This window comes from Bombina bombina, chromosome 4 (genome assembly GCF_027579735.1).
Source record: "Bombina bombina isolate aBomBom1 chromosome 4, aBomBom1.pri, whole genome shotgun sequence".
Classification (NCBI taxonomy): domain Eukaryota; kingdom Metazoa; phylum Chordata; class Amphibia; order Anura; family Bombinatoridae; genus Bombina; species Bombina bombina.
The window spans coordinates 842,966,270-843,110,448 of record NC_069502.1 but is presented as its reverse complement, the minus strand read 5'-3'; the positions used below and the strand labels follow the sequence as shown (position 1 = coordinate 843,110,448).

The following is a 144,179-nucleotide window of genomic DNA, read 5'->3' as shown; positions in this document are numbered from 1 at the left end:
GTTGAATGCTATGTGAAGTGTGAAAGCATCTTATTTGAGTGTTATGACTATAAAATGTGTCTGTTGTACACTATTTGATATATAGTGAAGTATCTATTTTGTGACATTGTTTAAGACAATGATAAATTAATAGAATGCTTTCATAGTGTGAACAAATCGCATAATATAAGATGAAGTAGTGTTTACTAAACTCTGTGATAAATAAAACTCTTCTTATAAGTCTTTCAAATCTATTAGAAACCGTATTCATACAGTAGTGAATAATGTTAGTTCATCATTAAACTACATATAAATAAAACCAATGATACTATAAAGTACAGTATTCATAACTGTACATAGAATAATCGAGAAGTATATAACTGTTATGTTAAATGACTATATAATTTGACTATAGGATAACTAGTGCCATCATACGACTATAGGATAACTAGTGCCATCATACGATGTAAGTTACAAAAAATAGTGAATGTGAATCCTAAGTGAAGTATCTAATATTATTATCCTATAATCATGTTTATGTGTTTAATGCACATATTGCTAATCAACAGAGCACATGGTATAACCCCATCCTCCTAGATATTATTTGACTAGAAAACTACTTATAGTGATCAGGGATATATCTTGAAATCTATACTCTGTTAAATATTCGTCATGTAATAGAATCATTCTAAGATTATAAGACAGAAGATATTTACCTAAATATTGGCTCTATAATAAGTGGCTATAATAGAAGTGTGTGAAAAAGGTTATATATAGACTAAGGCCAGATGGCCTTTACTATTGAATATCAAGGGAGATCAGGAGTGAGAAGGAAAATTCTATAACAGACTATGTGCATGTGTCCAATACTGAAGTACATTCACAAAAAGAGGCATATGAGGGTAACACGTCTCTAGACGGTAACAATCTTTCACCCTCAACATCTAGTAGATACTATGGCCCATATTTATCAAGCTCCATACGGAGCTTGAAGGGCTGTGTTTCTGGCGAGTCTTCAGACTTGCCAGAAACACAAGTTATGAAGCAGTGGTCTAAAGACCGCTGCTCCATAACCCTGTCCACCTGCTCTGAGCAGGCGGACAGGAATCGCCGTAAATCAACCCGATCGAGTACGATCGGGTTGATTGACACCTCCCTGCTGGCTGTGAGTCAGCAGGGGGCGGCGTTGCACCAGCAGCTCTTGTGAGCTGCTGGTGCAATGTTAAATGTGGAGAGCGCAAGACCAATGATAAATAGAGGCCAATAGCTGTAGAAATTGAACAAGTACAAAAGAAACTAAGCAATTTCAAAGAACATGAAGACTATTGTGAAGGTATATGTAAAGATTAATACATACATATATATATATATATATATATATATATATATATATATATATATATATATATATAATTATATATTTGACTAACCAATTCCAAATGATTCATTCAGAAAAATTTACTTGAAACTCATGTCCCATTCTCCCACATTCAGTATGCAAAGTTGTTTTAAACATCCAAATGAGGACAATAAAACATTTGGTCTATTGAACTTAAAACAATCACTTAAAGGAATTTGGAAAAGTGATTTTGAGAAAGAACAGTGATTGTAGCTTGAGATAGGATAAAAACTATTGAGCCATTTCCAAACATCCCTTACCCCATACAGTGAGTGGGGACGGGGTGTCTTTGAGGCCTAATGAGATGGAAATTAGCTTGCTGGAATCTCAAAGGTACATATATGGGCTTCCTGCCTGCTAAAGAATCGTTCTATCTGGGAAGGGATCTGAGGATACAGGCATATTAAGGAAATTATGGCTTTTGACAGCTGCCTGTTAAGTGACCCCCTGTGAGCTATAGACACATGTTACAAGGTCATTTTGAGCTGAAAATACTAAATACAAGATTGCCTGCATAGAAATTAATGTGTATATATATATATATATATATTTATTTTTTTTTTTTTTTTTTGAAAGCATAAAATGTCTTAGCCTCTGTGTTTTTAAGAATATAAATAGATATGTGTGGACCTAAAAAGAAATGATTAATAACACTTACTTTTATTTCAGATCTAAATAGACAAGATTCATACATCCAGGATTTATTAGAAATATGAAATATAGTATTTTCATGTTGGAATACAGTGCAGTACTGAATATAGGCTATATTTGTATATAAATGCCAGGATATTGATAACATTTTTAATAGATTTTAAGCTAATAATTAGCAGTATAATTACTTTAATATAATGTTAAAGACACATGATGTTTCATATCAAAATAATCAGAAAAATTATATGATACTACCCCATCTACAATTAATATTGTAATTTATTAATGCAATGTTATAGTATTGTTTAATATAATCATTATATGGGAAATATTGTAAAATGTTTAGAAATGATTAAATGTATTGCTGTGTTTGTCTGCTGCCCCCCGATGGCTAGAATCCAGTATGACAGTTAAGGGACTTAATTGTTAAAAGATGCGTTTCCATAGCGACAATATATACTGAACCAATGGGGAGCGATCCCCAAAAGTATCCAATGAGAAGGAAAAAGCACCGTGGGCATGAACGAAAAAGGTAATCAATGATTAGATAAAAGGAATGGCAATGCAAACAAAGGGACATTTTTTTTGTAACTTGCTGAGACTGGTGATTGATATTGGAGGCTATACTTGGGAGCACTTTCACTTCAGCAAGAAACTGGAAACTTACCCTTGATCTATGCGATAACTTTCCTTCAAATTAGATGATCTAAAGACCCCTACGAATTGGTTCAAATTGGTGAAGTATAATTGTTCTAATTTTTAATATTTGAAACAAAGGTTATTGGTAGAAACATAGTCAATGTATAGTAAAGAGATTTAAAGGAGCACTCAGTATTTTAACTGTGTTCATAGTCCTATATAAAAGTTAAGTTTGTCTCTTGCATGCTAAATAATTCATCTGTGCAAAATATAGAATATATATATATATATACATCTTAGAATTGGTTTTAATTATAAGTAAATAAGAATCTGTTCCAGTTTAAATAAATAGACATTTAAGTAACTGTTCACATTAAGAATATAGGTACTTTTAGTGTCCTAATTAGAATTGTATTAGAATCAATTACAGCTAAATAGCTGAGCATATATATATTGTCCTATTGTTTACTAAGCACTGTTAAAAATTGTATCAGTCTAAATGTTCAGTGGTTTATACTTTAATCTCATTGTGTTAATTGAATGAAAGGCTGCTGTGAGTAAGGCTAATTTTAAGGGTAGACTTTTATGAATTTTTCATAGCATATTTGAATAGTTTTTAAACGCGTATAATATTGACTCATATTCTGATTCTTACATATATATATATATTTCAATGTGTTCATAGATATTTACTAATAATAAAGAATTCAGGTATTTATATTAATTTTATTGTCTTAGTATATGCATATTTGATTGTGGGTTCAGTTTAAAGAAAGATTGTTAAATATATTCAGTTATAACCCTGCCATATACTCACACATTGTTTGGAAAGTACTGCTAAGATTCTTATAAATTTACTGACACTATCATAGGCTAAATAGTGCCCCAATTAAAGCCACAGATAGCTTCCAAAAAGAAATGATAGAAAAGAAAAACACTAAAATGGTTAGGAATGAGGAAGATTACGCTAATGGGAAGGTATATACTTACAACAAAAACCCTAATAATGAGATTAAAGACAATTCTGAAAATAAGTGGGTCACAATACCATCACAGAATAGAAAACCATTCCATAACAACAATAGGCAGGCACACACAACAGCTAGACATGGACCACAATTTATCATTCTAATTGGAGACAGAATACGAATACTAATCAACATCCACATAACACATCCAATAATAACAATTGGAGATGGAGAAATAGTTCTCCACAACAAACACATTGGGGGAATAATAGAGATCAATATTCAGCTAGAGGATAAAATAGTCACCATTATGATAATGGAAATAAAGGTAGAACTCATCAGAATCACCATAAACAATCTCTCCATAACTATGGAAACAATGGGACACATAATCAAATTGAGAGTCGTAATTATAAAATTCCCACACATAACAGATATGAGCCACTCATAAAACAAGATCCGAATCATATACCTTCTGTTCAATATCAAGAACAAACTAATTATAGAGAGGAAATGCCTTCTACATCAGGGAATGCTAATAATCATTTTTTAGGGGATAGACCCCTAGCCCCTTTATGGAACAGAACCAGACCCCCTCCCCCTCCTTCAAACAGCAAAAAAGGATCATTTTTCAAATGAGGGAAAACCCTAAAAAAACTGAATTATTGAAACTAAAAGAGGGGATTTTTAATCTTTCTACAAATGAATTAACGAATGATGAAATTAGAATCTTGGGCAGGGGCCTATCATACTGTCCTCCAAATGAACCTAATCTGTTTAATTTGTTTGTGGATTTGATTGCTTTCACTAGAAAGCTTAATCTACAAAGATATTTTGCATCAAAACATCTAAAGAAAAACAGATTAGAAGGTACTCCCATATTATTAGACACAATGGACCCGAAAAGGTTAGAATATATACCATACACCCAAACATGACATATCCAATGAGTTATTTGAGCAAGTTCTACATACCGACTTACACCCCCTTCCTCTTTTAATCCCCTAAGGATGAATGTTCCTATGTGGATCTATTTTAGCAGTTAGTTATGGAGGATTTTAAAAAAAGCAGTGGTAAATGGGAAACATAACCAAAAGAAATTATGGCCTAATGAACAAAAGGCCCTTAAAACCCTTATGAATGATACAAGCTTGGTTATCCGCCCGGCGGATAAGGGAGGGGGGATTGTGTTACAAAAACAGAATTTATGTTTACCTGATAAATTACTTTCTCCAACGGTGTGTCCGGTCCACGGCGTCATCCTTACTTGTGGGATATTCTCCTCCCCAACAGGAAATGGCAAAGAGCCCAGCAAAGCTGGTCACATGATCCCTCCTAGGCTCCGCCTACCCCAGTCATTCGACCGACGTTAAGGAGGAATATTTGCATAGGAGAAACCATATGATACCGTGGTGACTGTAGTTAAAGAAAATAAATTATCAGACCTGATTAAAAAACCAGGGCGGGCCGTGGACCGGACACACCGTTGGAGAAAGTAATTTATCAGGTAAACATAAATTCTGTTTTCTCCAACATAGGTGTGTCCGGTCCACAGCGTCATCCTTACTTGTGGGAACCAATACCAAAGCTTTAGGACACGGATGATGGGAGGGAGCAAATCAGGTCACCTAGATGGAAGGCACCACGGCTTGCAAAACCTTTCTCCCAAAAATAGCCTCAGAAGAAGCAAAAGTATCAAACTTGTAAAATTTGGTAAAAGTGTGCAGTGAAGACCAAGTCGCTGCCCTACATATCTGATCAACAGAAGCCTCGTTCTTGAAGGCCCATGTGGAAGCCACAGCCCTAGTGGAATGAGCTGTGATTCTTTCGGGAGGCTGCCGTCCGGCAGTCTCGTAAGCCAATCTGATGATGCTTTTAATCCAAAAAGAGAGAGAGGTAGAAGTTGCTTTTTGACCTCTCCTTTTACCGGAATAAACAACAAACAAGGAAGATGTTTGTCTAAAATCCTTTGTAGCGTCTAAATAGAATTTTAGAGCGCGAACAACATCCAAATTGTGCAACAAACGTTCCTTCTTTGAAACTGGTTTCGGACACAGAGAAGGTACGATAATCTCCTGGTTAATGTTTTTGTTAGAAACAACTTTTGGAAGAAAACCAGGTTTAGTACGTAAAACCTCCTTATCTGCATGGAACACCAGATAAGGAGGAGAACACTGCAGAGCAGATAATTCTGAAACTCTTCTAGCAGAAGAAATTGCAACCAAAAACAAAACTTTCCAAGATAATAACTTAATATCAACGGAATGTAAGGGTTCAAACGGAACCCCCTGAAGAACTGAAAGAACTAAGTTGAGACTCCAAGGAGGAGTCAAAGGTTTGTAAACAGGCTTGATTCTAACCAGAGCCTGAACAAAGGCTTGAACATCTGGCACAGCTGCCAGCTTTTTGTGAAGTAACACAGACAAGGCAGAAATCTGTCCCTTCAGGGAACTTGCAGATAATCCTTTTTCCAATCCTTCTTGAAGGAAGGATAGAATCTTAGGAATCTTAACCTTGTCCCAAGGGAATCCTTTAGATTCACACCAACAGATATATTTTTTCCAAATTTTGTGGTAAATCTTTCTAGTTACAGGCTTTCTGGCCTGAACAAGAGTATCGATAACAGAATCTGAGAACCCTCGCTTCGATAAGATCAAGCGTTCAATCTCCAAGCAGTCAGCTGGAGTGAGACCAGATTCGGATGTTCGAACGGACCTTGAACAAGAAGGTCTCGTCTCAAAGGTAGCTTCCATGGTGGAGCCGATGACATATTCACCAGATCTGCATACCAAGTCCTGCGTGGCCACGCAGGAGCTATCAAGATCACCGACGCCCTCTCCTGATTGATCCTGGCTACCAGCCTGGGGATGAGAGGAAACGGCGGGAATACATAAGCTAGTTTGAAGGTCCAAGGTGCTACTAGTGCATCCACTAGAGCCGCCTTGGGATCCCTGGATCTGGACCCGTAGCAAGGAACTTTGAAGTTCTGACGAGAGGCCATCAGATCCATGTCTGGAATGCCCCACAGTTGAGTGATTTGGGCAAAGATTTCCGGATGGAGTTCCCACTCCCCCGCATGCAATGTCTGACGACTCAGAAAATCCGCTTCCCAATTTTCCACTCCTGGGATGTGGATTGCAGACAGGTGGCAGGAGTGAGACTCCGCCCATTGAATGATTTTGGTCACTTCTTCCATCGCCAGGGAACTCCTTGTTCCCCCCTGATGGTTGATGTACGCAACAGTTGTCATGTTGTCTGATTGAAACCGTATGAACTTGGCCCTCGCTAGCTGAGGCCAAGCCTTGAGAGCATTGAATATCGCTCTCAGTTCCAGAATATTTATCGGTAGAAGAGATTCTTCCCGAGACCAAAGACCCTGAGCTTTCAGGGATCCCCAGACCGCGCCCCAGCCCATCAGACTGGCGTCGGTCGTGACAATGACCCACTCTGGTCTGCGGAAGGTCATCCCTTGTGACAGGTTGTCCAGGGACAGCCGCCAACGGAGTGAGTCTCTGGTCCTCTGATTTACTTGTATCCTCGGAGACAAGTCTGTATAGTCCCCATTCCACTGACTGAGCATGCACAGTTGTAATGGTCTTAGATGAATGCGCGCAAAAGGAACTATGTCCATTGCCGCTACCATCAAACCTACCACTTCGATGCACTGCGCTATGGAAGGAAGAGGAACGGAATGAAGTATCCGACAAGAGTCTAGAAGTTTTGTTTTTCTGGCCTCTGTCAGAAAAATCCTCATTTCTAAGGAGTCTATTATCGTTCCCAAGAAGGGAACCCTTGTTGACGGAGATAGAGAACTCTTTTCCACGTTCACTTTCCATCCGTGAGATCTGAGAAAGGCCAGGACGATGTCCGTGTGAGCCTTTGCTTGAGGAAGGGACGACGCTTGAATCAGGATGTCGTCCAAGTAAGGTACTACAGCAATGCCCCTTGGTCTTAGCACAGCTAGAAGGGACCCTAGTACCTTTGTGAAAATCCTTGGAGCAGTGGCTAATCCGAAAGGAAGCGCCACGAACTGGTAATGCTTGTCCAGGAATGCGAACCTTAGGAACCGATGATGTTCCTTGTGGATAGGAATATGTAGATACGCATCCTTTAAATCCACCGTGGTCATGAATTGACCTTCCTGGATGGAAGGAAGAATTGTTCGAATGGTTTCCATTTTGAACGATGGAACCTTGAGAAACTTGTTTAAGATCTTGAGATCTAAGATTGGTCTGAACGTTCCCTCTTTTTTGGGAACTATGAACAGATTGGAGTAGAACCCCATCCCTTGTTCTCCTAATGGAACAGGATGAATCACTCCCATTTTTAACAGGTCTTCTACACAATGTAAGAATGCCTGTCTTTTTATGTGGTCTGAAGACAACTGAGACCTGTGGAACCTCCCCCTTGGGGGAAGCCCCTTGAATTCCAGAAGATAACCTTGGGAGACTATTTCTAGTGTCCAAGGATCCAGAACATCTCTTGCCCAAGCCTGAGCGAAGAGAGAGAGTCTGCCCCCCACCAGATCCGGTCCCGGATCGGGGGCCAACATTTCATGCTGTCTTGGTAGCAGTGGCAGGTTTCTTGGCCTGCTTTCCCTTGTTCCAGCCTTGCATTGGTCTCCAAGCTTGCTTGGCTTGAGAAGTATTACCCTCTTGCTTAGAGGACGTAGCACTTTGGGCTGGTCCGTTTCTACGAAAGGGACGAAAATTAGGTTTATTTTTGGCCTTGAAAGGCCGATCCTGAGGAAGGGCGTGGCCCTTACCCCCAGTGATATCAGAGATAATCTCTTTCAAGTCAGGGCCAAACAGCGTTTTCCCCTTGAAAGGAATGTTAAGTAGCTTGTTCTTGGAAGACGCATCAGCTGACCAAGATTTCAACCAAAGCGCTCTGCGCGCCACAATAGCAAACCCAGAATTCTTAGCCGCTAACCTAGCCAATTGCAAAGTGGCGTCTAGGGTGAAAGAATTAGCCAATTTGAGAGCATTGATTCTGTCCATAATCTCCTCATAAGGAGGAGAATCACTATCGACCGCCTTTACCAGCTCATCGAACCAGAAACATGCGGCTGTAGCGACAGGGACAATGCATGAAATTGGTTGTAGAAGGTAACCCTGCTGAACAAACATCTTTTTAAGTAAACCTTCTAATTTTTTATCCATAGGATCTTTGAAAGCACAACTATCTTCTATGGGTATAGTGGTGCGTTTGTTTAAAGTGGAAACCGCTCCCTCGACCTTGGGGACTGTCTGCCATAAGTCCTTTCTGGGGTCGACCATAGGAAACAATTTTTTAAATATGGGGGGAGGGACGAAAGGAATACCGGGCCTTTCCCATTCTTTATTTACAATGTCCGCCACCCGCTTGGGTATAGGAAAAGCTTCTGGGAGCCCCGGGACCTCTAGGAACTTGTCCATTTTACATAGCTTCTCTGGGATGACCAAATTGTCACAATCATCCAGAGTGGATAATACCTCCTTAAGCAGAGCGCGGAGATGTTCCAACTTAAATTTAAACGTAATCACATCAGGTTCAGCTTGTTGAGAAATGTTCCCTGAATCTGTAATTTCTCCCTCAGACAAAACCTCCCTGGCCCCATCAGACTGGTTTAGGGGCCCTTCAGAACCATTATTATCAGCGTCGTCATGCTCTTCAGTATCTAAAACAGAGCAGTCGCGCTTACGCTGATAAGTGTGCATTTTGGCTAAAATGTTTTTGACAGAATTATCCATTACAGCCGTTAATTGTTGCATAGTAAGGAGTATTGGCGCGCTAGATGTACTAGGGGCCTCCTGAGTGGGCAAGACTCGTGTAGACGAAGGAGGGAATGATGCAGTACCATGCTTACTCCCCTCACTTGAGGAATCATCTTGGGCATCATTGTCATTGTCACATAAATCACATTTATTTAAATGAGAAGGAACTCTGGCTTCCCCACATTCAGAACACAGTCTATCTGGTAGTTCAGACATGTTAAACAGGCATAAACTTGATAACAAAGTACAAAAAACGTTTTAAAATAAAACCGTTACTGTCACTTTAAATTTTAAACTGAACACACTTTATTACTGCAATTGCGAAAAAATATGAAGGAATTGTTCAAAATTCACCAAAATTTCACCACAGTGTCTTAAAGCCTTAAAAGTATTGCACACCAAATTTGGAAGCTTTAACCCTTAAAATAACGGAACCGGAGCCGTTTTTAACTTTAACCCCTTTACAGTCCCTGGTATCTGCTTTGCTGAGACCCAACCAAGCCCAAAGGGGAATACGATACCAAATGACGCCTTCAGAAAGTCTTTTCTATGTATCAGAGCTCCTCACACATGCGACTGCATGTCATGCCTCTCAAAAACAAGTGCGCAACACCGGCGCGAAAATGAGGCTCTGCCTATGATTTGGGAAAGCCCCTAAAGAATAAGGTGTCTAAAATAGTGCCTGCCGATATAATCTTATCAAAATACCCAGATTAAATGATTCCTCAAGGCTAAATATGTGTTAATAATGAATCGATTTAGCCCAGAAAAAGTCTACAGTCTTAATAAGCCCTTGTGAAGCCCTTATTTACTATCTTAATAAACATGGCTTACCGGATCCCATAGGGAAAATGACAGCTTCCAGCATTACATCGTCTTGTTAGAATGTGTCATACCTCAAGCAGCAAGAGACTGCTCACTGTTCCCCCAACTGAAGTTAATTCCTCTCAACAGTCCTGTGTGGAACAGCCATGGATTTTAGTAACGGTTGCTAAAATCATTTTCCTCATACAAACAGAAATCTTCATCTCTTTTCTGTTTCTGAGTAAATAGTACATACCAGCACTATTTTAAAATAACAAACTCTTGATTGAATAATAAAAACTACAGTTAAACACTAAAAAACTCTAAGCCATCTCCGTGGAGATGTTGCCTGTACAACGGCAAAGAGAATGACTGGGGTAGGCGGAGCCTAGGAGGGATCATGTGACCAGCTTTGCTGGGCTCTTTGCCATTTCCTGTTGGGGAGGAGAATATCCCACAAGTAAGGATGACGCCGTGGACCGGACACACCTATGTTGGAGAAATTATAATTACTATATACTGGAGGCCAAACGAATAGTACTAGATCATGAATATTATTAAAAACTTACAAATGATCCCACTGTAGCTTATAGTAAGATTCTTAAAACAATTATCCTACAAGGTTTTGATAATGGGATACTAAACAAAAAAGAGAAAGCATATTTACTCCCCGATCACCCTAGTGTCCACTTTTACTATCACTTGCCTAAGATCTACAAAGATCGACTTAAACCGCCTGGGCATACCATCATAGCAGGGATTAATAGTTTGACAGATCGGTTGTCGGAGTATATTGACTTTTATTTGCAAAAATATGTTGTCAATCTTCCATCATATATACGTGACATTAAAGATCTGTTGAATAAACTCTCTGAGTTTCATAAAAAAAAAATATATATGGCTATCATGTGATGTAGGTGCACTGTACTCTAATATAGATCATAGACTGGGCCTAGAAGCAATCAATACTTATCTGGAGAGTGATATTTATTTACCTTCCTCTCAACAGAATTTCATATTAGATTTGATATAATTTATTTTGTCACATAATTATTTCCAATTTTTGGATGACTTTTTTTCTGCAAATTAAAGGGAGGGCCATGGGCACCAGGTTCGCTCCCAGTTTTGTAAATAGCTTAAATTCAAACGACATGGGTCTAACTTTTACGTCTACTATTCAAACAGAGAAAATAGAATTTCTTGACGTGTACTTGGAATGGAATTTGGATGGTAGTTTTTTTGTCATCACCATTCTTTAAGAGTGTAGACAGTAATACGTTTCTGCATTTCTCAAGTAATCATCTAAATGGTTGGAAAACCAATATACCATATAGCCAGTTTAGGCGAATCAGAAGAAATTGGGGAACTATAGAATTATATGATACTCAATCAACCATTTTAATAAATAGATTCAGAGAAAAAGGCTACCCTATGAATCTTATCATAGATGGGTACACCAAAGCAAGAAATATTGATAGAGGGTCTATTCTGCAACAAGCCCCTAAGTGTAAGACCATTAACCAGAAAAATATATCACAAAGTACAGCTTTCATTACCCAGTACAATCCAGGGCACAAAATCATAAGGGAGGTTTTGAATAAGCACTGGCCCATTGTATTAAGGGACCCATAGCTGAAAGGAAACCTTGAATTCAATCTGAAAATGGTATTTAGGCGTGCTCCCACTTTGAAACAAAAATTGGCTCCTAGCAAAATAGTAGTTTCTAAAAGGAATACACGTAATACATTACCTTTGAAAGCCATCAAAAACACAAATAATCTAGGAGTCTAAATGTAACAAAAAGAGGTGGCAGATTTGTAAATCCTTAACTCATGGCAGCAATTCTGTCACAAGTCACAATTGGAGAAACTTTTGAGATTAAAACTCAAATGGATTGTGGTTCTGACTATGTTATATATATATTCTCACGTGAATGTGGAATACAATATTTAGGGCGCACATGTAGGAAGATAAGGACTAGATGGAGTGAACACAATAGGAATCTAAGAATTTGTTCATTGAAACACAGTGTCTCAAGACATAGTGTCTTAAAAGATGGTAAAAGTAATACCTTTGTGATCCCTCCTTTAGAGAACATTTCATGCTCTTATAGGGGTAATAGATATAATTGTTTACGCCAGAGGTAATTGATTTCATTTTTATGTATATTGTGCACCTCCATCAAAAAGGGTTTGTAGGTTACTGGTTTTATGAGGGTTGGTTTATGTCACGGATACCAGGCTGCAAGGGTTAAACCCCTACCCCCTATATCTTCTGGCCAGGCATTACAGCCGATATTAAGGAATACTGTAAATCCTGTGAGGTTTGCCAGAAGGTAGGAAAGACGGGAGATCATACGAAAGCCCCCATCCATCCCCTGCCCATTATTGATGAACCCTTTAGCCGAGTAACAGTAGAAATTGTGGGGCCATTAGCTCGGCCCAGCCCCTCAGGGAAGAAATACATCCTTACAGTGGTGGACTATGCCACCCGATACCCAGAGGCAATCCCCTTGGCCAATATCCACAAACGAATAACTCCAGCAGCACACCAAGGGTTAACAATTTCTAAACCTTTTATTGTACCAGGAGGAAAAACAGCATGACGTTTCGGGCTCAAATGTCCTTAATCATATGACTTTTTTACAACACACACCTTACTTAAATACCTGTCACCACAGGTGTACCTAATGTAATACAATTTCATCATATATCTAACTTATAGCTCTAAACGCCACCTAGTGGTCAGGTTAGAAATATGTTAACAACTAGTGGTGTGTACACTGACCAACAGCGAGATTTCTTGATACATTTATTAAATATCATCATATACTGCAATTATTTCCTATTCGAAGACAATTTTTACATGCAAGTAAAGGGAACTGCTATGGGGTCCAATGTCACCCCAACCTATGCAAACTTATTTATGTCTGCATTTGAAGAAAAATTTGTATATCAAAATGAGATGTTTCTTCTATATGGCGCCACCTGGTGGCATTATATAGATGACGTCTTCGGTATTTGGTCTGGCGACATTGGATCCCTACTTAAATTTGTTGACACTTTAAATAGTGCCACGAGACACATTAAATTTACCCTTACTTGGGACAAGCATTCAATACATTTTCTTGATACTTTGGTATACAAGGAAGGGGGGACGCTTATGACAGATATATACAGAAAGAGCACAGACAAGAATAGTCTATTACATTATACAAGTGCACATCCATCTGCTCTTATTAAGTCCCTTCCTAGAAGTCAAATGACTAGAGTTAAAAGAATTGTCTCAGATGAAAAACTTGTTGATAAAACATTGGAAGAGATGGGCATAAAAAATTTAGTGACAGAGGCTATCCAATTAACCTGATAAAGGGTGAGATCTTGAGAGCTAAAAGTGTAACACAGACCAATGTGAGTAAAGATAATGATAAGAAAGAAAGGATAATTTTTGTATCAGAATACAATAACCAGAGTGCAGAAATTCAAAAAATCATTAAAAAACACTGGTTTATGTTAATGTCATCCAGGTGTACATGCTTTTAACAATGGCCCTATGTCTGCATTTAGGAAGGGTTCTAGTATTAAGGATAGACTTGTGAGGGCTGATATTGGTAGTAAAAAACCAAAACAAAGTTATATTTCAAGTAAAAAGCTGGGTTGCTATCCCTGTTTGGGTTGTGCAAATTGCAATAACATGGTTAAAGGTCCCACTTTTGCACATCCATTCACTGGTAACGTTTATAAGATGAATGGCTTTTTCACGTGCAATACAGGATATGCAATTTACCTAATTAAGTGTCCATGTGGGTGGATCTACATTGGCGAGACCACCCAACAGGTGAGAGATAGGATCATACAACACAAGTCAAATATAAGGTGTAAGGATCTTAATGCTCCAGTCTCTAATCATTTTTTGACTTCTGGTCATTCCATTGCACAACTTAAATTTCAAATTATAGATCATGTCCCTGTCCCAAGGAGAGGTGGTGACAGGGAGTTGATCTTAAAAAAAGAGAGAATCTATGTGGATATATAGATTGGATTGTTTATATCCGAAAGGTATGAATCGTGAGATAGATTTTAATATTTTTCTATAATTTGATCTTTTCCAGATTCTGCTAAACCTTTTCTAGATAAAATTGCTGCGAAGAATTCCTTCTCCCTAGACTTGTAACTATTTATTAATTTACTTGTTTGATGCCAAAATGCAAATATGTAACACTGTTAGACTTTTTAGTAAGATGTAACTTTATAACCTGACCACTAGGTGGCGTTTAGAGCTATAAGTTAGGTATATGATGAAATTGTATTAGATTAGGTACACCTGTGGTGACAGGTATTTAAGTAAGGTGTGTGTTGTAAAAAAGTCATATGATTAAGGGCATTTGAGCCCGAAACGTCATGCTGTTTTTCCTCCAGGTACAATAAATGGTTTGGAAATTGTTAACCCTTGGTGTGCTGCTGGAGTTATTCGTTTGTGGTTTGTGTTGGAGCCTTGAAGCAGGGGCTCTTCCAGCTTGCACTAATATTACCACTGGCTAATTCCCCTTGACCCTGAGTCCATCCCCAAGTCTGCCTTCATCACTCCCTTCGGCTTATACCAGTTTAAGGTCATGCAGTTTGGAATGAAGAATGCCCCAGCCACTTTCCAAAGAATGGTAGACCGCCTGTTAGATGGCCTCCAGGACTATGCCTGTGCATACCTGGATGAATCGCTATCTATAGCGAGACCTGGGAGGACCATCTGGTCCACCTAGGTGTCGTCTTAGATCGTCTTCGAGTCATCGGCATAACCTTGAAGCCAGATAAGTGTACCATTGGGCGCTCGGAGGTTAAATACTTGGACCACTGAGTCGGCTGTGGTAAGCAGCGACCCAAACCGGCCAAAGTCGAGGCAGTGGCTAACTGGCCCACCCCCAGGACCAAAACCCTGGGCTCCTCAGAGCAACCACAATCCCTGGAAGCTTTGGTTTGCTTGTCTGGTGTTTGACCAGGAAAACCTTCCTAGGCTGGCCGGGCCCCTGGAATTCCCGGTCGGCTGCCTCACCACGGACACCCGCCTAGCCCCTCTCAGGCTGCCCGGGCTCCTGGAACTCCCGGTCGGCCACAGGACACCCACTAACTTTACCCCTGGTTGCTCCAGCAACCATGTGCCTCAGAGCTCCGCTCTTTTGGGGATTAGTAGCTCCTAGGGAGGACAAGAGATGGGGGAATTACCGGAGGGGAGCTGCTTTGGGAACCGGGGGTTTTGGACACCCCTACCCCCATAACTTCAACGGGCTGTATCTCTGGTTCCCAATAACGAATCATTTTTGGACTGCGGCATCTGGGGACCGAGAGCTTTCAAATGACACCCTGGAAGTGCCACTGCTCCCCCAGGATCACCCCAAAACCGTCACCAATGTGTCCTGGGATTCTATGGGACTATGGTTGCTATGGAGGCGCCAGTCAGTCTGGAGGGACGGGAATGGCGGGAAAACTGTGGCAGCACCTCCCGGTTATAGTAATTTTTGTGTAGGTTATACACTGCTCTGATAAACTTACCTTGCCTTAAGAAGCTCATGTAGTAAAGGGGAGCCTATATATATATATATATATATATATATATATATATATATATATATACAAACACACTGAATGGAGATACAGGCACTGTTAGGCAGGATCAACCAGGTAATGAAAATTATGTATGTAGAATTTACATTACCTGGTTGGTCCTGCCTAACAGTGCCTATATCAATTTAAAAAAAAAATTATTATTATTCAGAATCACTTTTATAATTTTCGCTTCTCCATGTAGATGTATGGCTTTAGGTTGTGTTGTGTTAGCTTGCTGGGCACAAAGCATGTGTACCTCTTGCTTTTAGACTCATCTGAGGCATCCCCTGTGGTTTTTCTTTTAGACAGCATAGATGTGTAAGTCTGTGCATACAGACTATATATATATATTATTTGTCTTTAGGTTTGAACATGCTGATTGTATATCTTGGGCGGGTAGATCTCCCTGTATTTGTTTTTTAATTATTTTTTCTCTTTCTTATTGGGTATAACATGAGTTGTTCATGTCTTCACTTATCATTTATTATCTCCCTCTGGGTTGTTCCTGGTGGACACCACGAAGTTTGGTTACACATAGACTCATACTCTGTTTTGTTACCTATACTGGATTGGCGTACCTCTATTAATAAAAAATTGCACGCACGCTAATTAGGTCTTGTCACGCAACATGGTACTTTGGTAATGCTTGAAGGTTTCAACTTGTTACCCAGCGGGGCTGTTTACATAACCTGTTCTGTATCGGTTTGTCTTGTTCGGCATGGGCTTGATAGTTTGTCTGGTTTTACATAACTGAATAGTGGTACTGGCTATTACTGTCTGTCCCTTTTGGTAAATTGCAGAATTCTTCTAATATTGTTTTTAACCATTTATGTATAGGTAGGTGATGGGTGGTTTTGTTGTTTGTCCACTTTTAGGTATTCACTATAGTAGTTTTTTTGTTTTTGTTTTGTGTTTATTTTCAGATTATATATGTCCTGATGAAGGCCTGAATGAGGGCCGAAACGTTGACCATGTTCTGTTGATATTTTCAATAAAGGAATAATTGGGTTTATATACAAATCCTGAGAGTGCCCTTTTCTGCATGGATTTATATATATATATATATATATATATATATATATATATATATATATATATATATACATATACACACACACTGAATGGAGATACAGGCACTGTTAGGCAGGATCAACCAGGTAATGAAAATTATGTATGTATAATTTCCGTTACCTGGTTGGTCCTGCCTAACAGTGCTTGTATCCATTTTTTTTTAATTATTATTATTCAGAATCACTTTTTTTTTTTTTTTTTTTATTTATTTTTATTGAGGTCATACAACATCAAACATAAACAAGTTTACAGGATGATAATGGACATTGGCACATGTCTCAATAAAGATATGAATAGTAAACAAAGCCCATAATTTACATCTAACATACAGAGAAGATAAACCGTTCCAAAAATAAGCTTGTATGGTTATAGATATATAAACAAGTCCTGTGTATTGGAATGCTGACCTCTTTTATAACTATGACATTATTTCCCAGACCACTCGAAAACATCTCATGGACATGTATAGAAAAATATGGGGAAAAAATAAAAAAAACTTAGGAATATTATTGTATAGTTCAGTACTGTCATAGAGGGCGGTAAAGGATAGGGGATATCCCCAGCCGCTATATTACACTGTAAAGAATAATAAGGAAATTTTCTAGGGAATCTATGTTCCTATGTTTACTTAGTAAACTAACCCCAAAAGGGGGGGGGGGGGTGGAGCCGAAGTGATAATAAATCTGAATCCATAACATCGGCATTATATAATATGGTATTAACTCACTACCGTATAGATACAATTCTTTAACTCTATGGTTAAGAGAGACACGCTAATCACAGCCATTATTAAGGCTATGAGCTAGGTATTCATATGAGCTGAGAGCTGTTTGTGGCAAATACGTAGGCATGCTATAAAGTTTCCCAACTGGGGAAGCCATATCTATGATAATGTTCAGATAGAGAAAACTCTCTCCATTCTACTATTATTTGTCTTCATGAAAGTGGCCTAGGAGACTTTAGGGGGATTGTGTACACAGTATGTCCTAAAGTAAACAAGATTGGCAGGTTCTATCAGTATGATATAGATAATGAACTTATAGGGGTACACTAACCGCGTGGCTCTAACTTAGTGCCATCAGTCACACTAATGTATACGTTGGGGTAAGTAATCTTGACTATAAAATGGTATAGATTACTATGTTAAAACTCACTAGGAGATATAGTCTCTACCAACAGACAGAGTTCAAGGATTTGACTAGCCATGTAGGTCAAACAAAAAGCAAGTGGCTAAGATATATAGAAACATACAATGCACAAAATACAGGATAACATTTCCAATGAGATATATAACTCAAAGAGTATCTATGTCCACAAACAACCCTAATGAGAATTCTAGTGTTTGTACAAACCCAAAGCATATTAGAATATAGAGAAAGAGCAAAAACACCCTTATATCTAAACTTGCAAGTTACTATCTAACAGCAGCCCATATATTTGTCTCAGAACATTTAAATAGCTACAGGTAAATACAGCAGTTCTCAGTAAAAGTGTAGTAAAATCTGTGTATGTATAGTCAGAATTATAGCCCTGACCCAGGAGCATGGGCCCTATGCCCCAGGGCCAAGGGCAGAATGTGCAGCTCCCTAGTCTATAGTATAAAAATATGACCAGTATATAAAAAATAAGGTGCTGAGAAATACATATATATAATGGAACAGTACATCTTATGCCTAAGGACTACTAGAGTAGTGTGCACAAAATTGGCAATGAATTTTAGTAATAAACGCCTAGAGACTAAAATAATACCCAGTAGACATTCTTAAGTAATATATATATACATGGAGACAGGCAGAGCTATAGTAAAATTACCACACTCAGTATATGTAGCCTAGCGCAGGGTGAACGTGTCACAATAACCACAAGATCAATTTAAATAAAACATTTCAGTGTAGCCAGAACTTTGTGCATATACATTTAGAAATGAACACAAAGATATACTAAATATATAATGCTGCATACCTAGAGAATGAAAATGTGCTTCGGATGAGAATAGGAACAATATAGTCTGATACTCGCTATCAAATGTTGGGCTATATAAACATCTATATTCTTTTCTATTTTTCCTCTTAATAAGGGAACATAGTATAATGATATAAAAAATATAAGAGGCTTTACCTTATGTTATTAAGAGACCCTTAGTTTATAACTAGCAAGCCACCTCTAAATTGTAAATGTTCCATATCAAGTGACATGCAGCGATTAGAAAATGTTAAACATTAACAGCAGGCATATGCATATATGTATGAGACACATTAACTGTAAAACTAGCAGACCCAAGTTAATATATATACAGAAAAGTCTCAGTAGGAGTGTCAGAGTCTGTGGACCTGCTATGTGAATTATATAGATATGTTCTATTCCAAGGCGAAGTAGGTTAATTTGTCAGCTTGTCAGCTTATCCAAAGGGATTACGGACAGCTTGTGAAACAGTAGAAAAAGTTCTTCTAGTCGACCTGAGACCAGTCTATGGCAGCTATAACACAATAAGCTGCAACTTACGGTCTCCAAGCGAGAAGCTCCTAGCCAACTCCTTTTTTAAATGTGTGTCCCCCTCCAGGCTTGTAAAACTGTTCGTTCAGGGGACTTTCCTGGTATGTGCTTAAACTTATCAGATGGTAAGCCTCCAGCCGTTGTAAAGACATATTCCATATAGCTGCTAGTGGAAGATGTGCAATCCTCTTGATATCGTCCTTCACCACTCGCCTCCTTCTCAGATCCATAGAGTCTCCTGTCGCCAACCGCAATGTATCAATGTAGGGCGGCACTGGTGGCATTATCTTGCCGTATGAGCTCTGCGGCAATTCCGATATAGGAAGCTGGTCAGACCCATCCCCAGGGCCTAAGTGCCTTTCCACCGACTCCATAGCAGCACGTATGAGAGATGGCATCTCAGAGTCGTGGGAACAACTCTGAAGGATCCCTCCAGGTATTTCTAGTGGTTTAGATGGATCGCCCTGAGCTAAGGATGTCCAGCGGGAGACACCGACTCCACTATAGGGAGACATAGCAGTTGTCCGTGAGATTGCCTCCTCAGGCTGGGCTAGCTGTATCGCGGGGGCTGTCAGAGTAGTGCTGTTTAGTTGAAGCTCTGAAGCATATATCGGTGACTCAGCAGCCCCACTGCCCATACGTTCAAACTGAGAGGTGATCTCTGTTATTAGGGTCTGTTCAATTTTCTGCAGACAAAGTTCGAGCGCATGACGCACTTTCGCTCCCCATGTACAAATCTCCGCCATCTTGGTAATGCTGTCCGTTGTGTCCAGTTTCTGTTTTTAGTGTGCAGCCAAACTTAGACAGGTTGCAGTCAGTTTATCCACTCCTTTAAGCTGCATAGATCATGTAGTCTCACAAAATGCGGTGTTATACCGCCTCAGTGTCAAAAACTTAGGGTAAATAACTTAGAAAAGCTAACCTAGAGAGAGGAGCTTCATGAAGACGCGTCCTGTCTTTTCAAAGGCTAGCTCCGCCCCCTATTCAGAATCACTTTTATAATTAAGGCCACTGTTGTGATTCATGATATACTTGTGCTAAATACATTTTTACTTCTATTTACTTCATCCAATGGCTGAGAGGGAAAGGGGAAATCATATGGTCTTGTGATCTGTTGGTCAGCACACCTGCTGTAACACCTATACGTGCAATTATAAGGCTTTATTTTCTCATAAAAAAGGGTGGAGAAGCAATGTAACCTTACATCAAAGTGTGCAATGGAAAATAAATTTGTTCTTTAATACCCCTTTTTTTTAATCAGATTAATCAAAAAAATATTCGACCAACTAATCGAGTATAAGAAAAATTGTTAGTTGCAGCCCTATACTTCAGTATTGGAAACATCCACATAGTCTGTTGATGAATGTTTCTTCTCACTCCTGATCTCCCTTGATATCCAATAGTAATGGCCATCTGGCCTTAGTCTATATATAGTCATATATAGTCTTTTTCACACACTTCTATTATAGCCACTTAATATAGAGCCATTATTTAGGTAAATATCTTTTGTCTTACAATCTTAGAACTATTCTGTTACATGAGGAATATTTAACAGAGTATAGATTTCGAGTTATATCCCTGATCACTATAAGTAGTTTTCTAGTCAAAGAATATCTAGGAGGATGGGGTTATACCATGTACTCTGTTGATTAGCAATATGTGCATTAAACACATAAACATGATTATAGGATAATATTAGGTACTTCACTTAGGGTTTATGTAACAGAAGCTTCCGTTACTTTTGTACTTGGAGAGGACTGCAGGCCAGCCTCCTCCCCACCGACTACGGACCCTGGAACTTAAGGGGATTCTATGATTTGGGAGGCGGGTGTCAAGGGTACATTTGGAGTACTTTTACCCTGGATTCAGGTTTACCCCGTTTCCATGAATTCACAGAGACTCTAAGAACTGAAGGGCCTTGAAGATTCCTGTGTTTTGTTGTAATATAATGTGACAGCCCAATCCAGCATTGTCTGCTGCAAACCCCCCCCCCCCGACTCAGAATGTTTGAGCTAATTGAAACCTCCTGTTCTAATGCTGGGACCTCCTGTTGTTATCCAGTCTAGGTGTGAAGTGTCTTTCTGTTATTGTGTGAGTCATCCATTGTCCTTTTGTAAGTCAGGATGTGATTAGAATCTTGTTTAACTAACCATTGTCTGATGTTTGTCTCATTGTATAATATTTGTTTCTATTGATTATGTAGTAACTACCTCCATTTGTTGGAAATGTATAAAAGCTGTGTTTTCTGTGTAATAAAGCAGTTCCTATTTTGACCCTCAAGCATTCAGTCTTGGCTAATGTTCTTGGGGGTAGCTATAACAACTAGCAATGGCTGTTATTCTGATAGTGGCAGGAATCCAGTGGAGGTTCATGGGTTGGCGTTTGGTGGGAGGAAGCTGACTTTAGCGGGTATACCCAGTCTGGGATACAGAGACCCGCTACAATTGGCTGGCAGCGGTGGGATCTGCTTCCTCCTTACGGAGCAGTTCCAAACTACCAGTGGGACCTCGATGGAAATGGAGGTTGAATTCCAGTGGAGATTGCAGGCAGCGCTGGCCCAGTTTGATGGCAAGAGGGCAAACTGGCCTAGAAGGATATGGTTAGATGGAAACTCTGGAACGAGGCTCTCCAGTTCGAACAGGACTACCAGGGGAAGTCCCTTCCTACTCCAGAGCAGCAATACTGGCTCCAGATGGATCTATAAATGCTGTTCCTTGGAAAGAACCCCCCGGGAGGAATGAATGGCCGAATTGGACGGGTTGGTCCAGACAGAGATGGAGGTGGATGAAGGGTACCGGGCACTGCGGTGGTATGTGACCCAGGTGTGTCCGGAGATGGAGACGGATTATCCTACAGAGAGCTATGACTACGGCGGCTAAGGATTGCTATTTGAAAGTCTTATACAGGACCCCCACTGCGGGAGTACGGCAGAGTGGCGTCAGGAGGACATACTGGAACACAGAGAGCTGAGGCTGAACCTTAGAGAAGTACCGGGACTGAGAGACAATCTTTATTACCTAGCTGCCCACGAGTGGGAGCTAGAAAAGGCATATAAAAGGCTGTTAGATCTCGTTCAGCAGCATGCCTCAGAGTCTGAAGAGGGCTATGGTGCAGCGATCAAGAATTTATTGGACTTTTCCTCCGAGGAGTGGCAACCAGTAATGAGCTACCATGAGCTGCTAGACCACGATTAGCAGCCTGGCCCTGAGCTTGCCACACCAGTAGAAGCGCTGGCAACAGGGCAGGGCACCAATGGCCTCTGTCCAGCACATGTGATGTCTCTGGAGTCCCAGAGAGAGGAGGTAGTCGATTTCTCTACACAGCCACAGGCTCCAGAGATTGATAATTTAATAGACTTTTCCTCTGAGGAAGGACAGACCGGTGAGTCTCCAGCAGAAGAGGAGGCCACAGGGCAGAGCACCCCTGGCCTCAGCCCAGCACTTGCAGCAGCTCCGGGAAACCAGGGAGAGGAGGTAGCCGACCTCTCTCCACAGCAGCAGAGTCAGTTCCAGGAAGAGTAGGTAATTGACCTCTCTCCCCAGCGGCAGTGCGGTTTTCAGGGAGAGGATGCAGCCGACCTCTCTCCCAGCAGCAGAGTCGGTTCCAGGAAGAGGAGGTAGCTGACCTATCTCCCCCCAGCGGCAGAGTGGTTTCCAGGGAGAGGAGGTAGCTGACCTCTTTCCCCAAAAACAGAGTGGTTTCCAGGGAGAGGAGGTAGCTGACCTCTCTCCCCAGCGGCAGAGCGGTTTCCAGGGAGAGGAGGTAGCCGATCTCTCTCCCCAGTGGCAGAGCGGTTCCAGGGAGAGGAGGTAGCCAACCTCTCTCCACAGATGCAGAACCAGTTCCAGGGAGAAGAGGTAGCCTTCCTTTCTCCCCAGAGGCAGAGCGGTTTCCAGGGAGAGGAGGTAGCCAGCCTCTCTACCCAGCAACAAAGCAGGTCCCAGGGAGAGGAGGTAGTCGACCTCTCTCCCCAACAGCTTAGCATGTTCCAGGAAGAAGAGGTCAGCATTCTCACTCCCCAGTGGCAGTGGCCAAAAATAAAAATGGAAGAAAGTTTAGGCTGGGCCATCCGACCAGTGGGAGGTCTGGTACCTGGTTAGTGGGAGGTCTGGTACCTGGTTAGTCTAACCCAGGGGGGGAGAAATGTAACGGAAGCTTCCGTTACTTTTGTACTTGGAGAGGACTGCAGGCCAGCCGACTATGGACCCTGGATCTTAAGGGGATTCTATGATTTGGGAGGCGGGTGTCAAGGGTACATTTGGAGTACTTTTACCCTGGATTCAGGTTTACACCGTTTCCATGAATTCCCAGAGACTCTAAGAACTGAAGGGCCTTGAAGATTCCTGTTTTGTTGTAATATAAGGTGACAGCCCAATCCAGCATTGTCAGCTGCAAACCCCCCCCCCCCCCCCGACTCAGAAAGTTTGAGCTAATTGAAACCTCCTGCTCTAATGCTGGGACCCCCTGTTGTTATCTAGTCTAGGTGTGAAGTGTCTTTCTGTTAATTTGTGAGTCATCCATTGTCTTTTTGTAAGTCAGGATGTGATTAGAATCTTGTTTAACTAACCATTGTCTGTTTGTCTCATTGCATAATATTTGTTTCTATTGATTATGTAGTAACTACTCCCATTTGTAGGAAATGTATAAAAACATAATTTATGTAAGAACTTACCTGATAAATTCATTTCTTTCATATTAGCAAGAGTCCATGAGCTAGTGACGTATGGGATATACATTCCTACCAGGAGGGGCAAAGTTTCCCAAACCTCAAAATGCTTATAAATACACCCCTCACCACACCCACAATTCAGTTTAACGAATAGCCAAGAAGTGGGGTGATAAAAAAGTGCGAAAGCATATAAAATAAGGAATTGGAATAATTGTGCTTTATACAAAATCATAACCACCACAAAAAAAGGGCGGGCCTCATGGACTCTTGCTAATATGAAAGAAATGAATTTATCAGGTAAGTTCTTACATAAATTATGTTTTCTTTCATGTAATTAGCAAGAGTCCATGAGCTAGTGACGTATGGGATAATGACTACCCAAGATGTGGATCTTTCCACACAAGAGTCACTAGAGAGGGAGGGATAAAATAAAGACAGCCAATTCCTGCTGAAAATAATCCACACCCAAAATAAAGTTTAACGAAAAACATAAGCAGAAGATTCAAACTGAAACCGCTGCCTGAAGTACTTTTCTACCAAAAACTGCTTCAGAAGAAGAAAATACATCAAAATGGTAGAATTTAGTAAAAGTATGCAAAGAGGACCAAGTTGCTGCTTTGCAAATCTGGTCAACCGAAGCTTCATTCCTAAACGCCCAGGAAGTAGAAACTGACCTAGTAGAATGAGCTGTAATTCTCTGAGGCGGAGTTTTACCCGACTCAACATAGGCAAGATGAATTAAAGATTTCAACCAAGATGCCAAAGAAATGGCAGAAGCTTTCTGGCCTTTTCTAGAACCGGAAAAGATAACAAATAGACTAGAAGTCTTACGGAAAGATTTCGTAGCTTCAACATAATATTTCAAAGCTCTAACAACATCCAAAGAATGCAACGATTTCTCCTTAGAATTCTTAGGATTAGGACATAATGAAGGAACCACAATTTCTCTACTAATGTTGTTGGAATTCACAACTTTAGGTAAAAATTCAAAAGAAGTTCGCAACACCACCTTATCCTGATGAAAAATCAGAAAAGGAGACTCACAAGAAAGAGCAGATAATTCAGAAACTCTTCTGGCAGAAGAGATGGCCAAAAGGAACAAAACTTTCCAAGAAAGTAATTTAATGTCCAATGAATGCATAGGTTCAAACGGAGGAGCTTGAAGAGCTCCCAGAACCAAATTCAAACTCCAAGGAGGAGAAATTGACTTAATGACAGGTTTTATACGAACCAAAGCTTGTACAAAACAATGAATATCAGGAAGAATAGCAATCTTTCTGTGAAAAAGAACAGAAAAAGCAGAGATTTGTCCTTTCAAAGAACTTGCGGACAAACCCTTATCTAAACCATCCTGAAGAAACTGTAAAATTCTCGGTATTCTAAAAGAATGCCAAGAAAAATGATGAGAAAGACACCAAGAAATATAAGTCTTCCAGACTCTATAATATATCTCTCGAGATACAGATTTACGAGCCTGTAACATAGTATTAATCACAGAGTCAGAGAAACCTCTTTGACCAAGAATCAAGCGTTCAATCTCCATACCTTTAAATTTAAGGATTTCAGATCCTGATGGAAAAAAGGACCTTGTGACAGAAGGTCTGGTCTTAACGGAAGAGTCCACGGTTGGCAAGAGGCCATCCGGACAAGATCCGCATACCAAAACCTGTGAGGCCATGCCGGAGCTACCAGCAGAACAAACGAGCATTCCTTCAGAATCTTGGAGATTACTCTTGGAAGAAGAACTAGAGGCGGAAAGATATAGGCAGGATGATACTTCCAAGGAAGTGATAATGCATCCACTGCCTCCGCCTGAGGATCCCGGGATCTGGACAGATACCTGGGAAGTTTCTTGTTTAGATGGGACGCCATCAGATCTATTTCTGGAAGTTCCCACATTTGAACAATCTGAAGAAATACCTCTGGGTGAAGAGACCATTCGCCCGGATGCAACGTTTGGCGACTGAGATAATCCGCTTCCCAATTGTCTATACCTGGGATATGAACCGCAGAGATTAGACAGGAGCTGGATTCCGCCCAAACCAAAATTCGAGATACTTCTTTCATAGCCAGAGGACTGTGAGTCCCTCCTTGATGATTGATGTATGCCACAGTTGTGACATTGTCTGTCTGAAAACAAATGAACGATTCTCTCTTCAGAAGAGGCCAAAACTGAAGAGCTCTGAAAATTGCACGGAGTTCCAAAATATTGATCGGTAATCTCACCTCCTGAGATTCCCAAACTCCTTGTGCCGTCAGAGATCCCCACACAGCTCCCCAACCTGTGAGACTTGCATCTGTTGAAATTACAGTCCAGGTCGGAAGCACAAAAGAAGCCCCCTGAATTAAACGATGGTGATCTGTCCACCATGTTAGAGAGTGTCGAACAATTGGTTTTAAAGATATTGATTGAGATATCTTCGTGTAATCCTAGCACCATTGCTTCAGCATACAGAGCTGAAGAGGTCGCATGTGAAAACGAGCAAAGGGGATCGCGTCCGATGCAGCAGTCATAAGACCTAGAATTTCCATGCATAAGGCTACCGAAGGGAATGATTGTGACTGAAGGTTTCGACAAGCTGCAATCAATTTTAGACGTCTCTTGTCTGTTAAAGACAGAGTCATGGACACTGAATCCATCTGGAAACCCAGAAAGGTTACCCTTGTCTGAGGAATCAAAGAACTTTTTGGTAAATTGATCCTCCAACCATGATCTTGAAGAAACAACACAAGTCGATTCGTATGAGATTCTGCTAAATGAAAAGACTGAGCAAGTACCAAGATATCGTCCAAATAAGGAAATACCACAATACCCTGTTCTCTGATTACAGACAGAAGGGCACCGAGAACCTTTGTAAAAATTCTTGGAGCTGTAGCTAGGCCAAACGGCAGAGCCACAAACTGGTAATGCTTGTCCAGAAAAGAGAATCTCAGGAACTGATAATGATCTGGATGAATCGGAATATGCAGATATGCATCCTGTAAATCTATTGTGGACATATAATTCCCTTGCTGAACAAAAGGCAAGATAGTCCTTACAGTTACCATCTTGAACGTTGGTATCCTTACATAACGATTCAATATTTTTAGATCCAGAACTGGTCTGAAGGAATTCTCCTTCTTTGGTACAATGAAGAGATTTGAATAAAACCCCATCCCCTGTTCCGGAACTGGAACTGGCATAATTACTCCAGTCAACTCTAGATCTGAAACACATTTCAGAAATGCTTGAGCTTTTACTGGATTTACTGGGACACGGGAGGTCTCATCTTGAAACCAATTCTGTACCCTTCTGAAACAATGCTCTGAATCCAAAGATTGTGAACAGAATTGATCCAAATTTCCTTGAAAAAACGTAACCTGCCCCCTACCAGCTGAGCTGGAATGAGGGCCGCACCTTCATGTGGACTTAGAAGCAGGCTTTGCCTTTCTAGCTGGCTTGGATTTATTCCAGACTGGAGATGGTTTCCAAACTGAAACTGCTCCTGAGGATGAAGGATCAGGCTTTTGTTCTTTGTTGAAACGAAAGGAACGAAAACGATTATTAGCCCTGCTTTTACCTTTAGATTTTTTATCCTGTGGTAAAAAAGTTCCTTTCCCACCAGTAACAGTTGAAATAATGGAATCCAACTGAGAACCAAATAATTTGTTACCCTGGAAAGAAATAGAAAGTAAAGTTGATTTAGAAGCCATATCAGCATTCCAAGTTTTAAGCCATAAAGCTCTTCTAGCTAAAATAGCTAGAGACATAAACCTGACATCAACTCTGATAATATCAAAAATGGCATCACAGATAAAATTATTAGCATGCTGAAGAAGAATAATAATATCATGAGAATCACGATGTGTTACTTGTTGCGCTAAAGTTTCCAACCAAAAAGTTGAAGCTGCAGCAACATCAGCCAAAGATATAGCAGGTCTAAGAAGATTACCTGAACACAGATAAGCTTTTCTTAGAAAGGATTCAATTTTCCTATCTAGAGGATCCTTAAACGAAGTACCATCTGACGTAGGAATAGTAGTACGTTTAGCAAGGGTAGAAATAGCCCCATCAACTTTAGGGATTTTGTCCCAAAATTCTAATCTGTCAGACGGCACAGGATATAAATGCTTAAAACGTTTAGAAGGAGTAAATGAATTACCCAATTTATCCCATTCTTTGGAAATTACTGCAGAAATAGCATTAGGAACAGGAAAAAACTTCTGGAATAACCACAGGAGCTTTAAATACCTTATCCAAACGTTTAGAATTAGTATCAAGAGGACCAGAATCCTCTATTTCTAAAGCAATTAGTACTTCTTTAAGTAAAGAACGAATAAATTCCATTTTAAATAAATATGAAGATTTATCAGCATCAACCTCTGAGACAGAATCCTCTGAACCAGAGGAGTCATCAGAATCAGAATGATGATGTTCATTTAAAAATTCATCTGTAGGGAGAGAAGTTTTAAAAGATTTTTTACGTTTACTAGAAGGAGAAATAACAGACATAGCCTTCTTTATGGATTCAGAAACAAAATCTCTTATATTATCAGGAACATTCTGCACCTTAGATGTTGAAGGAACTGCAACAGGCAATGGTACTTTACTAAAGGAAATATTATCTGCTTTAACAAGTTTGTCATGACAATCAATACAAACAACAGCTGGAGGAATAGCTACCAAAAGTTTACAGCAGATACACTTAGCTTTGGTAGATTCAGCACTAGACAGCGATTTTCCTGTAGTATCTTCTGACTCAGATGCAACGTGAGACATCTTGCAATATGTAAGAGAAAAAACAACATATATATAAAGCAAAATTGATCAAATTCCTTAAATGACAGTTTCAGGAATGGGAAAAAATGCCAAAGAACAAGCTTCTAGCAACTAGAAGCAATGAAAAATGAGATTTAAATAATGTGGAGACAAAAGCGACGCCCATATTTTTTCACGCCAAATAAGACGCCCACATTATTTGGCGCCTAAATGCTTTTGGCGCCAAACAATGACGCCACATCCGGAACGCCGACATTTTTGCGCGAAATAACGTCAAAAAATGACGCAACTTCCGGCGACACGTATGACGCCGAAAACGGAAATAGAATTTTTGCGCCAAAAAAGTCCGCGCCAAGAATGACGCAATAAAATGAAGCATTTTCAGCCCCCGCGAGCCTAACAGCCCACAGGGAAGAGTCAAATTTTTGAAGGTAAGAAAAAATGATTAAATCAAATGCATTATCCCAAATATGAAACTGACTGTCTGAAAATAAGGAAAGTTGAACATTCTGAGTCAAGGCAAATAAATGTTTGAATACATATATTTAGAACTTTATAAACAAAGTGCCCAACCATAGCTTAGAGTGTCACAGAAAATAAGATTTACTTACCCCAGGACACTCATCTACATGTTTGTAGAAAGCCAAACCAGTACTGAAACGAGAATCAGCAGAGGTAATGGTATATATAAGAGTATATCGTCGATCTGAAAAGGGAGGTAAGAGATGAATCTCTACGACCGATAACAGAGAACCTATGAAATAGACCCCGTAGAAGGAGATCACTGCATTCAAATAGGCAATACTCTCCTCACATCCCTCTGACATTCACTGCACGCTGAGAGGAAAACCGGGCTCCAACTTGCTGCGGAGCGCATATCAACGTAGAATCTAGCACAAACTTACTTCACCACCTCCATCGGAGGCAAAGTTTGTAAAACTGAATTGTGGGTGTGGTGAGGGGTGTATTTATAGGCATTTTGAGGTTTGGGAAACTTTGCCCCTCCTGGTAGGAATGTATATCCCATACGTCACTAGCTCATGGACTCTTGCTAATTACATGAAAGAAATCTTGTTTAACTAACCATTGTCTGTTTGTCTCATTGTATAATATTTGTTTCTATTGATTATGTAGTAACTACTCCCATTTGTAGGAAATGTATAAAAGCTGTGTTTTCTGTGCAATAAAGCAGTTCCTATTTTGACCCTCAAGCATTCAGTCTTGGCTAATGTTCTTGGGGGTAGCTATAACAACAAGCAGCGGCCGTTATTCTAATAGCGGCAGGTATCCAGTGGAGGTTCATGGGTTGGCATTTGGTGGGAGGAAGCTGACTTTAGCGGGTATACCCAGTCTGGGTACAGAGACCTGCTACAGTTTACATTCACTATTTTTTGTAACTTACATCGTATGATGGAACTAGTTATCCTATAGTCATATTAAATAGTAACTTTACATATCTATTAATTTTTTCCACTTATTTTATTTTATTGAAGTTATATACTTCTCGATTATTATATGTACAGTTATGAATACTGTACTTTATAGTATCACTGGTTTTATTTATATGTAGTTTAATGATAAACTAATATTATTCACTATTGTATGAATACGGTTTCTAATAGATTTGAAAGGCTTATAAGAAGTTTTATTTATTACATAGAGTTTAGTAAACACTACTTCATCTTATATTATGCGATTTATTCACACTACAAAAGCATTCTATTAATTTATCATTGTCTTAAACAATGTCAAAAAATAGATACTTCACTATATATCTCATAGTGTACAACAGACACATTTTATATAGAAAATCAAATAGCTGATAAGTAGCACCAGGCAAACGAAAATGATAAAACTTAGCTTTTATTTCATCTTGCAGCCGTATGCATCGAAACAATGCTAAAATCCATACATCACATCAGAAAACACAAGTTTCTAATTCTAATCTGTCAGACGGCACAGGATATAAATGCTTAAAACGTTTAGAAGGAGTAAATGAATTACCCAATTTATCCCATTCTTTGGAAATTACTGCAGAAATAGCATTAGGAACAGGAAAAACTTCTGGAATAACCACAGGAGCTTTAAATACCTTATCCAAACGTTTAGAATTAGTATCAAGAGGACCAGAATCCTCTATTTCTAAAGCAATTAGTACTTCTTTAAGTAAAGAACGAATAAATTCCATTTTAAATAAATATGAAGATTTATCAGCATCAACCTCTGAGACAGAATCCTCTGAACCAGAGGAGTCATCAGAATCAGAATGATGATGTTCATTTAAAAATTCATCTGTAGGGAGAGAAGTTTTAAAAGATTTTTTACGTTTACTAGAAGGAGAAATAACAGACATAGCCTTCTTTATGGATTCAGAAACAAAATCTCTTATATTATCAGGAACATTCTGCACCTTAGATGTTGAAGGAACTGCAACAGGCAATGGTACTTTACTAAAGGAAATATTATCTGCTTTAACAAGTTTGTCATGACAATCAATACAAACAACAGCTGGAGGAATAGCTACCAAAAGTTTACAGCAGATACACTTAGCTTTGGTAGATTCAGCACTAGACAGCGATTTTCCTGTAGTATCTTCTGACTCAGATGCAACGTGAGACATCTTGCAATATGTAAGAGAAAAAACAACATATATATAAAGCAAAATTGATCAAATTCCTTAAATGACAGTTTCAGGAATGGGAAAAAATGCCAAAGAACAAGCTTCTAGCAACTAGAAGCAATGAAAAATGAGATTTAAATAATGTGGAGACAAAAGCGACGCCCATATTTTTTCACGCCAAATAAGACGCCCACATTATTTGGCGCCTAAATGCTTTTGGCGCCAAACAATGACGCCACATCCGGAACGCCGACATTTTTGCGCGAAATAACGTCAAAAAATGACGCAACTTCCGGCGACACGTATGACGCCGAAAACGGAAATAGAATTTTTGCGCCAAAAAAGTCCGCGCCAAGAATGACGCAATAAAATGAAGCATTTTCAGCCCCCGCGAGCCTAACAGCCCACAGGGAAGAGTCAAATTTTTGAAGGTAAGAAAAAATGATTAAATCAAATGCATTATCCCAAATATGAAACTGACTGTCTGAAAATAAGGAAAGTTGAACATTCTGAGTCAAGGCAAATAAATGTTTGAATACATATATTTAGAACTTTATAAACAAAGTGCCCAACCATAGCTTAGAGTGTCACAGAAAATAAGATTTACTTACCCCAGGACACTCATCTACATGTTTGTAGAAAGCCAAACCAGTACTGAAACGAGAATCAGCAGAGGTAATGGTATATATAAGAGTATATCGTCGATCTGAAAAGGGAGGTAAGAGATGAATCTCTACGACCGATAACAGAGAACCTATGAAATAGACCCCGTAGAAGGAGATCACTGCATTCAAATAGGCAATACTCTCCTCACATCCCTCTGACATTCACTGCACGCTGAGAGGAAAACCGGGCTCCAACTTGCTGCGGAGCGCATATCAACGTAGAATCTAGCACAAACTTACTTCACCACCTCCATCGGAGGCAAAGTTTGTAAAACTGAATTGTGGGTGTGGTGAGGGGTGTATTTATAGGCATTTTGAGGTTTGGGAAACTTTGCCCCTCCTGGTAGGAATGTATATCCCATACGTCACTAGCTCATGGACTCTTGCTAATTACATGAAAGAAATCTTGTTTAACTAACCATTGTCTGTTTGTCTCATTGTATAATATTTGTTTCTATTGATTATGTAGTAACTACTCCCATTTGTAGGAAATGTATAAAAGCTGTGTTTTCTGTGCAATAAAGCAGTTCCTATTTTGACCCTCAAGCATTCAGTCTTGGCTAATGTTCTTGGGGGTAGCTATAACAACAAGCAGCGGCCGTTATTCTAATAGCGGCAGGTATCCAGTGGAGGTTCATGGGTTGGCATTTGGTGGGAGGAAGCTGACTTTAGCGGGTATACCCAGTCTGGGTACAGAGACCTGCTACAGTTTACATTCACTATTTTTTGTAACTTACATCGTATGATGGAACTAGTTATCCTATAGTCATATTAAATAGTAACTTTACATATCTATTAATTTTTTCCACTTATTTTATTTTATTGAAGTTATATACTTCTCGATTATTATATGTACAGTTATGAATACTGTACTTTATAGTATCACTGGTTTTATTTATATGTAGTTTAATGATAAACTAATATTATTCACTATTGTATGAATACGGTTTCTAATAGATTTGAAAGGCTTATAAGAAGTTTTATTTATTACATAGAGTTTAGTAAACACTACTTCATCTTATATTATGCGATTTATTCACACTACAAAAGCATTCTATTAATTTATCATTGTCTTAAACAATGTCAAAAAATAGATACTTCACTATATATCTCATAGTGTACAACAGACACATTTTATATAGAAAATCAAATAGCTGATAAGTAGCACCAGGCAAACGAAAATGATAAAACTTAGCTTTTATTTCATCTTGCAGCCGTATGCATCGAAACAATGCTAAAATCCATACATCACATCAGAAAACACAAGTAGCTTTCCTGTTTACGCATTTCAGCGTTTGCCGTACTCATAGCATTACCTGGATGCAAGGACTAATGACTGTAAAAATCTGCTTCCCTGTTGTCCACTCCTGGAATATGAAGAGCAGAAATTTGACAACTGAATTCTGCCTAGGAAGGAATTAGTGATACATCTCTCATGGCTAGGGAACTGTGAGCGGCCCCTTGATAACGGACACATGCTACTGCTGACATTGTCTGTCTGAAAAACAGAGATAAGACTCCCTTTTAAACAGAGGCCAACTATGAAGGGCACTGTAAATTGGATATAGTTCTAAAACATTTGTAGATAACCTCGCCTTGCAAGACCAAACTCCTTGCACTCTCTAAGATGCCCAGAACAGCCTACCAACCTGTAAGATTTGCATCTGTAGCAACCAAAAACCAAGTAGGATGAAAAAAGGAAGTCCCCTGCATAAAAAGCTGATGATTCAGCCACAAAAAGAGACTGGTTTGTTGATAAATCTAGATGAGTCATTTAAGATAGCTGAATATGATTCCTGCACCATTGTCAAAACATAAAAAACTAGTGATGCCTCTTGTGGAAACAAGCAAATGGAATACGATCTGAAGCCATAATCATAAGACCTAACACCTCCATGCAAAGAGCAACTGAGGGAAAAGAAAGAGACTGAAAGTTTAGATACATCAACACAAAATCCCAGCTCCGAAGACTCCAACTACGATTTCAAATATTAAAGCAGTTCATCTTTATTAAGGTGTTAAAAGCAGAAAGGAACCCTGTAAATCCAGCAAAAAACCGAACAGGGTTATAGGAGGACCTTAGCCCACCAACATCATACTTGTTTTGTGCCCACAGGCACTTGTTCACTGATCAGATTATCAAAACGCATATGATGCGGGTGGGCTAAGGTCCTCCTATTACTCTGTTCGTTTTTACCTGGATTTATAGTGGTCCTTTCTTCTTTTAATGCCTTAATAAAGACGAGTCTTCAGTGCCGGGATTTTGTGTTGATGTTTTTGCATTTGGCCTATCCAGGGGCTCATCTGTGTGCACGTAACCGACACTCTCACCATGTATGTGTCTACACGGAAGAACTGAAGAAAACAGAGAAACCCAGTACAAAATATCAGCAATGGACACCAGCGTTCATCAAAAGTTCAGAACCTTCAAATATGTGCAATAAACTGTAAAAGGTTAATACTCCTCAGCCACAACGGAGGCCACCCGTAGGTGTTTTGGTCACTCACCGGATCACAATGAATTCACAGGGGTTTATTCACCTTTGCCGTTGCAGTATCCATGTCAGGGCTACAGCCGTGTGTGAAGCCGTTCTCAGCTGCGAACAAGGCGGGAATACCTCTCACTCGCCTCAACTTGTTCCAGCTCTCAATTCCCTTACGGCTTACTTACGGCTTACCCCTCCGGCAGAACAGTCAAGAAAGACCCGCCTCTCCGACGTCACCTCCTGCTGCTCGCTTTCCAAGATCGAAAATTGCACAATATGCTCCAAAGTATACACACTTGCAGCAGACGGATAGTCGGATACTGGATAGGTAGCAGCTCTCAAAAAAAGACGGATTCCAACTATTCCATTAAAACAACTTTCCTTTATTGTTTCACAGGTTAAAACCAATTCTAGAAACACAGCAATATAAGACTGGTGAAGAGAGGCCTGTCAGTGCTGTGCCCTCTTCACCAGTCTCATATTGCTGTGTTTCTGGAATTGGTTTTAACCTGTGAAACAATAAAGGAAAGTTGTTTTAATGGAATAGTTGGAATCCGTCTTTTTTTGAGAGCTACACGGAAGAATGCCACAGTTTGGTTTGGAAAGCGTGAGTCGGCTGGAGCATCCTGCCCTTGTGTTTTCATTTGAAAGTTTAGATAGGTGGACACTAATGTCATCCTCTATAGATATGTTAAGTAAAGTCTTATGGAAACTGAATCTATCCCCCACCCACAGAAAAATAATCTTTTTCTGAGGAACCAGCGGACTCTTTGGAAAATTGATTTTCAAACCATGTTGTTGAATGAATAACAATCTGCTGGTGTAAAATTCTGCTAAATGAAAAAATGGAGCTTGAACCAAGATACCATCCAGGTAAGGAAACACTGCAATACCCTGAGCAATAACCTGATCACAGACTTCAACAATAGTAACTGCTGCTCTAAAAAGATAATCTGCTTGCTAAAAAGCCCTCCTAGGGAAGGATTCTAACTTCCTAGCTAAAGGGTGTTTAAAGGAAGAACTGTTTAGCCAGAGCAGAAATGGCCCCATCTACTTTTGGAATGGTTTTCTAAAGCTCAACATTAGAAGCTGGTAAAGGATACATTTTCTTAAACCTTGCAGAAGGATTAAAAGGATTACCTGGTTTAGATCAATCTCTGGAAATAATCTCAGAGACCGCATCAGGAATAGGAAATACATCTGGGGATTTAACCATAGGTATAAAAACAGTATTTAAATTATTAACAGGCTTATCCCCATCTACTTTAGGATCTTTAACCTCTAAAGTAAGCAAAATATATTTTAAAATGAATATGCTCAATTTTAAACAAATAAGACTATGTTTCAGATTTATGATCAGAGGTAGACCCCTGATAATCAGAAACAATCTCTCCCTCTGAGGACACAGCAGCGTCATGACTAGAAACATTGCCCTCAGCAGGCTTTGAACTAATAGAAGGTAAACTCTGAACTGACCATTTATGCTTACATAAAGAAGGCATGGCTGACAACATTTCAGACACAGTAAACTGATTAAAATCCTTGACTCCAGGAGCGAAAACAGTAGGATTCCCCAGTAAGGAGCAGAACAAGCAGTAACACCTTTAGATGCAAGAGAGGCACTAGATTAGAATGCATTCAAATATGAAAACATTTATTGTATACATTTGACAAAGGTAAAACCTCAGCTTGTTTACAATACAAGCATTTAACACTGGTAGGAAAGTCAGAAGGCACCATAACTGCAGGAAACTAATACTGAAGTTAAGTGCAGAAAAAAAACATGTAGCTAAATGTTAATATCCTCATTAAAAGAGCACTCGAAGGGAAACTCTGAAAGAAACTCTTAAAAACATACAAATTAAAAAAACGATTAAAGCAGAAATGCATTAACACCTACTATCTAGATAGCATCCTTATGAGAGGAAGAGTGTGTCAATCTGGTATTATATAAATAAAAAAGATTGACAAAACATATGCTATCATGCCAATGCACGCAGGCCTGAAAGCCGACGTATATCAAAAACTTGGCACATGTTTAAAAATATATGTACGTGAAACGCCCGTAAGCTTTAAGCAAAATGTACATGAGCGAAAACGACGCTAAATAGCAAAACATACAGGGGGGCGGAGCCGATGGCTGAGCTGTGCAGACGTGTGGAGACAGAGCTCTGCTGCATCTAAGAGCTAAAATACAAATTCTCTGCCTAAACATAAGCGGTTTTGCCCATAGACATCTTGGGCTACTTGAGGGGAACATTTAGAGAGTTTTTCCGGCCAAATTGACCACAGCTGCGAGAGATCGTGGTGGGCCTGAAGGGAGTACCGGAGGCTCCTCTAGGAAACACAGCGGCTGCGGCCTATACCGGAACTCGCGACTGGCCGATTCTGAACCTCAAACAGTACAAAACTGTAAGTTTATTTAACCGGAGGTGCCATTACACTGCTAGACCTCCTTCAGACATAGAGCAGGCGATCATTAACCCCTAATCCGAACCTAAAGTGAGAGGGCCTAGAGGAAACCCACGTGGCAGGCTGGGAATATTACTCTGCCCTGGTTCTTGCAAGGAGAAATTTAGCCTCAGTGTCTTTACTTTTCCTCAACACACTATAAGACATTTGGAGGTCACTTATACAGTTTAGGTGACATAGAGTGCGGTGTGCTACTTTTTTTTTAGTGTGGGCCTGAAGTTTACAATTGTGTGGAAAGAGAAACAATACTATTGCCTGTCTTCATCTTTCTCCCTGCATGTAGGCCTAGGCAAACCTTCTGCAGTTCTAGCACAACGGCCCTGAAGAGCTGACTATAATATTTGTTTACTCATCTCTCCAATCTCTGCAATTTCTATTACAACTATCTCCATTGAGACTTTACATGACACCCACCAATAAAATGCAGGGGTAGGGGGTTAGTGGCCAGATGCACTCCCTGAGCTAGTTGTTTACACTGAGCTACAAACTGAGATCCAGTAACTGAGCTTATACCTTTATTTGCCCCCATTCCCACTACCTCCTTTGGGTAAATATAAAGACTAACTAATCCTGCCAGCAATGTCTCAGGTCCTCAAGAACAAAAATAAGACATCAACCAGGTCTAAAAACTCTGTTGCTGATCATTTCAAACCTAAGGATTCAACTGCTACTAGGGGCCCTGCATCGCCTCACTCATGTCAAGAGGGTTCTGATAGTACTAACTCCCCCGTATTCCAACAACAGGAGGAAGAAATGGAACTTACAACTAGGTCAGATATAGTTGATACTCTAACTAAGAGGTTAAATGACCTGCAGGATAATCTGACATCTACCATTAAATCCTCAGTTGCAGACCTTAAAAAAAGACCTCACGGAAATGGGAGAGAGGACCGAAGCACTCGAGCGCAAGCAGGAGGACTTGGCGATTGAGCAGCAGAATATAATTGCCCACTCTCATAACCTTGCAGATTATGTCTCAGAAATAGAACAGAAGGTGGCGGACCTAGAGGATAGGTCGCGCCGCAATAATGTCAGATTTAGAGGCATCGCTGAGGAGATCCTGCAGGCCGACTTAGAGACATTTGTCAAGAAATTCTGTGTCTCATTAGCACCCCCCTCAGATCCGAATGATATGCTAATTGACAGAGTCCATAGGATTCCCAGGGGCAGGAATGCTCCCAAAGACAAGTCCAGAGATGTAATTGCAAGGTTCCACTTCTTTACTTACAAAGAGCAACTCATGAGGGCAGCTTTTTCCAAACCTCAACTTCCCGAGCATCTGAGACAGATTCAAGTATTTCCAGATTTATCACAGTTCACCCTTCAGAAGAGGAGCACCTTTCGCCAGCTTACCCAATCCCTCCGCTCAAGAGGCTTAAAGTACAGATGGGGTTATCCAACTAAACTCATCATCCACCGAGAGGGATCTCTGGTTACAGTGGACTCCCCAGCGATAGGCGAAGATCTTTTGAAAAAATGGGATCAAGCGGACAATCATGCTGCCCATTGTAAGGCAGCTGAACTCCCTGTAAGGGGATTGATGTATAATAAGATCTCAACTGCAGAAGTACCAGTGATTTAGAATGTAAATGGTTAAATTTGGTTTGAGTCCTTTTTAGGTTAGTAGGACTATTTGGTTACAGGAGAGAGATAGTAAATCCTGTATAGAGTCTTTGAAGATACTAAATTATCAGCTAGGTAAATTGTATGGATATGTGACAACCAGTAATCAATTAGTGCAAAGTCTGTTTGTTCATTTAGAAGTCAAGTCAAATCTTAGGTGTCTATCTTCCCCCTCTTAGCTTGACACGATGGCACAGTGAAGATTTTATGTATTTTAATAGTTTACTCACAGTAACCTTGTACAGGATTCGAATTCAATTCTGCTGTGCTGAATGTGGGGAGAGCGAGTTCAAGCAGCCTGCTGCAGCGTCGGCTGTGTGAAGAGCCGCGGTGACGTCACCGAATGGAGGTGTGTGGCTGAGCACCAATCAGGTGCGAGGAAAAGCGGCAGCTCGATGCGAACAAACAAACAGGCTGAAAGTTATTCCTTTGTTTGGCGGTGTTTACCGCAAGATTGAAATGATTGCTGGTAGATTCTTCCAGAGAGGTGAGTTGTTTAAGTTGACTTCCTGGAAGTAGAAAGTTTGTTGCTTCCCAGAAACTCACAAGCTGATAGGTATAACTGAACGGTCAGCTATTTCTGGATTAGTCCTTTAGATTTTAGTTGATAGCTGGATGCAACTATAAGAATTATCTTATCTTACAGTATTGAAGCTCCAAGGTAAAAGTATCCGTAGTCAATTAGAGGTTTAGAATCAGGTTGTCTGAACTAGGTTCTGCACAACTTGCAAGATTAATTGACAAGGATCCAAGGTGGATTGTGGGAATTTATTAGAGATTCCTTAAAGGGACAGAGATTTCTTAAAGGAATATTCCAAAGTGGAAAATAAACATAACAGATCCCCCCGTCAAAGGTGCTGCACCGCAGCAACAGGTCCAGGCCTGTCAGGATGATTACGATGGAATGCAGTAAGCAGTCGAGGAGCATTGATGTTATCGACCGGCTCCCAGGAATCCTCTTCAGGACCGTAACCTTTCCATCAAATTAAATATTGAAGATGTCCATGGAACAATCTGGAATCACAAATAGTTTGGATCTCGTAGACATCTTCTGCCACAGGTGCTGGAATGGAGTATGTAGAGGAGGATTGACTTCTAGTTGGAGTATACGGTTTCACCAGGGACACATGGAAAGTCGGATGGATTCTATATTCTTGAGGTAAATCCAGAGTGAGAGCATTTTCATTAACTATACGGGATATCCGAAAAGGTCCAATGAAAAGTTGAGAAAACTTCTTACATGGAGTGTTTCATTTTAAATTCTTAGTTGAAAGCCATACTTTATCACCAACTGAGTATTTTGGAGGGGTTCTTCTTTTAGCATCATAGTACCTTTTTTGTTTCAATTGTGCTTCCTTAATGTTTTCTTTCAAATAGGTGAATGACTCTACAATTGTATTAGTGATATCGTCAACCAGAGGTGAATTTTTGTTTAATTCTGGATATACATGAAAAGAAGGATGGTACCCATAATTGGAGAAAAATGGGGTAGATTTAGTGGAAGCATTGAATGAATTGTTATAAGCGTATTCAGCTGTTGCAATGTTATCATACCATTGGTCCTGATGGAAAGAGCAGTAACATCTGATATACTGTTCGAGCCATTGGTTGACTCTTTCTGTTTGCCCATTTGTTTGGGGATGAAAAGCGGTGCTGAAGCATTGTTCAATGTGTAGCACTTTACATATAGCTTTCCAGAACTTGGAAGTGAACTGGGATCCCCTATCTGTGATGATGATGGAAGGTAGCCCATGTAGTCTAACTACGTTTTGTAGGAACAACTCTGCTGTTTCAGCAGCGGTCGGTAACTTCCTGTAGGGGATAAAATGAGCCATCTTTGTTAGGAGATCAACGACGACAAGAACAGTGGTACAGTTGCTAGATCTAGGAAGATCGACAATGTAGTCCATACCAACAGTTTGCCAAGGACGATCTGGTATGTGTAGAGGTTTTAACAAACCGTATGGTTTACACCTTTCAGGTTTTAGTATGGTACACGTTTCACAAGTGTTTACATAGTCTTTTACTGTTGACTCGATATTGGGCCACCAATAATTCCTTTTTAGCAATTCCAAAGTTCTCTGCACTCCAGGATGTCCAGCAAGAGGTGCTTCATGATGATGATATAAAATTTTGTCTCTAAATGAAGGAGGTATGAAGAGTTTATCTTTATAGTAGAATAGTGAATCATCTTTTTCTGTGAGTTTCTCCTTTGGGAAGGAAAGATCTTGCTGTTGAGAATCTCGGAAAAAACTGTATGGGGTCAACATAGCACAGAAATTATCTGGTGTAAGTATTGCCCTGGGGGGATTTTCTACTGAATTTTGGTTAAGTCTTCTGGAGAGGGCATCTGCCTTTCCATTTTTCGATCCTGGTCGGTATGTGATATGGAAATTAAACCGTGTGAAATAAAGACTCCAACGAAGTTGGCGAGCAGAGAGGGTTTTGCTTGACTGAAGATATTCTAAATTCCGATGATCCGTATAAATGAGTATGGGAATCTTAGTTCCTTCAAGGAGATGTCGCCAGTGTTCAAAGGATTTCCTTATCACGAGAAGTTCCTTATCCCCAATGGAATAGTTTAGTTCAGGCGGAGTCATTAACCTGGAGAAGAAAGCTACCGGATGTATGGGATCTGCAGGTGATTTTCTTTGGGAAAGTATGGCTCCTAAAGCGTAATTAGAGGCATCTACCTCAAGGATATATTGCAAGGAGGGATTAGGAAATTGCAGTATTGGTGCTGAGGTAAATGAGGTCTTAAGGAAATCAAAAGCTTCTTGTGCCTTGGTATTCCAAATAAATGGAGAACGAGATCCAGTGAGAGAACTAAGGGGTTTAGCAATGGCAGAGAACCCTTTAATGAATTTCAGGTAGAAATTGGCAAATCCCAGATATCGTTGCACATCTTTTGTAGAAGTAGGTACAGGCCAATTCTTTATTGCATCTACCTTGTCTTCTTCCATTCTGATACCTGCAGATGATATATGATATCCTAAGAAAGAGATCTCTGAGGCGTGGAACAAACACTTTTCGGGTTTAGCAAATAGTTGGTGTGTACGAAGTCTTCCCAACACCCAACGAACATGTTTCTGGTGTTCCTCAAGATTGTCTGAGTAAATCAGGATATCATCCAAGTAAACCACCATGCACACGTCCAGCAAATCATGGAAGATGTCATTGATGAAGTGCTGGAACGTGGCTGGGGCATTACATAACCCGAAAGGCATTACAAGGTATTCATATAAGCCGTAGCGTGTTCTGAAGGCAGTGAGCCACTCATCACCTTCTCGGATCCTGACGAGGTTATATGCACCTCTTAAGTCCAGTTTGGTGTAGATTTTTGCTTGACTGAGACGTTCGACTAATTCCGGTATTAATGGTAATGGATACCTATTTTTTACTGTTATTTTGTTCAGAAGACGATAATCTATGATGGGTCTCAAAGAGTTGTCTTTGTTTCTGACAAAGAAGATGCCAGCTCCAGCTGAGGAGGTGGAAGGTCTAATAAAACCTTTTTTTAGGTTGTCATCAATATATGACTTTAGATGTTCAAGTTCAGGGTTAGACAGCGGATAGTGTCTCCGCTTCCTTCTTGCTGAACACATCTGCATAATCTTGATATGCATCAGGTAAAATAAATTCTGACATATGTAATATCTTTTGAGAGGGAAAACAGGATTTCTGACAGAATGACGATTCAAAATGCACTTGGAGATCACCCCAATCTATCCTTGGATTATGTTTTTGTAGCCAAGAAAGCCCTAAAACTATGGGGAACATAGGAGATGGTATGATGTCAAAAACAATAAATTCAGTATGACCTGAAACAGTGGTTATCTTGATAGGTATGGTGTGGTGTGTAATAGGACCAGTATTAATCAAAGTCCCATCAATAACACGTATTGACACAAGAATTGCTTTCAAACATAAAGGAATTTTATTTTTCTTAGCCAAATCAATATCCAGAAAATTTGAATAAGCTCCGGAATCCACTATAGCTTCAGTTGGTAGTATTTGATGATCCCACTGTAAGGAGAGAAATAACGTACAGTAAGCTGAGTTAGAAATTTTATTGATGAAATAGTTATGAGTAGTGGGGGACTTACTGTTCTTCTGACGGTGAAGGATGGGACATTCTTTCACTGAATGGTTTGATGATGCACAATACATGCAGAGATTGGCTCTCTTCCTACGCATCCGTTCTTCTGGTTGCAGAGGACCCTTCGTAAATCCTATATCCATAGGTACAGGGATATCTCTAGATTCTCTAGAAGTTGAGGTAGTATTAGAAGATGGGTAGGTCTTGGATGGTGGTTCTGAATGTGTTCGTTCAGCTCTCCTCTCTCTAAGACGTCTATCAATATGTATAGATAGGTCTATCAATCCCTCTAAAGTTCTGGGGAGATCAGCCCGTGCTAACTCATCTTTCAGAGGATCGCTTAATCCCAATCTGTATTGATTGCGTAATGATATGTCACTCCATTCGGAATCTTTAGCATAGAGTCTGAATTCCGTGAGATATTCCTCTACAGGTCTACGACTCTGTTTTAGGGAGCGCATACTGGTTTCAGCTGAAAGCTGTTTTTGGGTATCATCATAAAGTATTCCCATTTGAGAGAAAAAATCTGTGAGTGAACCAAGAATAGGATCTTCATTCTCAAAGAATACATCTGCCCATTTACGGGGTTCCCCCCTAAGAAAAGAGATTACAGTCATAACTTTTATCCTTTCATTATGGTAAGTCTTAGGTCTCATTTGGAATAGAAGATTGCAGGCATTCTTAAATTGTCTGTACGCTGATCGCTGTCCGGAGAAAACATCAGGGAGAGAAACTTGTGGTTCTGAGCTATTATCTCTAAGCATAGTGGATAGTGATTCATTCCTAATTTGTAGTTCTCTAACACCTTGAGTGAGTTGATCAACACGCTGTGTTAAATTGTACACCACTGTTGGTATATCTGCTGGATCCATGGTATGGTCAATTAATATGTAAGGCAGCTGAACTCCCTGTAAGGGGATTGATGTATAATAAGATCTCAACTGCAGAAGTACCAGTGATTTAGAATGTAAATGGTTAAATTTGGTTTGAGTCCTTTTTAGGTTAGTAGGACTATTTGGTTACAGGAGAGAGATAGTAAATCCTGTATAGAGTTTGAAGATACTAAATTATCAGCTAGGTAAATTGTATGGATATGTGACAACCAGTAATCAATTAGTGCAAAGTCTGTTTGTTCATTTAGAAGTCAAGTCAAATCTTAGGTGTCTATCTTCCCCCTCTTAGCTTGACACGATGGCACAGTGAAGATTTTATGTATTTTAATAGTTTACTCACAGTAACCTTGTACAGGATTCGAATTCAATTCCGCTGTGCTGAATGTGGGGAGAGCGAGTTCAAGCAGCCTGCTGCAGCATCGGCTGTGTGAAGAGCCGCGGTGACGTCACCGAATGGAGGTGTGTGGCTGAGCACCAATCAGGTGCGAGGAAAAGCGGACCAATGGAACCCCCTTCCTCAACGCCTTCAGTCCAGTAAAAGGAATTCAGCTTCCAGGGACTCCTCTCCAGATTAATCTGATAAGTATCTACCCTAACTGTTGCACTTTGTTGCGTATGTTTTTCTTTTTCCAGGACTGTTTCAGTGACGATCCTTTTGGCAATTGCTTCCCTGGAAGCCATTTTGCAACACCTGTTGCAAAATCATTTTTGTATATTGTCCACTTATGCTGTGGGAGACTTCGAGAAAGACTGTATTTTCTTGGTTTACTCTTTATATTTTTTCATTTTGTGCACAGTTTTTAGTAGAGCGCTATAATGTACTGTTCTCAAATTTGTTTATGCAATGAGTATATTGTATGTTTTTCTGTATAATACTACTGACTCACAGTGGATAAACCTTTGACTTGCTTTCCTTGCCAGTTTTTACAGCATATGCCAACTGGGCTCCTATTTTGGTGGCTATAATTTCCTCGAGAGAGGAGTTAAAATTCTGGCTCTGAATGTAACCCACTGGGGACCCATTGTGTGAGTTCTGAGATATGCCTGTTTACTGTTAGCTTTTTGTTTATCAAAGCTGCTCAAATTTCTCAGATCAATTTAAATTGTAATTCATATGCCCCACTGTCACAGTCATTCTCCTTTGTCTATAATTTTTGGATAGATGTGGTTTTGGCTCTGCTTTTGGATCTAGATACAGCGACATGCGGCCTTATATTTGGCCCCTCTGGCTTGCTATGCCTCATAAGTGATGTTGTTGTGTCTGGCTTTGGGGTGGACCCAATAGCTAGATGCTGCTGAGATTATGCACTACCTAGATACTCACTTTTTGTTACACTTACCATACTAGATTACCTTAGAATATCCACTGTGAAGCCTTAGTAGCCTAAGTATTAACATAGATATCTGCTCTGCACCGGGAACCTATAGTTCTGCCCATATATTTTTACCCATACTACAAAGTCCCGGTTCTGAGTCACTTGCTCTACTTATTTATGGTTAATATGCTTACTCAATGTTTAAACAGTACTTATAAGTTGGTCTCAGGTTTGTTCATGTAATGTTTTAAATGTTTTACTTGTCAGATTGTTGATAGGCAATCTTAAAACCTATGTTTTGGTTCCCTTGCCGGAGTGGATGGTGCCTATAGCCTGGTGTTTAATTGATGGAAGGCTATCAACCCTGGCTTTGAGACCAAACCATCTGAGTATTATGTTTCTAGATTTTTGTTGTTCAAATGTACTTTTGTTCATTCTTATCTTATCTTTTAGAGATAAGGTTCAAAGTCATTTTTCTTGTATGTACTAGGTCACCTTCAGACCCCTCAGGGATACTTAGCTTTGTGGCAACTGCAAGATCATATTTCCTTTCCAGGTCATGCCCTATTTCAGGCCAATTAACTGCCACTAACCATACCACTGTTTAGCACTTATGTTCTTACCACTAAATGTTACCTACTTGACACTGACTTTCAATTTAGATTCAGCATAGACACATAGGTTCTTTAAGCAAGTATATGACCACACTTAGGATACTTCCCTTGGTCTCCCACAACACCCTGTCAAAATTAAAAGATTCCCCGTCCCCCTAACCCTCCCCACTGGATCTCACTTATTTACCATTTAAGGGAGGGCATTGGCTCTTCTCCTTTAGTTACACCTAATACATTATCTATAAACACATATAAACTAATATTTGTTCTCAATTCTCTGTCTGCACATTATCTGTTATCCCATCTCAAGGCCTTTTCTTTTTATTCCATCTGGCCTCGTTTACCCCCCTCAATAATACTTAAGTTTACAGACGTAAACTTGTGGATCAATTAGAATCCCTACGTTTCTTAGAATACTGCTACTTTTTAGTACATCTGAACCCTAAGAATCCATACATCATATTTTCTTACACTTTCAATTTCCTTTTCTATATGCTCCTTCTACTTTAGTCTTTTCACTCTCTTCCCTCACGTTTTCCTATTTGACTTTTTTTCCTCTTCCTTTCTTTCCTCTTTTTCTCTCCTCTATATCTTACTGCCTGTTCTTTCCTAAATCTTGCTACAAATTCTAACTTGATGTCTTTTACCTATTAAATTTGTTAGGGACTACTTGATCTTACATTAGTTCTTAACGGTAGATTGAGACATTAGGAACATACATTGCTAAAGATTCTTGTGATATCCCCCAACTAATTTTGTTAAACTAGAATTCATTTTGGAACACAACTTAAGGGATTTCACCCTATTTCTTGAGATATCTCTCTCTGACCCTGGTGTAAGAATGAGAGTAACCTAAAAGTTGGCAATTGATCCTATGTCAAAGTCTTGTACTAGTTTTGTATTATGAATACCCTTGTATTTTACATTTGAGAATTGTTTAAAGTTTGTTTCTATGCTGATTGTTTTACTTGCATTCTCTTTGTATTGAGTTATGCTTAATAAAGCTTTTGAAAATTAAAAAAAAAAAAAAAAAATAGCAAAACATACAGTACTTAACATTAGGTTCCCTACTAATGGAGAAAACCAATAGGAAGCCAAAACCAGAACTGAAACATAACAGCAGAGGATCTGGATTAGGAGTATATTGACAAACCAACAGGAAGAGGCAAATAACAAATCACTGCAACAGCTGTGGAAAGGCTTATGACTAAATCCAAATAGGTGAAAAATATGCCACTACCTATACTCCAAATACATCCCCCCAAAAATCACTGTACTCTGAACAGGAAATGGGCCATAACTCAATCTGAGAACCCATCGCACTGAAGAATAGAATGGATTGTGGACTCTCACCACCTGTATGAAAAATTATATTTTTATTGCAATTTTAATACACAAGATTATTTAACCCTTTGAGTGCTAAGCACTTTCCCACTTGGGTGCTAATATTTTCTAAGGTTTTTTTAATTTATTTAATTTTTGAAAAAACATGTTTTAACTTTTTTATTGTTTTTACAGACCCCCAAGACTTACACTGTTGGAAAGGTTAGGCGATTCCCTTTCCAACAGTGGGTCTTGGGGGTCTGTAGCTGCTTAGATGCCTGATATACAGGCTTCTAAGCAGCATGCCCCCTCCTCCTATACTTAACATTGTTAAGTATAAAGTTGCATGGTGATGTCATCACGTTATTGCGCGTGACATCACCGTGCATCACATGAAGCCCCATCGATGCCTGTGACTCTACAGGCAATGATCGCCGGGGTAGGAGCTGTTAGGAGCCCTCAGATCACCCTCAAGGTGGGAGAGTGCTCATGACGGCTCTGAGCCGTCATTAGCACCAGAGTGAGAAACTCTGTGACATCATTAGCACTCAAAGGGTTAAAGTTTTTTCTTAAATACATTTATAAATATATAAGTTCCTCTTTCTAAAATAAACAGAAATAGACAATATTTTGTAATTTTTTAATAAAAATTAGCAATTGGAAATCAAAAGAAAAAAATGTTTTTGTTATCATTCAGCACATTACATATTATGCATTGAAGGGGGGGGGGGGGGCTATCCTAAACCAGACATGGGCTTTTGGAAGGCTCATGCACTTTTGATGTTAAAATAGGGGTCTGCTTTCACTCCTATTTTAATTTTCTGATGCCCAATGAGTTGTAACTACTGAGCAAAACATTTCCCACATTCAGAACACAGAAGAATAATTTTCACAAAATCTCTAACAGACCACTATTCTAATATTAGCACAAATTCTCTCCTGTATGAATTTTTTTGATGAGTAATAAAAATTCCTTTGCTGGCAAAACATTTTCTACATTTCGATCATGAAAATGCTTTGTTTCCTGTATGAATTTTCTGATGTCTACAAAACTTGATTTGTCAGTAAAACACTTGCCACATAAAGAACATGAAAATGCTTTTTCTCTCCTGTATGATTTTTTTTGATGAACAATAAGGTAAGACTGCCAATTAGACTTGATTTCAGAACAAAACAGTTCCCACATTTAGAACATGAAAATGCTTTCTCTCCTGTATGAATTTTCTGATGTCTATTGAGACTTGATTGATCAGTGAAACATTAAGAACATGAAAATGCTTTCTCTCCTTGATGAATGTTCTGATGTCTAATAAGAGTTGTTTTCTCAGTAAAACACTTCCCACATTCAGAACATGAAAATGCTTTCTCTCCTGTATGAATTTTGTGATGTCTAATAAGATGTGTTTTTTGAGCAAACAATTTCCCACATTCAGAACACGAAAATGCTTTCTCTCCTGTATGAATTTTCTGATGTCTAGTAAGAGTTGCTGCCTGAGTGAAACACTTCCCACATTCAGAACATGAAAATCCTTTTGCTCCTGTATGAGTTTTCTGATGGACAACAAGATGAGGCTTCTGAGTAAAACACTTCCCACATTCAGTACATGAAAATGCTTTCTCTCCTGTATGAATTTTCTGATGGCTAATAAGAGTGGCTGCCTGAGTGAAACACTTCCCACATTCAGAACATGAAAATGCTTTCTCTCCTGTATGAATTTTCTGATGTCTCATAAGAGTTGTTTCCTGAGTAAAACAATTCCCACATTCAGAACATGAAAATGCTTTCTCTCCTGTATGAATTTTCTGATGGACAATAAGATGCGTTTTCAGAGCAAACCCTTTCCCACATTCAGAACATAAAAATGCTTTCTCTCCTGTATGAATTTTTTGATGTCTCATAAGAGTTGTTTCCTGAGTAAAACACTTCCCACATTCAGAACATGACAATGCTTTCTCTCCTGTATGAATTTTCTGATGTCTAATAAGATGTGTTTCCTGAGTAAAACACTTCCCACATTCAGAACATGACAATGCTTTCTCTCCTGTATGAATTTTCTGATGTCTAATAAGATGTGTTTTTCGAGCAAACCATTTCCCACATTCAGAACATGAAAATGCTTTCTCTCCTGTATGAATTTTCTGATGTCGAATAAGAGTTGTTTGCTGAGTAAAACACTTCCCACATTCAGAACATGACAATGCTTTCTCTCCTGTATGAATTTTCTGATGGTTAATAAGAGTTGATTTCTCAATAAAACACTTCCCACATTCAGAACATGAAAATGCTCTCTCTCCTGTATGAATTTTCAGATGTCTAATAAGATGTGTTTTTCGGACAAACCATTTTCCACATTCAGAACATGAAAATACTTTCTCTCCTGTATGATTTTTCTGATGCCTTAAAAGATTTGATTTCCTGGTAAAAGAATTCCCCACGTTGCTGCTTTGATTTTGAAGACTGAAACAAGTATCTGTATTTTCACCTGTTAAGAAGAAATACAATGGAATTAATTATATACATATATTTTGAGAAAAATGCAACAGTTATGAGCATAAGGGGCAGACTATGACCCCCAACACCTTAGCTTAATGCTAATGCTTAAGGGCAATTTACTAGCCCTTATAGAATATTTATATATATATATATATATATATATATATATATATTTTTATCAAACATTAAAATAATCATGTAACAAATATATTTTTAGATGATGGCAGATCCAAATATTGTACAGATGTAGCAAAACACATAAGAATAATTTTCACAAAATCTCTAACAGACCACTATTCTAATATTAGCACAAAAAATCAACCAAACACTATATAAAACACCTTTTTTATTTTCCCTACCTTAGTTTTACTAAATGTGTTTAAAAACAAAATGTATGCTTACCTGATAAATTATTTCCTTTATTGGCAGTGAGAGTCCTCAAATTAATTCAGTACTGTGGGGAATACAACAGCTGGCCACCAGGAGACGGCAAAGACACCCCAGCCAAAGCTATAAAGTATCCCTCCCACTTTGCCTACCTACCCAGTAATTTAAGCTGAGAAGGAAAAGCAAAGATACACACTAGGGGATAGTGGTGCCAGAAGAAAAATAACTGCTGCTGCATACTAAAACAGCGGGGCAGGTTCGTGGACTCTCACTGCCAAGAAAGAAAATAATTTATGAGGTAAGCATAAATGTTTTATTTCTAATGAAAGTTAAGAGTCCACAAATTAATTAATTACTGTTGGGAAACCAACATGAAGATAGAACCACATCTACATTGTGTAATAAACACTCCTAAGAAGAATTAGGACAAAAAGAAGGTACTTCATTCTCCTGATTGATATTGCACAAAGATACCTTAGGTAAAAAAAACAAACCAACAACTTCGTAAGCAAAACCGCCTTATCCACATGAAAGATAAGATAAGGGAGTCACACTAACGTAGTCAATAGAATGCATAGACTCAAATGGAGACTACTGAATAACAAGAAAGAGGCTTCAAGGGGGAGCAACAGGTTTAAACACAGGCCTAATTCTAGCAAGAGCCTAAACATCTGGTAGATCAGCCAACCTGTTATGTAGCAAAACAGAAAGAGCAGAGATTTGCCCCTTAAGGGAACTGGCTGACAAGCCATTTTCCAAACCTTCTTGGAGAAACAACAGAATACGAGAGACCCTAACCTTATGCCAGGGAAAATCTCACTCCTCACGCCAAGAGAGAGAAGTATGCCAAACCTTTTGGTAAATACATCTAGTACCCGGTTACGGGCCTGAATCAAAGTGTCGATAACCCTGTTAGAGAAGCCTCTCTTAGACAGACCTAAGCGTTCAATCTCCATGCAGTCAGCCTCAGAGAATCTAGAGTTTTTTAAGGATAAGGACCTTGATGGAGAAGGTCCACTTGCTGAGGTAACCTCCAAGGAGGAGCAGATGATATCTTCACAAGGTCTGCAAACCAAGTCCTGCGAGGACAAGCCAGAGCAATTGGAATCACTGATGCACTCTCCTGTTTGATGCGAGCGATCACTTGAGGAAGGAGGGCAATCAGCGGAAACAGATAAATTAGATAGAAGTTCCAAGGAACCGCTAACGCCTTTACCACTTCCATACATTGGGCCACTGAGGGTCGACCAGTGGACTGTAATGAACAGTATGAAGACAAGAGCTTGGCTCGACGTTGATCTGTCAAAAAGATTTTCATGGAGATCGAGTCTATAACTGTTCCCAGAAAACACATCCTGGTATTTGGAACAAGCTAGCTCTTGCCAGATTTATCTTCCACCCATAGGACCAAAAGAGATACAAAAGTGTGTCCGTGGGAGGGCATGCTAAAGGAAAAGATGGAGCTTAACAAAGATAAGGTAAGGTGCCGCACCGATAGCTTGCTCTCTGGCCAGCGCTAAAAGAGCTCCCAAGGCCTTCATAAAAATCCTTGGGGTAGTAGATAGTCCAAAGGGCAGAGCTATGAACTGATAATGTTTGTACAGAAAGGCAAATTGAAGGAACTGATGATGATCCTTGTGGATCGGAACATGCAGGTATGCTCCTTCAAGTCTATAGTGGTTATGAATTGACCCTCCTGGACTAACAGAAGGATGGGTCTGAAAGTTTCCATCTTGAAGTAGGGCACTATTAGAAATTTGTTGAGACACTTTAAATCTAGAATGGGGTAAAAAGTTCCCTCCTTCTTGGAAACTACAAAGAGACTGGAATAGAACCCCAGACCTCTTTCTGAGGGAGGAACTGGGATGATCCCCATAGATGCTAGATCCTTTATGCAAAATAAGAAAACTGCTCTCTTTTCTGGCTTGGAAGAGAGTCTTGATAGAATAAATCTGCCTCTTGCAGGGCAAAATTGAAAACCTATCCTGTATCCCTGAGAGGCCACTTCCAAGATGCAGGAGTCTTGGACATCCTGAAAGCAAGTGTCACAAAAAAATAAAGACTGCCCACTACATGATCCAATGCCAGATTGGAGGCCCCCCACTGATGCAGACTTGTTGTCAGAGGAAGGCTTCTTGGACTGCTTGTTCTTGTTCCAAAAATTGGCTTGGTTTCTAGGTACCCTTAGGAGGGTCCACCTTGGAAGAGGCTGAGGATCACTGTCCCTTGAAAGAGCGAAAGGAATGAAAATTGCCCGACTGGTGAACCTTAACTCTGGATTTCTTGTCTTGGGGAAGGAAGGTACCATTCCCTCTAGTCAATGTGGAAATTAATTAATCCAGACCAGAACCAAATAAAGACTTCTCCTGGAATGCCAAGAAAAGGAGTCTAGACTTAGACACCATGTTTGCAGACCACAACTTTAACCATAGGGCTTTCCGGGAGAGGAATGTGAACTCAGAAGAATAGCAATATGGCGAATGGAATGCATAATATCATCACAAATGAAGGAATTGGCTGTTTTAAAGGCCTTAATCTGATACTGAATATCCTCCAATGAAGTCTCTACTAGAACCATATCGGATAAAGCGTCACACCAAAAGGTAGTGTCCCCAGCAACGCCACAATACTAGCTGCCGGTTGAAAAAGACCCATTTGATTAAACATACTCAAGTAACCCTCCATCTTTATGTCCATAGGGTCTCTAAAGGAATAGTTGTTATCTTAGACAAGGTGGAGATAGTGCCGTCCACCTTGGGAATAGAACTCCATAACTCTAGATGAGATTTCGGGACACCAGAACTAAACTATTAGCATGTCTGTCCCCGGTGCTGAGACCAGAGTGACTCACCACCTCCCAGGACCAATGTACAGTTGTGCTCATAAGTTTACAAACCTTGGCAGAATTTATGATTTCTTGGCCATTTTTCAGAGACTATGAATGATAACACAAAAAATGTTCTTTCACTCATGGTTAGTGTTTGGCTGAAGCCCTTTATTATCAATCAACTGTGTTTACTCTTTTTAAATAATAAAGACAACAGAAACTACCCAAATGACCCTGAACAAAAGTTTACATGCCCCAATTCTTAATACCGTGTATTGCCCCCTTTAACATCAATGACAGCTTAAAGTCTTTTGTGGTATTTGTGGATGAGGCTCTTTATCTTCTCAGATGGTAAAGCTGCCTATTCTTCCTGGCAAAAAGCCTCCAGTTCCTGTAAATTCCTGGGCTATCTTGCATGAACTGCACATTTGAGATCTCCTCAAAGTGGCTCAATGATATTGAGGTCAGGAGACTGAGATGGCCACTCCAGAACCTTCACTTTATTCTTCTCTAGCCAATGACAGGTCGACTTGGCCTTGTGTTTAGGATCATTGTCATGTTGGAATGTCCAAGTACGTCCCACGCGCAGCTTCCGGGCTGATGAATGCAAATTTTCCTCCAGTATTTTTTGATAACATACTACATTCATCTTGCCATCAATTTTGACCAAATTTCATGTGCCTTTGTAGCTCACACATCCCCAAAACATCAGCAATCCACCTCCGTGTCCTCTCCAAAATGTAGTGTTTATGGTTGTGCCCAAAAAGCTCTCATCACTCCAAATTACTTTGTGCCAGAAGGTTTGAGGCTTGTCTCTGTGCTGTTTGGCGTATTGTAAGTGGGATACTTTGTGGCATTTGCGAAGTAATGGCTTTATTCTGGTGACTTGACCATGCAGCCCATCTTTCTTCAAGTGCCTCCTTATTGTGCATCTTGAAACAGCCACACCTCATGTTTTCAGAGAATCCTGTATTTCACCTGAAGTTATTTGTGGGGTTTTCTTTGCATCCTGAACAATTTCCTGGCAGTTGTGGCTAAACTGTGGATTGGTTTCAACAGAACCCCTCATTTTCCATATCTTGATTATAGTTTGAACACTGCTGATTGGCATTCTCAATTCCTTGGATATCTTTTTATATCCCTTTCCTGTTTTATACAGTTCAACTACCTTTTCCCGCAGATCCTTTGACAATTCTTTTGCTTTTTCCATAACTCAGAATCCAGAAATGTCAGTGCAGCACTGGATGAAAGATGCAAGGGTCTGTCAGGAGTCCAGAAACTCATTGACATTTTATACACACACACTAATTACAAGCAAACAGATCACAGGTGAGGATGGTTACCTTTACTAGCCTATCAAATCCCTTTGTGTCAACTAGTGTGCATGTTATCAGGCCAAAATCACCAGGGTATGTAAACTTTTGATCAGGGTCATTTGGGTAGTTTCTGTTGTCATTATGATTTAAAAAGAGTAAACACAGTTGATTCATATTCTCTGAAAAATGGCCAAGAAATCATAAATACTGTCAGGGTATGTAAACTTATGAGCACAACTGTAGGAATGAATCCAATTTTGTAAGGAGAAATGCGAAAAAGCGTGCAAATATGCGCTGCACAGAGCCGCTCCAAGCGGAGAACAAAAGCCCCATTATACCAAGTCCCATTGAGAAATAATGAAAATAAAGTCCTAGATAACTACCCCCCTGATGATCAGCCTCAAAAACATATGCCTGCAAAGTTGCGGCCAAAACTGGAGCACAGCCTGTTAAGAAAGCTGTTGCTAGCGTTTATAAACCCTGCTAGAGGGAATTCCCTGAACCGCAACTATATCCCACTCAGAGATATATAATTATAATAATATAATACAATCTAAAGGGGGCGCTTGTAAAAAAGTAAAACTGCTTAATAGTTGGCAGTAAACAGTATGTCTGATACAATGTATAATATACAAATAAACATATTAAGTATACATACAGATTTTACAAAGAAATGTCCCAAGTGAACAAAATATACTTCTTGGATATAGGAGAATCCTCCTTAAAATAAATTTTCGTATGTTGGCTGCCTCCTCCTCACCGATTGATCCAGGTTAAAGCTGTAGAATTTAAAGAAGAACAGAAAGGCGCCTCATGTGCAGGATCATTAAACACAAATATAAACTCGATATAATATAGGCCAAATGGGTACTCACATATTAATAGAGCACACCAATTTGCTAGTAGGTGAAGGCTGTAGAATTATCGGGTCTAACAGCTCACCCACAGCTGGAATTTTCAGTGTGCTGTAAGGGATATAAAGCATAGATAGAAGGCACTACATGTACAGATCAATCAGAGTATAACCATATATTTTGCTAATGTCAAATGGGTACTCACATATTCACCAAGCACACCAATGTGCTGGTAGATATAGACTGACAGATTTATAGCAGGTGTGTCAGCTAACCCCACTGTGGTTCTCCCAATGAGCAGGATCCAGGTGCAGGGAAGTGCCAATAATGGTACTCCAATAGGAACTCAATAATCACAGGCAGGTAAGGTCTTTCCACTCAATTTGGATTTTTGTAAAATATGGTATTTATTAAAAAGGTTTAAAAACAAATACAAAAGTGGAATAAGGGTATCCAAATGTCCCCCTATACATGCAACGCGTTTCTCTGCGCTATAAGGGCGTTTCCTCAGGCATAGTATACACCTTACCAATACAACTGCTTTATATAGCTCCTACCCAACTCAAATGAACCATATCCTCCCTTTTAGGGGGCATGTTCTCTAATTGATTAGTTGCATACACCTGCATATTCAGGCTCTACACTCAGATTCTACCCATATGACCATTAAAGCTGTATGCCCTATCTTACATCACATATATGGAGCAGCAATCTTAATAAGCAACATATATCCTATACCCACAAATTGTAACAGAAAATAAATATACATTTCATTTCATTATACATCTCTAAAATAACACACATATATATATATATATATATATATATATAAACATTTCATTTTATATTGCATCTCATCAATAATGATTTTCACAGTTACCTAGTTGATATAATACACAATTTTGTCTCAAAATGATTTACATTTCATCTTTCATTGAATACATTCTTATCTCACAAATATCCTCACTCTGTCTTACAATAATTGATGATGTCTTATCCTTTTATAAATACTTATTCCATCTATATATAAGACTCAATACATAGATATAGGGGGTGTAATATTTTTTTCTTGGTGTTAATAAAGACAATTGGCATGTCAATCTACTTTTCCCATCTGTTATTATTTTTATTAATATTGTCCACGATCATTTTTGTGAAAAAAGCCCCTTAGCTATCTTATCTACGTGAATCCTACCTTTATTGTTTTATTTAGTTGCGCTGTGCACCTACTAGCACATTGGTGTGCTCTATTAATTTGTGAGTACCCATTTGGCCTATAATTATATCGAGTTCATATTTGTGTTTGATGATCCTGCACATGAGGTACCCCTCTGTTCTTCTTTAAATTCTATATATATAATTATAAACCTCATAGAGACCCCTATTATGAGGGATGTTAGTGCCACACTGCACCATAAAATAGCCCCAGAGCACTAAATATCTCCCTCTCTGATAGGAGACAAGCAGGCCCTTAACAGTAAAAAGGGGACTTACCCTCAGAGGTCTTCTGCTGTAGATCAGACACAGCCTTCCAGGTCTGATAGCTTCCATTCACCATCTGACAGGGACCTGAGGATAAAGGAAAGCAGTGCAACAAACACTGGATGCCTGGAGAAGCGTTAGCATGAAGTACTGGAAGGAGGCATGGGAAGCTTCCCAGCGACATCCAGTGGCTAACTTTCACCAAAACTCTTACTAAGAGAATTACTAGACATAACTCAATCCTTTCTTGCAGGAAACAATCCATTAAGGAAAATGTTGTAGATCAATATTCTTCACAGCACTTTCTTTGCCTACCTCCAGTAGACAAGGCAAAGAATCACTGGGGAGGGGTAAGTGGGAGGGATATTTATAGATTTGGCTGGAGTGTTTTTGCCTCCTCCTGGTGGCCAAGTGTTGTATTACCAACAGTAATGAATGAATTTGTCGACTCTCACTGCTATTAGAAAGAAATATAATCTGTTTTGCTTTGTTTATTTAAAACCCTTTAAATAGCTACCCCAGCATAACAAAGTTTTCAAGTCTATTTAAATGATCATTTATCACATATCTTTCATTATCTAGTGACAAATAATTATTTTAAAATACAAAAGATAGGATTTATTTTATCTATTAAAAACTTTAAATATGTTTACCTTGTTAATAAAAGATTTATAGACAAATTCTGTTAATCAAATTTTAAGATGCCAAATATTTTCTGTAATGCTTACATCATAACACAAAATTGACTTTAAAAAATATAAAAATTTAGACCAAAATTGAAAACTATTTGAAAAATACTAGATATGAGCCCAGATTACAAGTGGAGCACTAATTGTACTGCGGGGTGCAATATCACTGGACCATGCTAAAATAAGTGCACAAATTAATACTACAAGTTCACAGTAAAACATAAATTATGCTTACCTGATAATTTTATTTCCATCGTGGGGAGTAGAATCCACGGCTTCATTCATTACTTTTGGGAATTAAAAACCTGGCCATCAGGAGGAGGCAAAGTTACCCCAGCCAAAGGTTTAAATACCTCCCCCACTCCTCTCATCTCCCAGCCATTCTGCAGAGGGAACAAGGAACAGTAGGAGAAATATCAGGGTATAAATGGTGCCGGTAGAAAAATTAAATTTAGGTTCGCCCACTGGAGTTATGGGCGGGAGCCGTGGACTCTCCTCCCCACGATGGAAATAAAATTATCAGGTAAGCATAATTTATGTATTCCATCTAAAGGGGAGGAGAGTCCACGGCTTCATTCATTACTTTTGGGAAACATGTACACAAGCTTTAAAGGACAATGAATGAAACCGGGAGGGTAAAAGGCGGACCCCTAATCTGAGGGTACCACAGCTTGTAGAACCTTTCTCCCAAAAACAGCTTCCGCCGAAGCAAAAATGTCAAATTTGTAAAACTTTGTAAAAGTGTGTAAGGAGGACCAAGTAGCCTCCGTACAAATCTGCTCCATAGAGGCCTCATTCTTGAAGGCCCAAGACAAAGCCACAGCTCTAGTGGAATTATGTCCTGCTGTCTCATAGGCCAGGCGGATCAAGCTCCTCAGCCAAAAAGACAAAGAAGTAGCAGAGTCCCTCTGCCCTTTGCGCTTCCCTGAATACACCACAAAAAGAGATGTAGATTGTCTGAAATCCTTTGTAGCCTGACGATAGAACTTTAAGGCATGAACCACATCCAGATTATGAAGTAACCTCTCCTTAGACGAAGAAGGGTTAGGACACAAAGAAGGAATGACTATTTCCTGATTGATGTTACGGTTAGACACCACCTTGGGGAGAAACCCCAAACTAGTGCGGAGAACAGCCTTATCCGCATGAAAAAACAGATAAGGAGGCTCATGTTGCAAGGCCATCAGCTCAGATACTCTGCTTGCCGATGCAATAGCCAACAGGAAGAGAACCATCCAGGACAGCATCTTAATGTCGAGAGAATGCATAGGCTCAAACGGAACCTTCTGCAAAACCCTAAGGACCAAGTTTCAGCTCCATAGAGGAGCAGACAGGCCTGATTTTAGACAGAGCCTGTACAAAAGATTGAATGTCAGGGAGCTCAGCGAGTTTCCTGTGCAACAGAACTGATAAAGCCAAAATATGTCCCTTTAAGGAACTAGCGGCAAGTCCCATCTCCAAACCATCTTGAAGAAAGGACAGAATCCTGGATACCTTCACCTTGTGCCAAGGATATCCATGTCTTTCACACCAGCACAAGTATGTCCTCCACACCTTATGGTAGATGCAATGAGTGACTGGCTTCTTTGCCTTAACTAGAGTGTCAATCAGAAAACCCTCTTTTGGCTAAGACTAAGCGTTCAATCTCCACGCAGTCAGCCGCAGAGAATCAATATTTTGGTGATGAAAGGGACCCTGTTCCAGCAGATCCCTGCGACAGGGTAACCTCCACGGCGGAGAGAATGACATCCCCACCAGATCTGCAAACCACGTCCTCCGTGGCCATGAAGGAGCAATCAGAATGGTTGACGTTCTCTCCTGTTTTGTCTGCTGAGAAAGTCCGCTTCCCAGTTGCCAACACCTGGAATGTGAATAACTGAGAGCGAGCAGCTGTGGGACTCCGCCCACTCCAAGATTCAAGACACCTCCCTCATTGCTAGGGAGCTCCTTGTACCCCCATGATGGTTGATGTTAGTCACTGAGGTAATGTTGTTGGTCTGGAACCTTATGAAGTTGAACAACCCCAGAGGAGGCCATGCCTTCAGAGAATTGTAGTTCAAGGATATTTATAGGAAGGAGCAACTCCTCCCGAGACCATTTTCCTTTTGCCATCCTGGCACCCCAAAAAGCTCCCCATCTGTGGTCACAATCTCCCAGGACGGTCTCAACAAGGATGTCCCCATGGACAGTTGCTCACACAGGGATTCACACCAATATATTGCAGTTCTGGCAACTGCGGCTACGGCCGCTGCAGGCTGAAAAACAAACCCTGTGTGCTTAAATGGGCTCCTTAAACGACGAACTATCCTTGAGGGGAATAGTTGTCCGCTTCGCAAGCGAGGATATAGTACCATCCACCTTAGGGATGGTCCCCCACATCTCAAGCTGAGATTCCGGAACGGGGAATAGTTTCTTAAATGAATAAGAAGGGGAAAAGGAAGAACCTAATCGCTTCCATTTATTCTTAATAATGTTAGCCATCTTAACAGGAACCGGGAAGGTCTGAGGCACCACCCTGTCCTTGTATACCTTATCAAGCTTAGGACTCCTCCGGAAGCTTCGGCTCCAGAACCTCCAGAGTAGCAAGCACCTGCTTCAGTAAAAAGTGCAAATTCTCTATCTTAAACCTAAAGCCAGGCTCCTCCGCAGACAGAGGTTTAGATGACACAGACTCCGACCCAGAAGGGGCCTCCTCCAAAGAGTCGGAGTGGGCCTCATCGTCATATAACGCCTCAGAAGTTTCCATAGGCGTAAACAAACCCTGGGCCGGGCCGCCATGATACTCCCTACGCTTGCGCTTAGCAGAACGTGGTAAGGCATGGATCACTTTCGATACCGCCATTTGGAGTTGATCCGCAAAATCTGATGGCCAATTAATCTCTCCCGTAGGAGTAATGGTTGGACCCTGGGGCGCAGCATGTGCAATAGGAGATGAATGCAGAGAACGCACCTCACGGGACGGAGAACCCTCAGAGGTGGACGGCTCAGTAGTACTAGACATCTTTTTACTTTTAGAAGTCGCAACTTTATCAAGGCATGTGGAACATAGTGTAGCAGGCTGATCTGCTTGAACTTCCTCACAATAAACACAAGCATGAGACTTTGTTAAAGAGGGAGTACCCTCTAACGCATCAGAGTCCTCCATAGCTTGCGCTTTTAAAGTTTATCTAAAATTAGCCTAAGTTTTATTCATCATTTTTTATATATGTTATTATATAACTTAGATTACTACCTTATAAGTAGCAGCTGTCAACTATTTTTCCTCCGCCCGCCATTTTGCAATACTTGATTGACACTCGACATATATAGTGTCTTCCAATTATCGTTTTCCCCCCGGGGTGGTCAGCCGATCTACTACTATGTCACACGAGTACTGAATGCAAGCGTCCAATTTCAATCGGCTTACCTCCTCACTGTGCTCGTTCATGAGACGCACATGCTCCGTGCGACTTATCCTCCAATTCTGCAGAAAACAGCAGCTTACAAATCGATCGTGGTCCAAGTGAGCAAATCAAAGAAATCGAGTGAGAAAAAGGGGTTCCACAAACAATATTGTACGCCTGCAATCTCTGACACTATAGTACTCAATGAATATTTTGGATCATTGAATACTATGTATCGGGTGAAAGTTGAGCATATGAAATTATATTTGTGCACGCGCAATCAGCCGATGTAGAGAGCGGGTGGGACAGCTCTCTAAGATGAAACACACAAACACAGAAGTAGCAGCTAGGAGGAGTCTGCAAGGAAACGGTAGACAAAATAAAATTTTTATATCACCAAAAAAAAAGCTTGAACCGTTAAAAAAAGTTAGCGACTGCATTGTACTAATACTGAAGAATTAATTGGGCTTTTCAAATGGCACAAAACTTTACCTTTACTTTAATAAACAGGCACCTTTCTAACCCCCAATGGCCGGGGCACTCACCACCTCCTAGGACCCGGCTACAGAAACCGTTTTGTCTCCTACGCCACAGATCTACAAGGAAGTGGAGATAGCCCCACCCGGTCACATGGTATGTCTTGCAGGACCGCCCCTGCATTAAGGAGAAAATGCGCCAAAAACGGCCACGCAAATACTCCCGAAAGTGAACCTGACAGTTCCACACATTGCCAGAGCCTCATCCCGCACATTACGCAGCCATGACACAATAAACAATATTATGTATAAACCCCCCCTGTTCAATAATCCTCTTACCAGGAATATTAACCCTTGATTCTATAAGATAAAAGGTGCCACACTGTGACCCTGTCTTCTGCGTAATCATCATGTATATAAAAAATTAAACAATCTTACCAGAATCTATGCCATGGAACAGGAACACGGCCCTTCAAGTGTGACAGGTAGTAGCCTCGCTCCTGACATAGACTTGAATGCAGAAAGCAGGCAGCGAAACTTGTCAATGCGGATTGCGTATGGAGCTGTTAATATGAGTTGGGATGGTTTTGCAGAAAGACTCTCCCTGCATCTCCGTAATCTAACTTTCACCCATGCTCTTACTGAGAGGTTGACAGGACTACTTAAAACTCCAGTCCCATCTCGAAGAGTACTACCCTCCATAAGAGACTACTCGTAATCTTCTGACACTTCTCTGCCAACATCCTGTGACGAGAGGCAAAGAATGGCTGGGGGATGAGGGAAGTGGGGGAGGTAATTTAAGCCTTTGGCTGTGGTGTCTTTGCCTCCTCCTTGTGGCCAGGTTCTGAATTCCCAAAAGTAATGAATGCAGCTGTGGACTCTCCCCGTTTAAAAGAAAATTAGGTTTTCCAAAAAATGAAATACAAATTATTTTATGTATCTAATTATATGCTTAGGCTGTAATAAGCAATATACAGGGAAACTAAACGTGACCTACTTCATAGACTACTTAAATATATAAGAGCAATAGAAGATCCTGATTCTAAGATTCCCATTGTCAGACATTTACATTTAAAGGTTCAGGAAATAGAGGCCATTCCTAGGCAGGTCAGACGGGGGGAAACAGAGACAGAAATGTAGAAGAAAGAGAAGGTCTTTTTCTTTCTAATGACACAGTGAGTCCACGGAGGAGGCAAAGAGCACCACAGGAAACTGTTAAGTATCACTTCCCTTCCCACAACCCCCAGTTATTCTCTTTGCCTACGTTAAAAGCAAGGAGGTGGTAAAGTTTAGGTGTCTAGAAGATTCTTCAATCAAGATTTTATTATTTTAAAGCAGAGCCAGTTTGTTCTGTTTCTTCCTGGGGTTTAGCCGTAGCCCATCTCAGTCTCTTCAGTAGTGAAGTAGTGGCTTTTAAGCAATTGGGAACTTGTGGGGTATAATCCTCACTGCGCCTCCCAAATAATTGTTGCTGCCCTAACTTGAAAGCCTGAGTAAGATTATTCAGTATTTCTTCTTTTTCACAGATCCATGTGAGGGAGAATGCCTCTCAAATCTAGTGAGCTGTCCTGCTGCCAGACGGCCAGATGCAGGTAAATGCCTTTTTGTCTTCTAAGGAGGGAGATGGTGCACTTTATAGACTACTGCAAATTTTTATGGGGACAAGGTCCACTCAGCCTTTCATCCTTCTGAGGTTGGTAAAATGTGTACCATTAATTTGGGTAACAATAATACCTGTAATGGCGCCGCCTCCTTCTACAATGTTTTGTACATGTATTTTTTTGTTTTTCTGGCGATCATGCGACCCAGCTCCTTCTCAGGCTGAGAACGGAGCGGCAGGCTTGTAGACAGTCTTAGACTATTATGGTAGAATGAGTATCTACAGCTGTGTTTATCGCTCATGAGTAACATAAATGCTCCAATAATATTTATGTTTTTGTTAAACTTTGCCAGCAGTCTTAAAGGGACACTCAGGTTTTATTAAATTTTCATGATTCAGGTACAGCATGTCATTTTAAACAACTTTCCAATTTACTTCCATTAAAAAATGTGCACATTCTTTTATATTTACACTTTTTTGAGTCACCAGCTCCTACTGAGCATGTGCAAGAACTCAGACTATACGTATATGCATTTGTGATTGGCTGATTGCTATCACATGGTACAGGGGGAGTGGAAATATACATAACTTTGAAATGTGTTAGAAAAGAATCTACTACTCATTTGAAATTCAGAGTAAATGCTATTGTATTGTCTTGTTATCTTGCATTTGTTGATTATGCAAATCTACTGTGTTTAATGATCCTTCAAGTGGAGACTTCTATATTTGGAAGTCTTTTTAATTCTTGTCCCTATAAGTCATGGTTTTATGAAGGGAAAAGAGGATTGGGCTGTTTTTGAATGTTACAGGAGTAAAGGAATTCCTCTATGTACATACAATCAATTATAAGTTTTTTTATCATTAAAGAATTTTCTTTCATGTTTATGCTACAGGAGAACAGAGATCTGTCCCTATATAAATATGTTATCCTGTTATTCTCCATACACTTAAAGCGACAGTGTAAGAGAATCTGAAGATGATTTTAAGCTAGCCTCATATCTCAGAGGGTGATGCTGTCTAGGCAATGCCACAGCTCTCTCCTCAAACGTCCCAGGCTTTTAGGGCATCACATGCAGTGTCCTGCGGTTCCTCTCAATCTCCTGGAGGAGTTTTTTGCTTGCAGAATTGCTGTCCAGGTATCTTTTGTGGTATCAGTGGCTTTTTCTGTTTTTCCTATACTTAAGGGAATTTGCAAAAGGAACATTAGAAATTTCAGATAGATTTCTGTCCTTCCTACCACTACACAAATTGCCCTCCTTCTTAAGCTAAAGAGGAGGATGTGTCGGTAGCCCCTGAATTTTTTATAGAAATGGCCAGATTACTAGTCTTGCGCTATCAGCTGTGCGGTGCTAACGAGCAGTTTCTATCACCGCTCACTTTCCTACTTTCTTTGTTATTACAGGTTTTTACAAACCCGGCGTTAAAAGGCAAGAAGTGATCATTCTTCTTTGTTTTACACAGTAAAGTACACACATCAATACAAGTGTAACACCATCAGAGATCAGGGGATGCCTTGCAAGAGGCAAACTAAAGGAGATAAAACACCTTCCTCTAAGACTCTTAATCAGTATCTTATACCTAAGGGTTCATTTACCCCAAACAGAGAAGAATCTACAGATTCAGTAGCCCCTGGAGCAGAAACAGGAGAAATGGAAGCACCAGACTTAAGCTCCTTTATAACAAAAAAAGACATAACTCATTTGTCTTCTAAGGATGATATTAAAGTTGTGCTTCATGAAATGAGGACCCTCTTTGGTGATCTGCGAAAAGATCTAGGGGCTATGGAGAAGAGAGTTGTGACATTAGAAACAAATCATACTGCTTTAACCACTGAAGTTCAAACCAACACTGCTGGAATACAGGACTTAGACAACAGGGTCTATCTGCTTTCTGAAAAGCTCGAAGACCTAGAAAATAGGACCCGCCGAAATAATCTCAGAATAAGGGGAGTAGCGGAGTCCATATTTCCCCCAGCAATTGAAGGTTATCTTCAGGCCCTATTTAGAGTAATCAAAGAGAACCCCTCTGGTGAAGATATCCAAATAGAAAGGGCTCATAGAGCCTTGAGACCTAGACCCCCTCCTAAAGCCCCACCACGGGATATAATTGTTAAATTTCTTAAATACAAAGATAAAGAAGACCTCCTGCGCTGTGCAAGAGCAAAGCACCCAATTATGCATGCAGGGGAGGAGATACAGCTTTACACAGACCTCTCTCCCACCACTCTCCAGAAAAGAAGGGAACTGTCCAATGTTACTACTACCCTGAAGTTACACAAAATACAATACAGATGGGGGTTCCCGGTCTCGCTGATAGCCTCAAACAACAACAAAACAGCTATTTATAGACCTGGGTCTGACCTTAATCTATTTTATACAGAACTCTCAATACCAAATACCCCTGACAGAAGTCTCCCTCTGAATCACGACAAAAACACCTCAGCATCTTCATCTTCTTTAAGAGACTCCTCAACACCAGGTTGACTCTCCTCACAAGTTCTACAGAGACTGTCTTAGCATCGACCATGAAGGAGAGATTGCCCTCCAGCTCCCTATATTTTTCATGACTACTGGACAACCCCTGAACTTGCCTCATCAACGCTTCTCTATCACTAACTGACCCGAGATGATGCCGCCCAGGCCTTGACTTAATACATCATCTGACTTTTGAACATAAAGGAATGAAGAGGGGTGAAATGTATATATTTACCCCTCCACCCTATGCTGTATCCTTTTGGTTTTGATGCTCTTTTCTTTAAGCCCTCAACGGCAGAATGTTCTAACCTGTTCTAAGTTTATTTTTGTTTGTACTGCACTGTTGAGTGAAAAGTTTTGAAATATGTTTTGTGTACCTTTCTCTTCTATTTTCAGGTTCCTAATATAAAGAAGGAGCAAAAGAGGTTTATGTACAGCAAAATAGTTGTACAAACACATGCTGTTTAACACTGTTAGAGATGTTATTTACATTGTTATGTTTGTTGTTGTGTATACATCTGCTAAAACATGTTTATTTTTAACACTCCCCTAATAACTGACGCATAGCGGAGGCTTTCCTCCTCTCTCTGATGGGGGGATACTAAGAAGGGGTGAGTTGCCCTTTCATCAGGCAATTACCCTCACTTTCTAACACCTAGAGCCCCACCCCCTCTCTTACCATAACAAATACTTGTGCCCTTTAGTACTGGTACCCCTTAAGGGGACTCCCCACTCTGAATTTAGATAATATAAAGATACATATTCATAATGTCAATGTTGCCTAGGGAGTAGCGGAAAGTCACTAAGCGCAAACTAGGTATCCCCTGATTCCTCTCCCCCTTATTACCCCCTGACCCCCCTTCCCCGTTCTGCTACCCCTCCCCCCCCCATCCATGCCATCGACCATAATCGCTTATTTCTTTAAGCTATCCACAAATTCGGCTATGAAGACAATACCCCATTTTTGTAACCCTTTCGCAGGCAAAGGGTGCTAGCTCCTCTCTTGGAGCTCTATCTTTCTGTTCTCTTTAACCCCCTTAGTTTGTTCTCTTTTCTTGTACCCTAAGGCTCTCAATAATTAACAACTGTTCGAAGGCTTCTGTCTAATACCTCTTGTATTATTCTTCTTACTCTTTTTACTTTCCCTCTCTTCCTTTTTACTCTAATTTTTTTTTTTTTTTCTCTCTCCTCCTCCCCCTTCCACTATGCAGCACAGTAGATTTGGTGAGCATTCTCTTCGACTAAGCTCAATAAACGCTAAGGGCCTTAACAGCCCGGGTAAACGCTCGATTGCTCTCCGAGAACTGAATAAATTAAAAAGCCAAATCATTTTATTACAGGAAACACATTTTCAAAGAGGCAGAGAACCGAATTGGGTCCCTAAACACTTCCCCACAACCATCTTTGCCTCAGGTCCTGAAAAAAAAAATGGAGTGGGAATTCTTATTCATAAAACTCTCCCCATACAAATCACCCATCTAACCAAAGACCCAAAAGGGCGATTTCTCCTCCTGGTGGGCACCATACATGGACAACCCCTCACTATCCTAAATGTATATGCACCTAACACTGCTCAGGATAAATTCTTAAAACAAGTTTTGAACCTCCTACTAGACCATGCTAAGGGGGTGGTTTTCCTAGCCGGGGATTTCAACCTTAGCGTAAATCCACTTGTGGACACCTCAAAGGGAACCACTAGTATACCTAGCTTAGCTCTAAGAAAAGTCAGATCTGCCCTAACCACACATGCCTTACACGACATCTGGAGAATTCTGCACCCTACTGATAGGGATTATACCTTCTTCTCTGCACCCCACAACTGCTATTCACGAATTGACTACATTATGACTGACTCTATTGGCCTTTCCCTCACCACGCACTGTGAAATAGGTAATATCACATGGTCTGATCATGCCCCAGTTACCTGTTCCATCCTTTGGCCCAACCTCCCAGTAATTAGTAAAACTTGGAGACTTGACGATTCCCTTCTACATGACCCGATTATTCTAAGCGAGGCAGAGAGGACCCTTTCTGAAAACTTCTCGCTCAATGCGGGCACGGCCTCATCCCCTGCATGTGAATGGGAAGCACACAAATCAGTAATCCGCGGGTTATTCATCAAACAAAGTATTAGACTATCTAAGCAAGCCAAAACTTATCACACAAACTTATTAGAAAAGATTAGATCCCTAGAGGAAACACATAAACAAGAACCCGCTAACGACACCTGTAGACAAGAGCTGATTTTCACAATAGAACTTAAACAATATCTTATAAAACAACATCAACGAATGGCTTTACGCATGAAACAATACTTCTATGAAGGAGGTAATAAGCCGGGTAAAGTGTTAGCGAGAACCCTTCGGAGGAGACAATTAGCCTCATATATCCAATTTCTACACACCACAGAGGGTAAAATAGTACATAGTAGCAAACTCATAGCTTCTACATTTAGGGACTACTACAAGGCACTATACAATATAGATAACACTACCTCGTCACCTCAGCCTAATTTGGTCGAGAGCCCCCTTAGGGAACACATGGATAACTTTTTCTCTAATCTCAACCTCCCCACTTTGTCGGACAGTGAGAGGGAACATCTAGCATCCACTATCACATTAGAGGAACTCCAGCAGGCCTTAAAAGACACTCCATCGGGCAAAAGCCCAGGACCAGACGGGTTCACTCCTAGATATTATAAGACATTTGATACCCTACTGTTCCCCCACATGCTGCAATTATTTAATAATTTACATAAAGACCCATATCTTTCTACATCTCTTCTAGAAGCCCATATTACAGTCATTCCTAAGCCTGGCAAGGCAGCTACCCGCCCCGAAAACTTTAGACCCATATCACTTATAAACTCAGATGTAAAATTATTAGCTAAGATACTCGCCAATCGATTAAATAAATATCTGCCTAGGTTGATTGCCACCGACCAAGTTGGCTTTGTCCCGGGAAGAGAAGCCCGGGATAACACCATAAAAATTCTGCATCTTATTAATCATGCGAAGAAGACAAATACACTCTTGGTCCTTCTGGCGACCGATGCGGAGAAGGCCTTCGACCGGGTTCGGTGGTCTTTTCTGCAAAGGTCTATGCAAGAAATGGGCTTTCCTGAGCCTTTTTTAAAAATGATAATGGCACTGTACTCTCATCCCAATGCTAGAGTCAGAGCTAACGGTGTCCTATTGGACTCGTTTGACATACAAAACGGTACTAGACAGGGCTGCCCCCTCTCCTCTTTGCCATCTCCATGGAGACACTGGCGCAGAGGATCAGAAATAACACTGAGATCAGGGGTATGGCGCTGGGAGGACAGGAACACAAACAAGCCCTTTACGCGGATGATGCGTTGTTCACTTTGACTGAGGCCGACACATCTGTCCCTGCATTACTTAGGGAATTGAGCAATTATAGTAGGGCCTCCAATTTTCAATTAAACCTTTCCAAATCTGAACTCCTCAACATAAATTCTAATCCCAACTCCATCAGTCATCTTAGTAGCACTTATAATATTCCTATAGCGCGACACAAATTAAAATACTTGGGGATCTTTCTCTCCAACAACACGTCTGACTTAGTCAAACTCAATTACAACGTCCTAAAAAATGACATTGTCCGCGACCTGTCGTCTTGGAAAAGCAAAAAGTTGTCATGGCTAGGGAGAATTGGGGTGCTCAAAATGAACATCCTGCCCCGAATATTATATCTTCTTCAGGCTCTCCCCATCTCACTTCCAGAGGGCTACATCCTACAACTACAAAAAATACTTGAACAGTACGTATGGGATGGGGCTAGACCCAGAATCCCTAGGAAAACTATGTATCTTCCGAGGGATGAGGGAGGCTTGGGGGTGCCCTGTCTGGAAAGATATAAACAAGCAATTTCGTTACAACACATGGTAGAGTGGGCTCACAACCCTGGAGATAAAGCATGGATCAACATAGATAGACAAGTACTTAAGTTAAACAATATCGCTACACTGGGGTGGACACCACCTCAACTTAGACCCAAGCTAATTAATGACTATCTCATCACAGCAAATGCACTATCAGACTGGGACAGAACAATAGCCACGACCACACACATTTCTTCCAGGAACGCCCCACTCACACCCATTATAGAACACACTGACCTCCCATTTTGCAATCTGGGTTTTACCAAAATACAACCATATAGCCTACGAACGGGTACGATGACCTTTGTTACGATAGAGGGGAAACTTAAAACACACACCGACTTGGCAGAGACACATGGGGCAATTTTCTCCTCATGGCTTCACTACCATCAATTGATTCATTTTATATCACACCACAAACACAAGGGAGAGTTTGGCAGAAAATTAACACCCTTTGAGGAACTTTGCGTTTCGCAAACGAGTCCCACCCACTTGATATCTAAAATCTATAAAATCCTTAGTAGCCCTGATTCACTAAACCTACCTTCCTACACGTACTCGTGGAAGAAGGAGTTAAATTGCACCTTAGAGGATGAATCCTGGCGTCAAGCATTCTGACTGACCAAAAAATCCTCAGTCTCGGCAGTGATACAAGAAATCCATATAAAACTCCTGTGTAGATGGTATCTAACCCCGTCCCGATTGCACAAGATATACCCCTCACTTAATAACACCTGCTGGAGGGGCTGTGGAGAGGAGGGTTCGCTCCTCCATATTTGGTGGACTTGCCCTAAACTCGGAGACTTCTGGCGGGAAGTTATGTCAGAGATGTCCGTAATATTGGGTACACAGGTCCCTCATGACCCAAACACCTTACTGTTTCTATCCCTTCCAAAGACGCCTGGTGTGGGTAAACACCCTCTTTTACTGATTATGCTCACCGCAGCTAAGAAGCTTATTCCAAAATTCTGGAAAACCAAGACTATCCCAAACTTGGAGGTTTGGAGGTTGGCTGTTGTTGACCTCCTCTCCTTGGAAAGATATCACTACTTAAAAACACACCACCTAGAGGTTCACGAAACGATGTTGGCCCTGTGGAACAAACAGATTTAATTAGAACTCCTGAACAGTGTGCCTTCCACGAGGCACTAGTGAAATGCTCCCTCAACCTTCCTCCCCTCCCCCCCCCCCCCCCCCCTTTTTTTTTTTTTTCTCCCTCTCCTCCCCTTTCTACTTTTTCTTGCTCTTTCTCTTTCTATCCATCTCTTACTCTGGCCTAGAGATGTTTCTTCCAATCTAAAGACTAATACATAAGCTTGTTTAAATTTTATTGAAAAACTTAGCGCAATATGAGAGAAATTGTTATAATTGGTTCTCCCATGTCTGGATTATACTCCCTTCTCTCTTTTAGATATCTTATTGAACGGACAACTATGTTTGCATATCTATAAACAGGGCGACATTCAGCCCAAAGGTCATGTATAACTTTCAGTATGACTTCGTACCTGTATTATTTAAACTGAATCGTATATTTTTTGTTGTCTTTTTTGAATACCTCAATAAAAATTTAAAATAATAAAAAAAAAAAAACTAAGGCAGCTTGTCAGTAGATCAGTACCTCTGATGAAGAAGGCTGACGAAAGTCACCCAGGCCTTTGAAACGCGTAAGGATCTTACTGAATGCCTAATTATACTGGATCCCAGCTGACTTGATTGTATGCCACAGTTCTTTGGTGTTTTGATGAAAATTTACCTCATTTATTGAGGTCTCCTTTGTGAGTAATTTTTCACTGTTTGTGTTTTTAAGTTTTAATAAACGTTATCACACTAAAAAAAAAAAAAAGGCAAGAAGTGAGCGTTGAGCAAAATTGTGCTCCATACTGCACTTCAATACCAGCGCTGCTTAAGTGAGCGGTGAGCTGGTCGTACATGCTTGTGCACGATTTCCCCATAGGAATTAACGGGGAGAGCCGGCTGAGAAAAAGTCTAACACTTGCAAAAAAGCAGCGTAAAGCTCAGTAACGCAGCCCCATTGATTCCTATGGGGAAACACATTTTATGTCTACACCTAACACCCTAACATGAACCCCGAGTCTAAAAACCCCTAATCTTACACTTATTAACCCCTAATCTGCCGCCCCGACACCGTCGCCACCTACATTATATTTATTAACCCCTAATCTGTTGCCCCCAACATCGCCGACACCTACATTATATTTATTAACCCCTAATCTCCCCCAATGTTGCTGCAACTAAACTACACTTATTAACCCCTAATCTGCCGCCCCCAACGTCGCTGCCACTATAATAAACATATTAACCCCTAAACCGCCGCACTTCCACCTCGCAAACATTCGTTAAATATTATTAACCCCTAATCTGCCGCCCCCAACGTCGCCACCACTATACTAAATGTATTAACCCCTAAACCTAAGTCTAACCCTAACACCTCCTAACTTAAATATAATTAAAATAAATCTAAATAAAAATTAATATTATTACCTAAATAATTCCTATTTAAAACTAAATACTTACCTGTAAAATAAACCCTAAGATAGCTACAATATAACTAATAATTACATTGTAGCTATCTTAGGGTTTATTTTTATTTTACAGGCAAGTTTGTATTTATTTTAACTAGGTAGAATAGTTACTAAATAGTTATTAACTATTTAATAACTACCTAGCTAAAATTAATACAAATTTACCTGTAAAATAAAACCTAACCTTAGTTACACTAACACCTAACACTACACTACAATTAAATAACTTACCTAAATTAAAAACAATTAAATAAATTACATACAATTAGCTAAAGTACAAAAACAAACAAACACTAAATTACAGAAAATAAAAAACAAATTACAAGATATTTAAACTAATTACAACTAATCTAATAGCCCTATCAAAATAACCCCCCCCCCAATAAAAAAAAACCCTAGCCTAAACTAAACTATCAATAGCCCTTAAGAGGGCCTTTTGCGGGACATTGCCCCAAAGTAATCAGCTCTTTTACCTGTAAAAAAAAATACAAACAACCCCCCCAACAGTAAAACGCACCACCCACACAACCAACCCCCCAAATAAAATACGAACTAAAAAAACCTAAGCTCCCCATTGCCCTGAAAAGGGCATTTGGATGGGCATTGCCCTTAAAAGGGCAGTTAGCTCTATTGCAGGCCCAAACCCTAACCTAAAAATAAAACCCATCCAATACACCCTTAAAAAAAACTAACACTAACCCCCTGAAGATCGACTTACAGTTCTGAAGACCGGACATCCATCCTCAAGGAAGCGGCAGAAGTCTTCTTCCAACCGGGCTGAAGTCCTCAACGAAGCCGGGAGAAGTCTTCATCCAAGCGGGGCGAAGTGGTCCTCCAGACGGGCAGAAGTCTTCATCCAGACGGCATCTTCTATCTTCATCCATCCGACGTGTAGAGGGTCCATCTTCAAGATGTCCGACGCGGAGCATCCTCTTCATCCGGAGTCTTCTTACTGAATGAATGTACCTTTAAGTGACGTCATCCAAGATGGCGTCCCTTAGATTCCGATTGGCTGATAGAATTTTATCAGCCAATCGGAAATAAGGTAGAAAAAAACCTATTGGCTGATGCAATCAGCCAATAGGATTGAAGTTCAATCCTATTGGCTGATCCAATCAGCCAATAGGATTGAGCTTGCATTCTATTGGCTGTTCCAATCACTTCTCCTGGCTTGGATGAAGACTTTTCCCGGCTTCGTTGAGGACTTCGGCCCGGTTGAATGAAGACTTCTGCCGCTTCCTTGAGGATGGATGTCCAGTCTTCAGAACTGTAAGTCGATCTTCAGGGGGTTAGTGTTAGGTTTTTGTAAGGGTGTATTGGGTGGGTTTATTTTTTAGGTTAGGGATTTGGGCTGCAATAGAGCTAAATGCCCTTTTAAGGGCAATGCCCATCCAAATGCCCTTTTCAGGGCAATGGGAAGCTTAGGTTTATTTAGATAGGATTTTATTTGGGGGGTTGGTTGTGTGGGTGGTGGGTTTTACTGTTGTGGGGTTGTTTGTATTCTTTTTTTTACAGGTAAAAGAGCTGATTACTTTGGGGCAATGCTCCGCAAAAGGCCCTTTTAAGGGCTATTGATAGTTTAGTTTAGGCTAGGTTTTTTTTTATTTTGGGGGGGCTTTTTTAATTTTGATAGGGGTATTAGATTAGGTGTAATTAGTTTAAAGATCTGTAATTTGTTTTTATTTTCTGTAATTTAGTGTTTTTTTTGTAATTTAGCTAATTTAATTTATTTAATTGTATTTAATTGTATTTAATTTATTTGATTGTAGTGTAGTGTTAGGTGTTATTGTAACTTAGGTTAGGTTTTATTTTACAGGTACTTTTGTATTTATTTTAGCTAGGTAGTTATTAAATAGTTAATAACTATTTAGTAACTATTCTACCTAGTTAAAATAAATACAAACTTGCCTGTAAAATAAAAATAAACCCTAAGATAGCTACAATGTAACTATTAGTTATATTGTAGCTATCTTACGGCTAGATTTAGAGTTTTGTCGGTAACGACCCGAAAAGCTAACGCTGGCTTTTTTCTGGCCGCACCTTTTAAATAACTCTGGTATTGAGAGTCCACAGAATGGCTGTGTTAGGCTCCAAAAAAGGAGCGTAGAGCATATTTAACGCAACTTCAACTCTCGATACCAGAGTTGCTTACGCAAGCGGCCAGCTTCAAAAACGTGCTCGTGCACGATTCCCCCATAGGAAACAATGGGGCTGTTTGAGCTGAAAAAAAACCTAACACCTGCAAAAAAGTCGCGTTCAGCTCCTAACGCAGCCCCATTGTTTGCTATGGGGAAACACTTCCTACGTCTGCACCTAACACCCTAACATGTACCCCGAGTCTAAACACCCCTAACCTTACACTTATTAACCCCTAATCTGCCGCCCCCGCTATCGCTGACCCCTGCATATTATTTTTAACCCCTAATCTGCCGCTCCGTAAACCGCTGCTACTTACATTATCCCTATGTACCCCTAATCTGCTGCCCCTAACACCGCCGACCCCTATATTATATTTATTAACCCCTAATCTGCCCCCCACAACGTCGCCTCCACCTGCCTACACTTATTAACCCCTAATCTGCCGAGCGGATCTCACCGCTACTATAATAAAGTTATTAACCCCTAATCCGCCTCACTAACCCTATAATAAATAGTATTAACCCCTAATCTGCCCTCCCTAACATCACCAACACCTAACTTCAAGTATTAACCCCTAATCTGCCGACAGGAGCTCACCGCTATTCTAATAAATGTATTAACCCCTAAAGCTAAGTCTAACCCTAACACTAACACCCCCCTAAATTAAATATAATTTAAATCGGATCGGATCAGCCAATCGGATTGAACTTGATTCTGATTGGCTGATTCCATCAGCCAATCAGAATTTTCCTACCTTAATTCTGATTGGCTGATAGAATCCTATCAGCCAATCGGAATTCGAGGGACGCCATCTTGGATGACGTCCCTTAAAGGAACCGTCATTCGTCGGGAAGTCGTCGTCGGAAGAAGATGGGTCCGCGGTGGAGGTCTTCAAGATGGAGCCGGTCCTCATCGGATGAAGATAGAAGATGCCGCTTGGAAGAAGATGGTTGCCGGTCCGGATCTACTCTTCTTCCCGGATAGGATGAAGACTTTGGAGCCTCTTCTGGACTTCTTCAGCCGTCGGATGATGGATGTCTAGCCCCCGCTTGGGCTTAGATGAAGATTTCAGAGCCTGGAACGATCGGTCATACCTGGCATGGTGAAGACAAGGTAGGAAGATCTTCAGGGGCTTAGTGTTAGGTTTATTTAAGGGGGGTTTGGGTTAGATTAGGGGTATGTGGGTGGTGGGTTGTAATGTTGGGGGGGTATTGTATGTTTTTTTTTACAGGCAAAAGAGCTGAATTCTTTGAGGCATGCCCCGCAAAGGGCCCTGTTCAGGGCTGGTAAGGTAAAAGAGCTTTGAACTTTAGTAATTTAGAATAGGGTAGGGCATTTTTTTATTTTGGGGGTCTTTGCTATTTTATTAGGGGGCTTAGAGTAGGTGTAATTAGTTTAAAATTGTTGTAATATTTTTCTGATGTTTGTAAATATTTTTTTATTTTTTGTAACTTAGTTCTTTTTTATTTTTTGTACTTTAGTTAGTTTATTTCATTGTATTTATTTGTAGATATTGTATTTAATTAATTTATTGATAGTGTAGTGTTAGGTTTAATTGTAACTTAGGTTAGGATTTATTTTACAGGTAATTTTGTAATTATTTTAACTATTTTAGCTATTAAATAGTTCTTAACTATTTAATAGCTATTGTACCTGGTTAAAATAATTACAAAGTTGCCTGTAAAATAAATATTAATCCTAAAATAGATATAATATAATTATAATTTATATTGTAGCTATATTAGGATTTATTTTACAGGTAAGTATTTAGCTTTAAATAGGAATAATTTATTTAATAAGAGTTAATTTATTTCGTTAGATTTAAATTATATTTAACTTAGGGGGGTGTTAGTGTTAGGGTTAGACTTAGCTTTAGGGGTTAATCCATTTATTAGAATAGCGGTGAGATCCGCTCGGCAGATTAGGGGTTAATAAGTGTAGGCAGGTGGAGGCGACGTTGAGAGGGGCAGGTTAGGGGTTAATAAATATAATATAGGGGTCGGCGGTGTTAGGGGCAGCAGATTAGGGGTACATAGCTATAATGTAGCTGGCGGCAGCGTGCGGACGGCAGATTAGGGGTTAATAAGTGTAGGTAGCTGGCGGCGACGTTGAGGGGGGCAGGTTAGGGATTAATAAATATAATATAGGGGTCGGCGGTGTTAGGGGCAGCAGATTAGGGGTACATAAGGATAACGTAGGTGGCGGTTTAATTTAATCGAGTGGCGGCGATGTGGGGGGACCTCGGTTTAGGGGTACATAGGTAGTTTATGGGTGTTAGTGTACTTTAGAGCACAGTAGTTAAGAGCTTTATGAACCGGCGTTAGCACAGAAAGCTCTTAACTACTGACTTTTTTCCTGCGGCTGGAGTTTTGTCGTTAGAATTCTAACGCTCACTTCAGACACGACTCTAAATACCGGAGTTAGGAAGATCCCATTAAAAAGATAGGATATGCAATTTACGTAAGGGGATCTGCGGTATGGAAAAGTTGCGGCTTGAAAGTGAGCGTTAGACCCTTTCCTGACTGACTCCAAATACCGGCGGTAGCCTAAAACCAGCGTTAGGAGCCTCTAACGCTGGTTTTCACGGCTACCGCCAAACTCTAAATCTAGGCCTTAGGGTTTATTTTACAGGTAAGTATTTAGTTTAGTTTAGACTTAGGTTTAGGGGTTAATACATTTAGTATAGTGGCGGCGACGTTGGGGCGGCAGATTAGGGGTTAATAAATGTAGGTAGGTGGCGGCGATGTTAGGGACAGCAGATTAGGGGTTAATAATATTTAAATAGTGTTTGCGAGGTGGGAGTGCGACGGTTTAGGGGTTAATATGTTTATTATAGTGGTGGCGACATTGGGGACGGCAGAATAGGGGTTAATAAGTGTAGGTAGGTTGCGGCGACATTGGGGGTGGCAGATTAGGGGTTAGAAAGAATAATGTAGGTGGCGATGTTAGGGGCGGCAGATTAGGAGTTAATAATATTTAACTAGTGTTTGCGAGGCGGGAGTGCGGCGGTTTAGGGGTTAATATGTTTATTCTAGTGGCGGCGATATCCGGAGAGGCAGATTAGGTGTTAAAAAATTTATTATAGTGTTTGCGATGCGGGGGGGGCCTCGGTTTAGGGGTTAACAGGTAGTTTATGGGTGTTAGTGTACTTTTTAGCACTTTAGTTATGAGTTTTATGCTACGGCGTTGTACCATAAAACTCTTAACTACTGACTTTAAAATGCGTTAGGGATCTTGAAGGTAGAGGGTGTACCGCTCACTTTTTGGCCTCCCAGGACAGACTTGTAATACCGGCGCTATGGAAGTCCCATAGAAAAAAGGGTTTACGAAGTTTACGTAAGTCGTTTTGCGGTAAGGCCAAAAAAGTGTGCGGTGCCCCTAAACCTGCAAGACTCGTAATAGCAGCGGTAGTGAAAAAGCAGCGTTAGGACCTGTTAACGCTGCTTTTTCATCCTAAAGCACAACTTGTAATCTAGCCGAAAGTGTTTCTTTTCTGGAGTTTGTTCCTCTAAGAAGAAAGTTAGACAGTTTTAGATGTCAATGTTTTTGTGCCACCTTGTCAGTTGAACTTTTGATGGTACTGTTCAATAGCTTTATGTCTCCCAGGATGATGCTGTTTAGGCATTGCCACAGCTTTCTCCTTTTATGTCCCAAACGTTTTTGGCGTCCCATGCAGTGCCCTGCGGTTCCTCTAAAATCTCCAGGAGGAGTATGTTTGCTTCCAGATTTTGCAGCTCAGGTATCCTCTGCGATATCTGTGGTTTTGTCCGATTTTTCCTTTCTTTCAGGAAATATGCAAGAGTATTTGTTATATTTCAGATTGTAAGATTTCTGCTCCATTTTTTACTACGCTTGTGGCTCTCTCTCTCTTCTGTGCTGGTGAGGAGTTTTCGCCGGTAGGTTTCTGAGGGTGAATTCTCAGATTTGGGCAGTTTAATTCCTTCATCTGACGCTGAAGCCATATCATTCAGATGTATGCTTGATCACCTCATATAGTTTCAAAGGAGGTTTTGGCTACTTGAACGACATCGATCCCGTGTTGTTGTCAACCTTTGAGAGTTTTGTAAACTTTATCATTTCAATGATGTTCCTTCCTATGAGGAAGTGTTTCTGGATGTGCGTGGGTTATTGTCACAAGAGAAGTTAGGGATACCATCTCCCTGTCTCCCGTCCTTTAAGGGATTTTCCTGTCACTGACTCCATTATAATGCACGGTGCCCTAAGTAGAAGGGAGATATTCTACTAAGCTCAGAGAACTTTGATCCCTATATGGGTAACTGCTCCCTTAAGGATCCATGGAAAGGAAGTTGGAGGTTCTATTGTTCATTTAGAGCAATGCCTTGTCTTATTAGACTTACTGTGCTAGCCCGCCGGGCATTGTGGTGGACCTCTTGGTCAGCTGAGAAGCCTTCCTGTAATTTAGTGGTACAGTTTAGGCTTATAGTTCTGCAGTGGCAGTTTCAATTTTTATGTTTCCTCCAAATCCACGCTTCCAGCATTTTCTTTTTCGAGGATGAGACCTTGTTTGGACTCGGTCTGGCAGATTTATCATCTGACTATATGGGGTTTTTCTACCACACATTAAGAGAGTAAGACTAAAGGAAAGTTTTCCTTTTTTCCTCTTTATTCAGTGTCAGTCCATGTTTTTAGAGTCCAATCTAAGTTTCCCTCCCAAGGGCAGATTTCTCCTTCTGAGTATCTGCAATCCAGGTATGATGAGAGACTTTGCTTGAATTGGGTTCAGGACATTTCTCTCTGGGGGTGATAGTTCCAGTCTGGGAACGGGATCTAGGTATTTACCTCAAGTTTTCTCAGGTTCTGACCTTCAATGTAGTATCCATTCTCTTTTTGTTCAAGAGGGCCCATTCAGACCGAACATAGACCTGAAAGATGTGTATTTATTGTTCCCGTGACCGGGATCTTCTCAAGTTTCTGAGTTTCATTTTCCTAGTAGGATTTTTAGGTCCTGGGGTTGTGCAAGGGTGCTTTTCTGGACAATATAGGGTTCAGGTGTCATCCTTACTTTGAACAAACTATCTTTCAAGAGATCTTGTCCAATCTATTTTCCCATGAAGAGGAAGTGAATCTGGAGGAGAGTTCCCTTGTTCCATCTTCAAAGGTGAATTTTTTGGGGACCTTATTATGTTCTCTATCTTGGAGAAGATTCCTAACAATCAAGGTTCTTTCCCTCTCCGCAGTCTCCTGTCCGACCAACAGCAAGCGTTACTAGTCCGGTCAATAGAGCCATCTTGCTACCAGAGGTGGGAGTCTGGGTCTAACTGCAGTTGTTTTTTTCCTTCAGTCTCTTATGGTAGGAGGGAATTGGTCTGATGATTCAGTGGACATCATTCCTTGTTGTTATTTTCTTAAGAGGAGATCATTTGGATCTGTCTAAGAGGATGGTTCTAGAACAGTCGACAAGAGACTTTTCTCCCGTAGTGGTTTTCAGGAGTATCTGTCTCAGGGTGTGTGTTTCTGGAGACATTCCTGGGTTATGTGACCACAGATGCCAACCTGCTGGGCTGGGAATCAGTCTGGTATTTGCTTTGAGGTGCAGGGAGGATACACTCGGAGTGTCTGTTTTCCTCCTTATCATTGGATTGGAGACCGATTTACAATGCTCTGAATTGGTCTTAGCCGCCCTTGGTTTGGTTCCAGTCGGACGATATCACCTCCATGGCTTTGATTATTCACCAGGAAGGAACTAGGAGTACCTTAGCCATGGAGAAGGTGACTGGGACTGTTCAGTGGGCAGAAGCTCACTGTTGATGTCTGTCCTGAACTGTCAGTTATTTCATTCTGGGGAGTGAGAACTTCTTTCGGAGGTGTTCTCCAGTTTATCCCTCAAAAGGGGGATGCCGGAGTTAGATCTGATGTTGTCTCAGCTAAATGCCAAACTTCTAAGGTACGGTTCTAGGTCAAGAGATCCTCAGGCCGCTCTGATAGATGCTTTGTCAGTCCTTTGGGATTTCAGATTGACTTACCTGGTTCATCCGTTTGCTCTCCATCCATGAGTCATCGCTCGTATCACACAATAGGGAGTGTCAGTGATTCTAATAGCCCCTGCGAGGCTTCGCAGAATCTGGTGTGCAGACCTAGTGGAGATGTCTCTCCCACCTTGGAGGCTGCCTCTGAGGAAGGATCTTCTGAATCAGGGTGTCTTCCTTCATCAAAATCTGGTTTCTCTAAAAGCTGACTGCTTGGAGATTGAAGGCTTAGTTCTGTCTAAGTGTGGTTTTTCTGAAGTCGGTCATTGAGACCATGGTTCGGGCTCACAGACCAGTTTTTAGAAGGATTCTCATAAATATCTTTTTTGGGTGCGATTCCATGGGTGTCTCCTGGAGTCCGGATTCCTTGAATTTTTCCCTTTCTCCAGGATGGCCTGGAGAAGGGGTTGTCAGCAAGGTTTGTTTCTTGTTGCTATCTCTTCTGCTCGGAGAGTATCAGAACTCTCGGCTCTGCAGTGTAATTCTCCTTATCTTATATTTCACGATGATAAGGTCGGTTTTGTACTAAGTAAGGTTTCCTTCCTAAAAGATGTTTCGGACAGGAATTTTAAACAGGAAATTATTGTTCCTTCTCTATGTCCTAATCCTTCTTTTCATAAGGATCGTTTGTTACACAACCTGCATGTTGTGCGTGCTTTCAAATTCTTCTTACAGGCGACTAAGGTTTTTCACTGGTATTCTACCTTGTTTGTTTGTTTCTCTGGGAAACATAAGGGTCAGAAGGCTACAGATTCTTCTCTTTTTCTCGGGTTGAGAAGTATACTTTGGTTTTCATATGAGACTGCTGGACAGCAACTTTGAGAGAATTTCAGCTCATTCTACAAGGGCTGTTTCCTCTTCCCGGGCTTAGACAAATGAAGCTTCTGTGTCACAATTTTGCAGGCTGCAACTTGGTCTTCTCTACATACTTTTTCCAAATGTAATACTTTTGCCTCGGCTGAGTTTTTTTTGGGAGAAAGATTCTGCAGTGGTGCCTTCTGTTTAGGTTACCTGTCTTGCCCTCCCTTATCATCTGTGTCCTCTAGCTTGAGTATTGATTCCCAACAGTAATTGATGATGATCCGTGGACTCACCGTGTCATTAGGAAGAAAACAAAATTCATGCTTACCTGATAAATTTATTTATTTCTTGATGCGGTGAGTCAACGGCCCTCCCTGTTTTTCAGACAGTTTGTTTATATAAACTTAAGGCACCTCTGCACCTTGTGTTGTTTCCTTTCTCTCCTTTTCCTTTGGTCGAATGACTGGGGGTTGTGGGAAGGGAAGTGATACTTAACAGTTTCCTGTGGTGCTCTTTCCCTCCTCCTGCTGGCCAGGAGTGATATTCCCAACAGTAATTGATGATGATCCATGGACTCACCGTGTCGAGAAATAAATTAATTTATCAGGTAAGCATAAATTTTGTTTTGTTTTTTTATTTGAAGACACACCAGCCTCTGGGGTTGAATTTACAAATGGATGTTAATCTATTTATTACATAAATTAGAGCATTTCCTAATTTTTGCATAACTTCTAGGGTATTGAGGTTATATTTTCATACAGCATCAAGTATACTGATACCTAAGAGGTATTCAGAATGTAATTTTTTTATCTTGTTTCCTGTTTTAGTTATTAAAAATGTAATTTTACTTGATACATATATGACCGATTACTTGGGGTATAACAATGAAAGGGTTAAAGTTTTATCATACCGTCAAGGGAAAGTGATTTGTATCAATTTAAATTTTCCTTAAATGTGTATTCTCTACCCTCGGTATAAGTGAACAAGTGCCGAGGGCATGAAACACATCTGGGTTGTGGGGTTGGAGATCCCCTTGCACCTCTTGTATGTGGGGTTTCCTGCGTTTGTCACACGTTGAATATTTTTTGGAATAAAGCAAGTTTCGTATAGGACACCATGGCTGTTTGATTTAGTAGAGTGCAGAGTCTTGTGTTTCTGTATAAGTAATCAAATAAGCTGTGAAAAAGTAACAAGTGTCTGTGCCAGAAGTGCAGGCAATGCAAAGGGGAGAGGCGCGGCTGTCCAGGGAGCAGAGATCAAAGCATTTCCCCAAGTGCCAGTGCCCCTTTTTTAGACATTGCTGTTGCTAGGATTAATTTAGCCTTTGGGTAGTACAATTCCAGATTTGCTTCTGGTTATAATCTCAGTTAAAACATAAATAGCAGAGAGTTTAAATAAATAAGTGCACATAATGTTGTAGGAAAGTATGTGGTGGTGTTTTCAGTAATACTGCGAATGGACGTTAAAGGGACAGTCACCACCAGAATTTTTGTCGTGTAAAAACAGAATTTATGTTTACCTGATAAATTACTTTCTCCAACGGTGTGTCCGGTCCACGGCGTCATCCTTACTTGTGGGATATTCTCTTCCCCAACAGGAAATGGCAAAGAGCCCAGCAAAGCTGGTCACATGATCCCTCCTAGGCTCCGCCTACCCCAGTCATTCGACCGACGTTAAGGAGGAATATTTGCATAGGAGAAACCATATGTTACCGTGGTGACTGTAGTTAAAGAAAATAAATTATCAGACCTGATTAAAAAAACCAGGGCGGGCCGTGGACCGGACACACCGTTGGAGAAAGTAATTTATCAGGTAAACATAAATTCTGTTTTCTCCAACATAGGTGTGTCCGGTCCACGGCGTCATCCTTACTTGTGGGAACCAATACCAAAGCTTTAGGACACGGATGAAGGGAGGGAGCAAATCAGGTCACCTAAATGGAAGGCACCACGGCTTGCAAAACCTTTCTCCCAAAAATAGCCTCAGAAGAAGCAAAAGTATCAAATTTGTAAAATTTAGAAAAAGTGTGCAGTGAAGACCAAGTCGCTGCCTTACATATCTGATCAACAGAAGCCTCGTTCTTGAAGGCCCATGTGGAAGCCACAGCCCTAGTGGAGTGAGCTGTGATTCTTTCAGGAGGCTGCCGTCCGGCAGTCTCATAAGCCAATCGGATAATGCTTTTAATCCAGAAGGAGAGAGAGGTAGAAGTTGCTTTTTTGACCTCTCCGTTTACCAGAATAAACAACAAACAAAGACGAAGTTTGTCTGAAATCCTTAGTAGCTGCTAAGTAAAATTTGAGAGCACGAACTACATCCAAGTTGTGCAACAAACGTTCCTTCTTTGAAACTGGATTAGGACACAAAGAAGGCACAACTATCTCCTGGTTAATGTTTTTGTTAGAAACAACTTTTGGAAGAAAACCAGGTTTAGTACGCAAAACCACCTTATCTGCATGGAACACCAGATAAGGAGAAGAACACTGCAGAGCAGATAATTCTGAAACTCTTCTAGCAGAAGAAATTGCAACCAAAAACAAAACTTTCCAAGATAATAACTTAATATCAACGGAATGTAAGGGTTCAAACGGAACCCCCTGAAGAACTGAAAGAACTAGGTTGAGACTCCGAGGAGTCAAAATTTTGTAAACAGGCTTGATTCTAACCAGAGCCTGAACAAAGGCTAGAACATCTGGCACAGCTGCCAGCTTTTTGTGAAGTAACACAGACAAGGCAGAAATCTGTCCCATCAAGGGACTTGCAGATAATCCTTTTTCCAATCCTTCTCGAAGGAAGGATAGACTCTTAGGAATCTTAACCTTGTCCCAAGGGAATCCTGCAGATTCACACCAACAGATATACCAAATTATGTGGTAATTTTTCTGGTTACAGGCTTTCAGGCCTGAACAAGAGTATTAATAACAGAATCTGAGAACCCTCGCTTTGATAAGATCAAGCGTTCAATCTCCAAGCAGTCAGCTGGAGTGGGTCGAACGGACCTAGAACAAGAAGGTCTCGTCTCAAAGGTAGCTTCCATGGTGGAGCCGATGACATATTCACCAGATCTGCATACCAAGTCCTGCGTGGCCACGCAGGAGCTATCAAAATCACCGACGCCCTCTCCTGATTGATCCTGGCTACCAGCCTGGGGATGAGAGGAAACGGCGGGAACACATAAGCTAGTTTGAAGGTCCAAGGTGCTACTAGTGCATCCACTAGAGCCGCCTTGGGATCCCTGGATCTGTACCCGTAGTAAGGAACTCTGAAGTTCTGACGAGAGGCCATCAGATCCATGTCTGGAATGCCCCACGGTTGAGTGACTTGGGCAAAGATTTCCGGATGGAGTTCCCACTCCCCCGGATGCAATGTCTGACGACTCAGAAAAACCGCTTCCCAATTTTCCACTCCTGGGATGTGGATAGCAGACAGGTGGCAGGAGTGAGACTCCGCCCATAGAATGATTTTGGTCACTTCTTCCATCGCTAGGGAACTCCTTGTTCCCCCCTGATGGTTGATGTATGAACTTGGCCCTCGCTAGCTGAGGCCAAGCTTTGAGAGCATTGAATATCGCTCTCAGTTCCAGAATATTTATCGGTAGAAGAGATTCTACCCGAGACCAAAGACCCTGAGCTTTCAGGGATCCCCAGACCGCGCCCCAGCCCATCAGACTGGCGTCGGTCGTGACAATGACCCACTCTGGTCTGCGGAAGGTCATCCCTTGTGACAGGTTGTCCAGGGACAGCCACCAACGGAATGAGTCTCTGGTCCTCTGATTTACTTGTATCTTCGGAGACAAGTCTTCCGAAAGAAAACGCCACGAACTGGAAATGCTTGTCCAGGAATGCAAACCTTAGGAACCGATGATGTTCCTTGTGGATAGGAATATGTAGATACGCATCCTTGAAATCCACCTTGGTCATGAATTGACCTTCCTGGATGGAAGGAAGAAGTGTTCGAATGGTTTCCATCTTGAACGATGGAACCTTGAGAAACTTGTTCAAGATCTTGAGATCTAAGATTGGTCTGAACGTTCCCTCTTTTTTGGGAACTATGAACAGATTGGAGTAGAACCCCATCCCTTGTTCTCCTAATGGAACAGGATGAATCACTCCCATTTTTAGCAGGTCTTCTACCCAATGTAAGAATGCCTGTCTTCTTATGCCAGAGAATAACCTTGGGAGACTATTTCTAGCGCCCAAGGATCCAGAACATCTCTTGCCCAAGCCTGAGCGAAGAGAGAGAGTCTGCCCCCCACCAGATCCGGTCCCGGATCGGGGGCCCGCATTTCATGCTGTCTTGGTAGCAGTGGCAGGTTTCCTGGCCTGCTTTCCTTTGTTCCAGCCTTGCATAGGTCTCCAGGCTGGATTGGCTTGAGAAGTATTACCTTCCTGCTTAGAGGACGTAGCCCTTGGGGCTGATCCGTTTCTGCGAAAGGGACGAAACTTAGGTTTATTTTTGGTCTTGAAAAGACCTATCCTGAGGAAGGGCGTGGCCCTTGCCCCCAGTGATATCAGAGATAATCTCTTTCAAGTCAGGGCCAAAGAGTGTTTTCCCCTTGAAAGGAATGTCAAGCAATTTGTTCTTGGAAGACGCATCCGCTGCCCAAGATTTTAACCAAAGCGCTCTGCGCCACAATAGCAAACCCAGAATTTTTTCGCCGCTAACCTAGCCAATTGCAAGGTGGCGTCTAGGGTGAAAGAATTAGCCAATTTAAGAGCACGAATTCTGTCCATAATCTCCTCATAAGAAGAAGAATTACTAATAATCGCCTTTCCTAGCTCATCAAACTAGAAACACGCGGCTGCAGTGACAGGGACAATGCATGCAATTGGTTGTAGAAGGGAACCTTGCTGAACAAACATCTTTTTTAGCAGACCTTCTAATTTTTTATCCATAGGATCTTGGAAAGCACAACTATCTTCTATGGGTATAGTGGCGCGCTTGTGTAGAGTAGAAACCGCCCCCTCGACCTTGGGGGACTGTCTGCCATCAGTCCTTTCTGGGGTCGACTATAGGAAAACAATTTTTTTAAATATGGGGGGAGGTACTAAAGGAATACCGGGCCTGTCCCATTCTTTACTAACAATGTACGCCACCCGCTTGGATATAGGAAAAGCTTCGGGGGGCCCCGGGGCCTCTAAGAACTTTTCCATTTTACATAGTGGTTCTGGAATGACCAGATAATCACAATCATCCAAATTGGATAACACCTCCTTAAGCAGAGCGCGGAGATGTTCCAACTTAAATTTAAAAGTAATCACATCAGGTTCAGCTTGTTGAGAAATGTTTCCTGAATCTGAAATTTCTCCCTCAGACAAAACCTCCCTGGCCCCCTCAGACTGGTGTAGGGGCCCTTCAGAAACCATATCATCAGCGTTCTCATGCTCTACAGAATTTTCTAAAACAGAGCAGTCGCGCTTTCGCTGATAAGTGGGCATATTGGCTAAAATGTTTTTGATAGAATTATCCATTACAGCCGTTAAATGTTGCATAGTAAGGAGTATTGGCGCACTAGATGTACTAGGGGCCTCCTGTATGGGCAAGACTGGTGTAGACGAAGGAGGGGATGATGCAGTACCATGCTTACTCCCCTCACTTGAGGAATCATCTTGGGCATCATTTTTACTAAATATTTTTATGACATAAAATACATATAGTTAAATGAGAAGGAACCTTGGTTTCCCCACAGTCAGAACACAATCTATCTGGTAGTTCAGACATGTTAAACAGGCATAAACTTGATAACAAAGCACAAAAAACGTTTTAAAATAAAACCGTTACTGTCACTTTAAATTTTAAACTAAACACACTTTATTACTGCAATTGCGAAAAAGTATGAAGGAATTGTTCAAAATTCACCAAAATTTCACCACAGTGTCTTAAAGCCTTAAAAGTATTGCACACCAAATTTGGAAGCTTTAACCCTTAAAATAACGGAACCGGAGCCGTTTTTATATTTAACCCCTTTACAGTCCCTGGAATCTGCTTTGCTGAGACCCAACCAAGCCCAAAGGGGAATACGATACCAAATGATGCCTTCAGAAAGACTTTTCTATGTATCAGAGCTCCACACACATGCAGCTGCATGCCATGCTGTCCTCAAAAACAAGTGCGCCATACCGGCGCGAAAATGAGGCTCTGACTATGATTAGGGAAAGCCCCTAAAGAATAAGGTGTCTAAAACAGTGCCTGCCGATATAATCATATCAAAATACCCAGAATAAATGATTCCTCAAGGCTAAATATGTGTTAATAATGAATCGATTTAGCCCAGAAAAAGTCTACAGTCTTAATAAGCCCTTGTGAAGCCCTTATTTACTATCTTGATAAACATGGCTTACCGGATCCCATAGGGAAAATGACAGCTTCCAGCATTACATCGTCTTGTTAGAATGTGTCATACCTCAAGCAGTAAGAGACTGCACACTGTTCCCCCAACTGAAGTTAATTGCTCTCAACAGTCCTGTGTGGAACAGCCATGGATTTTAGTTACGGTGCTAAAATCATTTTCCTCATACAAACAGAAATCTTCATCTCTTTTCTGTTTCTGAGTAAATAGTACATACCAGCACTATTTTAAAATAACAAACTCTTGATTGAATAATAAAAACTACAGTTAAACACTAAAAAACTCTAAGCCATCTCCGTGGAGATGTTGCCTGTACAACGGCAAAGAGAATGACTGGGGTAGGCGGAGCCTAGGAGGGATCATGTGACCAGCTTTGCTGGGCTCTTTGCCATTTCCTGTTGGGGAAGAGAATATCCCACAAGTAAGGATGACGCCGTGGACCGGACACACCTATGTTGGAGAAAAGAAAGAAAATTCCTTTATTACCCATTCCCCAGTTTTGCATAACCAACACAGTTATATAAATACACTTTTTACCTCTGTGATTACCTTGTATCTAAGCCTCTGCAAACTGCCCCCTTATTTCAGTTCTTTTGACAGACTTGCTTTTTAGCCAATCAGTGCTCACTCCAGGGTAACTTCACGTGCATGAGCTCAATGTTATCTATATGAAACACATGAACTAATGTCCTCTAGTGGTCAAAATGCATTCAGATTAGAGGCAGTCTTCAAGGTCTAAGAAATTAGCATATGAACCTCCTAAAATTAGCTTTCAACTAAGAATACCAAGAGAACAAAGCAAAAACATAAATTATGCTTACCTGACAATTTCATTTCCATCAAGTGGAAGAGAGTCCACGGCTTCATTCATTACTGTTGGGAATTAAGAACCTGGCCACCAGGAGGAGGCAAAGACACCACAGCCAAAGGCTTAAATACCTCTCCCACTTCCCTCATCCTCCAGTGATTCTGCCGAGGGAACCAGGAACAGTAGGAGAAATATCAGGGTATAAATGGTGCCAAAAGAGTATTAAATTTAGGTTCGCCCATCGGAGATACGGGCGGGAGCCGTGGACTCTCCTCCCCCAAGTGTCCACGGCTTCATTCATTACTATTGGGAACATATACCCAAGCTCTAGTGGACACTGAATAAAACAGGGAGGGTAAAAGGCGAACCCTAATCTGAAGGTACCACAGCCTGCAAAACCTTTCTCCCAAAAACAGCTTCCGCAGAAGCAAAAACGTCAAATTTGTAAAACTTTGTAAAAGTGTGTAAGGAGGACCAGGTAGCCGCCTTACTATTCTGCTCCACAGAGGCCTCATTCTTGAAGGCCCAAGACAAAGGCACAGCTCTAGTTGAATGAACAGTGATCCTCTGAGGAGGCTTGTGTCCCACTGTCTCAGCAATGCCAGAAACATTTCTGACAGACGATGACCAAACAAGATCTGCCTTGTAAGGGGTGCCAAAAACTGTGTCTCGGTAAAAACTACCAAGAAAAAACTACAACGCCCTGAGGACTAGAACCATGAAGCCAGGCTTCCTGTCTCCCAGTTCAAAAAAACTTGCCTGAAGCAACTTGCCTGAAGCAAAGGAAAAATAATTGGTTAGCTTGAAAGCCTAAATTCTGACATGGATCTTTTCTAGAATTCCCTACCCAATAGGCATCAGGCAAGGCGTAGCCCTAAAAGATGTTGCCTTTGACCCAGAAGTCAAACAGACTACCATTCAAGCTTCATTAATCCTAAAAGGAGAACTCTCCTCTATAGAGATCAAAATCTCTTAGCCAGAATAGAAAAAAACATAATTTATGCTTACCTGATAAATGTATTTCTCTTGTGGTGTATCCAGTCCACGGATCATCCATTACTTGTGGGATATTCTCCTTCCCAACAGGAAGTTGCAAGAGGATCACCCACAGCAGAGCTGCTATATAGCTCCTCCCCTAACTGCCATATCCAGTCATTCGACCGAAGACAAGCAGAGAAAGGAGAAACCATAGGGTGCAGTGGTGACTGTAGTTTAAAGTTAAAAAATACCTGCCTTAAAATGACAGGGCGGGCCGTGGACTGGATACACCACAAGAGAAATAAATTTATCAGGTAAGCATAAATTATGTTTTCTCTTGTAAGGTGTATCCAGTCCACGGATCATCCATTACTTGTGGGATACCAATACCAAAGCTAAAGTACACGGATAAAGGGAGGGACAAGGCAGGTACTTAAACGGAAGGTACCACTGCCTGTAAAACCTTTCTCCCAAAAATAGCCTCCGAAGAAGCAAAAGTATCAAATTTATAGAATTTTGAAAAGGTATGAAGCGAAGACCAAGTCGCCGCCTTGCAAATCTGTTCAACAGAAGCCTAATTTTTAAAGGCCCAAGTGGAAGCCACAGCTCTAGTAGAATGAGCTGTAATCCTTTCAGGAGGCTGCTGGCCAGCAGTCTCATAAGCTAAGCGTATTATACTCCTTAGCCAAAAAGAAAGAGAAGTTGCCGAAGCCTTTTGGCCTCTCCTCTGTCCAGAGTAGACAACAAACAAAGCAGATGTTTGACGAAAATCTTTAGTAGCTTGTAAATAATACTTTAAAGCACGAACCACGTCAAGATTGTGTAATAGACGTTCCTTCTTTGAAGAAGGATTAGGACACAATGATGGATCAACAATCTCCTGATTGATATTCTTATTAGATACCACCTTAGGTAAAAAAACAGGTTTGGTACGCAGAACTACCTTATCTGCATGGAAGATCAGATAAGGAGAATCACATTGTAAGGCAGATAACTCGGAAACTCTACGAGCCGAGGAAATAGCTACCAAAAAAAGAACTTTCCAAGATAAAAGTTTGATATCTATGGAATGAAGAGGTTCAAATGGAACCCCTTGAAGAACTTTAAGAACCAAATTTAAACTCCATGGCGGAGCAGCAGGTTTAAACACAGGCTTGATTCTAACTAAAGCCTGACAAAATGCCTGAACGTCTGGAACATCCGCCAGACGCTTGTGCAAAAGAATAGACAGAGCAGAAATCTGTCCCTTTAAGGAACTAGCTGACAATCCTTTTTCCAATCCTTCTTGGAGAAAAGATAATATCTTGGGAATCCTAACTTTACTCCATGAGTAACCCTTGGATTCACACCAATAAAGATATTTACGCCATATCTTATGATAGATTTTCCTGGTGACAGGCTTTCGTGCCTGAATTAAGCTATCAATGACTGACTCGGAGAAGCCACGCTTTGATAAAATCAAGCGTTCAATCTCCAGGCAGTCAGTCTCAGAGAAATTAGATTTGGATGGTTGAAAGGACCTTGAAGTAGAAGGTCCTGTCTCAGCGGCAGAGTCCATGGTGGAAAGGATGACATGTCCACCAGATCTGCATACCAAGTCCTGCGTGGCCACGCAGGCGCTATCAAGATCACCAATGCTCTCTCCTGCTTGATTTTGGCAATCAGGCGAGGAGGCAGAGGAAACGGTGGAAACACATAAGCCAGGTTGAAAGACCAAGGTGCCGCTAGAGCATCTATCAGCGTCGCCTTGGGATCCCTGGACCTGGATCCGTAACAAGGAAGTTTGGCGTTCTGGCGAGACGCCATGAGATCCTGTTCTGGTTTGCCCCAACGATGAATCAATTGTGCAAACACCTCCGGATGGAGTTCCCACTCCCCCGGATGAAAAGTCTGACGATTTAGAAAATCCGCCTCCCAGTTCTCTACACCTGGGATATGGATAGCTGATAGGTGGCAAGAGTGAATCTCTGCCCAGCGAATTATCTTTGAGACTTCCAACATCGCTAGGGAACTCCTTGTTCCCCCTTGATGGTTGATGTAAGCCACAGTCGTGATGTTGTCCGACTGAAATCTGATGAACCTCATTGTCGCTAGCTGAGGCCAAGCCTGAAGAGCATTGAATATCGCTCTCAGTTCCAGAATGTTTATAGGAAGGAGTGTCTCCTCCTGAGTCCACGATCCCTGAGCCTTCAGGGAGTTCCAGACTGCCCCCCAGCCTAGAAGGCTGGCATCTGTCGTCACAATTGTCCAATCTGGCCTGCGAAAGGTCATACCTTTGGACAGATGGACCCGAGATAGCCACCAGAGAAGAGAATCCCTGGTCTCTTGATCCAGATTTAGTAGAGGGGACAAATCTGTGTAATCCCCATTCCACTGACTGAGCATGCAGAGTTGCAGCGGTCTGAGATGTAGGCGTGCAAACGGCACTATGTCCATTGCCGCTACCATTAAGCCGATTACTTCCATACACTGAGCCACCGAAGGGCGAGAAGTGGAATAAAGAACACGGCAGGAATTTAGAAGTTTTGATAACCTGGACTCTGTCAGGTAAATCCTCATTTCTACAGAATCTATTAGAGTTCCCAGAAAGGAGACTCTTGTGAGAGGGGATAGAGAACTCTTTTCTTCGTTCACCTTCCACCCATGCGACCTCAGAAATGCCAGAACTATATCCGTATGAGACTTGGCAATTTGGAAATTTGACGCCTGTATCAGGATGTCATCTAAATAAGGGGCCACTGCTATGCCCTGCGGTCTTAGGACGCCAGACGTGACCCCAGAACCTTCGTAAAGATTCTTGGGGCTGTAGCTAATCCAAAGGGAAGAGCTACAAACTGGTAATGCCTGTCTAGGAAGGCAAACCTGAGAAACCGATGATGATCTCTGTCTATCGGAATGTGAAGATAAGCATCCTTTAAATCCACTGTAGTCATATATTGACCCTCCTGGATCATAGGTAGGATGGTACGAATAGTCTCCATCTTGAATGATGGAACTCTGAGGAATTTGTTTAAGATTTTGAGATCTAGAATTGGTCTGAAGGTTCCCTCTTTTTTGGGAACCACAAACAGATTTGAGTAAAATCCCTGTCCCTGTTCCTCTTTTGGAACTGGATGGATCACTCCCATAACTAGGAGGTCTTGAACACAGTGTAAGAATGCCTCTCTCTTTATCTGGTTTGCAGATAATTGTGAAAGGTGAAATCTCCCTTTTGGAGGGGAAGCTTTGAAGTCCAGAAGATATCTCTGGGATATAATTTCCAACGCCCAGGGATCCTGGACATCTGTTGCCCAAGCCTGGGCGCAGAGTGAAAGTCTGCCCCCTACTAGATCCGTTACCGGATAGGGGGCCGATCCTTCATGCTGTCTTAGAGGCAGCAGCAGGCTTTTTGGCCTGCTTGCCTTTGTTCCAGGTCTGGTTAGGTTTCCAGACCGACTTGGACTGAGCAAAAGTTCCTTCTTGTTTTGCATTAGAGGAAGTTGATGCCGCACTCACCTTGAAGTTTCGAAAGGCACAAAAATGAGTCTGTCTGGCCCTTGATTTGGACCTATCCTGAGGAAGGGCATGACCTTTTCCTCCAGTGATATCAGAAATGATCTCCTTCAAACCAGGCCCGAATAGGGTTTGCCCCTTGAAGGGTATGTTAAGCAGCTTAGACTTTGAAGTAACGTCAGCTGACCATGATTTAAGCCATAGCGCCCTGCGCGCCTAAATAGCAAAACCAGAATTCTTAGCCATTAATTTAGTCAAATGAACAATGGCATCAGAAACAAAAGAATTGGCTAGCTTAAGTGCTCTAAGCTTGTCAAGTATGTCATCCAATGGGGTCTCTACCTGTAAAGCCTCTTCCAGAGACTCAAACCAGAAAGCCGCAGCAGCAGTGACTGGGGCAATGCATGCAAGGGGCTGTAGAATAAAACCTTGTTGAATAAACATTTTCTTAAGGTAACCCTCTAACTTTTTATCCATTGGATCTGAGAAAGCACAACTGTCCTCGACAGGGATAGTAGTACGCTTAGCTAGGGTAGAAACTGCTCCCTCCACCTTAGGAACTGTCTGCCATAAGTCCCGTGTGGTGGCATCTATTGGAAACATTTTCTTAAAAATAGGAGGGGGAGAGAACAGCACACCTGGTCTATCCCATTCCTTAGTAATAATTTCTGTAAACCTTTTAGGTATTGGGAAAACATCAGTGCACACCGGTACTGCATAGTATTTATCCAATCTACACAATTTCTCTGGCACTGCAATTGTGTCACAGTCATTCAGAGCAGCTAAAACCTCCCTGAGCAATACGCGGAGGTGTTCAAGCTTAAATTTAAATGTAGACATATCAGAATCAGGTTGAATCCTCTTCCCTAAGTCAGAAACATCACCCACAGAAAGAAGCTCTCCTTCCTCAGCTTCTGCATAGTGTGAGGAAGTATCAGACATAGCTCTTAAAGCGTCAGTATGCTCTGTATTTCTTCTAACTCCAGAGCTGTCTCGCTTTCCTCTAAACCCAGGTAGTCTGGATAATACCGCTGACAGTGTATTATCCATGACCGCTGCCATGTCTTGTAAAGTAAACGCTATGGGCGCACTAGATGTACTTGGTGCCATTAGAGCGTGAGTCCCTTGAGCGGGAGTCAAAGGGTCTGACACGTGGGGCGAGTTAGTCGGCATAACTTCCCCCTCGTCAGATTCCTCTGGTGATAAATTTTTTAAAGACAGAATATGATCTTTATTACTTAACGTGAAATCAGTACATTTGGTACACATTCTAAGAGGGGGTTCCACCATGGCATCTAAACATAATGAACAAGGAGTTTCCTCTATGTCAGACATGTTTAAACAGACTAGCAATGAGACCAGCAAGCTTGGAAAACACTTTAAATCAAGTTAACAAGCAAAAAATAAAAACGGTACTGTGCCTTTAAGAGAAACAAATTTTGTCAGAATTTGAAAAACAGTGAAAAAAAGCAGTAAATCAAACGAAATTTTTACAGTGTGTATAATAGGCTAACAGAGCATTGCACCCACTTGCAAATGGATGATTAACCCCTTAGTTCAAAAAACGGATCAAAAAAATGATATAGACGGTTTTTAACAGTCACAACAAACTGCCACAGCCCAGCTGTGGCCCTACCTTCCCAAACAAATGACTTTGGAAAGCCTAAGAGCCCTTTAGAGAGGTCCTATAGCATTCAGGGGACTCCTGGAGGAAGCTGGATGTCTCAGTCTGTAAAAGTTACTGCGCAATAAAGCGCTAAATTAGGCCCCTCCCACTCATGTTAAAACAGTGGAAAGCCTCAGGAAACTGTTTCTAGGCAAATTTAAGCCAGCCATGTGGAAAAAAACTAGGCCCCAATAAAGTTTTATCACCAAAGCATATATAAAAACGCTTAAACATTACCAGCAAACGTTTTATATTGCAAATCTATAAGAGTATTACCTCTGAAAGTAAGCATGATACCAGTCGCTATTAAATCACTGTATTCAGGCTTACCTTACATAAATCTGGTATCAGCAGCATTTTCTAGCATTTACAGCTCTAGAAAAAATGTTTAACTGCACATACCTCATAGCAGGATAACCTGCACGCCATTCCCCAGCTGAAGTTTACCTCTCTCTTCAGTTATGTGTGAGAACAGCAATGGATCTTAGTTACAACCTGCTAAGATCATAGAAATCACAGGCAGATTCTTCTTCTATTTTCTGCCTGGGACAAAATAGTACAACTCTGGTACCATTTAAAAATAACAAACTTTTGATTGAAGAAAAAACAACTACGTTTCACCACTTCTCTCTTACTACCTCCATGCTTGTCGAGAGTTGCAAGAGAATGACTGGATATGGCAGTTAGGGGAGGAGCTATATAGCAGCTCTGCTGTGGGTGATCCTCTTGCAACTTCCTGTTGGGAAGGAGAATATCCCACAAGTAATGGATGATCCGTGGACTGGATACACCTTACAAGAGAAATCCTTCTACTAAAGGCACTGTGCGGCAAGGTAAGTAAAGGGGACAGGAAAAAAACTGTCTTATTAAAGACAGGAGGAGAAAAAAAAATCCCTGACTTCTCCCAGTCCTATGAAAAAGGAAACACCCCTTACACGGTCTGGACAACAGAGGAATTCCAGAAGTATCATATCAACTAGATACCCTAAGGCTTGACAACAACAAACTCTTGGAGTTTTCCAAGGTAGCCAAAAACCTCCTTAACAATACACAAGGTAATAGGCATAAATCTGAAGGATACCACTTCAGCATCAGAAGAGGGAATTATACTGTCCAAATCTGAAGTTTCACCATCAGAGTACTACCGGCATATCTTCATCAAACCTATGAGAAAGAACCACTCAAATAGCAGCAGGCGGAACAGAAACCTTACCATCTGAATCTCTAATGTTCCCCTTGCGATTTCCTTTCAATAAAGGAAAAACAGATCATGCCACAGATACCTGGGCAGAATAATGTGCCGCAAATAACTCCCCCAGGATATTAAGAGGAACTGCAGGGCACTGCATGTGACGCATGAAGGCTTGGGACGTTTAAGAAGAAAACTGCAGCATTGCCTAAATAGCATCTCCTGAGAGACATGGAGCTCAAGATAAAATTACAGTTCTCATAAAAATAGGAGAAATCACATCTGAAAATAAAAATACAAGTACAAGCAGACGTGAATCCATAGGAGTAGAATCACTCCCTCCATGGACAAATTCACAAACAAGCACACCAAACATTTAAAAAGTTGTGCTGCCACTTTAACTGATATAAATTACAAAATAATATATGTACTGTCACTTTAATGAAGTCCTGAGAAAGCTATAATAACATTCAGCTTCAAACATACATCACTGATTGTATACCCTCTGCAACATTTATTCATAAACTCCAAGGTTACTTTTCGCATCAGTGAGAATAAAGACTACATTGCCACTGCTGGGGCTTGAAACTGCAACGCTGACAATTGGACAGATACTGCAGCTAGGCTATTTAGAATCTGAGCCATCTCAGCAGTAGTTACCAAAACGGTTTGACAGAAACCCTGTCCCAGTCCCCCAGAGTAATTGAATCACTGACAGCGGGGACAGAAAACAAACTCCCCGCTCTGTTCTCAGACGAATAATGCAGGGTCACATGACAAAAATATTGGCAACGTGCAGAAAATGGCACCATTCCGCAAGAAAAGTAAGAAGAAAGGCGAGATATCTGAAAGGCACGCAGAGTGCTCAATTAAACCTCCCGTTCTATCAGAACAGCCAACTACCCAAAAACACCGCTCCAAAAGTCTGCAAACTTACTCTAGGAGCGGAAGGCATTAAGAATAAACCAAAAATTGGCTTGAGGAGAAAGCTGTGCTTTTAAGAAAACGCACGCTGCCAACCAACATAACAAAGTTATACAAGGAGCACTCGCTGCATATCTATAGTGGTGCCGCAAAATCGCCCTCTTGCAGGAATAAACAAAACAAATAACAGTGCATAAAACGTTAAAAAAGTACAAATCACGTTTGAACACCTGAAACCATGAAGTCTAAATTTAATACACAGATTGCTGCCATGTAGCAAAAATAAAAAAGAGCCCCAATATTCCTGTTTAACCCCTTCAGAACCAATAATGGGTAAACTGTCTCTCAAAGCCACTCTGAGTGCCTGCACCCTGCCATAATAGATATCCTAGCTAGGATATATACTGTCCCAAATAATGTCTGCAGTTTAAACATTTCAGCAAAGGATAACAAGAGAAAGAAGCAAATTAAATAATAGAAGTAAATTGGAAAGTTGTTTGAAATTGTATTCTCTATCTGAATCATGAAAGAAAAATGTTGGGTTTCATGTCCCTTTAATAGCTCTGCTGTGGTGCTCTTTACCTCCTCCTGCTGGCCAGGAGTGATATTCCTAACAGTATTTAATGATTATCCGTGGACTCACCGTGTCATTAGAAAGAAAACCGCTTTGTCAACCACAGGTCAAGAAAGAGGAAGTTAGTTGAATAAGCCACACCCTGTCACATGGAGTGCCATGCAGGACCGCCCCTGCACTAGGGAGAGAAACGCGACAAACCGCGTAAGACAACTCCCAAAAAACAAGATCAGTCTGCTAACACATTGCCAGAGCCTCATCTCAAACATGTTGCAGCAATTACACAATAAAATAACATTATGTACAAGACCCCCCCCTTGTTCAATAATCCCCCTTCCAGGGATATTAACCCTTGATTCTATACAGATAAAAGGAGTCACACTGTGACTCTGTCTTCTTGCGTTATCGTTATGTGTATAAAAAAATGAAACAATCTTACCAGAATCTATGCCGTGGAACAAGAACACGGCCTCTCAAGTGTGACAGTGTAGTAGCAGCGTTCCTGACATGGACTTGAGTGCAGAAAACAGGCAGCAAAACTCATCAATGCTGATTGCTTATGGAGCTGTTAATATGAGTCGGGATAGTTTCGCAGAAAGAATCTCCCTGCATCTCCAGACTCTAACTTTCACTCATGCTCTCACTGAGAGGCTGACAAGACTACTTAAAACTCCAGTCCCATTCCGAAGAGTACTACCCTCCATAAGAGTACTACTACTCTGAATCTTCCGACACTTCTCTGCCATCCTCCTGTGACGAAAGGCAAAGAATGACTGGGGGATGAGGGGAGTGGGGGAGGTATTTAAGCCTTTGGCTGGGGTGTCTTTGCCTCCTCCTGGTGGCCAGTTCTTAATTCCCGCAAGTAATGAATGAAGCTGTGGACTCTCCTCCTCTTTAGATGGAAACAAGGCTCTATTTCTGTTTAAAGGGATACTGTAGTCAAATAAACACTTGTGTTCTAACAATAGTATGCCAATAAATAATTACTTTTTAAAAGTACATCCTATTTCAAATCTTTGTCATTTGCAATTAATCAGTTTTATAATTTTCACCTTTTTCCAAACCCACGGATTTATACTCCCTCACTGTATTCCAATCCTGGAGGACAACTCCAGTTGGAACATGGCGACTAACGGACGCAATGCGCATCTACATGCAACGTCATCGGCAACATCACCGTCTTAGGGCTAAGAAGACACTCTCTGTTGATCCAGCTTCAGATGAGTATGCTGCGCAGTGTGTGCATGCGTTATTTTCTCTGCTGTTGGCCATGTCGGCTTCTATGCCGCAATATGCGCATGCGATACTAATAGAAAACTATTGCGCATGCGTTTAATGACGAAATTGTATTTTAATTACATGCTAATACTGGGCATACAATTGGCCAGAATGTTATTGCTTAGACGGCCCACATTTGAGGTCTGGTTAACGTGACGTCAGTGACATAAAATAAAAGTTTTTTTTTTGGCTAAAGGGAGCTTCGTTTTTGAAAATGAAAAGGTAGATTTAATTTAATTTATAATTGCAATGTTTAATGTTGGGTGAGGTTTGCCTACGAACAGCTAAAGATAGTTATCCTTTAAATGGAGTGATAGCAATGCTAAAAATTCTCTGGTATTTTAAGCAAGGTTTTTTTCTGAAAGGCCGGGTAGTGAAAGGGTTAATCTTGTAATATGAGTACAAGAATAGAAGCGCTATAGATTTAACTTGAGCTGAGTTAGCATTCAGTAGTGCTTATATTTGTGTGCTTCATTTGTAATCTAGGCCTTAGTTATTCATACATGAGCTGCTCACTAACTTGTGTCTGCTGTGTAACCATCTGAGAAAATATAAGTTATTTACAAGAAGCAAAATGTCACCATCACAGAATATTCCCTTTACTTAACCCCTTAATGACAGACGTAACCTGTACTTCTGTGGTCGTTTTGGGTTTAACTAGCGCAACTTCGCCGGCGAAGCTGTGCTAGCACTGTATGCCGGAGGCAAGACCTGTGCTATATCCGGCGGATATTTGAGGGTAATGTGTTAATTAGTGCAAATCACCTGTAGCCGTATTTATAGGAACTTCATTGTGCTCAGTCTTCACGTGATCACACACATACGGTTCTCCTCTGTGCTCAACTACTGAGCCATCTGAAGGCGTCACATCCATACGGCCTGTACAATAAGTATATACATGCATATGTGTAAGTTGTTTGTATTGCTTAAGGATGTATCAATTTATGATTATATATAAATACAAATCATGTGATGACCCAAAAATTACTTGTGCACACAAAATACTTTTTTTTTTTTTTTTAGTAATTATCACACTTAATATGCACACTCACCTGTAACTCACACATAATATATGTGCACACTCACCGGTAACCCACATACCTCACACACAATATATGTGCACACTCACCTGTAACCCACATACCTCACACACAATATAGAAAGACAGGTATGCTCCGCACTCAACCATCAAGGAAATCCAGACTTGGTTATATAAAACTCCAAATTTATTCGTACATTTAAAAGTTCAGGATCCACAAAAGTACAAAATGTAAAATCACCACATGTAGCGAACTGCTGTATGTGTTTCGGGCTCCTCCCAGCCCTTGCTCACCAGCTGTGTACTACTCTTTCAGGTGAACACCTTTATATTGGTTTGCCAATTACTTTAACCCTTAACTATTAAGTACTAAAGAAAACACCTTTGAATGATCCGTGTGTACTATGTGTTTAACAAAAATCTATACATACTTATATTTCTAACTATTACATATACCCATATCATTTTAAAATATTTATAATGAAATATGTAATAGAATTACAAATATAATACCACACGTCTATAAGTTAGATAGCATTGATACAGAATCACAAAAAAAAATGTAAATAACACAGTATATCGATAGATTGTTTCCACAATTATGTTATATATTTGCAAAATAATAATTTAACAAAATAACCTTAGTATAAGTTACTATCAACGATACATTATGTCATTACATTATCCAGCAAAAATTTAAAAAAAAGTAAATTTATACTTACCTGATAAATTAATTTCTTCTATGGTACGACGAGTCCACAGATTCATCCTTTACTTGTGGGATATTATCCTCCTGCTAACAGGAAGTGGCAAAGAGCACCACAGCAGAGCTGTCTATATAGCTCCTTCCTTAGCTCCACCCCCCAGTCATTCGACCAAAGGTACAGGAAGAAAAAGGAGAAACTACAAGGTGCAGAGGTGACAGTTTAAAATCAAAAAATATAATCTGTCTTAAAATGACAGGGCGGGCCGTGGACTCGTCGTACCATAGAAGAAATTAATTTATCAGGTAAGCATAAATTTACTTTTCTTCTATAAGGTACGACGAGTCCACGGATTCATCCTTTACTTGTGGGATACAATACCAAAGCTACAGGACACGGATGAACGGGAGGGACAAGACAGATGGTTAAACAGAAGGCACCACTGCTTGAAGAACTTTTCTCCCAAAAATAGCCTCCGAAGAAGCAAAAGTATCAAATTTGGAAAATTTTGAAAAGGTATGAAGCGAAGACCAAGTCGCAGCCTTACAAATCTGTTCAACAGAAGCATAATTTTTAAAAGCCCATATGGAAGCCACCGCTCTAGTAGTGTGAGCTGTAATCCTTTCAGGAGGCTGCTGTCCAGCAGTCTCGTATGCCAAACGGATGATGCTTTTCAGCCAAAAAGAAAGAGAGATAGCCGCAGCTTTTTGACCTCTACATTTTCCAGAATAGACAACAAACAAAGAAGATGTTTGACGGAAATCTTTGGTTGCTTGCAAGTAAAACTTCAAAGCACGAACAACGTCCAAGTTGTGCAACAGACGCTCCTTCTTAGAGAAAGAATTAGGACACAGAGAAGGAACAACAATTTCCTGATTGATATTTCTATTAGTAACAACCTTAGGAAGGAATCCAGGTTTGGTACGCAAAACCACCTTATCAGCATGGAAAACAAGATAAGGCGAGTCGCATTGCACTGCAGATACTTCAGAAACTCTTCGAGCCGAAGAGATAGCAACTAAAAACAGAACTTTCCAAGATATAAGCTTAATATCTATGGAATGCATAGGTTCAAACGGAACCCCTTGAAGAACTTTAAGAACTAAATATAAACTCCATGGCAGAGAAACAGGCTGAAACACAGGCTTGATTCTAACTAAAGCCTGACAGAACGACTGAACGTCTGGAACATCTGCCAGACGCTTGTGCAGTAGAATTGATAAAGCAGATATCTGTCCCTTTAAGGAACTAGCTGATAGCCCCTTCTCCAATCCATCTTGGAGAAAGGACAAAATCCGAGGAATCCTGATCTTACTCCATGAGTAGCCTTTGGACTCGCACCAATAAAGATATTTACGCCATATCTTATGATAAATTTTCCTGGTGACAGGCTTTCGAGCCTGAATCAAGGTATCTATGATCGACTCAGAGAAACCCCACTTGGATAAGATCAAGCGTACAAATCTCCAAGCAGTCAGCCGCAGAGAAACTAGATTTGAATGCTGGAACGGACCTTGAATCAGAAGGTCCTGTTTCAGTGGTAGAGTCCATGGTGGAAGAGATTACATGTCCACCAGGTCTGCATACCAAGTCCTGCGTGGCCACGCAGGTGCTATCAAAATCACTGAAGCTCTCTCCTGTTTGATTCTGGCAATCAAACAAGGAAGGAGAGGAAATGGTGGAAACACATAAGCCAGGTTGAACGACCAGGGTACTGCTAGAGCATCTATCAGTACTGCCTGAGGATCCCTTGACCTGAACCCGTAATGAGGAAGTTTGGCATTCTGACGAGACGCCATCAGATCCAATTCTGGTGTGCCCCATTGCTGAATCAATTGTGCAAACACCTCTGGATGGAGTTCCCACTCCCCCGGATGAAAAGTCTGACGACTTAGAAAATCCGCTTCCCAGTTCTCCACTCCTGGGATATAGATTGCTGATAGATGGCAAGAGTGAGTCTCTGCCCATTGAATTATTTTGATAACCTCTATCATCGCTAGAGAACTCTTTGTTCCCCCCTGATGATTGATATATGCTACAGTCGTGATATTGTCCGACTGGAATCTTATGAATCTGGCCGAAGCCAGCTGAGGCCACGCCTGAAGCGCGTTAAATATCGCTCTCAGTTCTAGAATATTGATCGGGAGGAGAGCCTCCTCCTGAGTCCACACACCCTGTGCTTTCAGGGAATTCCAGACTGCACCCCAGCCCAATAGGCTGGCGTCCGTCGTCACTATGACCCACGCTGGCCTGCAGAAACACATTCCCTTGGACAGATGATCCTGTGACAACCACCAAAGAAGAGAGTCTCTGGTCTCTTGATCCAGATTTATCTGATGAACAAATATTTTCTTCAGGAGACTCTCTAATTTTTTATCCATAGGATCTTTGAAAGCACAACTGTCCTCAATAGGTATAGTTAGGGTAGAAATAGCTCCCTCCACCTTAGGGACCGTCTGCCACGAGTCCCGCATGGTGTCTGATATGGGAAACAATTTCTTAAAAGTAGGAGAGGGAGCGAACTAAATACCTGGTCTATCCCACTCCTTAGTAACAATGTCCGAAATCCTCTTAGGGACCGGAAAAACATTAGTGTAGGCAGGAACCTCTAGAAATCTGTCCATTTTACACAAATTCTCTGGAACTACAATAGGGTCCCAATCATCCAGAGTCGCTAAAACCTCCCTGAGCAATAAGCGGAGGTGTTCTAGTTTAAATTTAAAAGCCGTCATATCTGAGTCTGTCTGAGGGAACATATTTCCTAAATCAGAAATCTCTCCCTCAGCCAGCAAGTCCCTCACCTCCAACTCATTGTGAGGGTACATCGGATTTGGCTAATAAAGCGTCAGAGGGCTCAGCATTTGTTCTCACACCAGACCTACTGCGCTTCCCCTGCAACCCAGGCAGCTTAGATAAAACCTCTGTGAGGGTTGTATTCATAACTGCGGCCATATCTTGCAGGGTGAAAGAATTAGACGCACTAGAAGTACTTGGCGTCGCTTGTGCGGACGTTAACGGTTGTGACACTTGGGGAGAATTAGATGGCATAACCTGATTCCCTTCTGACTGAGAATCATCCTGCAACATACTTTTAGTAGCTAAAATATGTTCTGTGCAATTTATTGATCTTTAAGTGCATGAGGGACACATTCTAAGTGGAGGTTCCACAATGGCTTCTAAACATATTGAACATTGACTTTCCTCAGACATGTTGAACAGGCTAGTAATGACTACAAACAAGCATGAAAACACTTTATTTAGTAAAAAAAAAAAAACAATCTTAAAAACGGTATTGCGCCTTTAAGAGAAAAAAAGCATACACGTTCTGCAAAACTGCTTTAAAATGCACCAACTTTTTAAAAATTTTGCAAGCAGACACAATATATGTAGTTAAGATTGCCCCACAAGGAAATTTAACATTAAACCCTTTAATGTGCAAACCGGATTGAAATTAGGCCTAAATCCGGAAAAAACACCATCAGCATCTTGCCACAGCCCTGCTGTGGCCCTACCTGCCCTCAGGGATAGTAAATATGGGGATAAAGCTTCGATTTGGCCCAAAACATTCACCAGGGCCCTCAGGAGTTAGAGCTTGCTGCTTGCTGAGTGAAAATAACTGTGCACCTAAGGCGCAAAAATAGGCCCCGCCCATCTCACTCGATGTCTCTACAGCCTCAAAGAACCGCACCAGAGCGGTTTTAAACTAGCCATGTGGGTTCTGAGACCCAAAAAATAAGCCAAGTGTACCCTCAATAAAGTTCCCCAAAAAACGTGATTGCCCACAAAACGTTAACAGCACTCCCAGTTCTTAAAACGTTTGCCCACAAACATTCACAACTCAGTGTCAACCATTTTTGTAATTAGCCCCTTATGCAAGCTTAGTAATACCCTTCTTATTAGCTCTTAGGATTACTGCTTACCCTTACCCTCATGGGGATACTGTCAGCCTTTCTGAAATACCACAGTCTCTCCAGAAAAAATGACTAAACATACCTCACTGCTGTATAGCATGAAAACGTTCCTCACACTGAAGTTTCTTGTACTCTGTGGGAACAGCACTGGATCTTAGTTACAAATGCTAAGATCATCATCCTCCAGGCAGAAGTCTTCATCTATCTGCTGCCTGAGAGTAAATAGTACACACCGGTACCATTTAAAATAAAAAACTCTTGCTTGAAGAAATTAAAAACTAATATTTTATCACCTCTTTCACTTTACCCTTCCTAGTAAGTAGCGTAGGCAAAGAGAATGACTGGGGGGTGGAGCTAAGGAAGGAGATATATACAGGGAGTGCAGAATTATTAGGCAAGTTGTATTTTTGAGGATTGATTTTATTATTGAACAACAACCATGTTCTCAATGAACCCAAAAAAACTCATTAATATCAAAGCTGAATAGTTTTGGAAGTAGTTTTTAGTTTGTTTTTAGTTATAGCTATTTTAGGGGGATATCTGTGTGTGCAGGTGACTATTACTGTGCATAATTATTAGGCAACTTAACAAAAAACAAATATATACCCATTTCAATTATTTATTTTTACCAGTGAAACCAATATAACATCTCAACATTCACAAATATACATTTCTGACATTCAAAAACAAAACAAAAACAAATCAGTGACCAATATAGACACCTTTCTTTGCAAGGACACTCAAAAGCCTGCCATCCATGGATTCTGTCAGTGTTTTGATCTGTTCACCATCAACATTGCGTGCAGCAGCAACCACAGCCTCCCAGACACTGTTCAGAGAGGTGTACTGTTTTCCCTCCTTGTAAATCTCACATTTGATGATGGACCACAGGTTCTCAATGGGGTTCAGATCAGGTGAACAAGGAGGCCATGTCATTAGATTTTCTTCTTTTATACCCTTTCTTGCCAGCCACGCTGTGGAGTACTTGGACGCGTGTGATGGAGCATTGTCCTGCATGAAAATAATGTTTTTCTTGAAGGATGCAGACTTCTTCCTGTACCACTGTTTGAAGAAGGTGTCTTCCAGAAACTGGCAGTAGGAATGGGAGTTGAGCTTGACTCCATCCTCAACCCGAAAAGGCCCCACAAGCTCATCTTTGATGATACCAGCCCAAACCAGTACTCCACCTCCACCTTGCTGGCGTCTGAGTCGGACTGGAGCTCTCTGCCCTTTACCAATCCAGCCACGGGCCCATCCATCTGGCCCATCAAGACTCACTCTCATTTCATCAGTCCATAAAACCTTAGAAAAATCAGTCTTGAGATATTTCTTGGCCCAGTCTTGACGTTTCAGCTTGTGTGTCTTGTTCAGTGGTGGTCGTCTTTCAGCCTTTCTTACCTTGGCCATGTCTCTGAGTATTGCACACCTTGTGCTTTTTGGCACTCCAGTGATGTTGCAGCTCTGAAATATGGCCAAACTGGTGGCAAGTGGCATCTTGGCAGCTGCAGGCTTGACTTTTCTCAGTTCATGGGCAGTTATTTTGCGCCTTGGTTTTTCCACACGCTTCTTGCGACCCTGTTGACTATTTTGAATGAAACGCTTGATTGTTCGATTATCACGCTTCAGACGCTTTGCAATTTTAAGAGTGCTGCATCCCTCTGCAAGATATCTCACTATTTTTGACTTTTCTGAGCCTGTCAAGTCCTTCTTTTGACCCATTTTGCCAAAGGAAAGGAAGTTGCCTAATAATTATGCACACCTGATATAGGGTGTTGATGTCATTAGACCACACCCCTTCTCATTACAGAGATGCACATCACCTAATATGCTTAATTGGTAGTAGGCTTTCGAGCCTATACAGCTTGGAGTAAGACAACATGCATAAAGAGGATGATGTGGTCAAAATACTCATTTGCCTAATAATTCTGCACACAGTGTAGACAGCTCTGCTGTGGTGCTCTTTGCCACTTCCTGTTAGCAGGAGGATAATATCCCACAAGTAAAGGATGAATCCATGGTCTCGTTGTACCTTATAGAAGAAATTTTATTTTACCTTTATATAAAATTCAATAGAATAAGTTAGTATCCATATGGGAGTTAAGACCTAATGGAATTCTAGTATTAAGATTAAAAATCCAGTATATTTCACTTTGGTCTAACAATCTCTCCCTGTCTCCCCCTCTGGTAGGCTTAGGTATAAAATCAATGCCTTGTATATGAAGTAAATTAGCATCAGAACTATGATATTCTCTGAAATGTCTCCCCACAGGGGTGTTAGTATCTGGATCTTCTATTGATCTCAAATGCTGTAGAAAACGGTCCTTCATAGACCTTTTGGTGCGACCTGTATATTGTTTACCACATGCTTTGCAGGTTAGAAGATAAACTACATGTGTAGTATTACAATTAATACAATACTTAATTTTTACACCTTCCCTGTAGCATTAGAAACAAAAGTATCACCCTCTTCCACATAATTACATGTCTTACAAATCTTGGCTCTGCAATTATAACAGCCTTTCTTTCTGGATAGCCAATTATGACTTGCCTCGATTTTAGGTAACAAAGATGGTGATAAGATGTTTCCAATGGATTTTGATTTTTTAGACACAAAGTGGCAACCATACTTTAACAGTTCTTTAAGGATGGGATCCTCATGCAAAATTGGTAAGCATTGTTTTATTATTCCACATACTTTGTGATAGACCATAATATAACCCGTCACAAAGTAGGGTTTGTTTCTATTTTTAAATTTTTTATTCCCATCCTTATTACCATTTTTCTTTTTATAATCAAGAAGTGAATTTCTTGGGAGACTATCTACCTTCTTCAGGTTTAACTCAAATATCTGTTCATTGTAACCTCTATCTACAGGAAGTATAGGTTTCTTCCTGTGTGCAATTCCTAGTAACACGTATGAATTGCCCTTTAGGAATTGATTTCAATAAGTGTTTTGGATGACATGAATCAGATCTCAAAATGGTGTTACCTGATGTTGCCTTCCTAAAGAGCTCAATTTCCAAACCATTTTTACTGTCATTCATTTGTAAGGATATATGCAAGAAATTAATCCTGTAACAATATTGTTCCAATGTAAACTTTAAATTCAATCCGTTACAGTTTATGTAATCATGAAAACTCTGCACACTCTGTTCTCCTCCATTCCACACCACTATAAGGTCATCAATATATCTGCCAAAAAATACAATATTTCCCTTGAAGGGGTTCCTATCCCCAAAGATGTGGAACAGTTCCCAGAACCCCATAAAGGGGTTCGCATATGAGGGCGCAAACTTCGCCCCCATAGCAGTTCCATGTCTCTGGAGATAGTAACGCCCCTCAAACATAAACAATTATGAGTGAGAAGATACTCAATGGACTGAATTAAAAATAACTTCAAATCTTTATCGTATTCAGAAAAATTATCCAAAAAAAATGTAATCGCTTCGGTGCCCAAGTGGTGTGGAATGGAGGTATACAGAGATGAAGCATCAATAGAAAATAACCTATAGCCTTCCTTCCATTCCAGATTCTCAATTCTATTGATTAATGAAGTGGTATCTTGAATATAGCCAAACAAACCCCTTCCTTTAGGTTGCAGGTACAGATCTACCAGTTCAGATAGTTTTTCATTGAGAGAGTCTATCCCAGCAATAATCGGTCTTCCAGGAGGTTTAACCTCATCCTTATGCAATTTAGGTAAATAGTGAAAAATTGGAACGACCGGTTTCTCAACTAGGATAGACTCTCCCAAGGCTGAAGTTAATACTCCTCTGTGTATAAATGTATCCTACAAACTCTTCAAAATGGATTGATATCTGAATGTTGGATCAAAAGTTAACTGCTCATATATATCTTTATCAGAAAGTTGTCTCATGGCTTCCGATATATAACCAGCTCTATCTAACAATACGATATTTCCTCCCTTATCAGATTGTCTTATCCCAATATTTATATCTTCCTGAAGGGACTTTAGAGCTAATCTTTCTTCTGATGTAAGGTTGTCTTTAACTTTGTATTTATTTACAATTCGTTTTTTATCATTTAAAATGTCTCAATTTGGTTTCAAACACTGACTGAAAAATATCCAGAGACTTACCCCATGAGTGTATTGGATAGAAACTACTTTTACTATTAATACTAGAAACATCAATCATGCTTCCAGAAGGTCCTTTACAGACCAATTGACCATTATCATTTTCAGCAAGCAAAGATTCCATGTCACAAATGGCTGTATAATCTCTAAAATCCTGTACTGCATTCTGAACATCAGTATAGATATTGTCTCTACTGTCCTGGATGTTTTCAACACCAAAAAAATGTTTCTTTAAGGCGAGATTTCTTACAAATTTATTAACATCCAGGACCGTAGAGAACAAACTAAAACCAGATGTAGGAGAAAAAGCCAAACCTTTGTTACGTATTGTATATTCTGCTTCTGATAATACCCTACTGGACAAATTAACCACATTATTTAAACTTAATTCTGTTTGCTTTAAAACTTCTTCCTTTGTGGATAATGATTTTGCTTTGTTTTTCCCCCTTCCCCTGCGCCTGCCCCTATGTAATTTCCTTTGTTGGGACCTTTTAGAATTGGTTTTGGGGTAGGCTCCCCGTTTTTTTGAAACATTACTTTTATTTTGATTTTTATTACCCTGACTGGTTGATGCACCCATATTTATCACATTTCCAGAGGCGGAAATATTTTCATCTGTGTTAGACTGATCTATATCAACAGTAATGACATCACCTTCTGATGAGTCATACTCATATTCTGTTTCACTGAAGGATACATTTCTGCCTCCGTTAGTTTGATAATTGATCTTTTTTGCTTTGCGCTGACACCCAAATGGTGCCCGAGTATAGGATGAAGTGTTATGTGTCTATTTATACACTATCCATATCATGGATATTATTCTGAAATGCTTAGTCAAATTCTACAAACTCAGCCACATGCTGTAACTTTTTAAGATCAGTCTGCAATTCTTGCATTTGTTGAATTAATAAAAGTCTCTGTTTTCTCTTATAATCAGTAAGTAAGTCCATCAAACTTCGAGAGCATGTTGTTAACACTTGGTTCCATTTTGAAATAAAATGAGGGGAATTTAAAAATCCTCAAACCTCTGGGAATACGTGACAGTTGCTGGTATAGCTGAAACGTTTTGATGTCAAGTTCCAGTCTGATATCTCTTTTACGTAAATTGTCGATCTGTGTAAATAAATTTGTCCAGTAGGGTATTATCAGAAGCAGAATATACAATACGTAGCAAAGGTTTGGGTTTTTCTCCTACATATGGTTTTAGTTTGTTCTCTACTGTCCTGGATGTTAATAAATTTGTGAGAAATCTCGCCTTAAAGAAAAAAAATTTTGGTTTTGAAAACATCCAGGACAGTAGAGACAATATCTATATTGATGTTCAGAATGCAGTACAGGATTTTAGAGATCATACAGCCATTTGTGATATGGAATCTGTGCTTGCTGAAAATGATAATGGTCAATTGGTCTGTAAAGGACCTTCTGGAAGCATGATTAATGTTTCTAGTATTAAAAGTAAAAGTAGTTTCTATCCAATACACTCAAGGGGTAAGTCTCTGGATATTTTTCAGTCAGTGGTTGAAACCAAATTGAGACAAATAAATGATAAAAAACAAACTGTAAATAAATACAAAGCTAAAGACAACCTTACATCAGAAGAAAGATTAGCTCTAAAGTCCCTTCAGGAAGATACAAATATTGTGATAAGACAATCTGATAAGGGAGGAAATATCGTATTGTTAGATAGAGCTGGTTATATATCAGAAGCCATGAGACAACTTTCGGATAAAGATACAGTATATATGAGCAGTTAACTTTTGATCCAACATTCAGTTATCAATCCATTTTGAAGAGTTTGTTGGATACATTTATACACAGAGGAGTATTAACTACAGCCTTGGGAGAGTCTATCCTAGTTGAGAAACCGGTCGTTCCAATTTTTCACTATTTACCTAAATTACATAAGGATGAGGTTAAACCTCCTGGAAGACCGATTATTGCTGGGATAGACTCTCTCAATGAAAAACTATCTGAACTGGTAGATCTGTACCTACAACCTAAAGGAATGGGTTTGTTTGGCTATATTCAAGATACCACTTCATTAATCAATAGAATTGAGAATCTGGAATGGAAGGAAGGCTATAGGTTATTTTCTATTGATGTTTCATCTCTGTATACCTCCATTCCACACCACTTGGGCATCGAAGTGATTCATTTTTTTTTGGATAATTTTTCTGAATACGATAAAGATTTGAAGTTATTTTTAATTCAGTCCATTGAGTATCTTCTCACTCATAATTTTTTATGTTTGAGGGGCGTTACTATCTCCAGAGACGTGGAACTGCTAGTTTGCGCCCTCATATGCGAACCTCTTTATGGGGTTCTGGGAACTGTTCCCCGTCTTTGGGGATAGGAACACCTTCAAGGGAAGTAATGTATTTTTTGGCAGATATATTGATGACCTTATAGTGGTGTGGAATGGAGGAGAGCAGAGTGTGCAGAGTTTTCATGATTACATAAACTTAACAGAGAAGGAAACAATGGCACTACTTATAACTGAAAAATGTATTTATACGTTCCCCTTCTTATCAACTTAATATTAAATACATCTCTGTGAGTTGAGTATGTGTAGTTATTATATGATTGAGGGTAGGTGCTTGTACCTATTCATATATTTGCAAGAAATCAGTAAGGAACTGATAAAGGGGTACAAATATAGCACTCTGGAACGTGGAAAAGTATAAAGTAAATTTTGAAATGAAAATAAAATATAACCTTTATTAAATCATGTTAAAATCAGCGTTAACATACACTTAAAAATACAAATTGGTTAACTACCATATAGCCATAAGATAGTGGCTATAAGAACAACACACCCAAATAAATATTCGTGTTGGTTGCAATATGGAAATGGCTAGCTGCAATTACCTAGGAGGGTGATACTAATAATCTGCTGAAATATTTGGCCCTCTCACCCATGATATGGGAACATGAGAATATGGTGAATAGTTTATCTAGAGTAGAGATAGAGAAAGTTATGTTGTTACTTCTGTCAGTTTAATATATACGGATCAATGATCGCTATGACCCCAGATATAAAATATTACACATATATTGGTAATTATGAGGATTTTATACTTAAAAACAATCAATGGTGGACTGTTTATATGATAAAATCAATTTTACAATCTATTATATGATAAAATTGGTTTGGGTGAAATCAGAAAGATGCAAAAATAATACAATAAAATACAGTAAAATACAGAAATAATGCAGTAAAATTCAGAAATAGTGTAGAAAAAGCAGCAAATGGGGATAGGTCGTGTGTGGTTATATAGTAGTATACCAATTATTTTTTAAAAACAACAAGAAGGGAAAGGGGGATTGCCACTGACGCGTTTCGCCGTACTGGCTGTATCAAAGGCCCTTTCCCTTCTTGTTGTTTTTAAAAAATAATTGGAATACTACTATATAATACAAATGACTAGTTAAACTTAAAATTATAACTGCCTAGGCGGTGAAACTCTGCTGTATTAGAGCTACGTTATTATAGCAAAAAGTTATTTCTAATGGTGACAATTCTAATAACTTATGGTAATAAATAGGTAATTATTTGGGCTTTTCCCAAATTACTATGGGATTATTATATACTATTTAGTCAGTTTTGTCAGATTATTTAATCTCAATCATAGGTACTAATAAGGTAATAGGTCAGGCTTTTCCTGACCACTAGATGGTATTATATCATTCTCCACAACATTGGTACTAACAAGGTAATCAGTCAGGCTTTTCCTGACTACTGACGGTAATACAAGTATTGATCCATACATTATTCTACCATTTAGGGTACTAAGAAGGTAATCAGTCAGGCTTTTCCTGACTTTAGGACTGGATCACCCCTTTACTCATACTAGATACCTATTGGTAATTAGTCAAATTTTTCGGACCAACAGAGAATTATTTCTTCACTACCTAATCACTCACTGGATAGTATAAAATCCTCATAATTACCAATATATGTGTAATATTTTATATCTGGGGTCATAGCGATCATTGATCCATATATATTAAACTGACAGAAGTAACAACATAACTTTCTCTATCTCTACTCTAGATAAACTATTCACCATATTCTCATGTTCCCATATCATGGGTGAGAGGGCCAAATATTTCAGCAGATTATTAGTATCACCCTCCTAGGTAATTGCAGCTAGCCATTTCCATATTGCAACCAACACGAATATTTATTTGGGTGTGTTGTTCTTATAGCCACTATCTTATGGCTATATGGTAGTTAACCAATTTGTATTTTTAAGTGTATGTTAACGCTGATTTTAACATGATTTAATAAAGGTTATATTTTATTTTCATTTCAAAATTTACTTTATACTTTTCCACGTTCCAGAGTGCTATATTTGTACCCCTTTATCAGTTCCTTACTGATTTCTTGCAAATGATTACATAAACTGTAACGGATTGAATTTAAAGTTTACATTGGAACAAGATTGTTACAGGATTAATTTCTTGCATATATCCTTACAGGTGAATGACAGTAAAAATGGTTTTGAAATTGAGCTCTTTAGGAAGGCAATATCAGGTAACACCATTTTGAGATTTGATTCATGTCATCCAAAACACTTATTGAAATCAATTCCTAAAGGGCAATTCATACGTGTTACTAGAAATTTCACACAGGAAGAAACCTGTACTAAACATCTTAGTGAAACATGTGACAGGTTAAAAGATAGAGGTTACAATGAACAGATATTTGAGCTAAACCTGAAGAAGGTAGACAGTCTCCCAAGAAATTCACTTCTTGATTATAAAAAGAAAAATGGTAATAAGGATGGGAATAAAAAATTTAAAAATAGAAACAAACCCTACTTTGTGACGGGTTATATTACGGACTATCACAAAGTATGTGGAATAATAAAACAATGCTTACCAATTTTGCATGAGGATCCCATCCTTAAAGAACTGTTAAAAGATGTTTGCCACTTTGTGTCTAAAAAAGCAAAATCCATTGGAAACATCTTATCACCAACTTTGTTACCTAAAATTGAGGCAAGTTATAATTGGCTAACCAGAAAGAAAGGCTGTTATAAGTGCAGAGCCAAGATTTGTAAGACATGTAATTATGTGGAAGAGGGTGATACTTTTGTTTCTAATGCTACAGGGAAGGTGTAAAAAATGAAGCATCGTATTAATTGTAATACTACACATGTAGTTTATCTTCTAACCTGCAAAGCATGTGGTAAACAATATACAGGTCGCACCAAAAGGTCTATGAAGGACCTTTTTCTACAACATTTGAGATCAATAGAAGATTCAGATACTAACACTCCTGTGGGGAGACATTTCAGAGAATATCATAGCTCTGATGCTAATTTAATTCATATACAAGGCATTGATTTTATACCTAAGCCTACCAGAGGGGGAGACAGTGAGAGATTGTTAGACCAAAGTGAAGTATACTGGATTTTTAATCTTAATACTAGAATTCCATTAGGTCTTAACTCCCATATGGATATTAACTTATTCTATTGTATTTTATATAAAGGTAAATTAAACATTTTTGAAATTTTTGCTGGATAATGTAATAACATAACATAATGTATCGGTTATAGTAACTTATACTAAGGTTTTTTCGTTAAAAAAGGAAATTTATGCTTACCTGATAAATGTATTTCTTTTACGATATGACGAGTCCACGGATTTCATCCTTACTTGTGGGATTTATCCTCCTGCTGACAGGAAGTGGCAAAGAACACCACAGCAGAGCTGTATATATAGCTCCTCCCTTCCCTCATAAATCCAGTCATTTGACCGAAGTTAGGAAGAGAAAGGAAAAGCTAAAGGTGCAGAGGTGACTAAAGTTTAACAAAAAGTAATATATACCTGTCTTAAAAATGACAGGGTGGGCCGTGGACTCGTCATATCGTGAAAGAAAGAAATTTATCAGGTAAGCATAAATTTCCTTTTCTTTTACAAAGATATGAGGAGTCCATGGATTTTATCCTTACTTGTGGGATACCAATACCAAAGCTATAGGACACGGATGAAAGGGAGGGACAAGACAGGAACCTAAACGGAAGGCACCACTGCTTGAAGAACCTTTCTCCCAAAAACAGCCTCGGACGAGGCAAAAGTATCTCTTTCAGGAGGCTGCTGTCCAGCAGTCTCATACGCCAGACGGATAAAACTCTTCAGCCAAAAAGAAAGAGAGGTAGCCGTAGCTTTCTGACCCCTACGCTTTCCAGAAAAAACAATGAATAGTGAAGAAGATTGACGGAAATCCTTAGTCGCGTGCAAGTAAAACTTCAGGGCACGGACCACATCCAAATTGTGCAACATACGCTCCTTCTTAGAAGAAGGTTTAGGACATAATGAAGGAACAACAATTTCCTGATTAATATTCTTATTAGAAACAACCTTAGGAAGAAATCCAGGTTTAGTACGTAAAACCCCCTTATCAGAATGGAAAATAAGATAAGGCGAGTCACATTGTAACGCTGAAAGCTCAGAAACTCTACGAGCAAAAGAAATAGCAACCAAAAACAAAACTTTCCAAGATAATAACTTAATATCTATGGAATGCATGGGTTCAAACAGAACCCTTTGAAGAACATTAAGAACTAAATTCAAACTCCAGGGTGGAGCGATTGGTCTGAACACAGGCTTGATTCTGGTCAAAGCCTGAAAAAAAAATGAACGTCTGGAACATCTGCCAAACGCTTGTGCAGTAAAATCGACAAGGCAGAAATTTGCTGATAACCCTTTCTCCAATCCTTCTTGGAGAAAAGACAGAATTCTAGGAATCCTAATTCTACTCCATGAGGAGCTCTTGGATTCACACCAATAAAGATATTTACGCGATATCTTATGGTAGATCTTTCTAGTAACAGGCTTACGTGCCTGAATCAAAGTATCAATAACCGCATCAGAAAACCCCCGCTTAGATAAAATCAAGCGTTCAATCTCCAAGCAGTCAGCTGCAGAGAAATTAGATTTGGGTGTTGAAAGGGTCCCTGAATGAGAAGGTCCTGCCTCAATGGAAGCTTCCACAGTGGCAGAGAGGACATGTCCACTAGATCGGCATACAAAGTCCTGCGAGGCCACGCAGGTGCGATTAGAATCACTGAAGCCTTCACCTGTTTGATCCGAGCAATCACCCGGGGAAGGAGGGCAAACGATGGAAACACATAGGCTAGGTTGAACGACCAAGGCACTGCCAAGGCATCTATCAGTTCGGCCTGGGGATCCCTCGACCTGGATCCGTATCTCAGGAGCTTGGCATTCTGACGAGACGCCATCAGATCCAATTCTGGTCTGCCCCATCTGAGAATCAGAGTGGCAAAGACCTCAGGATGGAGTTCCCATTCCCCCGGATGGAACGTTTGTCTGCTTAGAAAGTCCGCTTCCCAGTTGTCCACTCCTGGGATGTATATTGCTGACAGATAACAAGAATGAGTCTCCGCCCATCGAATTATCTTGGATACTTCTGTCATCGCCAAGGGACTTCTTGTTCTCCCTGAGAAAAATAGTACTCTCTGGCACTATTTGAAAACAAAAAATTCTTGATTGAAGAAAAACATAATTTATGTAAGAACTTACCTGATAAATTCATTTCTTTCATATTAGCAAGAGTCCATGAGCTAGTGACGTATGGGATATACATTCCTACCAGGAGGGGCAAAGTTTCCCAAACCTCAAAATGCCTATAAATACACCCCTCACCACACCCACAAATCAGTTTAACGAATAGCCAAGAAGTGGGGTGATAAGAAAAAAGTGCGAAAGCATAAAAAATAAGGAATTGGAATAATTGTGCTTTATTCAAAAAAATCATAACCACCTCAAAAAAGGGTGGGCCTCATGGACTCTTGCTAATATGAAAGAAATGAATTTATCAGGTAAGCTCTTACATAAATTATGTTTTCTTTCATGTAATTAGCAAGAGTCCATGAGCTAGTGACGTATGGGATAATGAATACCCAAGATGTGGATCTTCCACGCAAGAGTCACTAGAGAGGGAGGGATAAAATAAAGACAGCCAATTCCGCTGAAAAATAATCCACACCCCAAACAAAGTTTAAATCTTATAATGAAAAAAACAGAAATTATAAGCAGAAGAATCAAACTGAAACAGCTGCCTGAAGTACTTTTCTACCAAAGACTGCTTCAGAAGAAGAAAACACATCAAAATGGTAGAATTTAGTAAAAGTATGCAAAGAAGACCAAGTTGCTGCTTTGCAAATCTGATCAACCGAAGCTTAATTCCTAAATGCCCAGGAAGTAGAGACTGACCTAGTCGAATGAGCTGTAATCCTTTGAGGCGGAGTTCTACCCGACTCAACATAAGCATGATGAATCAAAGACTTTAACCAAGATGCCAAAGAAATGGCAGAAGCCTTCTGACCTTTCCTAGAACCAGAAAAGATAACAAATAGACTAGAAGTCTTTCGGAAATCTTTAGTAGCTTCAACATAATATTTCAAAGCTCTAACTACATCCAAAGAATGCAACGATCTTTCCTTAGAGTTCTTAGGATTAGGGCACAATGAAGGAACCACAATTTCTCTACTAATGTTGTTAGAATTCACAACCTTAGGTAAAAATTTAAATGAAGTTCGCAACACCGCCTTATCCTGATGAAAAATCAGAAAAGGAGACTCACAAGAAAGAGCAGACAATTCAGAAACTCTTCTAGCAGAAGAGATGGCCAAAAGAAACAAAACTTTCCAAGAAAGTAATTTAATATCCAGCGAATGCATAGGTTCAAACGGAGGAGCTTGAAGAGCCCCCAGAACCAAATTCAAACTCCAAGGAGGAGAAATTGACAGGTTTTATACGAACCAAAGCCTGTACAAAACAATGAATATCAGGAAGATTAGCAATCTTTCTGTGAAAAAGAACAGAAAGAGCAGAGATTTGTCCTTTCAAGGAACTTGCAGACAAACCTTTATCCAAACCATCCTGAAGAAACTGTAAAATTCTAGGAATTCTAAAAGAATGCCAAGAAAAATGATGAGAAGAACACCAAGAAATGTAAGCCTTCCAGACTCGATAATATATCTTCCTAGATACAGATTTACGAGCCTGCCATAGTATTAATTACGGAGTCAGAGAAACCTCTATGACTGAGAATCAAGCGTTCAATCTCCATACCTTCAAATTTAAGGATTTGAGATCCTGATGGAAAAAAGGGCCTTGCGATAGAAGTTCTGGTCTTAACGGAAGAGTCCACGGTTGGCAAGTAGCCATCCGGACAAGATCCGCATACCAAAACCTGTGAGGCCATGCTGGAGCCACCAGCAGAACAAACGAACGCTCCTTTAGAATCTTGGAAATCACTCTTGGAAGAAGAACTAGAGGCGGAAAGATATAGGCAGGATGATACTTCCAAGGAAGTGACAATGCATCCACTGCTTCCGCCTGAGGATCCCTGGATCTGGACAGATACCTGGGAAGCTTCTTGTTTAGATGAGAAGCCATCAGATCTATTTCTGGAAGTCCCCACATTTGAACAATCTGACGAAATACCTCTGGGTGAAGCGACCATTCGCCCGGATGTAATGTTTGGCGACTGAGATAATCCGCTTCCCAATTGTCTATACCTGGGATATGAACCGCAGAAATTAGACAGGAGCTGGATTCCGCCCATACAAGTATTCGAGATACTTCTTTCATAGCCAGAGGACTGTGAGTCCCTCCTTGATGATTGACATATGCCACGGTTGTGACATTGTCCATCTGAAAACAAATGAACGACTCTCTCTTTAGAAGAGGCCACGACTGAAGAGCTCTGAAAATCGCACGGAGTTCCAAAATGTTGATTGGTAATCTCGCCTCCTGAGATTCCCAAACCCCTTGTGCTGTCAGAGACCCCCATACAGCTCCCTAACCTGTCAGACTTGCATCTGTTGAGATCACAGTCCAGGTCGGAAGAACAAAAGAAGCCCCCTGAACTAAACGAAGGTGGTCTGTACACCACGTCAGAGAGTGTCGTACAATCGGTTTTAAAGATATTAATTGTGATATCTTTGTATAATCCCTGCACCACTGGTTCAGCATACAGAGCTGAAGAGGTTGCATGTGAAAACGAGCAAAGGGGATCGCGTCCAATGCAGCAGTCATAAGACCTAGAATTTCCATTCATAAGGCTACTGAAGGGAATGATTGAGACTGAAGGTTTCGACAAGCTGAAACCAATTTCAGACGTCTCTTGTCCGTCAGCGATAGAGTCATGGACACTGAATCTATCTGGAAACCTAAAAAGGTTACCCTTGTCTGAGGAATCAATGAACTCTTTGGTAAATTGATCCTCCAACCATGTTCTCGAAGAAACGATACAAGTCGATTCGTATGAGATTCTGCTAAATGTGAAGACTGAGCAAGTACCAAGATATCGTCCAAATAAGGAAATACCACAATACCCTGTTCTCTGATTACAGATAGAAGGGCACCGAGAACTTTTGTAAAAATCCTTGGAGCTGTTGCTAGGCCAAACGGCAGAGCCACAAACTGGTAATGCTTGTCTAGAAAAGAGAATCTCAGAAACTGATAGTGATCTGGATGAATCGGAATATGCAGATATGCATCCTGTAAATCTATTGTGGACATATAATGCCCTTGCTGAACAAAAGGCAGAATAGTCCTTATAGTTACCATTTTGAATGTTGGAATTCTTACATAACGATTCAATATTTTTAAATCCAGAACTGGTCTGAAGGAATTCTCCTTCTTTGGTACAATGAAGAGATTTGAGTAAAACCCCAGCCCCTGTTCCAAAACTGGAACTGGCACAATTACTCCAGCCAACTCTAGATCTGAAACACATTTCAGAAATGCTTGAGCCTTCACTGGATTTATTGGGACACGGGAAAGAAAAAATCTTTTTGCAGGAGGCCTTTATCTTGAAGCCTATTCTGTACCCTTGTGAAACAATATTCTGAATCCAAAGATTGTGAATCGAATTGATCCAAATTTCTTTGAAAAATCGTAATCTGCCCCCTACCAGCTGGGCTGGAATGAGGGACGCACCTTCATGTGGACTTGGGAGCTGGCTTTGGCTTTCTAAAAGGCTTGGATTTATTCCAGACTGGAGATGGCTTCCAAACTGATACCGCTCCTGTAGGGGAAGGATCAGGTTTTTGTTCCTTATTGTGACGAAAGGAACGAAAACGATTAGCAGACCTAAATTTACCCTTAGATCTTTTATCCTGTGGTAAAAAAGTTCCTTTCCCCCCAGTAACAGTTGAAATAATAGAATCCAACTGTGAACCAAACAATTTATTACCCTGGAAAGAAAGGGAAAGCAAAGTTGACTTAGAAGACATATCAGCATTCCAAGTTTTAAGCCATAAAGCTCTTCTAGCTAAAATAGCTAAAGACATATTGGACATATTCCACTTTGTGGAAAATCTTCCAAGTCATCTAAAAGATACGAAACATCTGCTAGGCCTACTAAATGAACAAGGTTGGGAAGAGGATAATGTATGGTTAACTATATATGTAAAATCTCTATACTCCTCTATCCCACACAAAGAAGGGCTAAAAGCAATAAGGTATTTTCTTACCCATTCAGGGCAGTATGAGGAGGAACATTGTAGTTTCATACTACGGGTGACTGAATTTTTACTCACCCATAATTATTTTTGTTTTGATGGCTGTTTCTATCTCCAAAGGTGTGGGACCGCGATGGGGGCCAAGTTTGCCCCCTCCTACGCTAACCTCTATATGGGGTGGTGGGAGAGGTCCCACATCTATGGAGATAGAAACATGCATAAGCCCAATATTATTTTTTACAAAAGATTCATAGATGATCTTTTGGTGATTTGGAGAGGCGACATAGACCAGGTGAAACACTTTGTTGAGTACCTCAACAACAACAAGATGAATTTGGGTTTCACCTTTGAGACTGACCCTAAGAAAATTACCTATTTGGATGTAACTTTGGTAGGGGAAATTGGAGGTGAAAAGGGCAATATCACTACAAGTATTTTTCGTAAGCCAACGGCCAAAAATACCATTCTTCACGCAAAAAGTAGTCATCCCCACAAAGTCTTTAAAGCAATAGCCAAAGGACAATACGTTAGGACCCTTAGAAATTGTTCAAATAAGAAAACATTTGAAACACAGGCTAATGAACTTACAGAAAGACTAATATCTAGAGAGTATCCGAAAAAGATGGTACTTGGTATCAAAAAAGATGTAACTAAAAAAGACAGAGACTCTCTCCTGATGACAAGAACAGAACACAAAAAACACAATGAGAGTTATGCACAAAAAAACACTTTTTTGACAACCTATAGTGATCAATACAAGGAAGTTTGCAACATTATATCTAAGCACTTCCCATTACTCTTGGCCGATGATGGTCTAGCCAACATAGTCAGAGGGGGCTGTCGCTTCTCCTACAGAAGAGGAGTCACAATTGGAAATAAGGTAGCACCTACCGTACTCAAATCAGGGGATAGAAACAACACAAGTTCATGGTTAAGTACAAAAGGTGTATTCAGGTGCCACTATACAGACTGCATAGCCTGTAAGCATTTAGCAGTTGGAAATGGCTTCACCAGTACCATTACTGGGGAAGCATATCTGCATGAAAGATGCTTTAACTGCAGAGCTACTTATGTTGTTTATGTGCTCACGTGCACACAATGTGGATTGCAATACATAGGTATGACCTCACGAGAGGTCAGATCCAGAATCCGCGAGCACATAAACAACATAAAAATGGGTACACTCACAACACCCCTAATTACACATTTTCTCCAGGTCCACGACAAAGACCCTAGCCCTCTCACCTGGACAATAGTCAAACATACCCCCCCCCCGTAAGGGGAGGGAATAGAGATCTCATGTTAGCCAGAGAAGAGGTCTTCTGGATACTAAAAATGAAAACAAGAAGACCGTCTGGCCTAAACAGTGAATTTGATCTCATCAATTTTTGGCATTAAGTGAAACTAGCCATCACAACATCACATTTAACATAAGGGAACTCCATTTTACAACACTAAACTAATAAATGAATTATTGTGTAGCAAATCTGAAATATTACCTATAGATATTAAATAATAGTCAATGGAGCCTTAAAGCAATAACAACAAGAATAAAATCAGATTTAATCAAGTTTAGCTAAGTTTAGTTTAACCCAACCTATGAGTCAGAACCAATTACGGTTGGAATAAGTGAGAGTGACAAGGATATTTTATCAAGTCACATAAGGTAACCTGTCAGTTTAAGTTTAGACAGTTTAAAACCAATATGTACTCATCTATAAGAGACAATATGGTAGCTAAGCAGCATAGGAGGTGTGTTTGGAGTTAACCAATAGGGTTTGATGTAACCCTTTTTAAATTGAGGTTGATGGTCACTAAGGTATGCTATGACTACGGCGTGGGGAGCCGAAACGCGTCAGCATTAGTGACCACCAACCTACTGCTTATCTCAAGTGTGCTGTACATAGTATTTGGATGCAGGCGCTGATACCTGTTTTTTAACTGGTTTTCACGAATAAAGGAAAAAGATTTTATCACTGCACAGAGTGCCGAGTAATCCTTCATTCACCTTGTATTTAAGCTAAAGACATATACCTGACATCAACCCTAATGATATCAAAGATGGCATCACAAATAAAGTTATTAGCATGTTGAAGAAGATTAACAATGCTATGAGTATTATGATCTGTTACTTGTTGTGCTAAAGCTTCCAACCAGAAAGTTGAAGCTGCAGCAACATCCGCCAAAGATATAGCAGGTCTAAGAAGATTACCTGAACATAAGTAAGCTTTTCTTAGAAAGGATTCAATTTTCCTATCTAAAGGATCCTTAAAGGAAGTACTATCTGCCGTAGGAATAGTAGTACGTTTAGCAAGAGTAGAGATAGCCCCATCAACCTTAGGGATTTTGTCCCAAAACTCTAATCTGTCAGATGGCACAGGATATAATTTCTTAAACCGTTTAGAAGGAGTAAATGAATTACCCAAATTATTCCATTCCCTGGAAATTACTTCAGAAATAGCATCAGGGACGGGAAAAACCTCCAGAATAACTACAGGAGGTTTAAAAACCGTATTCAAACGTTTAGATTTAGTATCAAGAGGACCAGATTCCTCTATTTCTAATGCAATTAAGACTTCTTTAAGTAAAGAGTGAATAAATTCCATTTAAAATAAATATGAAGATTTATCAGTATCAACCTCTGAAACAGAATCCTCTGAACCCGAAAAATCATTATCAGAAACAGAATCAGAATGATGATGTTCATTTAAAAATTCATCTGAAAAATGAGAAGTTTTAAAAGACCTTTTACGTTTACTGGAAGGAGGAATAACAGACATAGCCTTCTTAATAGATTTAGAAACAAAACCTCTTATGTTAACAGGAACACCCTGAATATTAGATGTTGATGGAACAGCAACAGGTAATGGAACATTACTAAAGGAAATATTATCTGCATTAACAAGTTTGTCATGACATTCATTACAAACAACAGCCGGAGGAACAGTTACCACAAGTTTACAACAAATACACTTAACTTTGGTAGATCCAGCATCAGGCAGCAATTTTCCAGAAGTATCTTCTGATTCAGGGTCAATCTGAGACATCTTGCAATATGTAATAGAAAAAACAACATATAAAGCAAAATTGATCAAATTCCTTAAATGACAGTTTCAGGAATGGGAAAAAATGCCAATGAACAAGCTTCTAGCAACCAGAAGCAAATAAACAACGAGACTTAAATAATGTGGAGACAATAATGACGCCCATATTTTTTAGCGCCAAAAAAGACGGCCACATTATTTGGCGCCTAAATGCTTAAAGCGCCAAAAATGATGCCACATCCGGTGACGCCGACATTTTTGGCACAAAAAAAATGTCAAAAAAATGACGCAACTTCCGGCGACAAGTATGACGCCGGAAATGACAAAGAAAATTTTTGCGCCAAAAAAGTCTGCACCAAAAATGACGCAATAAAAATAAGCATTTTCAGCCCCCGCGAGCCTAACAGCCCACAGGAAAAAAGTCAAATTTAAAGGTAAGAAAAATTGATTATTCATATGCATTATCCCAATAATGAAACTGACTGTCTGAAAATAAGGAATGTTGAACATCCTGAATCAAGGCAAATAAATGTTTAAACACATATATTTAGAACTTTATATAAAAGTGCCCAACCATAGCTTAGAGTGTCACATAAATAAGACTTACTTACCCCAGGACACTCATCTACATGTAGTAGAAAGCCAAACCAGTACTGAAACGAGAATCAGTAGAGGTAATGGTATATATAAGAGTATATCGTCGATCTGAAAAGGGAGGTAAGAGATGAATCTCTACGACCGATAACAGAGAACCTATGAAATAGATCCCGTAGAAGGAGATCATTGAATTCAAATAGGCAATACTCTCGTCACATCCCTCTGACATTCACTGCACACTGAGAGGAAAACTGGGCTCCAGCCTGCTGCGAAGCGCATATCAACGAAGAATCTAGCACAAACTTACTTCACCACCTCCATGGGAGGCAAAGTTTGTAAAACTGATTTGTGGGTGTGGTGAGGGGTGTATTTATAGGCATTTTGAGGTTTGGGAAACTTTGCCCCTCCTGGTAGGAATGTATATCCCATACGTCACTAGCTCATGGACTCTTGCTAATTAAATGAAAGAAATAAAACTAACACCTCACTTTACCTCTTCCTAGTACTAACAAGGCAAAGACAATGACTGGATTGGGAGGGAAGGGAGGAGCTATATATACAGATCTGCTGTGGTGCTCTTTGGCACTTCCTGTCAGCAGGAGGATAAATCCCACAAGTAAGGATGAAATCCGTGGACTCGTCATATGTAAAAGAAATATAATTTTTCAAATATATAACATAATTGTGGAAACAATCTATTGATATACTGTGTTATTAACATTTTTTTTGTGATTCTGTATCAATGCTATCTAACTTATAGATGTTTGGTATTATGTTTGTAATTCTATTACATATTTCATTAAAAATATTTTAAAATGATATGGGTATATGTAATAGCTAGAAGTATAGATTTTTGTTAAACACATAGTACACACGGATCATTCAAAGGTGTTTTCTTTAGTACTGAATAGTTAAGGGCTAAAGTAATTGGCAATCCAATATAAAGGTGTTCACCTGAAAGAGTAGTACACAGCTGGTGAGCAAGGGCTTGGAGTAGCCCGAAAAGCGTGTGCTGATTTTACATTTTGTAGTTTTGTGGATCCTGAACTTTTAAATGTACGAATAAATTTGGAGTTTTATATAACCAAGTCTGGATATCCTTGATGGTCGAGTTCGGAGCATACCTGTCTTTCAATATTTGAATTTACCACTGTGACGGAGGCGGCACTCCTGCACCGTTTACGTTACCAGCCCCTTTTGCAAGTATTGACGCTGAAGAAACGCCATAGGTAAGAGCCTGAGCGCTGAAAGTTTGGCCTTTTTTTGTTGTCACACACAATATATGTGCACACTCACCTGTAACTCACATACCTCACACACAATTTATGTACACACTCACCTACAACTCACATACCATACACACAATATATGTGCACACTCATCTGTAACTTACATACCTCACACACAATATATGTGCACACCCACCTGTAACCCTGGGGGTGCATTGCCTGGGAAGTGTGCATTGTCACAATAGCATATGTTCACATTTTTTAAGTAAACATTTTATAAGTGAGGCACTAAGATAAGAATTATACAAGAATGTAACAAATATTGGACAAGGGGCAAGACTCCAGGCAAGTACTCTTGTAATATTGTGTTTTATGTATCTCATTGTTTCCCATTTTGCAAAATGTTCCAATTCATTATGTTCCTCTTTGCTACCTCTCGTCTGTTTAACAAACTATCCCTTTCATTTACTCCTTTTCCGTCCCCACCTACTACATTCATCAGCCCATCCCTTTTGTCATCACATCACTGCTCTCATGAATTTCATATATTCTTTAACTCTCTCTCACACCTCTGCTCTCTTCCATCTCCTCCTTTTCCTGCCCTGACCAATCTGTCACTATAATTCCACTCTTACAGCAGTCATTGACAATTTGGCATCTCCTACCATAGCCAAAAAGTCACTTGTCCTCAGTCCTGGCATACTCCTCTGACATGCTACCTACACCCTGCTGAGCGACATTGGAGAAAATCCCATCTTTCAGCTGACTTCATTCATTACAAGTTCGTCTTAAACTCCTTCTATTCTGCCCTTAACCTCTCCAAGCAGGACTACTTCTCTACTCTTTCTTCAATTCAAAAATGTCTGTTCCCACTTTTAACACCCTTCTCCGCCCACCCCACCTCCTATTTCCACTTCTCTCTCAGCTCAAGATTTTGCAAAACACTTCAACAACAAATTAGATCCCATCAGAAATGAAATCCTCTCTCAACACACTACCAGTCTCTAACCCCCTCAACCAATCACCGATGTCCAAAACCCACAAAGCCAGACTCAGCTTTTTTGTTCCTGCTACTGAGGAAGAAGTTTCTGCCCTTATATCTTCCTTTTACCTCACTACCTTAATCCCATCCCCTCACAATTACTGCCCTCCTTCTCGCCTACTCTTACTCCTATCCTCACACATATTTTGAATCTCTCCCTCAGCACTGGTATATTTCCCTCATCCCTTAAACACGCACTAATTACACCTATCCTCAAAAAATCTTCTCTTGATCCATCATCCCCATCCAACTACCACCCTATTTCCCTACTCCCCCTCACCTCAAAACTTCTGGAAAGACTCATATATACAAGTTTATCACATTTCCTCACATTAAACTCCCTCCTTGACTCTCTGCAATCTGGATTTCGCCCACAACACTCCACAGAAACTGCAATCATTAAGGTTACTAATGACCCAATTACAGCAAAATCTAAAGGCCACTTTCTTTGTAAATCCTTCTTGATCTATCTGCAGCCTTTGACACAGTTGACCACACTCTCTTGCTCCAAACCCTCCAATCCTTCGACATCTGTGACACAGCTCTCTCGTGGCTCTCCTCTTACCTGTCTAACCGGACCTTTAGTGTTACCTTCTCTGGCACATCCTCTGACCCTTTACCACTGTCTGTTGGTGTACAAGGCTCTGTCCTCAGTCTCCTTCTCTTCTCAATTTATACATCATCCTTAGGTTCCTTATAACAGTCCCATGGATTTCAATACCATTTGTATGCTGATGATACCCAAATCTACCAGACCTATCCCCTTCCTTACTAACTCGTGTCACTAACTGTCTTTCTAATATTTCATGCAGGATTTCCTCTCACTACCTTAAGCTAAATTTCTAAAAAAACTGAGCTCCTTATTTTCCCCCCTTCAACCAAAATCCCCACCCCAAAACTTTCTCTAACTTTTGATAATAACATCATTACCCCAAACCCGCATGCCTAATGTCTTGGCTCTGATCTTTCTTTCACTCCCCACATTCAGTTTTTGGGCAATACTTGCCACCTCCACCTCAAAATCATCTCCAAAATTCGCCACTAACTCACACAAGACAGAGCTAAGACTTTAATCCACTCTCTCATCATTTCGCGCCTTGACTATTGCAACTCTATCCTCTCCGGCCTCCCTAGCTGCAGTCTATCTTTCTTACAATCCATAATAAATGCCTCTACCAGGCTGATCTTCCTTATATGTCGCTCCTCATCTGCTGCCCCTCTCTGCAAGTCCCTTCAATGGCTTGCTCTTACCTCCAGAATAAAACATAAAATCCTGACTATAACTTTAAAAGCTCTCAATAACACTGCTCCTTGCTCTGTATCCTGTTTACCTCAGACACACAAGTGTACACTCACCTGGGCTGATGCTGTCACTGGTTTCCTTATCTGGTGCTTCCAGCTGATGCCTCACACACAGATCTTGAGCTTTCACTATATCAGCGTTATCTTCATCTGTACAAATAAAGCAGATTCAGTTTTTCTATCACATGATCTAGTTTTTATAACTTTACCATAAAATAGTTTGTTTATTTCTCTGACAGACAATAGCACCAAATAGACATATTCTCCTCCTTTTCCCTCTCATCCTTTTTTTTTTTTTTTACTGTGAGCCTCTATATTCCAGTATAAAACTACCACATGAATTAAACAAGGGTTTAACTCATGTTGTTATCTGCGCTTATAAACCAGACAGTAAACTACAATGGAGAGCAGTAAGTAACTGTGTGCACAGCCCCGGCAGACTCACGTATTACTACTCACCGGCAGGGAGGGAGAGCAGTAAGTAACTGTGTGCACAGCCCCGGCAGACTCTCACGTATTACTACTCACCGGCAGGGAGGGAGAGCAGTAAGTAACTGTGTGCACAGCCCCGGCAGACTCTCACGTATTACTACTCACCGGCAGGGAGGGAGAGCAGTAAGTAACTGTGTGCACAGCCCCGGCAGACTCTCACGTATTACTACTCACTGGCAGGGAGGGAGAGCAGTAAGTAACTGTGTGCACAGCCCCGGCAGACTCTAACGTATTACTACTCACCGGCAGGGAGGGAGCAATGTATTTCAGTCTGATGACTATTCATGTCATCTGTCTCATCCTCTTCCTTCACATTTAATAGCCCAGTGCCCGGGTTTTCCTCTAGACGCCCTGTAATTACAGCAGAAAGTTACCTGATAGTACACGGTACAGGGTGTAACATGAACTTATATAACAGAAATTTGTATGTTTTTTTTACAATAATATCCTGAAGCCTAATAATCTAGATAATAAAATCACGCTTTGAATGAAATGCAGCCACTTACAGCAATGAGTAATATTGAATCACTTTTGGGAAGAAATTTGCACAGATTTTATATAATAGAATTTAAGTACAGTAGCACAAATAATAAGAAAAAAATCCCAATGTAAAAGGTTAACAGGTACCAACTATGGGCCCAAATAAACCAGCGCCTTGGAATACCATAGTCACATTGAATGCATCTAACTCCTTGATCCAACTTAACCTGTGCCTATCTCAGTATGCTCTCACGACAAGCACTGCTGTCATACATAAAGCACGCTCCTGAGCCTACTTCAGTGTGCTCCCATGACAAGCACCGCTGCTATATAAAGAGCATGATCCTGTACCTATGAATAAAACAAAGAAAAGCACCCCATGGTGCAGAAAGAAACTTTCTATTGAAGGATTTTTAGATCTATATGGAAAGGTACTCACAAAAGGAAAAGCACTATACGGAAGATCTAGACTCTGCAATTGAATTCTTTCAGTCTGAACTCCTACAAGTTTGGAATTTGCATGCCCCGCTGCGTAAGGTGAGAGTAAAAGGAGCACACTTGAATTGGATCACAGATGACCTCATTCAAATGTACCAATTTCGGGATTCATTGTGGTCAAAGTTCAAGCATACTGGCTCTATGAATGATCCCTGTGTATATAGACAATGGCGAAATATATGCACTAAACAAACAAAATTGGCCAAGGCCCAATATTTCAGTGAAAATCTGAATAATAACATATCTAACCCTAGAAAGTTTTGGAAACTTGTAAATAACTTACAAAATCCACCAATCCACTCCCAACCCTCCACTGTCAATGTGGATAACCAAAACCTGCAACTCCAATTAGAAGTAGCAAATGCCTTTAACAATTATTTTGTCGGATGCTCCACCACCCTGATTGACAAACTAATAAATGGCACGCATCCTGAAGCTACAAATGGGGATCAGGCCCCACTAAAACAGCAAAGACCCAATAAAGAGAAGTTCAATTTTAGACCTGTACCCATCAATGTCATTAAGAAACACCTTAATAATCTAAAAATGAAAAACCAGTCTGGACCTGATCAAATCCCAGCAATGCTGTTGAAGCTCAGTGTGCCGGCAATTGCTAAGCCTGTCACAATCCTAATTAACGAATCCTTGGTATCTGGATACATACCCAAACTCTGGAAAACTGCAAGAGTAGTGCCTATTCATAAAAGTGGGGAGTTAACCTTGGTTTCTAACTATCGCCCTATATCATTGCTCCCAGTATTGTCAGAAATCTTAGAAAAATGCGTCCATACGCAATTATGCGAGTATTACCAACTTTCTAACTATCTGACCCCTGATCAATCAGGTTTTCGACCGAATCACTCCACTACAACTGCCCTTCTAAAAGTTTGCAACGACATCCAAACTGGCATGGAACAAGGAGACCTAACTGGAGCTATTTTCCTTGATTTTGCAAAGGCTTTTGACACAGTGGACCACGATATACTACTGCTCAAACTAAAAAACTCTGGTATTGCTGATTGTCCGTTAACCTGGTTTAGATCATATGTATCGGATCAATCACAATATGTCTCCGTTTCTAACAGTGACTCCCTCCCTCTCCCAGTCACGTGTGGTGTTCCCCAAGGTTCCATTTTCGGACCCCTACTATTCACATTATTTATAAATGATCTGCCTAATGTCTGCAAATCCTCAACTGTACACATGTACGCAGACGACACGGTAATCTATGCAAACAAATCTGATCTGCCGCAGCTTGAAGCAGTGCTCCAAGACCAGTTCACAGAGGTAGAAAAGTGGATCTCAAATAACAAACTCTTCCTAAACACTGAAAAAACTGTCACAATGATCTTTGGAACTGGGCCTAAATTACACAAATTACAAAATTCCCATCTACGCATCAAAACAAAATCCAATTGCCCGCTTACCGCAGTCCACTCTTTCAAATACTTGGGTATGTTGTTAGACCCTAATCTATCTTTTGGCCCCCACATAGAAAAACTTGCATCTAAACTTTATCCAAAACTAGGTGCCCTGTACAGAAACAAATCTTGCCTCAGCCCTACAGTAAAGGAAAAGATTGTACAGCAAATGCTGATGCCTATCATGGATTATGGGGACGTAGTATACGCACCTGCACCGCAAACTCACCTAAATAAACTTAATACATAGTATAACTCGTTCTGCCGCTTTGTGCTACAATGTAACTACAAGACCCACCATTGTGACATGCTAAAAGAACTAAACTGGCTGACGCTGGAATCCAGACGCTCCCTCCATCTTTCCTGCCTTGTCTTTAAGAGCCTTTCTGGGAAGCTCCCACCCTACCTGATCAGAATGCTCTCCCCGGCTGTTCCCACCTCCTATAACCTCCGATCCAATACCAGCACATTATTTAGCTTGCCTCAATACAAAAAGAAAGCAGCTCGATCCTCCTTTTCCTACAGAGCGCCACAGTTATGGAATGACCTCCCGGACACTTTCAAACCTTCCCCAAGCATAATATCCTTTAAGAGATCCCTCTCTACATATCTCAAAACAGAATGCTCCTGTCATGGTTGATTATATATTTCTTACCTGTTCTATGTAAAATTTTTGCATCTATTGTGTATTATTATTGTTTTTGAATTTTATTGTACCCTATTGTATCAATGCAATGTTTTGTGGACCCAGGACATACCTGAAAACGAGAGAAATCTCAATGTATCCTTTCTGGTAAAATATTTTATAAATAAATAAGTGCCCAGACTCCCAGAGAATACGTGTTGCCTTCTCTGCCTGCAGTTTACACACCACATCTGGACAGAAGTAGTACCTGCCTTGTACTACTTTATTGCTTTTCCCTTTTGGAGCTGTCTTTGGATTCCTGAACCTACCCCCATTCCCCCTGGGAGACCAAGGATACACAGTCAGCTGTGACTTTGACATCCAGACTGCTAAATTCAGCATTTCTTTCTGCACCATGAGGTGCTGTTCTTTCTTTTGTTCATAGAACCCACAACCAAGCCCAATCCGCTGGAAGAAGAGCTGACGTGTGGATTTTAAAAACACTCTTTAAAGACTTATAAAGACTTTATTATATTATACATTAGGTCAAAACACGTGGACTTCAAGCTGGTAAGCATATTTTTGATACCAACACTGTTTTCTGAAACAATCTACACTATCTATTTTAAACTCCACAGGATACCCCAGGGCGTCTAGAGAGGAATTCTAAAGACCGATGGTTCCTTTGGATTCATCACGAGGATTCTCACCACCAGGAAAACAAGTTTGACTTCTTTTTTTTAACGTGTTATTACGGACTTGATTTTTTTATTTCTTGTTTTTATTTTTATTTTTTTCACTTTTGCATTTTGCTTATTTTTTGGACATTATCTGCACATCGTTTTTCTACACACCTTACACAGGAGCACCACAAAGACACTATTATTTGCATGATTTGACTTTTGATTTTTGAGTATTGACTTTACAGTTTGAACCCATCATTTTTTTTGGTGCACCACACTCTTTTTCCATATAGGTTAACCTATTGGGATTGACACATCGTCACCCCTTTCTTGTGCTCACTTTTTTTGTGCTCACCTTTTATATAAAAGACATTTTAGCGAGCTTCACAAACAGGATATTTGTTGCTTGATTGTTCCATCTGCTATTCTAATCGATACTTAATCTGTATTTTATTGCTTTTAATATTCCCATGCATCAATGATTTTAATTTAATTTGATGTAATATTGTATTAAAGTTTTATTCCTTTACATGTAATCCGACCCTGCTGTTCGCTGGTACTAGGAACTGCACAAGGTTAATTTTACACTTTTGACTTACCAGACACCTTAGCCTTTTATTTAGGTGCTCTGCACACACACCCCTTTATTTCTACACACAGTTAAACACATGCATACATACAGTTAGACATGCATACACACAGTTACACATACATATCACACACATACATTCATTACATATGAGACACACAGTTACACATACATACATGACACACAAACAGTTACACATACATACAAATCCCACACAGTTACACATCACACGCACACAGAGTTACACACCACACACAGTTACACATCACACACACACACGGTTACACAGTTACACATACATAAACATCACACACAGTTACACAAACATGATCTATACATAATTACACACTTCGTGCTACGGCTGATTTACTAACCTGGTTACACTGCTGAGAGCGCACAAGCTACCCAAAAATAAGGAGAACACCGAAATAAACTAGAACCCCAGCATGGCTTGTACAGACGTCACTAACATAATGGAAACATACAGACAAAAACAAACTACGATTCCCAGCATACATTAACATCAAAGCTGGAGGTAGATAACGAACCTTCAAGTATACACTGCAGGGAGGTCATCAGCAGGAATCAATCAGATGCAGAAAGAATACAAAATGGCAACCACTCTTGAATCTCTTTTACACTTACTGCAGTCCTCTTTCCACAGTAGTCTAGCTGCAGACTGGAGCTCCACAATAGACAGGAAACATGTGACCTCCACTGACTCTAGACAGGAAACATGTGACCTCCACTCAAAGCTTTTTTTTTTTTTAATCAACTTTAATGTAACAAACAACTTATAGACAATCATTCTGAAAATGAAACATTTTGCAGCTTTCTTGTTCTTAATGTTCATTCAAAGTGGTTTATGCTGATTGTCATTTATAAGGTAACCACTGTGACTGTCATTTATAAGGTAACCACTGTGAATGAACATTAAGAACAAGAAAGCTGAAAAATGTACAAATCTGAAGTTGGATTCTTATTCAGTCAGCTTCTTTTTCTGCAACTGATTACAATTGGCAAATAAAGATATCTCGCATTATTTTTATTTTAAATAAAATAATACACTTTTCAAAAACCTAAATAAACTTAAATTTTATTTTAAAAAAACTTATATTGCAATAATCAGATGGCAAACGGCATAATTTTGATTGTTTATAATATGTAACTAATATTATAAAAGGGTTAAATCCTTTACGCCACTCATTTATGTGTGGAATATAAAATGTGTGAGCCTCTTCATGGGACAGATGTTATCAGCCTTGTCCAAAGCTCTTTATGGCAAACAAATTGGTGCCAACCTTGCCACTTTATATATTTTACCTTTTCTAAATAAGTCATTGGTATTTAAAAAGGATAAAATCTTTTGGGCCACTCATTTATGTGTGTATATATACACAAGGCGTGACCCATCATAGACTAGACATATTATCAGCCTGACCCAATGCTTTTTAAGGCAAACAATCTGGTGCCATCCTTGCCACTTCATACATTTTACCTTTTCTGAATAAGTAACAGGTATTTTAAAAGGGTTAAAATCCTTTGGGCCACTAATTTTTGTGTGGATACATACACGGCGTGAAGCCCTTCATAGGATAAGCATGTTTTTAGCCTGGCCCAATGCTTTTTATAGCAAACAAACTTGTGCCAAACTTGCCATCTCATATATTTTACCTTTTCTGAATAAGTAACTGGTCATTTGAAAAGGTTAAAATATTTTGGGCCACTCATTTATGTGTGGAATATACAAGGCATGAAGCCTTTATAGGACAGACATGTTGTCAGCCCGGCCCAACGCTCTTTATGGCAAACAAATTGGGTCAACCTTGCCACTTCATATATTTTACCTTTTCTGAATAAGTGGTATTGTAAAAGGGTTAAAATCCTGTAGGCCACTCATTTTTGTGTGGATATATACAGGGCATGAGCCCCTTTATAGCACAGACATGTTCTTAGCCTGGCCCAACGCTTTTTATGACAAACAAACTGGTGCCGACCTTGTCAAATCACATATTTTACCTTTTCTAAATAAGTTACTGCTATTTAAAGGGTTTCTTTGCCATATAAATCTTTGGGACAATCTGAAAACAATTGGATTGTACAAAGGGGCTCACGCTCTATATAACCACACAGAAATCAGTGGCCTAAAGGATTTTAACCGTTTTAAAATACTATTTAGTTACTTAGAAAAGGTAAAATATATAAAGTGGCAAGGTTGGCACCAGTTTATTTGCCATAAATAGCGTTGGGCCAGGCTGAGAACATGTCTCTCCTATGATGGGGCTCACATTCTGTATATTTCCACACAGAAATGAGTGACCACAAGTATTTTACCCTTTCAAAATACTAGTTACTTATTCAGAAAAGGTTAAATGTATGAGATGACCACATTGGCACAAGTTTGTTTTCTACAAAAAGCTTTGGGCCAGGCTGAAAACATGTTTATTCTATGTATGAAGGGGCTCACTCCTTGTATATGAAGGGGCTCACTCCTTGTATATATACACACAGTAATGAGGGCCCAAAGGATTTTAACCCTTTTAAAATATCTGATTCCTTTTTAGAAAAAGGTAAAATATATGGGGTGACAAGGTTGTTACCAGTTTGTTTGCTTCAAAAAGCATTGGGCCAGGGTGAGAACATGTTTATTCTATGGAGAGGTTCATGCCCTGTATATATCCACAAAAAAGTGAGTGGTCCAAAGGATTTTAACCCTTTTAAAATACTAGTTACTTATTCAGAAATTTAAAAATATATGAGATGGAAATGTTGACACCAGTTTGTTTGCTACAAAAAGCGTTGTGCCAGGCTAAGAACATATTTATGAGCAGTGATCAAGTGTGGTAGAACCACACGAAACATGTCTGCAGTTGCCGTTCTGTGACCCCTTTATGTCCATTTTTTGAGCTCAGGCTCATTCTGTTTTTAAGTGTCTCAACTAATAAACTTCCTTTTTTAACTTTCTACGTGACCCCCTGAATCATTTTTATTTCATATCCTATGGACACTTAAAACAAAAGGTTTGTGAAGCCCGGAAGCCTGTTTGTGTGATTTTTGCTCTGAGAATTTGTGCCCTAGATGGAGGCGCATTGGCTGGGCTCCCTTTTCCCGGATATAGCTAACAGCTGATCAAGCTTACAGAGCTCACGCCGGAAACACGCTGAAGCGACGCAGCTCGATATACATGGACATACAGACCCCCAGGACTGGTAAGCACCACTATATCTTTGTGCTATAAGAACATATTTATCCTATGAAGGGACTCACTCCTGGTATATATCCACACAGTTAAGAGTGGCCCAAAGGATTTTAAGCCATTTGAAATACCAGTTATTTATTTAGAAAAGGTCAAATGAAGTGGCAAGGTTGTCAATAGTTTTTTTTTTTGCCATAGAAACCATTGGGCCAGGCTGAAAACATGTTTATCCTATGTAGGGCTTCACGACGTGTATGTATTTACGCAGAAATTAATGGCCCAAAGGATTTTAATCATTTTAAAATACCAGTTACTTATTCGGAAAAGGTAAAATATATGAACTGTATATCAAGGAGATAGGTACAGAACTGCTTTATTCATCAAACTATGGTTCCATCTATAACCCATACACTCATATTCCTTAGGGGAGTGCAGGGGGTGCCCTAGTGGTTGGTATACAGTGTAATCCCAAAGAAAAAGAAAAAAGAAAACAACTATTTGACACACACTTAAACACATAGGTAGATCGGCAGAAAGGGAGCCAAAAAAATAAAACAACTTTTACTGTCAAATATTAAAATACAAATATTGGAGCATCTGGATTAAACACACTACAATTGTCTATTTCAAAATAAGACAATAATCATTGAGGCTCTAAGTTTGCAAAATTAAGCAGATTCCAACACTGTCAGAGGCCCATTGTAAGATGTCCACGGAGATAGAAAAAGATCCCTAAAAAACTACTGACTATGATTTGGTGCTACCCACATAGGTAGGTGAAGGGTGGGGCTTATCAGACTCTCTCTTGGTAGGCAGCTGCTTACAATTATTGTGAAAAAGATACGGCTTGCAGTGACTAAGGAATGACCAGAATAACCTGTATATCAATCACAGAGAGCACACAAATAAAGTATAACCATGTCCAGATTACTCACAGACAGGCGAACGCCTAATGCACGTTTCACCTGGGCTTTCTTAGAGCCTCAACGATTTGACAGTAAAAGTTAAGTTTTATTTATTTTTTGCTCCCTTTCTGCAGATCTACCTATGTGTTTAAGTGTGTGCCAAATAGGGGTTTTCTTTTTTCTTTTTTGGGGGGATTACAAAATATATGAAGTGACAAGGTTGTCACCAATTTATTTGCCATAAACAGTGTTGGGCCAGGCTGTTAACATGTCTGTTGTATGATGGGGTTCACGCCCTGTATATATCCACATATAAATGAGTGGCCCACAGAATTTTAACCCATTTAAAATATCAGTTACTCAAAATTATGCCATGTTTGCCATCTGTTTATTGCAATATAAGATGATTTTTATTTATAAAATGTAAGTTTGTTTAGGTTTTTGGGAAGTGTATTTTATTTAAACTAAAAATAATGCTAGATATTTTGTTTATAAATCTTTATTTTACAAATTGTAATCAGTTGCAGAATAAGAAGCTGACTAAATAAGAAGACAACTTCAGCCTTGTACATTTTGCAGCTTTCTTGTACTTAAAGTGAAGGTAAAGTTTTACCTACTAGTAAACAGTAACAAAGTCTTCATAGTTCAAATATTAAGATCGCTAACTTTTTTTTACAATTCCTTATTTAATTGCCAAATAATATTGTGCGTTTTTAACATACCGTTATGTTAAAAACTCCTCCCCACATCCATTTCCTGATCTTAGTGACAGTGACGTATAGAGCGGTCCCACCCGCTCTATATGTGTCTCAAAAGAGCGTTCAGGAGGATCCAAATGATCTGCGCATGCGCACAGCATTGTCTACTAAGCAATGCGCATGCGGTAATCTTCTACAGCAAAAACCAAGGCTAAACGCCTGCGCAGATCATCCCTTAGGGGGATGACGTAATTTGACGGCCGCCTAACGGCCAGGATTTCAATAGGCAGAAATAAAAACGTGACCTGCAGAGAAAAAAAAATAATTATGACGGGTTGAATTTTCTACTCAAAAGCAAGTAAGTTTACAGCTATAAAACTCACTTTATACTTAGAATTAGAAAAAATCATGAATTAAAGTACTATTTATTTTGGGTAAAAAGTATAATTAGCTAATGTAATCGGGAAAACTTTACCTTCACTTTAATGCTCATTCACAGTGGTTACCTTATAAATGACAGTCACAGGGGTTACCTTATAAATAGGGTTGCCACCTTTAAAAAAAAATAAAAAAATACCAGCCATGGGTGGGCGGAGCCACAAACTGGTGTGGTCACAAAAAAGGCGGGGCCAAAAAGGCAGATTCACTCAATGTAACATGCCCCTACATGTTACATTGATGGATAATACATGTTGCTCCCTGACTGTGTGTATATGAGAGGTGCCCAGCAGAGAATCACACACACATTTTATTTATTTTATATATATATATATATATATACACACACACATATAAATGTGTATATATATATATATATATCTATACACACATACACACACATATATATATATATATATATATTTATTCACACACACACACACACATATATATATATATATATATATATATATATATATATATTACATTCTTTTAAAGTGAATGTTAAAGAAAATTATTAACAAGCAATCAGTACAAATTTTAATTACATGTGTACATTTTACACTAAGTTAGGCACTGGCACACTGTTTAAGCCCCTGAACTGCCAGAGAGGGCTGCACTGTGCACATTGTGACATCATCAGAAGCCATGTTAGTTTTACTGATGGAACCTGCTAGAGAATAAGCCATGTGGCTGTAGCTGAATAAAAGTTATCTAAAGTTCCTGCTGCAGAGTCTTCATGATATGTGCAAGACACAAGGTAACAGCACACAACTGAATGTTCTAATCCTGACTACACACAGAACATAACAGCTGGCGACGAGGATCTGTGGTCTGACCCTATAATGGCACTTATTGGCACCTTACCTGTGTTTGCAGCAGACACAGACAGATGGGACACATGGGTTGAACAGTTTGAGCTATATTGTACAGCAAATAACATAGGAGCTGATAAGCAAGTGGCTGTGTTTCTGACAACTATAGGCTCAGCAGCTTACACTACATTAAGGGACATTCTCTCACCAGATAAACCTAATGCTAAACCTCTGTCTGACCTGATCTGCCTGTTATCTGACCACTACCTACCTAAGCCTCTAGAGATATCAGAACGCTTTAAGTTTTACACACGCAAGCAATTGCAGCATGAGGACATTAAAACTTATGTGATCAGTTTAAAGAAACTAGCAAGTAGCTGCAGATTTGGGGATTATTTAAACACTGCTTTACGTGATATGTTTGTTATTGGACTCATGGACTGTACAGTACAAAAGAGACTATTAGCAGAGGATGATTTAACACTAAAGCGTGCTATAGAGATAGCTACAGTCATGGAACTTGCTACTAAAGATGCACAAATGCTCCAGGCCCCAGCACAGGCAGTTTGTGATAAGGAAATAGATGTTTTTCATACAAGTGTGCACCTAAATAAACAGTATCCAGCTAGACAAGGGTCACAGACAGCTTGTTACAGATGTGGTGACACAAATCACACAGCAAATGCCTGCAGGTTTAGGAACAGCACCTGCTATGGGTGTGGGAAGATTGGTCATACAAAGAGAGTGTGCAGAAGTTCCTTAGACAGAGATAAAAGTAAGAAAGGCAGCAAGTCACGTGCAGCTTTTCATGTGCAAGTAGATACACCACACACTGATTCAGAGGAAGACAAACCATTATACACATTACAGCTCTACAGCCTTGAGAATAAAATTGCAGAACTGCAAGCAAAGGTGAATATAGATGGTAAACCTCTCATTATGGAAGTTGATACAGGAGCAGCAGTCTCTGTTATCACAGCTGCTGATTGGAACCGCCTGGGACTAAGGCAACCAATTGTTCCAACAGCTGTCACCATGCAAACATATTCAAATGAAATAATAAAGCCTATTGGGTGTGTATCACCTACAGTGACATTTAATGGTATAACTAAAAATCTACGCCTCTACATTTTACCTAAAGGAGGACCACCTTTGTTTGGTAGATCCTGGATCCAAGCATTGGGCATGCCAAAGTTACCACAACAGTTACCGCTTAACAAACTGCTGGACCAAAGTGGGAATTCAAATTCTTCTTGGATTAATTCACTAAAACACAAATATAAGACTGTATTTGATGGGAACCTAGGTTTAGTGAAAGACAAGCAGATTCAGCTTCACCTAAAAGAAAATGCTATTCCAAAATTTTGTAAACCAAGAGTTGTACCATTTGCACTTAAACCTAAAATTGAAGCAGAACTAGAAAGACTACGAAATCAGGGGATTATTGTTCCAGTGTCTAGCAGTGAATGGGCTTCCCCAATAGTTCCTGTCAGAAAAAAGAATGGGGACATTCGCATCTGTGGAGATTTCAGAGTGGGCCTTAACCCTCAATTACTTGTGGACCAGTATCCTTTACCACGGATTGAAGAATTGTTTAGTTCTCTGGCAGGGGGTGAAAAATTTACAAAAATTGACTTGCATCAAGCATACTTACAATTAGAGGTGCATCCAGACTCCAGACACCTGTTAACTATCAACACTCACAAAGGACTTTTTCAGTATACGCGGATGGTGTTTGGCATTGCCCCAGCACCTGCAGTGTGGCAACGGATAATGGATGAGATCTTGGCAGGTATTCCACATACCCACTGTATGTTAGATGACATGCTTATCACTGGTGAAAATGATGCTGCTCATAAAGCCAATGTTGAAGCTGTTTTACAACGCCTACAGGAATTCGGACTGAAAGTTAACATGGAAAAGTGTGAGTTCTTCTGCAAGAGTTTAGAATATTGTGCACATGTAGTGGACAAGACTGGTCTCCACACAACTGCTGAAAAAGTGAAAGCGCTGGTTCATGCTCCCACCCCTGTTAATGTATCTCAGCTACGTTCTTATTTGGGGTTGCTCAATTACTATCACAGATTTTTACCAAATTTGGCTCATTTACTATATCCACTACACCGTCTTTTAGATAGTAAAAACCAGTGGGCCTGGACTGACTTATGTACACGAGCATTTGAACGCTCTAAGCAGCTTCTTCTGGAATCAAGACTCCTTGTCCACTATGACCTTAAGAAGCCTTTGGTACTAGCCTGCGATGCTTCACCATATGGTTTAGGCGCAGTACTTTCACACATTATGCCCGATGGGTCTGAAGTCCTGTGTCTTTTGCGTCCAGATCTTTAACTCCGTCGGAGAGAAATTATGCCCAGATTGATCGGGAAGCTTTAGCAATAATTTGGGCTGTGAAGAAATTCCACATTTATATATATGGCAGACCTTTTACTCTGATCACGGATCATAAACCACTTTTGTCCATTCTGCACCCTCAGAAGGGTATCTCCAACACAACAGCTGCACGACTTCAGCGCTATGCACTTCAGCTGGCGGCTTACAACTACTCCATTAAATATCGATGCCACAGTGATCATACGAATGTGGATATGTTTTCTAGATTACCAATGGTACATCACATGACAACATCTTCTAAAATCATAGAAACCCCTCCACAGCCTGTAAATCTAAATTCCAAAGTGATTGCTACTTATACATGCTCTGATTCTACCTTACAGGAAATCAAGTCTTTTGTTCAACATGGGTGGCCTAAAGTGGTTCGCTCTGACCTTCAGCCATATTTTACAAGGAAGAAGGAAATTGTGCATGACTCAGGCTGTCTGTTATGGGGGTCACGAGTGATAATTCCGACCTTACTGCAAACATTAGCATTAAATTTACTACACAGCTCACACCAGGGTGTAGTAAAAATGAAGCAAAGAGCACGAGAATATTTTTGGTGGCCTAAATTGGATACAGATATTGCTTCTTATGTAGCTGCTTGCAATGCATGTGCACAGACACAGCGGAATCCCAGCAGGGACACCTCAAAAACTTGGCCATGGCCAAATGAACTTTGGACAAGAATCCATGTTGATTTTGCAGGGCCAGTGGATGGACGAATGTATTTGGTGGCTGTGGATGCTCATTCCAAGTGGCCAGAAGTAGTTCAAATGTCAAGTACTACAACACAACAAACCATTGTCGTTCTTTCCAGTATGTTTGCAAGATTTGGACTGCCACAAACTTTAGTCTCAGACAATGGTCCACAGTTCATATCACATGAATTTGAAACCTTTCTAGATACAAATAACATCAAACACTGTAAGACAGCTCCATATTTTCCAGCCTCTAATGGACATGCTGAAAGATTTGTACAAACTTTAAAACGCCACTTAGCTGTCTCTCAGAAATCAAAATTTAATCCAAACTCCCTTTCTAATTTTTTGTTTAACTATCGAAACACACCCCATGCCACTACTGGGCTATCACCTGCAATGTTAATGTTTGGAAGACGCCTGAGAACTCCACTGGATAAAGTTAGACCAGAACATCCCACACAAGAGTTGAACACTTCTAGCGTTTCAGAATTTGTTCTTCATGACAGAGTATGGGTTAGAAACTACCGTGGCCCAAATAAATGGATTCCAGCTGTCATAATACAAGGCATGGGCAACAGAATGTTTAAAGTTCAACTACAAGCTGGTGGTACAGTTTCACGCCATGTAGAACAAATGAGACATAGATCTCAACCAGCTACACAAATATCAAATGATTCAGATGGTGAGGATATCTGGCATGGAGTGTGGTGCCCACCTGAGTCTTCTGAGGATGAAAATGCAATGAACACAACTGAAACAGATCAACCTCAGAATGATTCTGTCCAACAACAAAATATCACAGGTGATCAACAACCATTGGGTACTCCTCCACAGACAATTTCTCCTGAACCAAATACTCTACGGCCCTCTAGAAACAGAAGGCCACCTTCTAGATGGCAATGTGAGGATTCAGTGAGAGATTATTCAGCAAGGAATGACCTAATCCGAAGGCGGACTTATCGCAGAAAACATAACTGTGACTAAATTCTAGCCTGCGACCTAGGTCTTGTGCACATAGACTATAGAGATAAACTGTTCTAAGTTCAAGTGTATGGTTTAGTTACTTGTTGTATGTTACAATATTATCCACTGTCTGTTCTTTTTTTTTTTTTTTTTAATTTATTTTTTATATATTTTTTTTTTTTTTTTTGGAGAAAAAAGGGGATGTTAAGATTACTGCAGCTTTAAGCTCAGCTCACCACACCCCCTGGGTGTGTCTGGGTCTCTGTGACATCATCAGAAGCCATGTTAGTTTTACTGATGGAACCTGCTAGAGAATAAGCCATGTGGCTGTAGCTGAATAAAAGTTATGTAAAGTTCCTGCTGCAGAGTCTTCATGATATGTGCAAGACACAAGGTAACAGCACACAACTGAATGTTCTAATCCTGACTACACACAGAACATAACACACATCTCCTTTACACAGCCATCTAGCAGGCAAGGGGTTAAACAGTTTACTTGTTAGGCTAAAGAAATGCGACACCGCAAAGTATATGAGCTTACATCTCACTCTCAGCAGGACTGGTAGGGAAGAGGACAGCTCCTTTCTGTCCTGGAGAAAGTGAAAGTAAACACACTTTACTCCGTTGAGTCCGTGGACTCCATTCTTCTCTCTATGCAGACCCCACCCCCGCAGCAACCATAAACCTGACAAATGTGAGAGGTTACAGGGGAGGGGGCATGCTGTCTGCCCGCAAGTGTGTGTGTTTAGAAAGCATTGGGATTTGTATTTCCCAAGTGCCCTGCTGCTCTGCTTGATAGAATGTTAGCAATAAAAAGCTGCAACAAAAAAAAAAACAGCTTTAACATTGTCTGTATTTTACTTATACCGGCACCGGCTGCTAATCACTGATTACCAGCTGTGCCGGTAAAATACCGGCTGGGTGGCAACCCTACTTATAAATGACAATCAGCATAAACCACTGTGAATGAACATTAAGAACAAGAAAACGGCAAAATGTTTCTTTTTTTAGAATGATTGTCTATAGGTTGTTTGTTACATTAAAGTTGATTTAAAAAACCAAAACAAAAAAACTTTGATTGGAGGTCACATGTTTCCTGTCTAGAGTGGAGCTCCAGTCTGCAGCTAGACCCTTCTCCCTCTTTCCCAGTGTAGCCACTGCAGTCATGTGACTTATGACGTCACAGGCCCAGTTCTGCTCGAACGTACTAGTTGCTTTGCTATACTAAAAAGTATGGCGGGTTCACAAAGGTACATATGAGCAAAGACGTAATAGTGTAGTGTTATATACCTGTATATACTGTACTACAGACGGTATGAGTGTGTTTATTAGGCAGCAGACTCTGGGAGGGAGCGGATTTCGCATGTGTGAGGCAGAAGGAGCCTCTATACAGTATAACATATTATCTGTATATACTTGGGGGCGGGCTGTGTGTGTGAGAGAGAGGGAACCTCTCTGGACTGTAATATTATATATCAGGGGGTCTGTGTATGTTTACGGCAGGGGGAAGCGCTAAATAGTATTATCTATATATAAGGTACTAGGGAGGGGGCGGTGCGTGTGCGTGAGTGAAAGAGAGCTTTTCTATACTTTATATCTGTATAAAATGGAGAAGGGTCTAGCTGCAGACTAGAGCTCCACTCTCTAGAGCAGTGCTTTCCAAACTGTGTGTCGTGACACACTAGTGTGTCGGCTGCGGTTTGTAGGTGTGTCCCTGCTTCAGCACAATTTATTTTGAATTTTAATTTTTTTGGGGGTTTCCGACTTTCCGCATATCACATGATTGATACTTAGTGGGTCACAGATCATCTTAACCAATTGGCGCAGCTAGGTGGGAACTGAAACTATTCCTATTGGCAGCTTATTCGAGTGTCTTTATCTAATATTCCAACAAATATTCAGAAACTGTGTTCATCCCATCAACCTCATACAGCCCATTAAAATAGTAAGTAGGTATTGGTGTTATTAAACTTTTTTTTTAATTCTTGCACATACATATTGTTATTTGTAAATACATTTTGTTATTATATCATTTACTGTATGTGTCCGAATCTCTTAAAACAAGTTTGTTTAACCTCCTATTTGCTAGTACAACTGAATTATTGTGTCGCGAAATGATGTAGGTCTAAAAAGTGTGTCGCCAACATTAAAAGTTTGGAAAGCTCTGCTCTAGACAATCAGGAGGAAACATTTTGTGACCTCCACTCAAAGCTTTTTTTTTTCTTTGCTTTTTTTTTTTTTTAAATCAACTTTAATGTAACAAACAACCTATAGACAATCATTCTGAAAATGAAACATTTTGCAGCTTTCTTGTTTTTAATGTATTTAATTTATAAGGTAACCACTGTGACTGCCATTTATAAGGTAATCACTGTGTGACTGTCATTTATAGGATAACCACTGTGACTGTAATTTATAAGGTAACCACTGTGACTGTCATAAGGTAACTACTGTGACTGTAATTTATAAGGTAACTAATGTGACTGTCACTTATAAGGTAACTACTGTGAGTGTCATTTATAAGGTAATCACTGTGTGACTGTCATTTATAAGAAAACCACTGTGACTGTAATTTATAAGGTAACCACTGTCACTTATAAGGTAATCACTGTGTGACTGTCATATATAAGGTAACTACTGTGAGTGTCATTTATAAGTTAACCATTGTGACTGTCATTTATAAGGTAACCACTGTGACTGTCATTTATAAGGTAACTACTGTGACTGTCATTTATAAATGTAACCACTGTTACTGTCATTTATAAGATTACCACTGTGACTGTCACTTATAAGGTAACCACTGTGACTGCCATTTATAAGGTAACTACTGTGAGTGTCATTTATAAGTTAACCACTGTGACTGTCATTTATAAGGTAACTACTGTGACTGTCATTTATAAATGTAACCACTGTGACTGTCATTTATAAGATTACCACTGTGACTGTCACTTATAAGGTAACCACTGTGACTGTCATTTATAAGATTACCACTGTGACTGTCACTTATAAGGTAACCACTGTGACTGCCATTTATAAGGTAACTACTGTGACTGTCATTTATAAATGTAACCACTGTGACTGTCATTTATAAATGTAACCACTGTGACTGTCATTAATAAGGTAACCACTGTGACTGTCACTTATAAGGTAACCACTGTGAATGAACATTAAGAACAAGAAAGCTGCAAAATGTATGAGGCTGAAGTTGTCTTCTTAAAGTGAAGGTCAAGTCATGCGCTCTCTATACCCAATTTCAATACTTCACAAAAAATAATTATGATGTTCATTCATCAAAATATA

The 144,179-nt window shown here is 40.1% G+C and overlaps 1 protein-coding gene across 2 annotated transcripts; it reads right to left on the bottom strand.

Annotated features, from left to right (window-relative positions):
* Window positions 1-47,522: 47,522 nt before the first annotated feature.
* LOC128657239 (gastrula zinc finger protein XlCGF26.1-like) lies at window positions 47,523-131,438 on the bottom strand. Of its 2 annotated transcripts, XM_053711503.1 has the most exons (5): window positions 131,315-131,438; window positions 126,714-126,821; window positions 126,033-126,128; window positions 98,273-98,386; window positions 47,523-49,379 (listed from the first exon to the last, which is right to left on the bottom strand). In XM_053711503.1, the coding sequence occupies exons 1-5, from the start codon at window positions 131,340-131,342 to the stop codon at window positions 48,157-48,159; spliced, it is 1,569 nt and encodes a 522-aa protein (XP_053567478.1). In that variant the 5' UTR covers window positions 131,343-131,438; the 3' UTR covers window positions 47,523-48,156. The 2 variants fall into 2 exon arrangements, with proteins under 2 accessions (XP_053567478.1, XP_053567479.1); XM_053711504.1 differs by lacking the exon at window positions 98,273-98,386.
* Window positions 131,439-144,179: the final 12,741 nt, after the last annotated feature.

Excerpts from the sequence above, each read along its gene's own strand:
- LOC128657239 (XM_053711503.1), bottom strand. The coding sequence starts at position 131,342 with ATGACCTCCCTGCAGTGTATACTTGAAG. Across the intron at positions 98,387-126,032 it reads CAGTGACAGCATCAGCCCAG|GCCGTATGGATGTGACGCCT; the intron begins GTGAGTGTACAC and ends CTTATTGTACAG. Across the intron at positions 49,380-98,272 it reads TCCTATAAATACGGCTACAG|GTGAAAATACAGATACTTGT; the intron begins GTGATTTGCACT and ends TCTTCTTAACAG.